Consider the following 144,179-nt stretch of genomic DNA (forward strand, 5'->3'; position numbering starts at 1 on the left):
GCCGTAGATATGATCTATATGGACTTCAGTGAGGCATTTGACAAGGTTCCCCATGGGAGACTGATTAGCAAGGTTAGATCTCATGGAATATAGGGAGAACTAGCCATTTGGATACAGAACTGGCTCAAAGGTAGAAGACAGAGGGTGGTGGTGGAGGGTTGTTTTTGAGACTGGAGGCCTGTGACCAGTGGAGTGCCACAAGAATCAGTGCTGGGTCCACTACCTTTTGTAATTTATATAAATGATTCGGATGCGAGCATAAGAGGTACAGTTAGTATGTTTGCTGATGACACCAAAATTGGAAGTGTAGTGGACAGCGAAGAGGGTTACCTCAGATTACAACAGGATCTGGACCAGATGGGCCAATGGGCTGAGAAGTGGCAGATGGAGTTTAATTTAGAGAAATGTGAAGTGCTGCATTTGGGAAAGCAAATCTTAGCAGGACTTATACACTTAATGGTGAGGTCCTAAGGAGTGTTGCTGAACAAAGAGACCTTGGAGTGCAGGTTCACAGCTCCTTGAAAGTCGAGTTAGGAGAGTGAAGAAGGCGTTTGGTATGCTTTCCTTTATTGGTCAGAGTATTGAGTACAGGAATTGGAAGGTCATGTTGCAGCTGTGCAGGACATTGGTTAGGCTACTGTTAGAATATTGTGTGCAATTCTGGTCGCCTTCCTATCGGAAGGATATTGTGAAACTTGAAAGGACTCTGAAAAGATTTACAAGGATGTTGCCAGTGTTGGAGGATTTGAACTATAGGGAGAGGTTGAATAGGCTGGGGCTGTTTTCTCTAGAGTGTCAGAGGCTGAGGGGTGATCTCATAGAGATTTATAAAATCATGAGGGACATGGATAGAATAAATAAACAAAGCCTTTTCCCTGGGGTGGGGGAGTCCAGAAATAGAGGGCATAGGTTTAGGGAGAGAGGGGAAAGATATAAAAGAGACCCACGGGGCAACTATTTCACGCGGAGGGTGGTACGTTTATGGAATGAGCTGCCAGAGGAAGTGGTGGAGGCTGGTACAATTACAACATTTAAAAGGCATCTGGATGGGTGTATGAATAGGAAGGGTTTGGAGGGATATGGACTGGGTGCTGGCAAGTGGGTCTAGATTAATTTAGGATATCTGGTCAGCATGTACGAGTTGGCCTGAAGGGTCCGTTTCCATGCTGTACATCTCTATGACCCTATGACTTAATTCTACACAGCAGACCGCCAGAAAACTCATCTGCAACTGTACCCAGTGAAAGGCTTGTTGAGAGGGCGGGTTAGTTGTGAAATTTGACTTACTTCAGTCCAGTCCATGTTCACTGATTGGTTCTGGTGCAAGATTTCTCTGGTAAGTTACACAAAAGGTCAGTTTGCCTTTGACAGCGTCAGGCTGATGGTCGAACGCCACTGGAGTCAAACAGTTGCCTGTCTGCCTACTCTGCAGCAGATAGGATGATTCACACTGACTTCAACATTTACTTCCTGTGATTTGAAATCAAGTATCCAGATCCCATATTCAAATCTACTGCAAACACTGGAAAGAGTAAAAGAGAATTTATTGAGGTAACTGAGGAGGCAGCAGCAGCAATGGCCAAGCTCTTTGAGTTGGACCAAAGGGTACATCTCTGTGACTCCACGACTCTATAACTCTTCCAGTACAGTTACAACACTAGCATCTACCCAACAATGTGGAAAACTGACCAGGTATGCCCTGTACATAAAAAGCAGGACAAATCCAACTCAGCCAATTACCGCCTACTCTTGGTCATCAATAAAATGATGGAAGGTGTCGTCAACAGTGCTATCAAGCAACACCCGCTCAGCGATGCCCAGTTTGGGTGCCGCCAGGGCCACTCAGCTCCTGACCTCATTACAAAGATGGACAAAAGAGGTGAGGTAAGAGTGACTGTCTTCATCATCCATTAGACTGAATGTGGCTACAGGGAGAACCTTCAAAACTGGAGTCAATGAGAATCAGGGTGAAGCTAGCCACTATAGGAGTCATGTCAAGCGAAGGGAGCTGACAGGGTTTGTTGGCAGGAACACACCGAGGCTCCTGAGACAGCACCATCCAAACCCACAAGCTCTTCCATCTCAAAGGACGAGGGCAGCAGATACATGGGAACACCGCCAACTCCAAGTTCCCCTCCAAGCTTCACTCACCATCCTGACTTGGGCTGAATTTGATAAATGGCTGGAATGCAGGAACGTTGGCAAAATTGCGCCAGGTGGCACCTTTGCCTGCTCTGGCTGTGATAGCAAGCAACCACTCACTCATGAGACCAGGTGGCCTCCCAGTGGGCTCCTGGGGTGGAATGCTCCATATTGGGCACTTGGGGGGCGGGGGGGGGGGGGCGGGGGGTGCCACAGTAGCTGGGTCCACCCTTGCCAGAATGGTATCCTTCCACCGATGCCCACCTGCTAATCGCTGGAGCTGGTTTGCCAGACTCCAGCTAACCACAGCTCCACTCACCACCCTCCCCCACTCTTTGAAGGTGCTCACCATTGATACCCTACTGGTGTATTACCAGCAGTGTCCACTGCTTCTTGGGGCACTACTGAGCTGTTGGGAAATAAGCAGTAAATGAAGAATGAGGATGACATAAGTAGTAATGAATCAGAATAAGTTCTAGACTTATCCTCTCAGTGTCCAAATAAATGTATATTTCTAAAACAAAATAGAGCTCGAAGACTTTTGGAAATGGTATCAACTTGTGATGTCAAGGCACACAGGGCTAAGGGCCAAGTGCTGGAAAATGGGATTCGAGTAGTTCAGTGCTGTTTTTGCCCAGGGCAGACTTGATGGACCGAAGGGCCTTCTGTTGTGCTGTTGACCCCTATGACCATGACTCTAGAAGACCAGTGGCAGAAGTGCTAGAACTAGTTGGGGGGGTCAGCTAGCTCAGTTGTCTGAATGGCATTTGTGTGATGCCATGTGGGTTTGATTCCCATGCCAGCTGAGGCCACCATGAAAGGGCTGTCATCTCAACATTGCCTGAGTTACAGTGACCCTCAGCTGCCATCTATCCCGCAACTGAGGGTGCATCACTACCCTCTCTCACTGCGGTGGCTTTCAGGAGTGGCCGCTCCTGAGTTTCGGGCAGACAGATAGCACTTCTGTCACATTGTGATGAAGAATATTGGAAACAGGGGACAGGCTCCGACTTTAATGAGACTCAAGATTGGTTCAGAGAATTTGGAAAATTCAGTGATCAAGGGCGTGAGAGACTTCAGATGTTGATTGATGAGGTAAGAGCATTGCATCCTTAAGGTAAAATGTGGTTGCCTTCGATTTGTGAGACTGAAATCAACTCTCTTCAGACACATGGAAGAAGCCAGGGATTCTCTCCTGAACAAGAGGCATGGAGGAGGTCGGAAAGTGGTGAATCAGCTACTGCACTGCAAGACAGCTGGAGGTTGTAGGGATTCAGTGCTAATGATTCAATGGAACTCTCCAGTGGAAGATTAGGCAGGGTAGATGCTGAGCTTGGGGATCAGCACCTCAGAACACCTCAGAACATGCACTGTCGGTATTTTCTAATCAACAGATTCAAGGGATGTTATTTCACACCTCTGGAGCAGGCAAGACCTGAACCTGGGTGACCTGGCTATGAGGTAGGGACACCACCACCGCACCCACATTTCCACCAATCCCTGGAACGGTATGATGATGCTCATGCAATGCTATCACTGAACTGTAGGGAGCGCTGTGCTTAGAAGCCTATTGTAATTGAGTCCTTACAGAGATAAGAAAAATCATGTGACAGATGCCCATGAAGGGATCCTGACACTTTGACCTGCCAAGGGTCAAATAGAACATGAAATAAAAGCAATACTTGGCAGATGAGCATATGAAGAGTCAGGTAACCCTTACCCCTGTCATTCAATTGGCACAGCTTTAAATACTCTTTGCATTGCATTGTAGGTGCCCTATGTCTTCCCCCTCCCTACTGTCTGCCACAGACAGGTAGGCCCTGAATGAGGAAGTGGTGGACGCTAGTACAATTGCAACATTTAAAAAGCATCTGGATGGGTATATGAATAGGAAGGTTTTATAGAGTCATAGAGATGTACAGCATAGAAACAGACCCTTCGGTCCAACCCGCCCATGCCAACCAGATATCCCAACCCAATCTAGCCCCACCTGCCAGCAACCGGCCCATATCCCTCCAAAGCCTTCCTATTCATATACCCATCCAAATGCCTCTTCAATATTGCAATTGTACCAGCCTCCACCACTTCCTCTGGCAGCTCATTCCATAAACGTACCACCCTCTGTGTGAAATAGTTGCCCCGTGGGTCTCTTTTATATCTTTCCCCTCTCTCCCTAAACCTATGCCCTCTATTTCTGGACTCCCCCACCCCAGGGAAAAGGCTTTGTTTATTTATTCTATCCATGTCCCTCATGATTTTATAAATCTCTATGAGATCACCCCTCAGCCTCTGACACTCAAGAGAAAACAGCCCTAGCCTATTCAACCTCTCCCTATAGTTCAAATCCTCCAACACTGGCAACATCCTTGTAAATCTTTTCTAAACCCTTTCAAGTTTCACAACATCTTTCCGATAGGAAGGCGACCAGAATTACATGCAATATTCCAACAGTGGCCTAACCAGTGTCCTGTACAGCCGCAACATGACCTCCCAACTCCTGTACTCAATACTCTGACCAATTAAGTAAAGCATACCAAACGCCTTCTTCACTATCCTATCTACCTGCGACTTAACTTTCAAGGAGCTATGAACCTGCACTCCAAGATCTCCCCTAGGACCTTACCATTAAGTGTAGAAGTCCTGCTAAGATTTGCTTTCCCAAAATGCAGCACCTCGCATTTATCTAAATTAAGCTCCATCTGCCACTTCTCAGCCCATTGACCCATCTGGTCCAGATCCTGTTGTAATCGGAGGTAACCCTCTTCGCTGTCCACTACACCTCCAATTTTGGTGTCATCTGCAAACTTACTAACTATACCTCTTATGCTCACATACAAATTATTTATATAAATGACGAAAGGTAGAGGACCCAGCACCAATCCTTGTGGTACTCCAATGGTCACAGACCTCCAGTCTGAAAAACAACCCTCCACCACTACCCTCTGTCTTCTACTGGGTGCTGGCTGGTGGGACTAGATTGGGTTGGGATACCTGGTCGGCATGGACGAGTTGGACCGAAGGGTCTGTTTCCGTGCTGTCCATCTCTATGACTCTGTGACTCTATGACTTGGCAACAATTGAAGTAGGTTAAACAGGACTCAACTCTGGGATTGCTGACCTCAATCCCGTTTCTGCCTATTTTGGGGTAAGGGTGGGGATAATCAGCCTGTGCACAGCATGCCCATCCCGGCCAGACCCACTGCACGGATGGACAGTGCCAACCCCTGGGTGGTTTTCGTGGGATTGGGCCCCTTCGGTGAACAGGTTAGGATCACTTGAAGAATGTATGATGGACTGATTGAAGCCCCCAGTGAAGGGACCAAAGGGAAAGCAGCTCCTTCTTCCTGGAGTTCCGACATTGCCAGTGAGGAGTGAAGGTTTTCTGCGGCCTGACGTCCATTGTTAAAACTGGCCACCGTAAACAGAGGGAGGGGTTCTGGCTTCCTCACCTCACTGTTCACCCACTTACATTGCTGGCTTCTGGGGTGGAGGGGGAACAGTGCTCCTGATGCCATCCCACTCCACCCCCATGCCACAACGCTAACCATGCCAGCCTAAGGTTCGGGTAATGTACTCACCCCACCCTCTCACCTTCACTGGGTTCAATCTGAGTTACAGCAGGAGAGGAAAAGCATTTTAGGGTCTTAAGGAGAAGAAGGATTTACATTGTATAGCTTTATCGTACAATAGCAATAAGGCCTAAGTTAGGATTGATGTTGTAGCTAAGGCTGTTGGGCGACCTGTCACTTTAGCACTTCACAGCACGATGTTCCACCTTTCCTCATAACCCCTCCCTTATGACATCATCAGGTTGGGTGGACCTTAACGCAGTCTCCAACATAAATCATTTCAGAACCAATACCTTGTGTAACAACCGGTCCCAACTCCCCTGAATAAATATGCAATGAATGGGGGCCATTTTAAAGGAGTTGCCCCCATGGGGGCAGAATTGGCTGTTGACATTGGCACTGAGGCACAGAGAGTTTAGAGGTGGAATCTTGGGTCCTCTCCCTATTTGTGGGGCTGGAGTGTTCAGTCAGATGGGGTCCATCTCCCCACTCTAATTAAGGCAATGGCAGCAAAGTATCTGGCTGTGTAGTGGTGATAACTCACAATCCACAGGCCTAGCTTTAATGAACTGTCTGTCGGTTCAAATCCCACTGCGGAAGCTGGTGGAATGGCAGCGTAATAAATCTGTAACGGCAACTCCAGGCACTGGAACGGACATACCATTGTTCTTAGTTGTCAAAACCCAGCTGATTGTCCTAACGTGCCTCAGGGAAGGCAATGTGTCATTTTTGTCTGGTCTGGCCTCCATGTGACTCCAAACCCGATTTCTTAACTGACCTCTAAAGCAGCCCAAACGCTCCCCCCACCCTGCTGCTCAGCTGAAGGGGAATTAGGGATGGAAAAATGGTTCTCATGTCGTCGCCACTTAGTGCAGGGTGGGGTCTGAAACGTTGACCCTCCTGCTCCTTGGATGCTGTCTGACCTGCTGTGCTTTTCCAGCACCACGCTCTCCAGGGTGGGGCATGTGCCATACAATGAACACATCAGGGCAAACCTGTTCCCACATGGCATCAGGGGACCAATGTTTCACAGAGGGAACTGGCATCCCTTGGAAGGTGCAACATTTTATAAATACTGTGTGGTCAGATTAAGGCTTTGCATTGTGCCTTTCTACATTGTCACCAATGAGTCAGCCTTTTTGTCCTTTTGTTTTCCACATTAGCCTTCTCCCTGGACAGGAAAGAGTCTTCCCCATGCATTTTCTCTGTTTCAAATCAATGTTTGCTTCAACGCTTGAGTTTTCTGCCGTGCAGCGAGTGGGAGCGTTGTTCACCGATTGGCAGCGCCCTTCAGTGGTTAGCACTGCTGCCTCACAGCGCCAGGGACCCGGGTTCGATTCCAGCCTCAGACGACTGTCTGTGTGGAGTTTGCACATTCTCCCCGTGTCTGCGTGGGTTTCCTCCGGGTGCTCCGGTTTCCTCCCACAATCCAGAAAGGTGAATTGGCCATGCTAAATTGTCCACAGTGTTCAGGGATGTGTAGGTTGGGTGCATTAGTCAGGAGTTAAATGTAGGTGAATAGATCTGGTTGGGTTACTCTTTTCAGGGTCGGTGTGCATTTGTTGGGCCGAAGGGCCTGTTTCCATACTGTAGGGATCCTATACTATGAAAGCACAAATTCTATTCTAAGAAAACAAAAAAAAGAAAGTGAAAAACCCCCTTTCTGTCAGAAATAAAACACATTATTTCTTTCATTGAAAATCAAGCCAGTGGAGTAAAACACATTGCTCCCATCAGGCATGCGATGGGTCACTGGGAATCTATTTGTTGCAGAGATTTGGAGTTTGTGGTTAGAGTCAAAGTTGTAAATTTGTGTCCTTTGGTACAATTCCCCATGACATGGGCCAACGTCGCTTTAAGGTGAATTTTGGAATCCATTGTTGGAGATTACTTATGGGTTAAAGACTGAAATCTGAATACGAGTGGGCTCAGGCTGCATGCGGGTAGAGATAGCAACAATCCTTTCCTATGCACTGTATTATAACAACACTCGCTCCAGGACACATAGACTAAAGTCCACTCAACTAATCTTGTATTTGTAAAGCTCTACCTTTGGTGCAGGTCATTGCTGGAGGAGACGGCGTAATCAGAAATTCCGGTTCACAACCATTTTTAAATTCTGTTGTGTGGATCCTGAAATAACTCCACAGAGGCTGGTATCCAGTCACCAAGTCCCCCTTTATTTACAAGTGGAGAGTCCTTGACACTGATCCAGCTCCCTCAGAGCCAGCTCTCAGAGTGAGCAGGACCCATGTGCCAGAGCTCCCTGATTGGCCAGATTAACAGCCCCAATCAGGGATCTCATATATTATGAGGCCATAAAGTCATAGAGATGTAGAGCATGGACACAGACCCTTCGGTCCAACTAGTCCATGCCGACCAGACATCCCAACTTCATCTAGTCCCATTTGCCAGTACTTGGCCCACATCCCTCTAAACCCTTTCTATTCATATATAGCTGGCTGTCCTCTACAGATATGAACATCACTGGCATTTGTTACCTGTCCTTAATTACCCTTCAGGTGAGTGGGGTGTTTGGGGCCATTCTAGAGGGCAATTAAAAACTGGGTTGGAGTTACATAGAGGCCAGAGCAGGCAAGTTATAGGAAGGATATTATTAAGCTGGAGAGGGTTTCAGAGGAGATTTACCAGGATGGTGCTGGATATGGAATGTTTGAGTTATAAGGACAGACTAGATAGGCGAGGACCTTTTTTCATGGGAGTGTAGGAGATTGAGGAGCTCATAAAATAATGAGAAGTATGGACAGAGTTAATGGTTTTTCTCAAGGATAGGGGACTTCAAGACGAGGAGACATATTTTTAAGGTGAGAGGAGAGAGATTTAAAAAAGACACCAGGGGTAATTTTGTTTTTACACTGAGGGTGGTTTACATATGGAATTAACTTCCTAAGGAAGTGGTGGATGTGGGTGCAATAACAAAGTTTAAAAGACATTTGGATGAGTACATGAATAGGAAAGGTTTGCAGGGATATGGGCCAGGAGCAGGCAGCTGGGGCTAGTTTAGTTTGGGATTATGTTCAGCCATGGACTGGTTGGACTTAAATGACCTGGTTGGAGAAGGACAACAGGTCAGACAACATCCAAGGAACAGGAGGGTTGATGTTTCGAGCGTAAGGTCGACATCAGGAATTCCTGATGAAGAGCTTATGCTTGAAACGTCGACATTTCTGCTCCTCGGATGCTGTCTGACCTGATGTGCTTTTCCAGCGTCACACTTTCTGACTTTGAAGAATCTGGTTCCATGCTGTATGGCTCCAAGAATAAGGTGTTCGGCAAGGTACCTCGTGGGAGACTGGTTAGCAAGGTTAGATCACACGGAATACAGAGAGAACTAGCCATTTGGATACAGAACTGGCTTGAAGATGGAAGACAGAGGATGATGGTGGAGGGTTACTTTTCAGACTGGAGGCCTGTGACCAGTGGAGTGACACAAGGACCAGTGCTGGCTCCACTGCTCTTCATCATTTATACAAATGATTTGGATGTTAATAAAGGAAGTATAGTAAATATAAGTTTGCAGATGACACCAAAATTGGAGGTGTAGTGGACAGTGAAGAACATTACCTCAGAGTACAATGGGATCGTGATCAGATGGGCCAATAGGTCGAGGTGTGGCAGATGGAGTTTAATTTAGATAAATGCGTGGGGCTGAGTAGTTGAGTGTGTTTCAGGTAGAGATTGATAGAATTCGGAACAGTCATGATGTAATGGACAATGAAGGCTGTGATAGCACTGAAGGTCAAATGGGCAGAATGGCCTACTCCCATTGCTGTTCGCCAACCTCATGTTGACACTGCAAAAATGCCTTTCATTGTCAGAAATTTGTCTGATTCCTTTAGATGAACCACCAAAGACTTACTCATTGTATGTTCTGGTAAACCACTCCACTGGTATAGGACTCTCCTCAATGACTGATTGTGTGGTAGGTGCTGAAAGCTCTTGGTTGTTCACCCACTGTTAGCTCAAAAAATCATTGCATTCAAATGGAACTAACAAGTCTAACTTTACAAGTTCACAGCCCTCTCACAGGCTTATACCCCGTAACACTCACACATACTTTACTAAGCTTTGTACACACATTCTCCCTCATGCACTCACACCCAAATACACACACTCACTCTGTCTCTCCTGCAAACACACGTACATATAACTTCATGGAATGAATCTGTGCTCGCAGCATTATATTTTATTTTGCTCAAAAAATGCATAACCTATTGTCAATCCATGTAAGATTCTGTAAATCCCACATGAGAAATAGAACCAGGATGACTCAAGATTGGGATGCAGACAGACTTTAACCTCACACCTCTAATGCATTGTCTGAACTGAGATGCCACATCTTGTTCAAAACCCTGAAGTTAGCTTGAGAATGTGACTTAAAAAGAGTTCTGGGGTTTACATATTAATGAGCCAAAGCTAGCAAAACCATTCTAAAAGTTGAAAGACTTAATCTAAGTTTGTTTAATATATTCCAGCTGCATGAGACTGTAACCTTTTGCAATATATTTTGTGTCTTATGGTCCTGCTCCACAACCACCTGATGAAGGGGCAGCGCTCTGAAAGCTAGTGCTTCCAAATAAACCAATTGGACTATAACCTGGTGTTGTGGGATTTTTAACCAGTCCAACACAGACTCCTCCAAAGTATTTACAAGTTCAGCATCACCTCCATATTCTTGCACTCAATGCCCATTTTAAAGTTTCAATCAAATCCCTTTATAGACACAGTTTTCTAAATGAAAACAAAAATGCTGGTTCCTAAAATTTGTCGTGATAACTAAGAATGATTGGATGAGGCTTTACTCTGGAACTCCAGGAGGTGGAGAAGTCATCATTTCAGGTATAACGCTGCTGCGGGACCAACCGAAATGTTGACTTCTCCACCTCCTGATGCTACCTGGCTTGATGTATTCTTCCAGCCTCTTGCTCGTCTACCTTGGATTCCAGCATCTGCAGTTTTTTTGTCTCTTACTCGGGAGCTTATCCAGTATTGGCCCACTGAAAGAAACAAAACGCCATGACACACTGAGGGTTTTGTTGGTGCGAAGTGTTGTATTTTTTGGTTTTGGAAAGGGCTGCCCCTGCGTGCACCCGAATGACTTTTCCTCTGGCCTGGGTGAAACTGGTTGAGGAACTTCAATGTTTTGTCAACTCTGACTCGAATGTCTGCCTCCTGTCTAAGCAACTATCCATGCACAGTGCCCAGAGGGAAACTTTTACCAGCATTGTAAATTAAGTCTGCAGATAGTCACTTTCATTTGCGTTCCCAACTCCTACAGAATCACACGCAAGTTGTGTGGCCATTTGCCAACTGTGACTTCATCAGTTCTCCTATATCAGCATCATAACTTGTTGCCAATCTCCTGCCTTTTCCCCATATTCCTACACCTTTGTGCCTAATCAAATAGCCATCCAATGCCCCTCTTGAATGCCTCAATTGAACCTACCTCTACTACGTTTCCAGGTCATGCATTTCAAACCTGAACTACTCGCGTTTCCTCATATTTCCTTCTTTTGCAAATCACCTTCAATCCATGCCCTCTCATTCTTTATCTTTTTAAAAGTGAGATCAGTTTGTCCTCATCTACTCTTGTCCAGCCTGCCCAGTGTTGGACTGGGGTGGACAAAGTTAAAAATCAAGCGAAAAGTCTGGCCTGTCGGCCGCACTCTCACTGAATCGACAAGCTAATGGACAACACCAGGTGATAGGAGAACGTGAGGACTGCAGATGCTGGAGATCAGAGCTGAAAATGTGTTGCTGGAAAAGCGCAGCAGGTCAGGCAGCATCCAAGGAGCAGGAGAATCGACGTTTCGGGCATGAGCCCTTCTTCAGGAAATCAGATTCAATCCATGCCCTCTCAAAAATTCCTGAAGAAGGGCTCATGCCCGAAACGTCAATTCTCTTGCTCCTTGGATGCTGCCTGACCTGCTGTGCTTTTCCAGCAACACATTTTCAACACCAGGTTATAGTCCAACAGGTTTATTTGAAAGCATAATCTTTTGGAGCGGTGCTCCTTCATCAGGTGGTTGTGGAGCAGGACCAGAAGACACAGAATTTGTAGCAAATGGGTTAGAGTGTTGTAATGATATATTAAACAATTAATCTAAGTTTGTTTCATATACTATTACAATTCCATGACACTGTAACCCTTTCACTATAAATTCTGTGTCTTCTGGTCCTGCTCCACAACCACCTGACAAAGAAGTAGCATTTTGAAAGCTAGTGCCTCCTAATAAACCTGTTGGACTATAACCTGGTGCTGGATGATTTTTATCTTCACCCTGCTCATGATTTTGAAAACCTTTATTAGATCTCCTCTCAGCCTTCTTCTCTCCAATGAGAACAGTCCCAACTTCTCCAATCAATCCTCATAATTGAGGTTTCTCATTTCCTGGAACCATTCTAGTAAACCACTTCTGCACCCTCTCCAATGCATTCATATCTTTCCCCTTATGTGGTGCACGACGCTCTCGCTGAGGTTTAACAAGTGCCTTTCCTATGTTCAGCATCACCTCTTGTACTTTCTGACTCTGTGAATAAAGCCTGGTGTACTGTAAGCATTATTAAGTGTTTCCTCCACTTGTCCAGCCACCTTCAGTGATCTGTGTACGTACACACCCATGTCCCTCTGCCCCCGGAACCCCCAGAGAATTGTACCCCCGTATTTTACATTGTCTGTCCACGTACTTCCACCAAAATCTGTCTGTGTGGAGTTTGCACATTCTCCCCGTGTCTGCGTGGGTTTACCCTGGGTGCTCCATTTTAATGTGACAATCCAAAGACGTGCAGGTTAGGTGAATTGGCCATGGTAAACTGTCCATAGTCGGGGGGGTGGGGGGGTGAGTTACTCTTCAGGGGGTTGGTGTGGACTTGTTGGGCCAAAGGACCTGTTGCCACACTGTAGGGAATTTAAGGGGGGGGGCATTGATGGCTCAGTGGTTCGCACAGCTTCCTCACAGCACCAGGGACCCAGGTTCGATTCCAGCCTCGAGCGACTGGCTGTGTGGAGTTTGTACATTCTCCCCGTGTCTGCGTGGGTTTCCTCCGGATGCTCCGGTTTCCTCCCACATTCCAAAGATGTGCAGGTCAGGTGAATTGGCCATGCTAAACTATCCATAGAGTTGGGTACATTAGTCAGAGAGGGGTGGGTTACTCTTTGGAGGGTCAGTATGGACTTGTTGGGCTGAAGGGCCTGTTTCCACACTGTAGGGAATCTAATCAAAATGTGTTGCTGCACATTTCTCTGCATTGAACCTTATCTGCCCACTCCAGTAACTTGTATGTATCCTTTTGTTTTCTACACTGTCCCTATTTCCACCAACTTTGAAATTGTCCAGTGCACTCCAAAATGTGGCACGGTGGCTCAGTGGTTAGCACTGCTGCCTCACAGTGCCAGGGACCCAGGTTCGATTTCAGCCTCGGGCGACTGTCTGTGTGGTGTTTGCATATTCTCCCCGTGACTGTGTGGGTTTCCTCCGGGTGCTCCAGTTAGGTGAGTTGTAGGTTAGGGTGAATTGGCCATGCTGAATTGCCCATAGTGTTCAGCGATGTGTAGGTTTGGTGCATTAGTTAGGGGCAAATGTAAAGTGATAGGATTGAGGAATGGGTCTGGGTGGGTTACTCTTCGGAGGCTTGGTGTGGACCTGTTGGACCAAATGGCCTGTTTCCACACTGTTGGGATCCGATGAAGATCTGGATTATTTAATACCTACTTATGTGTGTGTTTATATAAGCAAGGGTGCCAATACTGACCCCTAGAGTACTCCACAACTAACCTTTCTCCAGGCCATGCACATCCGTTGACTCTAAGTTTGCTATCATTCAGCCAGATTTGTATCCATATTGTTACTTTCCCTTTTATTACATGACCTATAACCTTTCTCAAAAGTCTGCAGTTTGGTACTGGATCCAAAGCCTTCTGGAGGTCCACATACACCACATCCACAGCATAACCACTGTTCAACTCTTCCTGTCACCTCTTCAAAAACATCCCCACACTCCAGCTAAACATGATTTCCCCTTTAGAAATTCAAGCTGACTCCTCTTAAATAACCCCTGGAACTAATAATTCCATCCTGAATAATTGTTCCCTAAAGCTTCCCCACCAGTGAAATTAAACTGATTGGTCCGTCATTGTTACCTTTTTTTGAATAAGGGCAAGATGTCTGCAATTCTCTAGTCTTCTCAACATGATTTCTTAACGACCAATGAACTTTCTGGGAAAGAGCAGTGGAAACGAAATCGTCCCCTCCCTGCTGCTTTGACAAACTCCCCACTCAGCACACTTTACATCTTGTAGTGAGCCTTACTATCTCTTCCATCTTCTGCACCAAATTCCCTCTTTGACCTTAATATACTCCCCCGTTCTCTGTCCCTGTCAGGTGCTACATCCCTCACACTGACTGTGCTTCTTGCACATGTCCCTGTATTAAAGAAATTGTGTCCATCGTGTCTTTGAGAGTTATCGCTGGCGTATGTGAAGACATTCAGTGCCAACTCCAGAATACTACAGATGGCATTTGATAATTGGAAAATCCTCCAATAAAGTCCTGAACTCTTTATTGATAATCCCTGCCCATGTCTTCACCACCTCTGATTCACAGAGCCAACAGTACAACCATCTGCTGTAGGCTGCTCTGAGCCAATATCTGGTCCAGGGACAACTCCAAGGTTAGGACAGCCTGAAGCTTTCCCATTTGCAAATTTGCATAAAATTCCTGGAGGGCACCTGTCTCAGCAGGGAGTCTGCAATGCGCACATACATCAGCTGCCCTTCCGTTAAATGCACAATAAGACTTGTGCTTCAGTGATGTTTTGTTGCAACCTGACCACAGCACCTGTTGCCTGACCTTCAAAACTGCCGGATTTTCACAATCCTTTTCAAACTGGGAAGGGTGACTGGCCCCGGAGCACTAACTCCAATTTCACTCCACGGATACTGCTGGACCTACCAGGTTTCTCTGGCCATTCCCTGTTTCGGTTTGGATCCGCTGTTTTGTCTGTGGTAGCCACATTGTCGATCGTAACTCACTTGGCTGTTGGTGTGACTATTTGGAAATTCCAAGCAGTCAAATGACTGACTGAGTGACGTTTTCACCGTCAGGAGCTGAGTTTTCCCTCACGCACACCACCTTGATTAACTAGCATTTCCCCAGCACTGGTAAATGAATTGGGAACATGTCATTGTTTAATGAGTTGTTCATCGAGACCTGGATTACGACTGTCTGTCAGAAATCACTTGAGTCCTTGGAAGGAAGTTGAAAAATATCACTGCAGCCCTCCCGCTCAATGCTGTGCACAGATTGTATAGGCAGCCACAGCTAAGTTTATTTCCTCTCTTGAGAGGAGGTGAACACCTTCATAGAAAAGAAGATTAAAATCCTTAAATGAGGAAGAGACTCGCATCGTACAGTCTCTATCTTATAGCGAACACACTGGAGTGAACATTCAGCACCCAGAAAGCTTGGAAAGAAGATTGGGTAGGAGCTGAATATTGTGTTTGTTTCCCCACATGGGCCATTTTGGGCTGAAGCAGCCTTGGGGCATCTAGGTAACAGACCCCCAGTAGGAAGGCCTGTCCATTAGGCCTCAGGCTGTCTAATGCTTTGGAGATAGTGGTTCAATTCCCACTGGTGGATTTTAAAAGTAATTAGTACCTTTGGGATTGGAAGCTGGAACTTGGTCAAGGGCCTGTTGTCTCAGAGGTAGGGAAACTACCACAGGGCCACAAGACCCTTGAGGCAACAGTTCTGCCATTGAGCAACCTCTCCACCAAGTGGGGGACAACCACATACCTCCATAGAGGGGCTTTACCCCAAACAGTTCCAGTCTGGCTGCTTGTCATATTGTTCAACTGAAGTTTGAAAGAAGTGCCTGAGGGCTAGGGGCACCTACTTTGTTTCTTAAAACTTTTTTTTTCTCTTCCTGGGAATGTGGGCATCGCTGGCAAAACCGGCACTAATGGCCCTTCAGACGAAGTATAGATTGGGTATACTTTATTTGAAAATCTCGGGGCATACCAGAGGAGGGATATTTTTGCTTTGCGAACACACTCAATTCACCCATGGGAATCTTTTACTGATTATCTCACAACCAAAGGGGAATATCGATTTAACTTTCAAACCTGCTCACGCCTCAGTCTGCTGGGCAATGGGTTCATCTCACCATTATCAATAACCTGATGGTACCTGTGAACTATCTCTTCTCATTATCTCTGCACTAGTTATTTGTTGCGACACTTACTAATGAGATCCATTCAGCCTTGGCAGGGCAGAGGTCATAAAGGTAGTTCTCCGAGGAGGAAGAAGGAAATCCCTAAACTCTGCATGAGCAACGCGATGTTGGAATATCTGCGAGGGTAGAACTGGTGACAGAGCTGCTTAAGTGTTGGAGCGACTCACTTGCTAGACCCCAGTTCTATTTATTCATTCTCAGGATGAGGGTATTAGGACTAGAGGTGAAGTAACCATGGTTGTGGTTAGTTACATAATCTGCGCATGGCATTGAACAGGAGGGCTGCTGTGATAGCCTATGGGGCGAATTTGTACTTGCAGAATTGTATTTGCAGAAACATTCTATTTTGCTCAAAAAGCACAAACTGCAGGCAGTCAATCCATGTAACACTTTACAAATTCCTCCTTTGGAAATAGAGCCAGTCTGACTCAAGATTGGGATACAGCCGGACTCTAACCTCACACCTTTATGGCATTGGCTGAGCTGAGATGTCACCTTTTTTTTTAATTAAACCTTGAATTATCTCGGGAATGTGACTTGAAAGAAGTTCTGGGATTTACATATTAATGAATCGAAACCTGCAGCCCATTCTAAAAGATGAAAGACTTAACAATAATCTAGATTTGTTCAATATAGTGTATCAGTTGTATGGCACTATGATTTTGAGCTATAAGTTCTGTGTCTTATGATCCTGTCCCACTATCTACCTGATGAAGAAGCAGCACTCCAAAAGCTCATATTTCCAAATAAACCTGTTGGTTTATAACCTGGCATTGTGTGATTTTTAACTTTGTCTACCCCAGTCCAACACTGGCACCTCTTCATTATGAAGTTTTTAGACTTCCTTCAAAGGACCCAAGTGATTTCTGACAAGACAGTTTTAATCCAGGTCTCAGTGAACAACTCACTAAACAATGACATGTTCCCACTTTAGGGTGGGTTGGTGGGGGGAGGTGGGGGGGCAATCCTACTTCATCAAGGCTATGTGGAAGAGAAAGCTCAGCCTCTGACGGTGAAAACGTCACTCGGTCAGTCATTTGACTGCTCAGTTCCCAAATATTTAAACCAACAGCTGAGCAAGTTAGAATCGACAACATGGTATGGTGACCACAGATTAAACAGCGGATCCAAACCAAAACAGGGAATGGCTGGAGAAACTCAGCAGGTCAGGTAGCATCCGCGGAGAGAAATCAGAGTTAACGTTTCGGAATTCCAGTGACCCTTCAGAACCCAACTCCAGTTTGAAAAGGATTGCGAAAATCCAGCAGATTTGTAGCTCAGGCTATAGTTTCTATGGGGAGAAAGCGAGGACTGCAGATGCTGGAGATCAGAGCTGAAAATGTGTTGCTGGAAAAGCGCAGCAGGTCAGGCAGCATCCGAGGAGCAGGAGAATCGACGTTTTGGGATTCCTGAAGAAGGGCTGATGCCCGAAACGTCGATTCTCCTGTTCCTTGGATGCTGCCTGACCTGCTGCGCTTTTCTAGCCACACATTTTCAGCTATAGTTTCTATGGTCAAGTTGTGACAAACCATGACTGAAGCACAAGACGTTCTGTGCAGGTTCAGCACAGCTGCATTGTCGGCTCCATGCGGAGACAGGTGTACTGCAGAGATTTATACAAATTTGCTTCAGCCTCCCGTAGCCATCCCTGGAGCAAGTATTGGCTCAGACCATCCTGCAGCAGATGGTGGGACTGTCTCCTACGTGAATTGGAGGTATTTATTCCCCATCCCTATTTGCCCAGACAGCAGTTAAGAATCAACCACAAAGGTGATCCGGAATCCCATGTTGACCAGAGCAGGTAAGGATGGCAGATTTTCTTCCCTGATGGACATTAGTGAACCAGAGGCGTTTGTTTTTTTTCCCCAACCATCACGTCATGGTCATCATTAGACTCGTAATTCAGGATTTTCATTAAATTCAAATTCCACCATCTGCTGTGGCGGGATTTGAACCCGGGTCCTGGATTAACAGTCCAGTGATGATACCACCCAGCCACTGCCTCCCCTCTAAAGCTCGCTATGCTGTGTGATGGTTTGGCGTGAGAAGATTGCTGTTCTCTGCACAACCCGAGGAGCCGGAGCTGAGGAAGGTTCTGGAATATGAATAACTTCAACAACATGGAAAACTGTGGCTTCGGGATCCAGGAGCACAATGATTCAGGCATCAACTACAATCCTAATATTGGGATCAATAATCTGGGCAACATGCGGGTGGCCTGCGTTTCAGTATTTTTGATGAAAAGGTGGAAAGGGGGCATAATGGTTTGAGACGCAAGATTTCCCCAAGGCGGGATTGATGAGGTGGTTTGAGTAAAAAACTAGGATGGCATCCTCCTCTATAGGAAGAACAAGTGTCAAGAGTTGTCTGGCTCAATCTCTGCCGGTTGCCATAGAGATCCTACACAGTCTGTAGCTTAGGATCGGAGTGAGTGCCGAGAACTGAAGGCAGTCTTCCCAAATTTAGTTATCGGGTTTGGACCAAGGAAAGGACAGATCAGGGGACTTCCTCGACGGTATGAAGTTGAATGCAGCAGGCGTCCTAAGAGACTTAAGGATTCAGGTGCACTGATCTTTAAAATTCTACAAACAGGCGCAAAATGTAATCAAGAAAACGAATGAAATACTGCCCTTTATGTCCAGAGCCCTGGAGTATAAGAATGCAGAAGTAACACAAAATTCTGGCTTGTTCCCACTCGGAGTACCACTCAGAGTACCATGAGCAGTCCTGGGCATCAAATCTTAGGAAGGATGTGCTGGTCCTGCAGGGAGTACAGTGTAGGTTTACCAGAATGATACCTGGACTTCGGGGGTTATGCTTGGAGGAAACATCATATAAATTAGGTTTGTCATCTCTTGTATTTAGAAGGTTAAGGGGTAAATTGATCAAAGTCTTCAAGATATTAACAGGGCAGATAAAGAAAACTATTCTGGCTGGTTGGAGATTCGAGAATTCGGGCAGGTAGTCTGAGTGTTTAGGGCCAGACCGTTCAGGAGAGATGTTACTTCTGCACTTGTATACAGAAAGGATATGGATGTTTGGCCCACCCAACCGACATTTGCCATGTGACCTGGAGTCCTGTTGCTACCACCACTTCGTCGATAACCAGGAGTCCCCGGCTTTGGGCCAGCCAAAACTAGGAATCCCCGGCTCTGGGCCAACCACAACCAGGATTCCCCAGTTCTGGGCCTATCACAACCAGGAATCCCTGACTCTGGGCCTACCACAACCAGGAGTTCCCAGATCTGGGCCTACCACCACCAGGAATCCCTAGCTCTGAGCCTACCACCACCAGGAGTGTCTGACTTCAGGCCTACCACAACCAGAAGCTGCTGCTGCTACCTCCCATATTACCAGGAGTCCCCACTCTGGGCCTATCACAGCCAGGAGTTGCCGCCACCATCTCGCCGATCACCAAGAGTCCCCGCTCCAGGCCTACCATGACCAGGAGTTCCGAGCTCCCCTGCCAGGCCAGGCCACCACATCGCCAAGACTCCCACTCCAGCCACCCTCCTCCACGGTGCCACCTTCGCCTCCGACAGGAAGAAGACAAAGAAAAAGAAAGAAGACTAAAAGGGTAAGGAAAGAAGGGAGGAAGTGGGGCCAGGTAGAAGATTCGAGGTGAGAGTATCAGTCTGTCCTCTATGAATTCCAAACACTAACGACAAAGTTGTTTTATGTGTCCTTCTGAAATATTGATAACCTTTTCTAACTCAGTGCTTTTTAAGATTCAAGAGCTAATGGACTCGTTATCAGAATCATGTTTAAAATGTCAAAGCCTTTATAGCCTGTATCCTTTCCACTGACAATGTCACATTGCCCCTCAACTGAATTTCCTTCAGGTGAACTATTTCGAGTGGGAGATGTGACTCTGAGTTTGAGCAGATTACAGTTAACAGCAGTGATGTGACATTCAAGAGAGACACAGTGTGAGACAGGATAATTACAGTGATATTGACCACTGGCACCTCAGCTCAGGGTCTTTTATGAGAGCTTCAATTTGAGTAAATGTTGTGATTATTGCATGTCTTTGTTTAAAAAAAATTAGCTGCAACCTTGCTTTGCAATTATAGAGATTTGCTTTCAGGCACTGATTCTATTTGGGCGCTGGAATTTGCTTCCCTGAGTGGGTGAACTTAACCTTGTTGTGATTATAAGGACAGTTTACCGAAACTAGAGGCGGAGTTGCATTGTGGTCTGAGCCTCGGGGAGATGTGTGGCAGGATTACCCATCTCGACGTCGGGAGGAGCTCCTGCCATCTTTAACGCTTTGTTTGATGGGCAGCAGCAGTGAGAGTCTCTCTCGGCAACAGCAAGTTGCCAATTGATGGGATTAAAGGCCTTAATGACTGCCCAACTCGCTTCATCCCTAAACGAACTTGGCAAGCAAGCTTGACGTCGTGACAATCGAACGTGGAGGTCAGTACTTGTACCCAGCAGGTTCAGCTGATTCCAAACAACCTCTGGGCACCAACATACAGTCACGCAGCATGGAAACAGATCCTTCAGTTCAACCCATCCACACTGACCAGATATCTCAATCTGACCTCATCCCATTTAGGTGCTTAAGAGTCTTTTGAGTGAAGTTTCAGGACATTAGGAGGCATGGAATCATAGAATCCCTACAGTGTGGAAACAGGCCCTTTGGCCCAACAAGTCCAAACTCACCCTCTGAAGAGTAACCCACCCAGACCCATTCCGCTACCCTGTTGCTCTACATTTACCCCTGACCAATGCACCTAACCTACACACCCTGGAACACCAGGCTATTTAGCATGGCCAATTCATCTGATCTGCACATCTTTGGACTGTGGGAGGAAACTGGAGCACCCGGAGGAAACCCACGCAGACACGGGGAGAATGTGCAAACTCCTCACAGACAGTTGCCTAAGGCAGGAATCGAACTCGGGTCGCAGCAGTGTTAACCACTGAACCACTATACCTAATAGATAGGGTAGGGAGGGATTTCTGTTTGTCAAGGTGCCCAGGGCGAAGGGTTTATAACCTTAAAAAAACCTGCCAAAACTGATGGCAGGAAACATGCAAAGGCTAGGGGAAACTGTGGAATTTCTTCTGCATACAGTAATTGATGTTTGTTCAATTGTCAAATTTAATTTGTTTTTTGTTGATGAGGAATGGAAGGATTAGGATGGAAATTGAGCTACATTGCACATCAGTCCAAGAATAAATGGTCATCTCCTGTTCCTAAGCTGATAGGTTCCCCAGCAGATATTGAAGACAGAGGAGGATAACCTCAGTAAGATATTGGTCAAGGAAAAGAGAAGGTTGCCCACGGCTTAGCTGTGAGTTTGCAGACACCATGATATGCTGGATCTCAAATAACGAGACACAGTACAGGAAAGAGATAGAGTGCTTAATGGTGTGATGTAAAGACAATAATCTCTCAATCAACATCAGCAAAATAAAGGAGCTTATCGTTGACTCCAGGAAGCGGAGTGGAGGGTACGCTCCTGTCAGCATCAATGGTGCTGAGATGGAGATGGTCAAAAGCATTAAGTTCCTGGGAGTGACAATCACCGATAATCACTCCTCGCCGACCCATGTCATTGCTATGGTCAAGAAAGCACAGCAACGCTCGACTGCAACTACTTCCTCAGGGAGCTAAGGAAATTCAGTAGGTCAACAATGAATCCATCCTATCTGGGTAGGTCACAGTGCGGTCTGGCAACTGCTCTGCCTAAGACAGAAAGAAATTACAGAGAGTGTGAACACAGCCCAGTCCATCACACAAACCAGCCTTCCATCCATTGACTCCATCTATACCTCCCACATCATCAGAGACCCCTCCCACTTCAGCTTATACAGTCTTACACCTTCCCCCATCAGGCCGAGAATATAAATATTTGTATACATTAACAAAAAGATTCAAGAACAGCTTCTTCCCTATCAGACTTTTGAATGGATCTCTTTAATGTTAATGATCTCTATCTTCACCATCTTGATAAGTGTAACATTGTCTCCTGCACTCTGTTCTGCTCCTTGATGTCCTTCGATGGTATGATCTGCCTGTAAAGCATATAAAACAACACTTTTCACTGCGCCTTGGTACTCATGACAGTAATAAATCAAATCAAATCAAAACAATAATGCAATAGTGTGTCTAACTCTCTGCTTAAGGCTGTCGGAGATCAGCTGGGGCTGAATAACGATAGTTGCTCTCTCCCTGATCTGATCAATAATGACTCAGTTCTTGTACAGAGCGTCGTCGAAGATTCACCCTCAGCTGAATGCTGTATTCCCTGTATCCACCAATTCCTTGATGCTCTGTAGCCAGGGATGGTTTTTGCAATTAGTCCTGACTCTTCTGATCTATGTTGTGTGTGAGTCTGAATGAGTTGAGACTTGTTAGCACCACCCACTGTGACAATGTCATACTGACTTGGTCAGAGTAAAGATGGGTCTTGGAGGAGACAGGCCCAAGGCTAGACAGATCCGAACCATTCTGATAAACCTTCCTACCATAAATTTCATTTTGTTTCCTAAACAAGACTCTTCCAGTTAGACCAGAAAAATGGATTTCCAAATCTATGGACTCGAACAAACTCACATATATGGTTAGCACTATTGCCTCACAGCGCCAGGGACTCTGGTTTGATTCCCACCTCAGGCAACTGTCTGTGTGGAGTTTGTACATTCTCCGCGTGTCTGCGTGGGTTTCCTCCGGATGTTCCAGTTTCCTCCCACAGTCCAAAAATGTGCAGGTTAGGGTGAATTGGCCATGCTAAATTGCCCATAGAGTTCAGGGATGTATAGGTTAGGCACGTTAGTCAGGGGTAAATGTAGAGTAATGGGGAATTGGGAGGGATACTCTTCAGAGAGTCAATGTGGACTTGTTGGGCTGAAGGGCGTGTTTCCACACTGTAGGCCTTCTACGTGACCAACATTATTTCCAAATGGTGCCCACGAAGAGATATTAGAATTGAAAGCTTCAAGAGAAACAATGAGAAAAAAATCGCACTGATGACGAAAAGGGTCCAAGAGAAATGGAGTCTGCTGGTTGCTGATGGCAGTGAACTCCACAAACATCAAAACAGAAACATAATTCAGAGAACGACACAGAAGGCATTTCGGTCCCAAGTGAATACATTCAGGGACAGAGGTAGAGATACAAACTACATTGTGAGGCAGCAGCTGGCCTGGGTCCACTCTGAGGTGGTAAGCAAACCAAGTACCTGTACTGAGGATTGCTCAGTCAAAACTAAACCCTCCCTTTGTAACCCACACACTGATTCAGGCTGAAAGGGCAGTTAGTTAAACAACGTTGCCGTCCTGACTACCATGAAATAGAGGTGAAGAAATAAAACTAAGCAGGCTATGAGAGAAAATTTGTATACTTAAGAAAGAAAGAGGGAGGGGAAATCACTAACTGTGTGACATGGTGGCTCAGTGGTTAGCACTGCTGCCTCACAGCACCAGGGACCTGGGTTCGATTCCAGCCTCGGGTGACTGTCTGTGTGGAGTTTGCACATTCTCCCCGTGTCTGCGTGAGTTTCCTCTGGGTGCTCCGGTTTCCTCCCACAGCCCAAAGATGTGCAGGTCAGGTGAATTGGCCGTGCTTAATTGCCCCACAGTGTCCAGGCTAGGTGGGTTAGTCATGGGAAATTTGAGGTTATAGGATAGTGGGAGGTGGGTCAGAGTGGGATGCTCTTCAGAGGGTCGGTTGGGACACGATGGGCTGAGCGACCTGCTTCTGTACTGTCGACATTCCATGTTTGACCACAGTATGGCAGCTTCCTAGTCACTTTTACTGAGGCCAGCTTATATCATGGCAGGCTGTCTTGTGAAACTGAATTCAAAATCGCAGGGTTGTCATGATGGGTTTTAAATACAAGACCGTTCAATTATTAATTGGGTGTCAGGTCCGCCAGACTAGTTTACCCAGTGAAAGCTAATAGCCTGGAAGCTGAAACCTTTCAGCAAGGAGATAGGAGTGTTTATATTTCCATATTTTTCTTTGACTCCTTCTCATTTCTTCGTTAACTGCACTTTTATATGCCCGTCCTCACATTGATCCATGTGGATTGGCACGTTTAAACCCTCTATTATTTTCAGGAAAAGTCCGCAAACTGTATCCGTCTGTCACTGGGAGGGGGAGGGGGGGGTGAGCTGCAGAAGACGTAACGTGTCTCTCTGACTTTCGGCAGACTGCACCAGACTTCTGTGGAGAATCAGGCCGGTTCTCCAATCTCCTGAACTTTGGCCTTTCTGCTGGGACTGACCGCCAAAATATTTACGCAAAGCCAGCTAAGCAACCATCACCAGGGTGTAAGGTGGGAATGATACCCTCTGTATCCCGTTAAAACCAACCTTTTAGAATTTAACAAAAAAAACCAACTTGGCTCTTCCTTGTGCATAGTAAGCGCGTGAACTGGACTCGTGCTGAAAATAAATGAACACACGTGCCAGTCATCACAGCCTTGACTTCTCTTAATGCTGTGACTGAACATGATTTCCTTTATCGAAGTGGAGGCTGGGTCGTCCGCAATTAATCGGGACTTGAATTGGGAGCGTACAGCGTTTCTGACTTTCTCCTTCCCTCTGCCGTTTCCGCAGACGGGCCAATGAATTTGGCTGGGATTGGGGGCAATCAGTTTTGGCAATGGGTGGGGGGATGGTCACTGTCACAACAGAAGGCCGCAAAATCCTTGAGCAAAATCCTTCCTTTTCCTGGGGGGGTGATCCCACTCACTAATGGCTGCCGCGAACAAGCAGCAACAGGGATAATAACCATTCAAATCATATTAGATCAATTATCGCACTCCAAGGTCAACGTTGAGAATGTGCGCTGTCTTGAGTGTAAGAGTTGAGAGGTCACAGTTGCAGGACATTGGTTAGGCCTTTTCTGGAGCACTGTCTTCAATTGAGGTCTCTCTCCTATTAGAGAGATGTTTTGAATTTTGAAAGGGTTCAGAAAAGATCCTCAAGGATGTTGGAGGGGTTTGAGCTTTAGGCTGAATAGGCTGGGGGCTTTTTTTCCCTGGAGTATCGGAGGCTAAGGGGGTGACCTTACAGAAGTTTTTAAAATCATGAGGGGCATGGATAGGGTAAATAACCCAGGTCTTTTTCACAGGGTAGGGAGTCCAGAACTCGCAGGGTATAGATTTAAGGTGAGAGGGAAAAGTTTTAAAAGGGGCAAAGTTTTCACACAGAGGGTGGTACATGTATGGAAAGAGCTGCCAGAAGAAGTGGTGGAGGCTGGTACAATGGTATATCTACTACAAGCCGACTAACCACAGACATCTATTACAAGCCCACTGACTCCCACAGCTGCCTAGACTACACCTCCTCCCACCCTACCCCCTGTAAAAACGCCATCCCTTATTCCCAGCATCTCTGCCTCCACTGCACCAGTTCCCAGGATGACCAATTCCACCTCAGAAAGTCCCAGAAGGCCTCCTTTCTCCACAATCGCAACTTCCCTTCCCACGTGGTTGACGATGCCCTCTAGCTCATCTTCTCCACTTCATGCACCACCGCCATTGAACCCCACCCCTCCAACCGCAGCAAGGACAGAACCCCCCTGGTCCTCACCTTCCACCCCACCAACCTCCTCATATATCACATCATCCTCCGCCACTTCCGCCACCTCCAAACGGACCCCACCACTAAAGATATATTCCTCTCCCTACCCTTATCAGCATCCCAGAGAGACCGTTCCCTCTGCGACTCCCTCATCAGGTCCACGCCCCCACCAGGCCACACCCTATTACTGGCACCTTTCCCTGCCACCACAGCAAGTGCAAATCCTGTGCCTACACCACTCCTTTCACCTCAGTCCAAGGCCCCAAGGGATCCTTCCATATCTGTCAGAAATTCACCTCTACCTTTACCAATGTCCTCTACTGCATTCGTTACACCTGGTGTGATCTCCTCTACATCGGAGATACAGAACACTTTCTTGCGGATCGTTTCAGAGAACATCTCTGGGACACCCGCACCCACCAACCCCACTGCCCACAGTTGAACACTTCAACTCCCCCCTCCCACTCCATCAAGGACATGCAGATCCTGAGCCTCCTCCACCGCCAAACCATTACCACCCGACGCCTGGAGGAGGAGCACCTCATATTCCACTTTGGGACCCTCCTACCACACAGGATCAATGTGGATTTCAACAACTTCCTCATTTCCCCTCCCCCCCCAACATTATCCCAGTCCCAAGCCTCCAACTCGGCACTGCCCTCCGGACCTGTCCATCACTCCCCCCTCTGACCTATCACCTTCTCCCTCACCTTCATCCACCTATCGCATTCTCAGCTACTTTTCCCCAAACCCCACCCCCCCCCCCCTCCCATTTATCTCTCAGCCCCAGCCCACAAGCCTCATTCCTGATGAAGGGCTTATGCTTCTCCTGCTCCTCAGATGCTGCCCGACCTGCTGTGTTTTCCCAGCAGCACACTCCTGAGGCTGGTACAATGACAACATTTAAAAGGCATCTGGATAGGGACATGAACAGGAAGGGTTTAGAGGAATATGGGCCTAATGCTGGTAAATGGGACTAGATTAGTTTAGGATATCTGGTCTGCATGGATGGGTTAGACCGAAGGGTCTGTTTCTGTGCTGTACATCTCTATGACTGTAAGATTGAGTGATCTGGGTGAAGTGTTTGAAATGCTGAAGTGTTTACTGGAGTTAATATGGAGAGACGGTATCCCAGGAGGGGACGCAATCTTGAAATGTGATCCAGGTTATTGAGAGGCTGGATCAGGGAGTGAAGTTTAATGGAATGCTGGAACTCCCTCTCTGCAGTCAAGCAGAGCTCCCAAACTTTCCTGGCTGCAGTTTGATCGAATGTTGTCAGATCAGAGGGATGTGTAGCCAAATTATATGAGAACAGATTGTGGTACAGTTCAGCCCTGACTGAACTAAATAGCACAGCCCTCTGGAGGGGCTGACTGGCCTCCTGATCTTCCTCCTGGTCCTGCCTTTGGCGCTGGGGCATGGAATATTTTCTAGTCCAGAACATCAAGTCAGTTCCTGTACAACTAGGTCCTTGCTTTAGGTGTCATCACCAAACCTAGAGTGGTTTTTCCACTGCATTAGTATAATGTGTGCATATATGTGTGAGTGTGTGTGTGAGAGAGAGAGAGACACTCCCAATCAATACTCTAGGGATAGACACTTGTTTTCTGAAAGCCTATGTTTTTTGGTTTGGTTTTATTTATTATTGTCACATATACCAAGATCCAGTGAAAAGTATTGTTTTGCGTGCTGTCCAGACAAATCATACCTTACATAGATTCGTCAGGGTTATAGAACAGAGTGCAGAATACCGTGCAACAACTACGGGGAAGGTGAAAACTCTAATGGTCTGTGATTAAGAAGGTGTTTTGCCTTCATTGCTCAGACCTTTGAGTACAGGATGTCATGTTGACCTTGGTGAGGCCTCTTCTGGATTACTGTCTCCAGTTCTGGTCACCCTGTGACAGGAAGAATGTTATTAAACTGGAGAGGGTTCAGAAAGGATTTACCAGGGTGTTGCCGAGTACGGAGGGTTTGAGTTATGAAATGGACTGGAAAGACTGGGACATTTTCCCACTGGAGTGTAGGAGGTGGAGGGGTGACCTTTATTGAGTTTACAAAATCATGAAAGGCATAAACAACTGTAATGACAAGGGTCGTTTCCCCAGAGTGGGGGAGTTCAAAGCTGGGGGAATGTACTTTTGAGGGGAGAGGAGAATGATTCAAAAAGAACACGTGGGGCAACTTTTTTACTCAGAATGGTTCGGGTGTGGAATGAGCTGCCAGAGAAAGTGTTGGATGTGAGTACAGTTACAACATTGAAAAGAAATTTGGTTAAGTACACGAATAGGAAAGGTTTGGAGGGATATGGGCCAAATTTAGACAGGGAGACTAGTTTAGTTTGGGATTAGATTCCCTACAGTGTGGAAACAGGTCCTTCGGCACAACAAGTCCACACCGACCCTCCGAAGAGTAACCTACCCAGACCCATTTCCCTCTGACGAATGCACCTAACAGTTTGGCCAATCCACCCTAAGCTGCACATCTTCAGACTGTGGGAGGAAAACTGGAGCAAATCCACATGGACACAAGGAGAATGTGCAAACCCCACACAGACAGTCAGCCAAGCTGGAATCGAACCCAGGATCCTGGTGCTGTGAGGCAGCTGTGCTAACCACTGAGCCACTATGCCACCCTTATGTTCAGCATGGACTGGTTTGACCAAAGGGTCTGTTTCTGTGCTGTATGACTCTATGGCTCTATAACACAATCCATGTGGCTTTGCGAAGTCTGATTGTAACTGACTACCATATGCTCGATGTAGGTTGCACTCCATTTATGCAGGCACTGAGCAGTAAGACTTTAAAGGCACCTTCGGAAGCTGCCGTCCATCGAACGCTGGTTTGCATATTCCAGTCCACTGGCCAGATTGGCTCCTGGGTTATGTCTCTCGGTGCCTTCCCCACAAATATTGGACACAATGGCAGTGAGCTTATAGGGGAAAATGAGACAAAAGGGGAGTCAGTGGCAGGGTAGAAATTGTTTCCACCCTACCCTCTTTCCCCCATTTGTTCTTCACCTGGAATATGTGTGTCACATGACAGTAACACCAGCCAATTGACTAGAGCCCCAGTGATTCAGAAGATGACACTCCTAACGCCATACTGAGGAAATGCTGCACTGTTGAAGTTGTGGTCTTTGTCGAAGACATTAGAGGAAAACTATATTCACCGTCTCACGTAGATGCAAAGGATCCTGCGGGAATATGAGAAGGAGAGCTGGACAGTTATAGCCCACGCCCCCCGCCCAATCCCCCATATGTTGGCCAATGTTTATCCCTCAAGTAACAATATCTGAAGGGAATGTCGATGATGTCGTTATGACCCCTTTGGGAATTAAGGGACAATGATGTGTGCAGCTTGGCTGCTGTGTTCTCTACATACAACAGCTCCTACACTTCAAAAGCATAGCAATGACTGTGAAGTCCTTTAGGACATTCAGAAGTCACAAAAAGGTGCTATGCAATACAATCATGACCTGCTTTCATTGTAGACTGACCATTAAAAAGTGCCAATAATAGTGTAGTTTGAGTTACCCATGTAATAGTTCTTTGCTCACTGTATTATAGGGAAATGTACCCAGTGTCGTTCAGTCCCACCTTGTTACTGTTATGTAGTAACTCGATTTTCTGCAGACGTTGGCTATCTGCCTCTCCTGACTTGTTAAGGTTGAATTGCATATAGCTGGCTGTGATTTAGCCATTAGTCACCATGCACTCCTCAGTGCTAATTGTAATGATGGTTTTGGAGCTGTTGGTTCTGCCTCATTGGGAATATTCTCAGTTACAAAGTTTGTAATGTGAGGGAGCAAAGCCTTGCTTCATTCACTCTCTGATGCTGATTATAACTCCCCCTTATCCAGAACCAACTGTGCCGAGATTGCTATTCCTTTCTACCTCATTAGTCTAGACTGTCTATGTATTGCCCACACTCCAAGTAATAGCGTTGAGCAGAATAAGACAAAAACGCCCTGGGTCAATTCTCATTATGTTGAAGAATTCAAGAACGATTTGTTAATTGAAAAGCTCCTTCCAAGACATTGAGCTGAGTTTCTCATTTCTCTGCTCCTTTTGCCTTTGATTGTCCAACTGGAGTAGATCCAATCTCACACAATAGTAGCTCCATACTAATCAATGGCCCACAGCTTTGACACTAATGCTTCTCACAAGAATTTAAACAGTTTCTTCCCCATGGGAATTGACGGGCAGAGTCACACTGTCTTACAGCACGGACACAGACCTTTCTGTCCAACCAGTCCATGTTGACCATAATCCCAAATTTAAAAAGTCCCACTTGCCTGCACTTGGCCCATATCGCTCTAAACATTTCCAATTCATGTACTTATCCAAATGTCTTTTAAACATTGTAACCATACCCACATCCACCACTTCCTCTGAAAGTGCATTCCACACATGAACCACTCTCTGTGTAAAAATGTTGCCCCCTTGTCTTTTTTAAATCTTTCTTCTCTCGCCATAAAAATAATCCCCCTAGTCGTGAACTCCCCCACCCGAGGGAAAAGACACCTGCTATTCACCTTATCTGTACCTCTCACAATTTTATAAACCTCTCAGCCCTCAGCCTCCTAGGCTCCAGTAAAAAAAAGTCCCAGCCTATCCAGCCTCTCCTTATATCTCAAACCTTCCAGTCCCGGCAACATCTTGGTAAATCTCTTCTGAACCCTCTCTGGCTTAATAATATGCTTCCTATAACTGGGTGACTAGAACTGGGTACACTTCATAAGAGGCCTCACCAGCATCCTGTACTACCTCAACATAACCAAGTGTTGGTGATCTGACATCTGCCAGTATTCTTTCCTTGACAATTTCACAAGGAATGCCAACAAATGTGAAGCATTTAAAGCAGCTATCACAAAGCCAGTATCCTAACCTCCTCCAGCTCCACAACCTGCTCAAATCCAAGTCCTCTTTCAACTTTAAACTTGAGTGTGCACCTAATTTTCATCACCTTATCATTGGCGGTTCTGCCTTCATCTGTCCAGGCCCTTAACTCTGGAACTCCTGCTCTACCCCTTCTCTCTCACCTTTTAAGATGCTCTGATAAACCTCCCCTGTATGAGTCAGCTTTCGATCACCTGTTCCTAATATCTCTCGCTGTGACTTGGTATTGAATCCTGGTTTGATAACTACTTCTGTCAAACACCATGACGCACTTTCTTTTGTTGAATAGGAGTGCATTATAACTTCAAATTGTTGTGAAATTGCCACGCAACTACAGGTTGTTGTTTCAGTAATGGTTTGTCTGAGTTTTCTTTATAACAATACTTCACTCCAATTCAACAACCCTGGTTATTTCATGTTGCATGTTGAAGGAAAGGAGATGTAAGTCTCGGGATGTCTCACCTGCGTTAACAGGCGTCATATTAGCGTTCACAGTTGTTGTTATCGCATTAAAATCCACAAGCTGACGAGTGAATGCAATAATCGGTTCCGTTGTTTGCAAGGTTGTCAGCTAAGCAACTGAATGTCAGGTTGTTAGAGAAGAAACATTGCAGGGGGCACACTGGGGATGTAAACAACACGGAACCACATTAATGCTGAGTGCATCTGGCAGTTAATGCAATGTGTGTGGGAGGACAGTGTACCACTCAGAAATGCTTCACATTATGTATGATAGGAAAGTGCAGGCTGCATCTATTGCCTTGACTACATTCCTCTCTGGGAGAAAGTGGGGACTGCAGATGCTGGAGATCAGAGTCGAGAGAGTGGTGCTGGAAACGCACAGCAGGTCAGGCAGCATCCGAGGAGCAGGAGAATCGACGTTTCGGGTAATGTGACAGTCAGTTTTTAATCATGTTGGTTGAAGGATACATATAGGCCTTGGCACCATGGAGAACTTCCAAGCTAGTAGCTATCCAGCTACTCATCAAGATTCATTTCTGATGAAGGGCTTATGCCCAAAATGTCAATTGTCCTGCTCCTTGGATGCTGCCTGACCTATAGTGCTTTTCCAGCACCACACTCTCGATTACATTCCCCTCTGTCCTGCTTTATGCTGACACTGACAGCTCTGTCTCCCAAGGCTCTGCTCTCTAGACTCTCTCTCTCCCCGTCTGATAACATGGGAACACAGGTACTTGTGGTCCCAAACCTAACAATAGCCTGCCTTTCTATTCATTCCTGAGCTTGGATTTCTGTCTGTTCACAATCCACACTAGTATATCTCTCCCATACATTTGAATGTTATTTCCTCATTCCCTGTGTGAGACTTGAGCAAAAATCTTCTGGAAGTCCAAATACACCACATCCACTGGATCTCCTTTATCAATGCTCTAACCAATATCCTCAAAAAAAATAGCCCAGCAAGATGATTTCGCTTCTGTAAATCCATGTTGACTCTGCCCCACTTGCCATTCTTTCTATGTGTCAAGTTCCAACATCCTTTATGAAGGATTCTAACATTTTCTCTACCATTGATGTGAGACTAACAAGTCAATCTTTCTCCATTTTCCATCTTGCTTCTCATGATCTCAAGACATCTCAAATGCCTGACCACTAATGAAGTACTTTGAAGATATAGTCACTGTTATAATATCGGAAAGGCAACAGGCAGATCATGTTAGTTGAGGGATAAATATTAGCCTCTGCACCATGGAGAACTTCCAACCCACTAGCTATTTGGCTGTTCATCAACAATGGATGATCAATGAATATTTCTCCTCACTGGACCAGCTGTTCTGTAGGCTCCAAATGCTAATCAAAAGGACAGGAATTCTTCTCTGAAATACAAATGAGTAAAGTCCATTGGTGGGTTCAAGGTTAATTATATAAAGAAATAATATGAGAGGGCATCTGATTGAAATATTTAAATTCTAACAGGGCTGGATGCAGGGAGGAGGTCGGGGAGTCTAGAACCAGGGAACATGGCCTCAGGATACAATTTAGGCCATTTTGGACTGAGATGAGGAAAGATTTCTTCATTCAGAGGCTAGTGAACCTGTGGGATTCTCTACCACAAAAAGTTGGGGAGGCCAGGTCGCTGAATATGTCCAAGAAAGAGATCAAAACTCTTTTAGATTTTAAAGGCCTTAAAGGGCATAGAGAGGGAGAGGGAATATGGCGTTGAGATAGAGGATCAGCCAGGGTCATACAGAACGACAGAGCAGGCTCGAAGGGCTGAATGGCCTAGTCCTGCTCCTATGTTTTGCATTTCTATGGGACAAAACTGAAAATAATGAGGACTTTCACTGAGCTGTTCCAATAAATACAATGAGAATCTGATGGCATACTGGAGGAGACGAGCTGAACTAATGGACCCTCAACAACAATACTATCCAAAAGAGCTCTGTAAGGAGTGGGGGGAGTTGCCCCTCCCTAGAAAGTCTCTGATATGGAAGGGGCATAAATATATACAGATGTCTTTCGCCTCTATGGACCCAATCAATATGTAAACAGCAGTCTAACCCGCTGTGTTGTGGCACTCCAGGTTAGCGTGATTGGGGTTGGCATACCTAAACCCCAGGTTGGTGGGGAAAAGAATACCTGTCCTTTTGATTAGCATTTGGGAACTACAGAACTACTGGTCCAGTGAGGAGAGATATTCATTGATCACCCATTGTTGATGAACGGCCAAATAGCTAGCGGGTTGGAAGTTCTCCATGGTGCAGAGGCTAATACTTATCCCTCAACTAACATGATTAAAAACTGACTGTCACATTGCCTTCAGTGGGGCGGTTTAGTGTGAAAATTGGCTGTTGCCTTTCCGATATTATAACAGTGACTATACCTTCAAAGTATTTCATTTGCAGTCAGGCATTTGAGATGTCTTGAGACCATGAGAAGCAAGATGGAGAATGGAGAAGGATTTACCTGTTAGTCTAACATCAATAGTAGAGAAAATGTTAGAGTTCATTATAAAGGACCACTGTTGAGGTGCTTTGATTGGCTAGCAGCTCTTGGAGGCAGAAAGTCCTCTCTGAGGTTGACAGGAAGTCCACCCCATTCCTGTTCATGTTCCAGTGGCCATTAACTGAGCTTTGCAGGCAAGGCCGTCAATGTAAAATTCAGCCGCAGACCTTGCGACTGACTGTGTGGAGTTTGCACGTTCTCCCCGTGTCTGCGTGGGTTTCCTCCGGGTGCTCCGGTTTCCTCCCACACTCCAAAGATGTGCAGGTCAGGTGAATTGGCCATGCTAAATTGCCCGTAGTGTTAGCTAAGGGGTAGATGTAGGGGTATGGGTGGGTTACGCTTCGGCGGGGCGGTGTGGACTTGTTGGGCCGAAGGGCCTGTTTCCACACTGTAAGTAATCTAATCTAATCTAATCTAAACTCAAAGCTGAAACTCCAGTGTCATACTATGGAAGTGCTGCACTGGCATTTTTCTGAGAGGAGTAAGAGAAGGGGAGTGCTCCCAGGCCTCCTGAATTAATATCTATCCATTAGTTAACCTGATCGAAGCTTATTTGGTCATGATCACATTGCCATTTGTGTCTGCTGGATCTGAATATTATCAGCCGGCCCATATTCATCAGCTGTTAAGGTGTTTTAGACATCTTGAGGTTGTAAGGGGTCCCATGTAAGTGCAAGACTTCCATATTTTTCTTTTTACATTTACTGAAGCTTTAGTTTCAGCCCCTTACACATTCAGTGTCCATCATCCCCAGTATTTGTCTTTTGGAAATAATCTTACTTCATGCTGTTTGTGTTCAGGTGAAGTAGTGGGAAGGGTTAAACATGAATATATCTATATGATCATTCATGTCGTCATTGGGAAGTGATGTAAGATCACATGACTCTGAGACATGGCAGACATGTATACAGTCAGTATTCACTGTGTTCAAATAAAACTGTAATGCTTGACCCTGTCTCAAAATATTTTTGGTGTATTTTGCAATATTTCTGGAATATTTACTGATGTCTGTCCTAGACCAACTACAGCAGTACAGTGGCTCAGCCAGTGGTTAGCACTGCTGCCTCACAGCACCAGTGAACTGAGTTCAATTCCACCCTTGGATGACCGTGTGGAGTTTACACATTCTCCCCGTGTCAGTGTGGGTTTCCTCCGGGTGGTCCAGTTTCCTCCCATAGTCCAGACATGTGCAGGTTAGATGGTTTCAACATCGTCCATAGTGTCCAGGGATGTGCAGGCTAGATGTTTTGGCCATGGGAAAGGCAGGTATAGGGGTGGGTGTGAGTGGGATGCTCTTCGGAGGGTCAGTGTGTACTCGATGGGCCCAATGGTTCCTCACTGTAGAGATTCTATGATTCTGTAGTTACGGTTCCCCACCTTTTAAGTGAGGCCACAGTTTGCTGTCTTCTTGTGGGAAGGTTTTACGGGTTGTCTGTATGAAGGCGAAATGTGCTACACCTACCAGTTATCCGATAAGCAGGGGATCTGAGGCTATATTGTATGTAAAACAGCATTTCAGTAGGAAGACTAAGCGAATGACAGTATTTGTCAGCGATGGAGAAGGGAAAACATATTTACTCTGCTCATGACATAGAGTCTTTAGTTACATAATAGTCACTTCATATCAAACATGGTGTGATGTATTTGAGATATTTCGGAGTGATAAAAATGCAGGAGCATTCCAGACTTTGATATCTATAATGGTATTAGTTGGAAAAAGTCATCTTTGTGAGTTGTTAAAATTTACTGGGCTGCCCTGAATTTCAAAATATTACCTTTAAAACAAGATGACAAGGAGGAAAGATCAAATATTTCGAAACGTGGAGATTACAGAGACGGTTGTACTGTCGAGAATGACCTTGTAAGACCAACCTGCAGACACAGGAGATTACAGCAATATGATCACCAGTCTGAAGATATTACATTGAAGATTAGGTCTGATGTTTTCTATTTTTCTCACCTCATTTCCATTTGAAAAAGCATTCAAGTCGCACCAGAGATGGGATAGAACAATGACTGCTAAGGTGCCAAATTTCAACTTGCTACCTTTTTATTGGTGTAGTTCAACTAGAATTTCAGTTAATTATGATACCAGTAAGCTATAGTTCAGTGGTCAATTTAATACACTTAACAGAAAACCTCTTAGAGTGTAATTGGGAAAGTTCAAAGTCTTGCTGAGATAACTAAGACCAAGGTGATTGAGAGGAAGGCTGAAAGTGAATGTTGGTGTCCATTCCTGCTACACTGAAGTAGCCCAAACTATTTCATAACAGTCAGCAGCTGAATGGGGTGGAGTTACAAACAGCGAGAAGCTTTCACGGACGGAACTTGCTTTACATAAGAAAGAATTTACAATTGCTTGAAAGCCTAACACAGATTTGCTTTCAGTCTAGCTGTATCCCTGAGAGAGGGAGGTATTTTGTATTCTAACTGTGTACATGAGGAAGGAGGCCATGGTGTATCTTTCCCAGACATTTATGCCAATAACCTGATGGGTTAGATGTTTAGAAGTCCTTGAACCAAAGTCTATCCCCAGAATGAAGTCATGTAATAAAATCCTGCCACAACATGCAGTGAAATCGAACTGTTGTTGAGGTGAGAATATCAGTCTTTGAACATTTCAATTCTAGCGTCATGCTGTCACAGATAACATTCATCACTCTGATTACTCTAGCACCCGTCTCTGGCTTTCATTCCAACCTGGATGGAGATAGGCAAAAAGACAGAGATGAATAGTTTGTCTCAGGAATCACAGCGTTTGAATTAAAAGTATCAGTAGCTTATTGGATTTATTTTAGATTTTATCTTAAAAGTAAAAGAAATTGGATGCGATAATGGATGGAATTAACTTCATACGCATCACATTTTCTTTCAAGAGCAGAATAATGAACGACAAAGCTCTCAAGTGACCTATTTTCTTCAATTAGTCAAATTCTTCCCAGGATTTCACGCCTATAATATAATGATTATCTACGTCGGTGCCAGACATTGTGCACAGACTGATCTGTGCTGACTGTGAGATGACAAAATGGTCAGTGATTTTTTTTTCCGTATTCAAGTAACGAATCCAATTATGCTGCCTTCTTTTGTCAACAATGTGTCTTTACTATATAATAAAGCTCTTACTTCTGCTCTGTGACAGTCCAAGCCGGTGTGAAAAATGGCAGAGAGGCGCAGGAACTCTGTAATCTCAGCCTCCCTGATCTGTTCGTTCAGGTGACCAACATCACTTTGAGGACAAGAGACAGATGAGCCACGGCATTAATATCGGGCGCATTCTTCCTAAACTGATGGCAGGAATATGCAGAGGGACATGTGGGAGAACTGTGTCAATAACTAGAAACTCGTAAGAAGGAGAAAAACTCCAATGAGTGCCACATTGTATCCACCTCCCTTCATGTCTCAGTAACATGGACAATAAGGAAGGGGCGTCTGGACAAAAACCTTTGAAATGTGGGTGAGCAGTCTCAATGGGCCGAATGGCTTACTTCTGCATCTACAATCTTACAGTCATGATGTGGAGGTGCCAGTGTTGGACTGGAGTGGACAGGGTCAGAAGTCAGATCACACCAGGTTATAGTCCAACAAGTTTATTTGAAATTACAAGCCTTCTGCGCGCTGCTCCTTTGTAAAGTGTTTTAACGATGTTCTAAAAATCATTCTACGGACTGTGAGACAAATGAAGAAGTGTTTGAAATTACAAATGCACAAAAGACTCTAAAAAGTTGCATCCAGAACATGTTATCAGTCATTTGACCAGAGCTGGGAATAGAGTCATACAGCACGGAAACAGACACCTTCGGTCCAACCAGTCCATGCCAACCATGTTCCCAAACCAAACTAGACCCACCTCCCAGCATTTGGCCCATATCCCTCCAAACCTTTCTTATTCGTGTACTTACCCAAATATCTTTTAAATATTGTAACTGTACCCACATCCATCACTTCCTCTGGAAGTTCATTCCACAGACGAACCACCCTCTGTGTAAAACAAGTTGCCCCTCATGACTTTTTAAAATCTTTCACCTCCCATCTTAAAAATATGCCCTCCTAGTTTTGAACCACCCCACTCTAGAGAAAAGACCCTTGCTATTCCCCTCATCTATACCCTCCTGATTTTGTAAAACTCTATAAGACCAACCCTCCAGTGAAATAAGTCCCAGCCTACCCAGCCTCTCCGTATAATGCAAGCCCTCTATTCCCAGCAACATTCTGGTAAATCTTTTCTGAACTCTCGCCTGTTTAATAATATCCTTTCTATAACAGGGTGACCAGAACTGGACACAGTACTTCAGAAGAGGCCTCACCAACATTTTGTACAATTTTAACATGACGGTCCAACTCTTATACTCAAAGTTCTAAGCAATGAAGCACGCTAAATGGCTTCTTAATCACCCTGTCAATTTGTGACGCAATACTCTAATGTGAGTGAGAAATAACTTTTGCCACAATCATCTATGTTGAGATAGAGTTTACGGTATGCTGTGACTGTTCTTCCAGCACGATATTCCTAAAAGCGGTCAGGGCAATACAAAAAGTTGAGGAATTCCACCCTCACATTATATCCAATGCAAATCAAATTTTCCACCATCTTTCACTGAGCTGAAATATTTTGGAAAAGGGTCTGTCCACAAAAATGGGCAATATCCAATTTGAATAGGAAGTTTGCATTAACGATGCCACTTCATGGGACTTGCAGAAGTCTTAGAAAAATGTTGTATTCCAACACAGGGATTGGCCCCTTTACAACAAACTTTTAAATATTCAAAGGTGCTTAATATCCCAACATAAGTCTTATGATTCTATATTGTACACCAACGAAACAGAAAACAGTGCTGTCGGTTTTTAAATCTCTTTAAAATCCAGTTATTTTGCAAGTGATGAACTGACGCTAAGCAATATTGACATTTATAGAATACTTATTTTTGGGATAAACCCATTTTCAGCTGTTGTTTCAATTGTGAGGGCTCTTCTGGTGGAGTGGTAGTGCCCCAACCTCTGTGTCAGGAGAACTTGGGTTCAAGTCCCACCTACTCTGGGTTTGTGTCATAACAACCCTGAACAGACTGATTTAGGAAATACATCAATGATTTTATTTTAATTCAACTAGTCACACCAATTGCATTCTTGAAACTGCCCAATGGCATTGGCCCAGGGAAGATTTTGCATGTTGTGATAGGCAAACTAGTTTGAATGTCAAAAGCTGCAACAAGTTCAAATCAGAAAGCTGACACAAATTTGAGTACAATTTGCATTGTGTTGATAAGTGCTCCCAAAGCCAGAAGTTGGGTATTTATTTCCACTACCCCATAAAGAATATGCTTCCTTCTGGGCCCTTACACATACCTCACTTCATCCACCTCAACTTTGACTTCAATCTGAGGTCCAAGACCTCTTCATCCCTCTTTTCTTCTTTAAGACTCTTTTGACTCAACCTTTAGGTGTCCCTATTTACATTTGATATGGAGTTCTTGTGATGAACATTGGAATGCATTGCTATATGAAAGATGCAGGATCACTGTATACTCTCACCTTCTGGGTGCCACGACATTTCAGCTGCTCCAAGGAAAGTTAGTCCGAACTTGACATCCTCAATTATGTTCTACATTTCCGACATAATTTGTGTAAAACAGTCTGGTGCAGTTGGGGTAACTGGCGTTCAATGTTGGCTCAGGGGTGTGTGCTGGTCAGGAGATGGAGGCAAATATGCTCCACGTCCTCAAATAATATCATGCGATTTTAAGAGTCAGTACCAATGGGCGTAGATGTGTCCTGTTGGTGTACGGCTCTTGTGTGCTGATCGTTTCCCTACCTCTGAGACAGAAGGCCCGAGTTCAAATCCCACCTATGGGAGTCATAGAGGTCTACAGCATGGAAACAGCCCTTTGGCCCAACTTGTCCATGTTGTCCAGTTATCACAATCTAGTCCCATTTGCCTGTGTTTGGTCCATGTCCCTCCATTACCTACCCCACCCATGTACCTGTCCAAATGTTCTTAAATGACAAAATTGTACTCACCTCCATCAATACCTCTGGTAGCCCATTCCAGACCTCACCACCGTCTGGGTGAAAAAGTTAGACCCTTTTTATATCTCTCCCCTCCCACTTTAAACCTCTGCCCTCTAGTTTTAGACTCCCCTATCATGGGGAAAAGCTGTTGGCTAACTACCTTATCTATGTCTCAAGGTGATGAGAGGGAAGAGGAGAGTCAGAAGAGGCAGCAAATAGGAGGGTTCAGGAGGGAAGCAAAACGCATAGGGGTGAACTTGCTAAGGAAGTCTCTGGACAGGAGAAATGGTTAGTGGGAGGATTTTGGGAGGATTTTGGGAGAGGGGGTGAACTGAACAGACAGTAAAGAGGAAGCAAGTCTGGAACAGATGGTGAGAGGAATCTTGGGCCCAGTTCGGCTTAAGGGAGCCAGTAGGTTTTAACTGCGAGCAAGTCAGGAGTGTAGCTTCATTATGTTTCTAGGGGGATGTTTGCCTGTTGTTTAACGGGAGTGCTGAATGAGGGACGCCTGTACAATTCACTGGCTGTCGAGCACCTTGGGACTCCCTGAGGGAGTGGAAGGCACAATATAAATTATTCTGAAGATGTGGGTGTACTGTACCTTCAAGAGAGTTAAAAGCTAGCAGTGACAGCACCAAGTATTGTCAATAAGACACAATGTAACATGTGCTCCAGCTATTGGAGTAGCTGGTTACCTGGAGACAAGCAGATTTGAATTAGGTCAATCAGTTTAAATATACCCCTCAACAATACTAAATTCCAATCCAGTTTGAATTTAGTATATTGGCAATCTTAAAAGCCAATGACACAATCCGATGCTTTGAGGGTATAATACTGGGGAAAATTGAACAGTTGGGAGGAGAACTGCCAGGCCAACAACATCTGCAAAATGCCCAGAGAATAGCGCTCAGAATACCTTTGTCAATCAATAACCTGTGAAGCAGAATCCCCAAGAAGAAGAAAAGAAGATCAGAATACAGATATTCAAAGGCTGCCTGGCTTTGAGATAAGAAGTTTTGTTTTGTAAATCTTAATCGGTAGTTTTATCGGACTGGTATTGTGGAAGGGGAAGGTAAAAGATGGGTTAGAGGAAGGAGTTGTAAATAGTTGTTAGTTAATTATTCTCTGTTATACTTTAAGAAATAAAGTTGTTACTTTTACTTAAACTAGTTCTTGGCCTTTCGAATCTTCACCGATTACTGCACGGGAGAAATCTTTTCTGTGCTGCTGGTGTAAATTAAGCAGGAGGGTTTACCCCGCACCATAATTAAATGTAAAGGTCTTTCTTTTACACAGACTGACTCTCTGGAAGTGCTTGTACCATCAAACCACCGCAGTCAACTGATGAGGAAATTGATCGACTCAAATTCAATTAGGTCCGAAAGTTCTTAAGCTGAGTATAGTGAGGTTGTGTTGATGTGAGTCGGTCTATGAAGGTTACTTGCAGCAATTCCTCTACCAACCAGGTCTACACAAAGGCACATAGTCTTCTTGTTTCTATGGCGTTGCACATCAATACATTGCCTTGATATGTTAAAAAAAACAATCTGCAGATGAATGGAGAAAAATTAGAGGGAGCATTGATTGACATTGATCTGACTCTTGACCCAGAGGTACAATGTCATTTCTGGTGAGCTGATTGATGACACCATTATATCATTCCCATGTACTGGCATGTCGTAAAAATGACAGAACACTACCACATTGCTGTGCTGGACTAATTATTACCTGCAGAATTCAATTTAATATCTGATCAAACATAAGACTCTGTCTAACTCAGGTTCTGAGTCTCAACACCACACAGTCTAAAAGAAAAACATATTTCACTGTCAAGTCAATCCTACCTCACTGGGGCCTGTTACTCAGTTCAAATCTGAACTGAAAACTAACTCCATTGTTAAATTCATAGATGCCTACAGGACGAAAACAGGCTATTGAGCCTATTGAGCCCATACTGACCATCATCTCACAAAGATTAGATTACTTACAGTGTGGAAACAGGCCCTTCGGCCCAACAAGTCCACACCGCCCCGCCAAAGCACAACCCACCCATACCCCTACATCTACCCCTTACCTAACACTACGGGCAATTTAGCATGGCCAATTCACCTAACCTGCACATCTTTGGACTGTGGGAGGAAACCAGAGCACCCAGAGGAAACCCACGCAGACACGGGGAGAATGTGCAAACTCCACACAGTCAGTCGCCTGAGGCAGGAATTGAACCCGGGTCTCTGGCGCTGTGAGGCAGCAGTGCTAACCACTGTGCCACCGTGCCGCCCACAAGCCACCTTGCTTTATCCCTTATTTCCTAGGGCTAATTTTCCCAGCCTGCATAATTTAGCACAGCCAATCCACCTAACCTAATCTTTGGACTGTGAGAGGAAACCCACAAAGACACAGAGAGAATATGTAAACTCCCCACAGACAGTCACTCAAGGGTGGAATCAAGCGCGTGCCCCTAGCGCTGTGTATCGGCAGTGCTAACCACCGAGCCACTGTGCTGCCCCCTTCATCACTTATCAAGTGTAGTTGATCGATCCAATGTGCTTGTCTGATTCTTCACTCTGACATGCACTTTCTGGGAATTGGCTTAGCTCAGTTGGCTGGATTGTAGGTTTGCAGAGCAGTGTGATTCCCATCACTGGTTTGAGGTTACCATGAAGGTCTCTTCTTCTCAACCTCTTCCCTTGCCTCCGATTGAATCACGACCAGTTGCTTCTCTCTAATGTGAGAGCAGCCCCTATGGTCTGGGAAGACAACGGTGACTCAACAATGTATTTTCCAAGGGGCAGAGCTGACCGTTATTTCTGAAAGAGTTACACCCATGGTAACAAAGACACAGCTCTGAAATACCGACCGCGTTTTGGTGGTGAGAAATCAGCACTGCTTAAAGGTCGTCGAACTGAAGACGTGTATCTTGCCTGTTCACATTCACTTATCTCTCACAGGGGGCTGCTCTCACATTAGAGAGAAGCGACGAACAGCGATTTAACTTGAGGGCAACGAGATCTCAGGTCAAGGAAACGGTTGAGCAGGAGAGTCCTTTATGGTAACCTCAATGTGTACTCAAGTATGTGAGTTTTTACTTTCCTGTTCATCTGCACGGTGCGGTCTTTCGGTGACCAGTTGACGTTCATTGTGTTGAACACCTCCGACCTCAATATTTCCCCAAACCGACAGCCTGCTAATTATCCAGCTCAGCTGGGATTCCCACATGAGTCTGTCCATGATGGTCTCAGACGAGAGAATAGTGCCATTTATAAAGGAACTTCTACAGCCCTGTGATGAACCAATAAACGATGAACCACTTTGGAAGTGCAGCCACTGATACAATCTGATTAGACATAAGACTCTCTCTAACTCTTTCTAAGTGTCAAAACCATACAGTCTAAAAGAGCAACATATTTCACAGTCAAGTCAATCCTGCCTGCTCTACTCTCTAGGGCCTGTTACTCAGCTAATCTTTACACATCAAGCTGCCGTATCAACAAGAAACATTACAAGATAATCTCTTATGAACCGTCGATAATAAGTGCCACAGAATCTTTGATGCCTATTCGCGATGGCCCCTTGATTTAATGCCTCATCCACAAGGGCAGCACCTCTGACAGTGCAGCACTCCCACAGTTATGTTCTGAACCTTCAGCTAGGAAGGGCCACTCAGGTCTCGGAGCTTTCTGACTGTGAGTCGGCAGGGCTACCAACTTGGGGTATAAAAGCTGACAGAGTGCGGGAGCAGGAGGAACCTGGGTGTACAAATGCGGCAGCGAGCGGGCCCAACAGCCCGGACTTGTGGCGTCGCAGGGAGTTTGGATTCCTGGTTGCGTCCACATCGCCCCAGCGCTGACTCATGGCTGCCGCTGCTGCTGTGATGAAGGTGAGTCTGGGTTCCTGGCGGGGGGGGGGGGGGGTGGTAGCAAGGCAAATCCTGGCAATTACAGCTGGTTAGCTTGACTTCGGCGGAGGGGCAACAGTTATTCATGATATGTTCGTGGAAGCGGGTTGGTTGATTATGAAGGGTCAGCATGGATTTCCAAAGGGCAAATGCTGCAGGTTTTTCTTGAAGAGGTAATGGAAAGGGTTAATGAGGGTAGCACATTTGGTATGGCAGACATGGATTTCCTGAAGGTATCCGTAACAGTGCCGCACAACAGACCTGTGAGGATTGCTATAGGTCATGGTGTAAAAGGGACTGTAACAACATGGACGCAAAATTGGCTGCGTGACAGGAAACAGACAATAATGACCAATGGATAATTCTTACGCCAGAGGGAAGTTTGTAGTGGAGTTTCCGTGAGGATTATTATTGGGACCTTGGCTTCTCTTGATACTGATTAATGATCTGGATCTTGGTGTGCAGGATACAATTTCAACGTTTGAAGATGGCACAAAACTTGGAAGTATTGTGACAGTGAGGAGAACAGTGTGGAAGTCCAAAAGACATGGTGGAGTTGGCGGATAGATGGCAGATGAGGATTAATGCAGAGAAGTGTGAGGTGATGAATTTCGTGAGGCCAAATAAATACAATGCAAAATAGAGGATACAATTCGAAAGGGGATGCAGGAGCAGAGAGAGCTATGTGCACAGATCATTGAATGTGGCAGGGCAGATGGAGATAGCAAGCACATAAAGCAGAAAGTGTTCTCAGCTTTGCTAATAGAAGCATAGAATACAAGAGCAAGGAGGTGATGTTGAACTTGTATAAGACACTTGTTAGAGTCCAGCAGGAGTATTGTCTATAGTTGTGGACTTCCCTTGTTATAGGGAAGTTGTGATTGCATTGGAGAGTGTGATGATATTGCAGCTTTCAAGAGGTTATATTGTCCTGGTTTTGTTTTCAACAAGAGGTTGGAGGGCTGAGGTGTGGAGCTATCTACTGAGGACCATTTAGGTAAACAGCTTCTGAGGCCTTGAGTTTTTTTTAATTGGAACTATAGAAGCAGCCTGGCTGGGCGTGGCCAACTCTCACAGACCAGGACTTCTAGGTTTTTTCAGTTTTTAGGTTTAGCTTTAAGCAGAAGCTGTTGGGGTCTTAAAAGAATTGGAAGCTTAAGTGAATGTCTCTTGGCTGCTTATTCTGTCTACATTTTCTCTTGATTTTTTTTCCTCCTTGATCGAAGAACTGCATGTGAGAATCCATGCCTGAATTTGCCTTTTTTACCAAGGGGTGTGTAAATGGGATGTTACTGCATTGGAACAGTTAATTATTTAATAGTTATTGATTCTATTATTCTGTTACGTTTCCAATAGTGTCAAGTTCTTCCAAATTCCTCTTTCTTTGGTTGCTACATTTTAACTACAGTGTTTAAATAAATTGTTTTTTGCTTAATGTCGAGTCGTTTGACCAGTTGTATCGCATGGGGAACAGATACTTTACATTTGTCTTTAAAATAGGAAAAAGTTAGGGTCAAGGCTACCTTCATAAAATAGTTGAGGGCATCTGATCTGGTCCCTAGAAAGAGATAGTGGAGGGGTGGTTTACAGAAATGGCTCCAGGGTGAAAAACTTCAGTTAGAGGATAGGCTGAAGACAGTGGGACTGTAGTCCCTAGAGAGGCAACCTGATCAAGGTTTTCATAGTCTAGGCAGAGTGGATAAGGAAGGCAAATGGCATTACGTTGTAATGCTCAATGTAAAACCAGTGTAGATATAAATGGGCTGCCTATCCTCCTTTAATGCCCCAGCATCACTGTGGTTCTCTGAACCTTACACCTGAAGAGAAAGAGCAAGTCCTGCAGAAGGATGGAAGCTGAATATCACTGTCTGAGCTAAAGCAAGGACGCCATCCAGTTACAGCCTTGAAAAGCCTGAAGAACACTGTAAAAATGCTTTTTTCTCTCTTTGCCTTCATTTTGGAAGCTGACAGCCATATTCATGCCCAAGTCACCCCTTCAAGGGCACAGCTTTGAACAAGAACTCGGAAAATTCAGGAAAAAAACCCAGCAATGTCACCAACACAGGAAGCAAGTGAGGACTGTAGATGCTGGAGATAGGAGTCAAAATGTGTTTTGCTGGAAAAGCACAGAAGGTCAGGCAGCGTCCGAGGAGCAGGAGAGTCGAATGTGATGATGAAGAGCTAATGCTCGGAATGTCGACTCCCCTGCTCCTCGGATACTGCCCGACCAGCTGTGATTTTCCAGCACCATCCTTTTTGACAAGGCCACCAATACAGTCAGGCTACAACCTATAGCCAGATAAGGCCGTATCCCCTCTGGGTATTCACAGCTAAATTAACTCAAAGAGAGCCAGGAAAAGAAAGTATTTACCAACACTCTAGATAGCATTAAAATACCTGCTATAAGATGGCTACAAAATTTCCATTGCTCAACTGGAAAGCAAAAGATCTCCAATCTGAGCTTCCTTTGTTCTGACAATGTGCCTTCTGGAGTTCAATATTTCCAAACCAGAGAAACAAACCAATAAAATTCAGATTGCTTTTGGTTGTGAAGGCCTGAATACATCACGTTTGACTACCTTAAAAGCCCAGTCACCTTCACTCAACTTGTGAAGATCGAATACAAATGAAGATCAACTTCTGAAGGCACCATTCCAAATTCATGTAGTCTTAAGTAATGATAGAGGCAATTGTTATGGATCAGACCAGATCCTCTCAAATTATTTTAAGAATGTAACCTAGACCCTAACTTTTTCTTATTTCAAAGGCAAATGTGGGGTGCCGTGTTCCAGATGCGATGAAATGGTCAAAATACTCAATGTTAAACAAAACACAGTTTATTTAAACACTGCTCCATCCTACAGGCGCTTTCTGGGTCAGCACCCACTATCACTTGTTAGAAAGTAACGTTTCGAAGGTCATTGAGCGGCAATGCAGAATCTGGAATTGGGGGTGGAAATCTTGTCAGAGGTGTGGGAGGATAGTTGGGAGAGCGTGAGAAAGATTTTGATTTGTAACAGGACGCAGGATATACAACTGAAGGTACTCTACAGGGCTCATTCAGCACCAGAGCGGCTTGCAAAACTTAAGACAGGAGCTTCCCCAATGTGCCCCAAATGTAAAACAGATGTTGGCACTCTTACTCATTGTGTGTGATCAAGACACAAGCTTCATATGTATTGGGGTGCCATAGCGAGTGCTTTGGAAAGGGTCTTGGGAACTGAGGTCAAGTGGATCCGGTGTCCCTCCTCTTGGGTTTTATAAATCTCCCTTCTTTGGGCGTGCACAGAATTCTTTCATTCTGTGTGAGGAAGAACACTCTAATGAGCTGGGTGTCGGACAATCCCCCAGGACTCTCGGGTTGGCATAGATTAGTTATGGAGCACATCCCCCTGACTTCCTTATGAGTATGGTGCACCAGAAAAGGGAACTGTTTTCTAGAACATGGCAGCCCTTTCTGAATTATATAGCCACAGGCTTGTCAGCTATGTTGGTCAGGGCCTTTGTATGGTCATGAGGGCTATGTCTGGCGGTCCTGGGGCCCCTGAGGGGAAGATTCCCAAACAAATACAGGTTTGCCTCCTGATGCTCCCGGTGGTGGGGAACTTTGGTGGGATTGAGCTGACTGTGGCAACTTAACTGAATGTAATTTAATTTACCTTGGTTCAACTTGGTTTAATTTAATTTGTTTTAGTTATTCATTGAACTGTAGTTTTTGTCATTTTTTTTGTTTCTCACTCTCCTCAGTGGTTTGTGCAGTAGGGTAATAGTTTGTTTACTGTTATTGTTGCTATATTATAAGGTTGATATACTATTTATAGTAATTTTGTAGTTTTGAAAACATTTAAAATCTTTTTACATAATAAAAATATTTACAAAAAAAACTAAACCTAAAAGTTAAAAAAAACCTGGAAAACCTGGTCTGTGAGAGTTACCCACACCCAGCCAGGCTGCTTCTATTGTTCCAACATTTTAGAAAAGACCCCAGGTCTCATAAGCTGTTTACCTTCTTACAGACAGTTCATTGACTCTTGTTCAATCTTTCTTAAAAAAAGGACAAAATGACCTCTTAAAGCAGCATCATCAATGCACAATTAATTAATTAATTAGTAGATACAAACACAAGAACTTTCATTGCAACTTCATGGCAGCAGAGCTGACCAACAGAATATTTGAGCTTGTGATATGATCTACACCAATAGAAGAATCCCAAAAATATTCTCAAACTAACCCAAAGTTTAGTCCATTGAACAAGTTATGCACCATTTCTCCACCATTGCCTCAATAGCCAAATCTGGAAAGCGATGTGTTATTTATGTAGCAGAAAGTGTCCAGCTCTTAATGCAAGGCACCAGTGCAGAAAGCAAAAGTGAAACCCAGTGATTCCATGTCATGAGAAGCTCCACTCAAAAAAAAAGCCAGAGCATTCTAAACAACCAAGATCATATATTTTACAGCATAACAGCAAAATCCACAGAACATCCAGCTGAGATACAATCAGTGAGTTGTAGAGATGAACAGCATTGAAGCAGACCCTTAGATCTAATTCATCCATGCCAACCAGATATCCTAAACTAATCTCATCCCATTTGCCAGCATTTGGCCCTTATCCCTCCAAACCCTTTCTATTCATATATCCATCCAGAGGCATTTAAATGCTGTAATGCCAGCCTCCACCACATCCTCTGGCAGCTCATTCCATTCATGCACCACCCTCTGTGTGAAATGTTGCCCCTTAGGTCCCTTTTAAATAGCATGTTGGCATCTTAAGTCAGCTGTAAAATGGAAAACAGGGGAGAAGGGTAGCAAAGGGGAAAGAGGAGAGGAAAAATGTGATGAGGGAGTGGGAGCGAGAGAAAGAGAGACAATCAAGAAATAAGAGGCACAGAACAGTGAAAAAAAAATTTTTTTTAAAGTAAATAAAATAAATGAAATAAAATTAACTGAAGTGAACAAGTGATTCCCCCTTTGCTACCCTTCTCCCCTGTTTTCCATTTTGCCTCCGCTTCACCCCTTCCCCCCCATCCTCCACATATTTTGTCACACAGTACCGTCTTTAGCCTTGGTCAGTCACAGTTCCTAATCTCCCTATAATCTCTCTATGTACTGTCATTATTACCTCTTTATTGCTACCTTTGCTTCTGGAGCCATGACTCACCTTCTCTCAGCCTCGTATAAATACCTCCCTATTTCTCCCATTTTTTTAGCTTTGACAAAGGGTCAGTTAGACTCGAAAGGTCAGCTCTTTTCTCTCCTTACAGATGCTGCCAGACCTGCTGAGATTTTCCAGCATTTTCTCTTTTGGTTTCAGATTCCAGCATCCGCAGTAATTTGCTTTTATTGGAAACCCTGTTTACACTGGAAGATCGCTGAACTCTGTGACACAGGTCATCAGCCAACAAGACTGCATGACAATATCTGAATGGAATGGGCATATTCTGAGTTTGCATTCTCTGCACTGCAGATAGAATGCTGGATGACTATGTGTGTACAAACCTGCCCAGTTATCATTCATTCATGCTCCCAGGAGAATGACAGGACAACTTGAAACACTGGCCAAGATGTGTCCACCAGGTAACAAATGTGAACAAAAAGCAGGAAAGGCAGGTACAACACCTGGCTGATGGCAGCTGGAATACAGCAGGAATCAGCCAAACCTAGTGTGAACAACAAATGGTAGTGAAACAGATGCTATATCAGAACTCTGCCACAAGCAGAAAGACCTTTGTGTGAGGCCCCGTTCGGTCATGGCTGACCATGGGTTGCATCCTCGTTGTTCTAGCTTTCTGCTTCCCTGAAGCTCGTGACTGAAGAGACCAAAGCTGGAGTGATGGTCCCCGTCACAGAGGTCACATCTGTATGTGGCCGCTGATCTGCTAGAGCGGCTGCACTCCTTCCTTGGTGCCCACTTGTCTGCTGCAGCGCCCATCAGCTTCTTCCCCCCTGTTTTGAGGTGTTGGTTCAGGGATCTTCCCCATCCCGTGCGGTCAGCTGCAAGTCTTTCCCAGGACTCTGTCACGATATCAAACACCTTCATGGCCCTCAGGCAGTCGTCCTTGTAGCGCAGCTGGGGACGCCCAGTGGGTCTCTTCCTGGAAGTGAGCTCTCCCTAGAGGATATCCTTTGGGATGAGGCCATCCTCCATGTGGTGGACGTGGCCCAGCCAACGCAGTCTCTGCTGCCTGGGCAGAGTGTACATGCTGGGAAGGCCAGCGTGAGATAGCACCACTGCATTGGACACTGCCAGGATATGGCAGACACTCCTCAAGTGGAAGGCGTTCCAAGCTGCTTTTTTATATAAAACTAAACCACAGCTCAGGCTGCAACACATGTTATGTCCTGATGGAGAGGCAAACATGCCAATATGTTTCAGAGATTAATATTGTTTATTGGTCTGTATTAAAGTACGTGCAGACAAATCTCATTTTGCTTTATTGTCAAGTAACTTGTTTGGTTCTTTGAAGATAAGTCTTCAGTTAGAAAATAAAAGCTGTATGTGTGATTTAATATGCATATACCTTCGGGGGGGGGGGTATATCTTATACTGCCGTCAACCAATATCATAAGGCCAGTGCCTTGCTGGGACCCTTGTTATTTGTTATTTACATAGATGATCTGGATGTGAATGTACAAGGCATGTGTAAGTTATACAAAATTAGGAGATATCGTTGATGGCGAGGAAGGTTACCAAAAATTACAGAAGGATCTTGATCAGCTGGGGAATTGGGCTGAGCATTGGCCAAAGCGATTCAATACAGATAGGTGTGAGGTGGTACACTTTGGAAAGTCTAAGGTAGGACTGATACAGTAAATGGTCAGGTCCTGAGGAGTGCTGTGGAACAGAGGGTCTTAGGAGTACAAATGCACACTTCATTAAAAGCCGCATCACCAGTGGATGGGGTGGTGAAGAAGGCATTTAGCATGATGGCTTTCATTGGTCGACAAAGTTAAAAATCACACAACGCCAGGTTATAGTCCAACAGGTTTAATTGGAAGCACACTAGCTTTCGGTGCGATGCTAGTGTGCTTCCAATTAAACCTGTTGGACTATAACCTGGTGTTGTGTGATTTTTAACTTTGTAAACTCCAGTCCAACACCGGCATCTCCAATTCATTGGTGAAGGTATTGAGTATGGGAGTTGGGATGTTATGTTACAGTTGTATCAATCGTTGGCGAGGTCGCACTTGAAGTACAGAGGAACCTCGATTATCCAGCATTCGATCATCTGAATTTCAGATTATCCAGCAAGATGGCAAGGTCCCAATGCTTAACTAAACTGTGTTATCTGGCATTTGATTATCCGAGCACTCGATTATCCGAACAAAATACTCCCCGCCCGTATCATTCGGATAATCGAGGTTCCAATGTATCGTGTTCAGCTTTGATCACCCTGTTATTGGAAAGCCTTAGTTATACGGGAAAGAGTGCAAACAAGATTTACGGAGATGTTGCCAGCACTAGTCAGCCTGAGTTACAGGGAGACGGTGGTCACGATGGGACTTTATTCCTTGGAATGTAGGAGAATGAGGGGGGAACCTTATTGAGGTGTATAAAATCACTCCAGAGAGTGTGTCAGTATTTACAGGGAGTCCCAGGGAGTGAGTCAGTATTTACAGGGAGTCCCGGGGAGTGTGTCAGTTTTAAAGTGAGTCCCAGGGAGTGTGTTATTACTTACAGAGAGTCCCGGGGAGTGTGTCAGTATTTACAGGGAGTCCCGGGGCGTGTGTCAGTATTTACAGGGAGTCCCAGAGAGTGTGTCAGTATTTAAAGGGAGTCCCAGGGAGTGAGTCAGTATTTACAGGGAGTCCCGGGGAGTGTGTCAGTATTTACAGTGAGTCCCAGGGAGTGTGTTATTACTTACAGAGAGTCCCGGGGAGTGTGTCAGTATTTACAGGGAGTCCCGGGGCGTGTGTCAGTATTTACAGGGAGTCCCAGGGAGTGTGTCAGTATTTACAGGGCATCCCAGGGAGTGTGTCAGTATTTACAGGGAGACCTGGGGAGTGTGTCAGTATTTACAGGGAGTCCCATGGAGTGTGTCAGTATTTACAGGGTGACGAGGGAAGTGTGTCAGTATTTACTGGGAGTCTCGGGGAGTGAATCCGTATTTATAGGGAGTCCCAGGGTGTGTGTCAATATTTACAATGTGTCCCGGGGAGTTTGTCAGTATTTCCAGGGAGTCCCATGGAGTGTGTTAGTATTTACTGGGAGTCCCGGGGAGTGTGTCACTATTTTTAGGGAGTCCCAGGGAGTGTGTCAGTATTTTCAGGGAGTCCTGGGGAGTGTGTCAGTATTTACAGGGAGTCCCGGGGAGTGTGTCACTATTTACAGGGAATCCCTGGGAGTGTGTCAGTATTTACAGGGAGACCTGGGGAGTGTGTCAGTATTTACAGGGAGTCCCTGGGAGTGTGTTAGTATTTACAGGGAGTCCCATGGAGTGTGTTAGTATTTACAGGGAGACCCGGGGAGTGTGTCAGTATTTACAGGGAGTCCCGGGGAGTGTGTCAGTATTTACAGGGAATCCCGGGAAGTGTGTTATTATTTACAGGGAATCCCAGGAAGTGTGTTATTATTTACCAGGAGTCCCGGGATGTGTGCCAGTATTTACAGGGAATCCCGGGAAGTGTGTTATTATTTACAGGGAATCCCGCGATGTGTGTCAGTATTTACAGGGATTCCCGGGAAGTGTATTATTATTTACAGGGAGTCCCGGGATGTGTGTCAGTATTTACAGGGAATCCCGGGAATTGTGTTATTATTTACAGGGAGTTCGGGGAGTGTGACTGTATTTACAGGGCGTCCCGGGGAGTGTGTCAGTATTTACAGGGAGTCCCAGGGAGTGTTTCAGTATTTACAGGGAGTCCCAGGGAGTGTGCTAATATTTACAGGGGGTCCTGGGGAGTGTGTCAGTATTTAAAGTGAGTCTCAGGGAGTGTGTCAGTATTTACAGGGAGTCCCAGGGAGTATATCACTATTTACAGGGGGTCCTGGGGAGTGTGTCAGTATTTAAAGTGAGTCTCAGGGAGTGTGTCAGTATTTACGGGTGTCCTGTGGAGTGTGTCAGTATTTACAGTGAGTCCCAGGGAGTGTGCTAGTATTTACGGGAATGCTGGGAAGTGTGTCAGTATTTACAGGGGGTCCTGGGGAGTGTGTCAGTATTTAAAGTGAGTCCCAGGGAGTGTGCTAGTATTTACGGGAATGCTGGGAAGTGTGTCAGCATTTACAGGGAGTCCCGGGGAATATATGAGCGTTTGCAGGGTTTCCCCAGAGGGGAGAGTCTCAATATTCATAAGGAGTCCCGGGGAGTGTGTTAGTATTTACAGGGAGTCCCGGGGAGTGTGTCAGTATTTACAGGGAGTCCAGGGAAGTGTCTCAGTATTTACAGGGAGTCCTGGGGAGTGTGTCAGTATTTACAGGGAGTCCAGGGAAGTGTCTCAGTATTTACAGGGAGTCCTGGGGAGTGTGTCAATATTTACAGGGAGTCCTGGGGAGTGTGTCAGTATTTGCAGAGAGTCCCGGGGAGTGTGTCAGTATTTACAGGGAGTCCCGGGGAGTGTGTCAGTATTTGCAGGGAGTCCCGGGGAATGTGTCAGTATTTACAGGGAGTCCTGGGGAGTGTGTCAATATTTACAGGGAGTCCCGGGGAGTGTGTCAGTATTTACAGGGAATCCCCGGGGGGGAGTGTGTCAGTATTTACAGGGGATCACCAGAGGTGGGAGTGTGTCAGTATTTACAGGGGATTCGCAGAGGGGGAGGGTGTCAGTATTTACTGCGGGTCCCCAGAGGGGGAGTCTGTATGTATTTACAGTGGGATCCCCGGGATGAGTGAGTCAGTATTTACTTGGGGTCTGCAGAGGGGAGTGTGTCAGTATTTGCAGGGGATCACTAGAGGGAAGTGTGTCAGTATTTGCAGGGGCTCCCCAGAGGGGAGTGTGTCAGTATTTACAGGGGCTCCCCAGAGGGGAGTGTGTCAGTATTTACAGGGGATCCCCAGGGGGGATTGTGTCAGTATTTACAGGGGATCCCCAGTGGGGAGTGTGTCAGTATTTACAGGGGCTCCCCAGAGGGGAGTGTGTCAGTATTTACAGGGGCTCCCCAGAGGGGAGTGTGTCAGTATTTACAGGGGGTCCCCAGGGGGGAGTGTGTCAGTATTTACAGGGGCTCCCCAGATGGGAGTGTGCCAGTAATTACAGGGGAACCCCAGAGGGGAGTGTGTCAGTATTTCCAGGGGATCCCCAGAGGGGAGTATGTGAGTATTTACAGGGGATCCCCAGAGGGGAGTGTGTCAGTATTTACAGGGGCTACCCAGAGGTGGGAGTGTGTCAGTATTTACAGGGGATCCCCAGTGGGGAGTGTGTCAGTATTTACAGCGGCTCCCCAGAGGGGAGTGTGTCAGTATTTACAGGGGATCACCAGAGGGGAGTGTATCAGTATTTACAGGGGGTCCCCAGGGGGGAGTGTGTCAGTATTTACAGGGGCTCCCCAAATGGGAGTATGTCAGTATTTACAGGGGATCACCAGAGGTTGGAGTGTGTCAGTATTTACAGGGGATCCCCAGTGGGGAGTGTGTCAGTATTTACAGGGGATCCCCAGGGGGGAGTGTGTCAGTATTTACAGGGGCTCCCCAGAGGGGAGTGTGTCAGTATTTACAGGGGCTCCCCAAATGGGAGTATGTCAGTATTTACAGGGGATCACCAGAGGTTGGAGTGTGTCAGTATTTACAGGGGATCCCCAGTGGGGAGTGTGTCAGTATTTACAGGGGATCCCCAGGGGGGAGTGTGTCAGTATTTACAGGGGCTCCCCAGAGGGGAGTGTGTCAGTATTTACAGGGGATCCCCAGAGGGGAGTGTGTCAGTATTTACAGGGGATCCCCAGAAGGGAGTGTGTCAGTATTTACAGGGGCTCCCCAGAGGGGAGTGTGTCAGTATTTACAGGGGATCCCCAGCGGGGATTGTGTCAGTATTTACAGGGGATCCCCAGTGGGGAGTGTGTCAGTATTTACAGGGGCTCCCCAGAGGGGAGTGTGTCAGTATTTACAGGGGCTCCCCAGAGGGGAGTGTGTCAGTATTTACAGGGGGTCCCCAGGGGGGAGTGTGTCAGTATTTACAGGGGCTCCCCAGAGGTGAGTGTGTCAGTATTTACAGGGGATCGCCAGAGGGGAGTGTGTCAGTATTTACAGGGGCTCCCCAGAGGGGAGTGTGTCAGTATTTACAGGGGATCCCCAGAGGGGAGTGTGTCAGTATTTACAGGGGATCCCCAGAAGGGAGTGTGTCAGTATTTACAGGGGATCCCCAGAGGGGAGTGTGTCAGTATTTACATGGGATCGCCAGAGGGGAGTGTGTCAGTATTTACAGGGGATCCCCAGAGGGGAGTGTGTCAGTATTTACAGGGGATCACCAGAGGTGGGAGTGTGTCAGTATTTACAGGGGATTCGCAGAGGGGGGGGTGTCAGTATTTACTGCGGGTCCCCAGAGGGGAGTCTTTATGTATTTACAGTAGGATCCCCGGGATGAGTGTGTCAGTATTTACTTGGGGTCCGCAGAGGGGAGTGTGTAAGTATTTACAGGGGATCCCCACGGGGTAGTGTGTCAGTATTTACAGGGGATCACTAGAGGGGAGTCTGTCAGTATTTACAGGGGATCCCCAGAGGGGAGTATGTCAGTATTTAGAGGGGATCCCCAGAGGGGAGTGTGTCAGTATTTACAGGGGATCGCCAGAGGGGAGTGTGTCAGTATTTACAGGGGCGCCCCAGAGGGGAGTGTGTCAGTATTTACAGGGGATCCCCAGAGGGGAGTGTGTCAGTATTTACAGGGGCTCCCCAGAGGGGAGTGTGTCAGTATTTACAGGGGATCCCCAGAGGGGAGTGTGTCAGTATTTACAGGGGCTCCCCAGAGGGGAGTGTGTCAGTATTTACAGGGGATCGCCAGAGGGGAGTGTGTCAGTATTTACAGGGGATCCCCAGAGGGGAGTGTGTCAGTATTTACAGGGGATCCCCAGAGGCGAGTGTGTCAGTATTTACACGGGATCCCCAGAAGGGAGTGTGTCAGTAATTCCAGGGGATCCCCAGAGGGGAGTGTGTCAGTATTTACATGGGATCGCCAGAGGGGAGTGTGTCAGTATTTACAGGGGATCCCCAGAGGGGAGTGTGTCAGTATTTACAGGGGACCACCAGAGGTGGGAGTGTGTCAGTATTTACAGGGGATTCGCAGAGGGGGAGGGTGTCAGTATTTACTGCGGGTCCCCAGAGGGGAGTCTTTATGTATTTACAGTGGGATCCCCGGGATGAGTGTGTCAGTATTTACTTGGGGTCCGCAGAGGGGAGTGTGTCAGTATTTACAGGGGATCCCCACGGGGTAGTGTGTCGGTATTTACAGGGGATCACTAGAGGGGAGTGTGTCAGTATTTACAGGGGATCCCCAGAGGGGAGTATGTCAGTATTTAGAGAGGATCCCCAGAGGGGAGTGTGTCAGTATTTACAGGGGCTCCCCAGAGGTGGGAGTGTGTCAGTATTTACAGGGGATCCCCAGTGGGGAGTATGTCAGTATTTAGAGGGGATCCCCAGAGGGGAGTGTGTCAGTATTTACAGGGGATCGCCAGAGGGGAGTGTGTCAGTATTTACAGGGGATCCCCAGAGGGGAGTGTGTCAGTATTTACATGGGATCGCCAGAGGGGAGTGTGTCAGTATTTACAGGGGATCCCCAGAGGGGAGTGTGTCAGTATTTACAGGGGATCACCAGAGGTGGGAGTGTGTCAGTATTTACAGGGGATTCGCAGAGGGGGAGGGTGTCATTATTTACTGCGGGTCCCCAGAGGGGAGTCTTTATGTATTTACAGTGGGATCCCCGGGATGAGTGTGTCAGTATTTACAGGAGATCCCCAGGGGGAAGTGTGTCAGTATTTACCGGGGATCCCCAGAGAGGGAGTGCGTCAGTATTTACAGGGGATTCCCCGGGTGGAGAGTGTCGGTATTTACAAGGAATCCCCAGGGGGAGTGTGTCAGTATTTACAGGGGATCACCAGAGGGGAGTATGTCAGTATTTACAGGGGATCCGCAGAGGGGGAGATTGTCAGCATTTACAGCGAGTCCCCAGAGGGGGAGTCTGTCTGTATTTACAGTGGGATCCCTGGGGTGAGTGTGTCAGTATTTACTTGGGGTCCGCAGAGGGGAGTGTGTCAGTATTTACAGGGGATCCCCAGAGGGGAGTATGTCAGTATTTACAGGGGATCACCAGAGGGGAGTATGTCAGTATTTACAGGGGATCCGCAGAGGGGGAGATTGTCAGCATTTACAGCGAGTCCCCAGAGGGGGAGTCTGTCTGTATTTACAGTGGGATCCCTGGGGTGAGTGTGTCAGTATTTACTTGGGGTCCGCAGAGGGGAGTGTGTCAGTATTTACAGGGGATCCCCAGAGGGGAGTGTGTCAGTATTTACAGGGGATCCCCAGAGGGGAGTGTGTCAGTATTTACAGGGGATCCCCAGAGGGGAGTGTGTCAGTATTTACTGCGGGTCCCCAGAGGCGAGTCTTTATGTATTTACAGTGGGATCCCCGGGATGAGTGTGTCAATATTTACTTGGGGTCCGCAGAGGGGAGTGTGTCAGTATTTACAGGGGATCCCCACGGGGTAGTGTGTCAGTATTTACAGGGGATCACTAGAGGGGAGTGTGTCAGTATTTACAGGGGATCCCCAGAGGGGAGTATGTCAGTATTTAGAGGGGATCCCCAGAGGGGAGTGTGTCAGTATTTACAGGGGCTGCCCAGAGGTGGGAGTGTGTCAGTATTTACAGGGGATCCCCAGTGGGGAGTGTGTCAGTATTTACAGGGGATTCGCAGAGGGGGAGGGCGTCAGTACTTACTGCGGGTCCCCAGAGGGGGAGTCTGTATGTATTTACAGTGGGATTCCCGGGATGAGTGTGTCAGTATTTACAGGGGCTCCCCAGAGGGGAGTGTGTCAGTATTTACAGGGGATCGCCAGAGGGGAGTGTGTCAGTATTTACAGGGGCTCCCCAGAGGGGAGTGTGTCAGTATTTACAGGGGATCCCCAGAGGGGAGTGTGTCAGTATTTACAGGGGATCCCCAGAAGGGAGTGTGTCAGTATTTACAGGGGATCCCCAGAGGGGAGTGTGTCAGTATTTACATGGGATCGCCAGAGGGGAGTGTGTCAGTATTTACAGGGGATCCCCAGAGGGGAGTGTGTCAGTATTTACAGGGGATCACCAGAGGTGGGAGTGTGTCAGTATTTACAGGGGATTCGCAGAGGGGGGGGTGTCAGTATTTACTGCGGGTCCCCAGAGGGGAGTCTTTATGTATTTACAGTAGGATCCCCGGGATGAGTGTGTCAGTATTCACTTGGGGTCCGCAGAGGGGAGTTTGTCAGTATTTACAGGGGATCCCCACGGGGTAGTGTGTCAGTATTTACAGGGGATCACTAGAGGGGAGTGTGTCAGTATTTACAGGGGATCCCCAGAGGGGAGTATGTCAGTATTTAGAGGGGATCCCCAGAGGGGAGTGTGTCAGTATTTACAGGGGATCGCCAGAGGGGAGTGTGTCAGTATTTACAGGGGCGCCCCAGAGGGGAGTGTGTCAGTATTTACAGGGGATCCCCAGAGGGGAGTGTGTCAGTATTTACAGGGGCTCCCCAGAGGGGAGTGTGTCAGTATTTACAGGGGATCCCCAGAGGGGAGTGTGTCAGTATTTACAGGGGATTCGCAGAGGGGGAGGGTGTCAGTATTTACTGTGGGTCCCCAGAGGGGGAGTCTGTATGTATTTACAGTGGGATCCCCGGGGTGAGTGTGTCAGTATTTACTTGGGGTCCGCAGAGGGGAGTGTGTCAGTATTTACAGGGGATCCCCAGTGGGGAGTGTGTCAGTATTTACAGGGGATCCCCAGAGGGGAGTGTGTCAGTATTTACAGGGGATCCCCAGAGGGGAGTGTGTCAGTATTTACAGGGGATCCCCAGAAGGGAGTGTGTCAGTATTTACAGGGGATCCCCAGAGGGGAGTGTGTCAGTATTTACATGGGATCGCCAGAGGGGAGTGTGTCAGTATTTACAGGGGATCCCCAGAGGGGAGTGTGTCAGTATTTACAGGGGATCACCAGAGGTGGGAGTGTGTCAGTATTTACAGGGGATTCGCAGAGGGGGGGGTGTCAGTATTTACTGCGGGTCCCCAGAGGGGAGTCTTTATGTATTTACAGTAGGATCCCCGGGATGAGTGTGTCAGTATTTACTTGGGGTCCGCAGAGGGGAGTGTGTAAGTATTTACAGGGGATCCCCACGGGGTAGTGTGTCAGTATTTACAGGGGATCACTAGAGGGGAGTCTGTCAGTATTTACAGGGGATCCCCAGAGGGGAGTATGTCAGTATTTAGAGGGGATCCCCAGAGGGGAGTGTGTCAGTATTTACAGGGGATCGCCAGAGGGGAGTGTGTCAGTATTTACAGGGGCGCCCCAGAGGGGAGTGTGTCAGTATTTACAGGGGATCCCCAGAGGGGAGTGTGTCAGTATTTACAGGGGCTCCCCAGAGGGGAGTGTGTCAGTATTTACAGGGGATCCCCAGAGGGGAGTGTGTCAGTATTTACAGGGGCTCCCCAGAGGGGAGTGTGTCAGTATTTACAGGGGATCGCCAGAGGGGAGTGTGTCAGTATTTACAGGGGATCCCCAGAGGGGAGTGTGTCAGTATTTACAGGGGATCCCCAGAGGCGAGTGTGTCAGTATTTACACGGGATCCCCAGAAGGGAGTGTGTCAGTAATTCCAGGGGATCCCCAGAGGGGAGTGTGTCAGTATTTACATGGGATCGCCAGAGGGGAGTGTGTCAGTATTTACAGGGGATCCCCAGAGGGGAGTGTGTCAGTATTTACAGGGGACCACCAGAGGTGGGAGTGTGTCAGTATTTACAGGGGATTCGCAGAGGGGGAGGGTGTCAGTATTTACTGCGGGTCCCCAGAGGGGAGTCTTTATGTATTTACAGTGGGATCCCCGGGATGAGTGTGTCAGTATTTACTTGGGGTCCGCAGAGGGGAGTGTGTCAGTATTTACAGGGGATCCCCACGGGGTAGTGTGTCGGTATTTACAGGGGATCACTAGAGGGGAGTGTGTCAGTATTTACAGGGGATCCCCAGAGGGGAGTATGTCAGTATTTAGAGAGGATCCCCAGAGGGGAGTGTGTCAGTATTTACAGGGGCTCCCCAGAGGTGGGAGTGTGTCAGTATTTACAGGGGATCCCCAGTGGGGAGTATGTCAGTATTTAGAGGGGATCCCCAGAGGGGAGTGTGTCAGTATTTACAGGGGATCGCCAGAGGGGAGTGTGTCAGTATTTACAGGGGATCCCCAGAGGGGAGTGTGTCAGTATTTACATGGGATCGCCAGAGGGGAGTGTGTCAGTATTTACAGGGGATCCCCAGAGGGGAGTGTGTCAGTATTTACAGGGGATCACCAGAGGTGGGAGTGTGTCAGTATTTACAGGGGATTCGCAGAGGGGGAGGGTGTCATTATTTACTGCGGGTCCCCAGAGGGGAGTCTTTATGTATTTACAGTGGGATCCCCGGGATGAGTGTGTCAGTATTTACAGGAGATCCCCAGGGGGAAGTGTGTCAGTATTTACCGGGGATCCCCAGAGAGGGAGTGCGTCAGTATTTACAGGGGATTCCCCGGGTGGAGAGTGTCGGTATTTACAAGGAATCCCCAGGGGGAGTGTGTCAGTATTTACAGGGGATCACCAGAGGGGAGTATGTCAGTATTTACAGGGGATCCGCAGAGGGGGAGATTGTCAGCATTTACAGCGAGTCCCCAGAGGGGGAGTCTGTCTGTATTTACAGTGGGATCCCTGGGGTGAGTGTGTCAGTATTTACTTGGGGTCCGCAGAGGGGAGTGTGTCAGTATTTACAGGGGATCCCCAGAGGGGAGTATGTCAGTATTTACAGGGGATCACCAGAGGGGAGTATGTCAGTATTTACAGGGGATCCGCAGAGGGGGAGATTGTCAGCATTTACAGCGAGTCCCCAGAGGGGGAGTCTGTCTGTATTTACAGTGGGATCCCTGGGGTGAGTGTGTCAGTATTTACTTGGGGTCCGCAGAGGGGAGTGTGTCAGTATTTACAGGGGATCCCCAGAGGGGAGTGTGTCAGTATTTACAGGGGATCCCCAGAGGGGAGTGTGTCAGTATTTACAGGGGATCCCCAGAGGGGAGTGTGTCAGTATTTACTGCGGGTCCCCAGAGGCGAGTCTTTATGTATTTACAGTGGGATCCCCGGGATGAGTGTGTCAATATTTACTTGGGGTCCGCAGAGGGGAGTGTGTCAGTATTTACAGGGGATCCCCACGGGGTAGTGTGTCAGTATTTACAGGGGATCACTAGAGGGGAGTGTGTCAGTATTTACAGGGGATCCCCAGAGGGGAGTATGTCAGTATTTAGAGGGGATCCCCAGAGGGGAGTGTGTCAGTATTTACAGGGGCTGCCCAGAGGTGGGAGTGTGTCAGTATTTACAGGGGATCCCCAGTGGGGAGTGTGTCAGTATTTACAGGGGATTCGCAGAGGGGGAGGGCGTCAGTACTTACTGCGGGTCCCCAGAGGGGGAGTCTGTATGTATTTACAGTGGGATTCCCGGGATGAGTGTGTCAGTATTTACAGGGGCTCCCCAGAGGGGAGTGTGTCAGTATTTACAGGGGATCGCCAGAGGGGAGTGTGTCAGTATTTACAGGGGCTCCCCAGAGGGGAGTGTGTCAGTATTTACAGGGGATCCCCAGAGGGGAGTGTGTCAGTATTTACAGGGGATCCCCAGAAGGGAGTGTGTCAGTATTTACAGGGGATCACCAGAGGTGGGAGTGTGTCAGTATTTACAGGGGATTCGCAGAGGGGGGGGTGTCAGTATTTACTGCGGGTCCCCAGAGGGGAGTCTTTATGTATTTACAGTAGGATCCCCGGGATGAGTGTGTCAGTATTCACTTGGGGTCCGCAGAGGGGAGTTTGTCAGTATTTACAGGGGATCCCCACGGGGTAGTGTGTCAGTATTTACAGGGGATCACTAGAGGGGAGTGTGTCAGTATTTACAGGGGATCCCCAGAGGGGAGTATGTCAGTATTTAGAGGGGATCCCCAGAGGGGAGTGTGTCAGTATTTACAGGGGATCGCCAGAGGGGAGTGTGTCAGTATTTACAGGGGCGCCCCAGAGGGGAGTGTGTCAGTATTTACAGGGGATCCCCAGAGGGGAGTGTGTCAGTATTTACAGGGGCTCCCCAGAGGGGAGTGTGTCAGTATTTACAGGGGATCCCCAGAGGGGAGTGTGTCAGTATTTACAGGGGATTCGCAGAGGGGGAGGGTGTCAGTATTTACTGTGGGTCCCCAGAGGGGGAGTCTGTATGTATTTACAGTGGGATCCCCGGGGTGAGTGTGTCAGTATTTACTTGGGGTCCGCAGAGGGGAGTGTGTCAGTATTTACAGGGGATCCCCAGTGGGGAGTGTGTCAGTATTTACAGGGGATCCCCAGAGGGGAGTGTGTCAGTATTTACAGGGGATCCCCAGAGGGGAGTGTGTCAGTATTTACAGGGGATCCCCAGAGGGGGAGTGTGTCAGTATTTACAGGGGATCCCCAGAGGGGGAGTGTGTCAGTATTTACACGGGATCCCCGGGGGGGGGGAGTGTGTCAGTATTTACAGGGGATCCCCAGGGGGGAGTGTGTCAGTATTTACAGGGGATCCCCAGAGGGGGAGTGTGTCAGTATTTACAGGGGATCCCCGGGGGGGGGGAGTGTGTCAGTATTTACAGGGGATCCCCAGAGGGGAGTGTGTCAGTATTTACAGGGGCTCCCCAGAGGGGGAGTGTGTCAGTATTTACAGGGGATCCCCACGGGGGAGTGTGTCAGTATTTACAGGGGATCCCCAGAGGGGAGTGTGTCAGTATTTACAGGGGATCCCCAGAGGGGGAGTGTGTCAGTATTTACAGGGGATCCCCGGGGGGGGGGGAGTGTGTCAGTATTTACAGGGGATCCCCAGAGGGGAGTGTGTCAGTATTTACAGGGGCTCCCCAGAGGGGGAGTGTGTCAGTATTTACAGGGGATCCCCACGGGGGAGTGTGTCAGTATTTACAGGGGATCCCCAGAGGGGAGTGTGTCAGTATTTACAGGGGATCCCCAGAGGGGGAGTGTGTCAGTATTTACAGGGGATCCCCAGAGGGGGAGTGTGTCAGTATTTACAGGGGATCCCCGGGGGGGAGTGTGTCAGTATTTACAGGGGATCCCCACGGGGGAGTGAGTCAGTATTTGCAGGGGCTCCCCAGAGGGGAGTGTGTCAGTAATTACAGGGGATCCCCAGAGGGGAGTGTGTCAGTATTTACAGGGATTCCCCAGAGGGGAGTGCGTCAGTAATTACAGGGGATCCCCAGAGGGGAGTGTGTCAGTATTTACAGGGGATCCCCAGAAGGGGAGTGTGTCAGTATTTACAGGGGATCCCCGGGGGGGGAGTGTGTCAGAATTTACAGGGAATCCCCAGAGGGGAGTGTGTCAGTATTTACAGGGAATCCCCAGAGGGGAGTGTGTCAGTATTTACAGGGGATCCCCGGGGGGGGAGTATGTCAGTATTTACAGAGGATCCCCAGAGGGGAGTGTGTCAGTATTTACAGGGGATCCCCAGAGGGGAGTGTGTCAGTATTTACAGGGGATCCCCAGAAGGGGAGTGTGTCAGTATTTACAGGGAATCCCCAGAGGGGAGTGTGTCAGTATTTACAGGGGATCCCCGGGGGGGGGGAGTATGTCAGTATTTACAGAGGATCCCCAGAGGGGAGTGTGTCAGTATTTACAGGGGATCCCCAGAGGGGAGCGTGTCAGTATTTACAGGGGATCCCCGGGGGGGGAGTATGTCAGTATTTACAGAGGATCCCCAGAGGGGAGTGTGTCAGTATTTACAGGGCATCCCCAGAGGGGAGTATGTCAGTATTTACAGGGGATCCCCAGAGGGCAGTATGTCAGTATTTACAGGGGCTCCCCAGAGGGGAGTGTGTCAGTATTTACAGGGGCAATAGACAATAGACAATAGACAATAGATGCAGGAGTAGGCCATTCTGCCCTTCGAGCCTGCACCGCCATTCAATATGATCATGGCTGATCATTCCTAATTAGTATCCTGTTCCAGCCTTATCTCCATACCCCTTGACTCCACTATCTTTAAGAGCTCTATCCAATTCTTTCTTAAAAGAATCCAGAGACTGGGCCTCCACTGCCCTCTGGGGCAGAGCATTCCACACAGCCACCACTCTCTGGGTGAAGTAGTTTCTCCTCATCTCTGTCCTAAATGGTCTACCCCGTATTTTTAAGTTGTGTCCTCTGGTTCGGCACTCCCCCATCAACGGAAATATGTTCCCTCCTGCCAGAGTGTCCAGTCCTTTCATAAGCCTATACGTTTCAATCAGATCCCCTCTCAGTCTTCTAAACTCAAGGGTATACAAGCCCAGTCGCTTCAGTCTTTCCGTGTAAGGCAATCCTGCCATTCCAGGAATTGACCTCGTGAACCTACGCTGCACTCCCTCAATAGCCAGAACACAACTTAAAAATACAGTAATTACAGGGGAGTGTGTCAGTATTTACAGGGGATCCCCAGTGGGGAGTGTGTCCGTATTTGCAGGGGAACCCCAGAGGGGGTGTGTGTCAGAACTTACAGGTGTTCCCAGGGAGTGTGTTTACATTTGCAGGGTGTCTCCAGGAGTGAGGAGGGGTGAGGGCATTGTGGTGGGGGGGTGGGGGGGTGAATGTATCTGCATTTACTTGGGGTCCCTGGGAGGGAGTGTGTATTGCTTCTTAATTTAGAGAGTGGTCAACTACGCCAGCTCCTGATTTATACCTCAGTACAGTAGGAATGTCAACAGATCAGAAACCTATCCCTTCATCCTCCTGTTCACAAGGAATAATCCTCAGTGCCGCTAATCTTTAGACAGTAATTGCAAATCTTATTCCACCACACACCTGCTGAATGGCATGATAATGTAATATGTTTATGATTAAAGAAATGGGAAGAGGGCTTTTTCCCTTCAGAATATACAAGCTGTGGAAAACGAAAATGTCCTGGATAGCTTGAAGTACAATGTGCTGGCATAAATCTATCCCTACGCAATATCAAACTGGGGTGACACAATCCCAATCTAAATGAATTTTCCATTTCAGTAAGTCTCCCTTCTGACAAAGAGTGAGTCATCGCTAAATACTTCAAGTTTCAGGCCTGCAGAGCCAGCCAAAGATCACCCTGTACTGAACTAGAGGTGTAATGATAAGGTGCACCAAGTATGATATCCCTCACTTCCTACGATGTAAAAGCATGGGTATTCTGCTTGACATACATTAGTTCCTGAGCCTTATTTAAGCGGCAAACAATTACTTCTTTCTATTTACAATCATCGTTTCTTGGTTTTTTTGAACTAGGGCTGATGGTGGATATATAAAATCCATACAATGTGGAAGCAGGCCATTCAGCCCATGCCAATCCTCCAAAAAGCAACCCAACACCTCCTTCACTAACCCCCCACCACCCTATCCCTGTATTTCCCATGGCTCACCCAACTAACCTGCAAAACCCTGGACACAATGGGGCAATGTAGCAATCCACCTGACCTGCACATCTTTTCATTGCAGCCAGAAACCAGAGCCCACCCACACAGACACGGGGAGCAGCCTACAGCCAGTTACCCAAGGGTGGAGTCAAACCCAGATCCCTGGCACTGTGAGGCAGCTGTACTAACCACTGAGCCACTGTGCCATTAATGTCACTGTGAGTCTACCTGTTTATGGAGAGCAATATTTCCATGGCATAAAAACCAAACAACCTTGCAATCTTGCCAACCTCTTGGCCAAAGCTCTGATATTTGTTAAAATGGTTCTCGGGAACATTCCATCTTTAGTCATGTCCCACGCTCATCCTTAACTGAGTCTTGCACATACTGTAATTGTTAATGCAGTGTTCAGGCTGCAGAGAAATCTCAAATGGGGCCCTAGGCAGGGTTATGAAATGTGGGCAGAGCAAGCTGCTCACATCTACGCAGGCACCATGAGGGGAATTCCGGGATTTGCAATGAGAGGAGTGAAACACGGAAGTCATGCCAAAAAAAAAATGAATGGAAGTTAATACTTTCACCTCTGCAAACACCCTGTCCGATGATCATCTCCCGTTCAACATGAGAGCACCTGAAAATCGATATGGTAAACGCAGAGGATTCTTCTGCACTGCGGAGCGTAGGGGATGGTGTGAGGAACGTTTAAACGCGTACAGTGAGAATTTTTCTTATTAAGGATGACAGGTGTTTTTGTGCTCGCAAACATCTACTAACCCAGTGTTCAGAATGCAGATGGATGATATAAGGTGGGGATGGCTTTCAGTGGGCTGGTTACACTATTCCGTTGATGAGGCCAGATAGATGCGGTTCTTGGAAGAAAGCCCCGTGACCCTATGAGGTTGAAGAGTCATTTGGGGAAATTAAAGACAGCGCTGAGAGGAAACCTGCAGACTAGGCTTTTCATTGTAGGGAATTATTTGAATTAGCTCTGCACATCCAGGCAGTATCCTGCAGTGAGGTTAATAACCTCCTTCAGGGATTATAGCACTTGAGCAGATAGCCAGTAATCTATTTTTGAGATGTTTTTCAAGGGTCCTTTAACTTCAGGGATGTGTCGGTGAATCCAGCTTAAACTGAAAGGATTGGTGACTATCTCTTGATCCTCTCAGTTCAAATGCTCCTGGTTAGCACTGCTGCCTCACAGCACCAGGATCCCAGGTTCGATTCCAGCCTTGGGTGACTGTCTGTGTAGAGTTTGCACATTCTCCCAGTGTCTGTGTGGGTTTCCTCTGGGTGCTCTGGTCTCCTCCCACAGACCAAAGATGTGCAGGTCAGGTGAATTGGCCATACTAAATTGCCCATAGTGTTAGGTGCATTAGTCAGAGGGAAATCGATCTAGGTGGGTTACTCTTTGGAGGGTCAGTGTGGACTGGTTGGGCCGAAGGGCCTGTTTCCACACTGTAGGGAATCTAAATCTAAACTGAGTTTGAGGGGACACGTAGTTGGCGTATTGGCCGTCATTTGCAAGAGGATTTGAGTTCAGACGTGGGAACGTCTTAGAGTTTTGGTGGAGTATTGTGCAGAGTTTTGATCTGTCCATCTAAGAAAGGATATATATGCCATTGAGGGAGTGCGGTAGAGCTGCTCTTGGCTGATGTTGAGAGTGACAGGACTGCCATCTGAGGAGAGAATGGTTCGGCTGGGCCTGGTTTCACTCGGGTTTCGAAGGAGGAGATTTGATTGGACCATGTACGATTCTAACAGGACTGGACAATCTGGACACGGGGTGGTGGTGGGGGGTGGGGGGGAGCTTTTCCCTGGTCAGGGAGTCTGGAACCAGGGAACATGGCCTCAGAATACAGGTAGGCCATTTTGGACTAAGATGAGGAAAGATTTCTTCATTCAGAGGTTAGCGCCCCTATGGAGTTCTTTACCAAAGAAAGCCGTGGAGGCCAGATCACTGAATGTTTTCAAGAGAGCAGTTGATTTTTATTTTTACTCATTTAAAGCACCAAAGGGTATGGGGAGGAAATGGGAGTATGGCATTGGAGCAGCCGTGATCATGTCGAATAATGGAGCAGGCTCAATGGCTGAACAGCTCCTAGCTTCTCCACGAACCCAGTCGCAAAAGGAATGGGTCTGCAGTACTGACATGGCCACAGTTTAGCACAGATTGTAACGGGGTGAATGTAAACATTATCCTGGAATACAGCGTGGTCCACGTTACCACTTGGTTTGACCCCAGCAGTTCAGCCTCCAGTTTTGATTGTACTGAAACATAAATGAAGGAAACAGAGGCTGTCCTTGGTGGTATTCCCTCATTATCACAGTTTTCAATTAGTTAGTAGCAGAGTAACTCCATCTTTTGTTCACCTGCAAGCTTATTTAGAAAATAACTTGAAGTAGCTTTGTACTGCACAGAAATAGACCCTTCTGTCCTACACATCCATACCGACCAGATATTCTAACTTATCCCTCCAAACCCTTCCTATTCATATACCCATCCAGATGCCTTTTAAGTTTTGTAATTGTACCAGCCTCCACCACATCCTCTGGCAGCTCATTCCATACACGCACCACCCTCTGCGTGAAAAAGTTGCCCCTTAGGTCTCTTTTCAACGATTCCCCTCTCACCTTAAACTTATACCCTCACACCTGAGGAAACAGGCCTTGGCTATTCACCCTATCCATGCCTCTCATGATTTTATAAATCTCGATGAAGTCACCCTCTTGGACGCTCCAGAGAAACTAGCCCCAGCCTAATCAAACGCTCCCTGTTGCTCAAACCTTCAAATCCCAGCATTATCCTGGTAAATTCTTTCTGAACCCTTTCAAGTTTCACAACATCTTTCCTACAGCCTGGAGACTGGAATATATAAAGCTAATCAAAGATAGACTCTGGTGAGGTATCTGCTGGAATGTAATTGAAAGACAGATTCTACAGATAATACGGTTCCCAATTTCAGCAATTCCTTCCCAATCAGTTCTTTAAGAAAGTAATTATTAGTAGTCAAAATGGTTTAAGTGTTGAGGGGCTAATGGAACAATGCAAAGGTTTGTTAAGCGCTGCTAGATATAGGGAATCAGTATTGTTCTGAAATCTTTTATCTCCTTGTTCTGTGCAAATTGTTTTCCAGTATCACCCTTCTGGGGTTTACAAAACGGATTAGCAATTCACAAAAAACAAGAAAAGTAAATGTAATTTATCAAAGTTGAAGCAAAGTACAGGTTGCCTCTCCCAACCTGACATGTACCTCAATGAATAGTGGTCATTTGTGTGTATGGTTTTTCAGGTCCTGATGGCTCAGAATTATCTATCTTACAGCTGGCTAGTATAAGAAAAATGATCCTATTTTCACAGGGAAAATGTACCTTGCATTTGTTCTGAAGATGTCAAAGAGGCTCTGTCTTCTTGCCCCGTATTCAGCCATGAATTGGAATTTTCTGCTTCCAAAGAATTTGTGAGAGACAGAGAATCTGCCTTCCTTTAACACTGTCGGGTGTTGCTCAGTGAGTAGCATAGCCACCTCTGAGTTTGTGGCCTCTATACCCAGTACTGTGAGAGAGCTGCACTGCCAGCAATGCCAAACTGGCACCTGGGGTCAGTCTCGCCTTCGGGGTCCAGCAAAAAGCTTTGAGGAAATTCAGGGAAAGCGTCCTGAATTAAGTGTGTTCCGCAACCAATTCCCAGATCAAAGGAACTGCGGGCACTGGAAGTCAGAGACAAAAACAGAAATTGCTGGAAAATCTCAACAGGTCGGGCAGCATCTGTGGAAAGGAATCAGAGTTAACATTCTGGATTAACTCAAAACTGATGGTAGCTCGGAAGATGTTTTTAATGCAGAAGGTAGGTTGCGGGAGGGGTTAAGGAGTAAAGGATAGTTGGGGATAGAGCCCAAAGAGAGTGAATAGTTGGACAGACAAAAGAGTGGGTTATGGACAGCCTGGAAGGATGGCTAGCTGCTAATGGGGGCTAGCAGTGATTAATGTCGGGTTGCATGTAATAGCAGCCCATGTGATAACGAGGCCGAGAGTGTGGGGGTTGGGGTAAGGGCATGGGAGAAGACGCCTCCAGCCCTAAACTTGTTGAACTCGGCGCTGAGTTCAAAAAGCTGTAGGATGCCACGTGGAAAATGAGGTGCTGTTCTTCCAGCTTTGCTGGAGCACTGCGGCAAACCTGAGACAGGGACGTTGGCCAGGGAACGGGGTGGGGTGTTAAAGGTGACAGACAATCATGTGATCTAGTTGTTAATTATAGTGCGGTGTGTGGGGATGTCAAGTGTCCCGGCACTGCACCATTCAATAGGCTAGTCGCTTGTGAAAAACTTTGGTGTGTCCTATGGTAGTGAAAGTGTGGCATATAACAAATCTCCTCTTGACTCCAATCTTTCCCAAAGAAAACGGAAAGAATGTATTGAATGAGAGACTAGGCCTGGTTGGTTTAATCTTAAAGGTAAAAACAATGACTGCAGTTGCTGAAAACCAAATACTGGATTAGTGGTGCTGGAAGAGCACAGCAGTTCAGGCAGCATCCAACGAGCAGCGAAATCGACGTTTCGGGCAAAAGCCCTTCAGGGGCTTTTGCCCGAAACGTCGATTTCGCTGCTCGTTGGATGCTGCCTGAACTGGTTTAATCTTAACGTATATGTGAAAGGAAAGAATTGATATTGGAGGACAACTCATCCATCGAGCAGGTTCCCAGGGAAGGTGAAAACTCACACTAATTGAGGATAATTTCTCTCTATTTGAGTGTAAGACAATCATAACTAGTTCAGGAGATCACATTGATGCAGCTTTCTATTATAGGATATCCATGGCTCTTTAACAAGATGATCTCTGCACTAAAATCAGATCCAGTTCTTTGGATGGTAGTCAATGATCTGTATTCACTGTGAGAGAATAGTGGGTTGATTCCTTTGTTTTTTTGAGAGAAGAGTGGTCCTGTGGAGAGAACCCATGTCCTCTCCACAGGACCACCCTTCTCTCAACAAAACAAAGGAATCAAGCCACTGTCTGACAGACTTTTACTGTTCGGCATCTTCTAACCATGGCTAATTGAACCTGACTTCTTTCCTGTCTCCTTGATGCAGTGACATTTCAAAAATCCTAGCCAAGGTGTTCCACCGCAGTGACAATCCTGACAGATTGGTGTAGGATTGCTCAAGTATACCCTGCACACTGGGAGCAAGATAAATCCAACCCCGTATGGGTGGCACGGTGGCACAGTGGTTAGCACTGCTGCCTCACAGCGCCTGAGACCCGGGTTCAATTCCCGCCTCAGGCGATTGACTGTGTGGAGTTTGCATGTTCTCCCTGTGTCTGTGTGGGTTTCCTCTGGGTGCTCAGGTTTCCTCCCACAGTCACAAAGATGTGCAGGTAAGGTGAATTGGCCATGCTATATTGCCTGTAGTGTTAGGTAAGGGATAAATGTAGGGGCATGGGTGGGTTGCGCTTCGGTGGGTCGGTGTGGACTTGTTGGGCCGAAGGGCCTGTTTCCACGCTGTAATGTAATCTAATCTAATCTAACCCTGTCACCACTCTTGGGGCATCACAGAAGTGCTCATTTTCAAAGGAATAACCTGCTCAGTGGCGCCCACTATGGGTTCCGCAAGGGCCGCTCAGCTCCTGAGCTCTTTACAGCCTTGTGTTCAAACATGGGTGAAAAGCGCTGCATCCCAGAAATCAGTGCTGTTCTTGATATCAGGCAGCTTTTGACTGTGGGTTGTGGTAAGGAGCCCCAGCAAAAACTGGAGTCAATGCAAATCAGGAGGGAAAACTCTCCACTGGTTGGTGTCACGCCCGGCACAGCGGAAGATGGTTGAGGTGATTGGAGATCCATCGGCTCAGCAAATGTATAAAGGCTGTTACCAATGCCATTTGTGCACTACTCCATCTGGTTTTCCCTTTAACAAGATCATTGGTACTGCCCCAGAATGTCAGCATTATCAACATTGCCCTTTGGACAGTGTGCGATTAACTCTACTCACATCACACCCGAGAGGCTTACACTGTATCAAAGCGAATAGCAAGGGCTTCCATTCCATTAATTAGCAAGTGATTGACAGTTCCACTTCGGAGATGTTTGAGTCTGGTGGCTGCAATAATGCCAATATCCTTGAGAATTCTCATCTTCCTGCCTGGTTTGGAGGCTTGGGTGCCTTGCGAAGGTAGTTACTGGGCGGGTCAAAGGTTAACCATAGAGTCATAGAGATGTACAACATGGAAACAGACCCTTCGGTCCAACCTATCCATGCTGACCAGATATCCCAACCCAATCTAGTCCCACCTGCCAGCACCCGGCCCATATCCCTCCAAACCCTTCCTATTCATATACCCATCCAAATGCCTCTTAAATGTTGCAATTGTACCAGCCTCCACCACATCCTCTGGCAGCTCATTCCACACCCTCCGCATGAAAAGGTTGCCCCTTAGGTCCCTTTTATATCTTTCCCCTCTCACCCCATACCTATGTTCTCTAGTTCTGGACTCCCCCACCCCAAGGAAAAGTCTTTGTCTATTATCCAATCTATGCCCCACAAATTCTGTAAACCTCTATAAGGTCACCCCTCAGCCTCCGACACTGCAAGAAAACAGCCCCAGCCTGTTCAACCTCTCCCTATAGCTCAAATCCTCCAACCCTGGCAACGTCCTTGAGAATTTTTTCTGAACCCTTTCAAGTTTCACAACATCTTTCCGATAGGAAGGCAACCAGAATTGCACGCAGTATTCCAACAGTGGCCTAACCAATGTCCTGTACAGCTGTAACATGACCTCCCAACTCCTGTACTCAATACTCTGACCAATAAAGGAAAGCATACCAAACGCCTTCTTCGCAATCCTATCTACCTGTGACTCCACTTTCAAGGAGCTATGAACCTGCACTCCAAGGTCTCTTTGTTCAGCAACACTCCCTAGGACCTTACCATTAAGTGTAAAAGTCGTACTAAGATTTGCGTTCCCAAAATGCAGCACCTCGCATTTATCCAATTAAGCTGCATCTGCCACTTCTCAGCCCATTGGCCCATCTGGTCAAGATCCTGTTGTAATCTGAGGTAACCCTCTTTGCTATCCACTACACCTCCAATTTTGGTGTCATCTGCAAACTTACTAACTGTACCTCTTATGCTCGCATCCAAATCATTTATGTAAATGACAAAAAGTAGAGGACCCAGCACCGATCCTTGTGGCACTCCACTGGTCACAGGCCTCCAGTCTCAAAAACAACCCTCCACCACCACCCTCTGTCTTCTACCTTTGAGCCAGTTCTGTATCCAAATGGCTAGTTCTCCCTGTATTCCATGAGATCTAACCTTGCTAATCAGTCTCCCATGGGAACCTTGTCGAATGCCTTACTGAAGTCCATATAGATCACATCTACCACTCTGCCCTCATCAATACTCTTTGTTACTTTTCAGAAAACTGAATTAAGTTTGTGAGACATGATTTCCCACACACAAAACCATATGGACTATCCCTAATCAGTCCTTGCCTTTCCAAATACATGTATATCCTGTCCCTCAGGATTCCCTCCAACCAGGCTCACTGGTCTATAGTTCCCTGGCTTGTCTTTACCACCCTTCTTAAACAGTGGCACCACGTTTGCCAACCCCGAGTCTTCCGGCATCTCACCTGTGACTATCAATGATACAAATATCTCAGCAAGGGGCCCAGCAATCACTTCTCTAGCTTCCTACAGAATTTATGGTCACCTGATCAGGTCCTGGGGATTTATCCACTTTTATGCGTTAAGACAGCCAGCACTTCCTCCTCTGTAATCTGGACATTTTGCAAGATGTCGCCATCTATTTACCTACTCTCTATATCTTCCATATCCTTTTCCACAGTAAATACTGCTGCACAATACTCGTTTAGTACCTCCCCCATTTTTTGCAGCTCCACACAAAGGCCGTCTTGCTGATCTTTGAGGGGAGAGTGAGGACTGCAGATGCTGGGGATCAGAGCTTAAAAATGTGTTGCTGAAAAGTGCAGCAGGTCAGGCAGCATCTGCTGCCTGACTTGCTGATCTTTGAGGGGCCCTATTCTCTCCTTAGTTACCCTTTTGTCCTTAATGTATTTGTAAAAATCCTTTGGATTCTCCTTAATTCTATTTGCCAAAGCTATCTCATGTCCCCTTTTTGCCTTCCTGATTTCCCTCTTAAGTGTACTCCTGCTGCCTTTAACCTCTTCTAAGGATTCACTCGATCTCTCCTGTCTATACCTGACATATGCTTCCTTCTTTTTCTTAACCAAACCTCAATTTCTTTAGTCATCCAGCATTCCCTATACCTACCAGCCTTCCCTTTCACCATGACAGGAATATACTTTCTCTGGACTCTTGTTATCTCATTTCTGAAGGCTTCCCATTTTCCAGCCGTCCCTTTACCTGCGAACATCTGCCTCCAATCAGCTTTCGAAAGTTCTTGCCTAATACCATCAAAATTGGCCTTCCTCCACTTTCGAACTCCAACTTTTAGATCTGATCTATCCTTTTCCATCATTATTTTAAATCTAATAGAATTATGGTCGCTGGCCCCAAAGTGCTCCCCCACTGACACCTCAGTCACCTGCCCTGCCTTATTTCCCAAGTGTAGGTCAAATTTTGCACATTCTCTTGTAGGTACATCCACACACTGAATCAGAATTTTTTCTTGTACACATTTAACAAATTCCTCTCCATCTAAACCTTTGGCAGTCCCAGTCTCTGTTTGGAAAGTTCAAATCCCCTCCCAAGTTTGTTTCTCAATTGCCCTCTGACTGTTAGGGGATGTTAGCAAACCCCCCTGACCAGGGCGGAGGGTAGATCCAGGGGGAGCCTGGAATCCCTAGTGGAGGAGGGGCCAGCTTGCCTCTGGTGAGAATCCACAGCTTGAGTCGGCCAGGGTTGAGGGGGGTGCAGGGTTGGGACCGGGGTTGGAGGGAGATCGTACGGTACACTCCAGATCATCCGAGCACGTTGTGGCGTGGAGCAGGCAAAGAGGGGATGTGAAGGGTGCCGATGAGCTCGGAGAGCAGGACCCCACTTTCGAGGGGGAGGAGGATGACATCAAGCAGGAGGAACATCACCTTCTACAGGTCTTTATTAACAACCAGTTCCAGTAAAAGGAGTGCTGGGCACAGAGATCGCTCGTTGCCTGGAAAACCATTGGTGCTCGACATTCAAGCAGTTCATTCCCATTCCATGAATGGATTGGGTTAGATTCCCTACAGTGTGGAAACACACCCTTCAGCCCAACAAGTCCACACTGACCCTCCAAAGAGTAACCCACCCAGACCCATTTCCCTCTGACTAATGCACCTAACACTACGGGCAATTTAGCATGGCCGATTCACCCTGACCTGCACATCTTTGGGCTGTGGGAGGAGACCAGAGCACCCGGAGGAAACCCACGCAGACACGGGGAGAATGTGCAAACTCCACACATGGCAGTTGCCTGAGGCGGGAATTGAACCCAGGTCCCTGGCGCTGTGGGCAGCAGTGCTAACCACTGAGCCACCGTGCCACCCGAGGTGAACACAGAGTCTGGTTGTTTGCTTTCGGCGTTGGCAAATCAAAGTGAGTACTTAAAATAAATTGTAGGCTATCCCATATGTGGGATTGATGAGGTGCTGAGCCGTGGGGAGCATTGGGGAAACACAGCAGTAACTTGGAAAGATTTGTAAGAGAAAATGTGTCTAAGAACAGGTAATCCATGTGGCCTGGGGTTTAAACAATGCTTTTGGGCAGGATAATATAATCATGCCACCTCTAAGCCTTTGATCTGTGGTTGCTGTGCCCCTACATTGATAGGGAAGAGCACCTCCAGACTGCCAATGCTGGGCTGGGTCGGTGACAGACACTAAGTGTCCCAGTCAGGAGAAAGTGAAGACTCCAGATGCTGGGGATCAGAGTCGAGAAGTGTGGTGCTGGAAAAACACAGCAGGTCAGGCAGCTTCCGAGGAGCAGGAGAGTCGACAAACCGGGCATAAGCCCTTCATCAGGAATGGGTTATGCAAGAGTTGTGCCGACTGCAAGTGGGAGAATTGGGCTAGCACAGTGGAGAGAGGTGGCATATGTGCATGGTAAGTGCTTAATAAGTTCACAGAATCCTTGTAATGTGGAAGTAGGCCATTCTGCCCATTGAGTCCATACTGACTCTCCAAAGAGCATCCCACCCAAACCCACCTTCCTATCCTATCCCAGTAATGTTGCATTTCCCATGGCTAACCCACCTAGCCTGAACATCCTTTGGACAATTTAGCATGGCCAATCCACTTAACTTTAACATCTTTGGACTGTGACAGGAAACTAGAGCACCCAGAGACAACCCACACGAACACGGGGAGAACGTGCAAACTCCACACAGACAGTCAGCCAGGGCTGGAATCAAACCCGGGGCCCTGGTGCTGTGAGGCAGCTGTGCTAACCACTGAGCTACAGTGTCGCCCCCTCGAGTTTAGGATGAAAACCTGATAGGCCTCTCAAAGGGATGCACTCGAGGAAATTCGCTGAGTCTGTTAGCTGATTCCTGATCAAACTGAGCCCAGAGAGACCACAATCCACACTGATCACAAGTTGGTAACATTTGTGGAAATGTTTAAGGCCCAGGATAATTCCACTGGAGTTAAATCCTTCAACCATACCACCTCAAAATCACCAACATTGCCAGGATACCACGTGTGATTGTAGAAACCTCGCCCAGAACACAGAGACTAAAACTGAAAAGACCACATGGTCCAAGGTTGAACAAATGAGTATCAGCGTGTTTGTTATTTTATATATTTAATTTTCTGTCATGCTTTACAATGAAATGGAAATGTATCTAATTTCTGTTAATGTGCGTGGAAAGTGCCATGATGAGGACACCAAAGGACTGTGTGTGTTTTTAACTTGTGTTTCCACATTGTATTTTTATTAAGAGAGGGTTGATGCAGCCATAACTAGTTACGCATGTAAACTAAATGGCTTATCTCGAGAGAGGGAGGCATACCCATGGAGTGTCACACCTCATGATGTGAAGGGAGCTTTAAACATCATGTATCCCCCTTGCCTTGGTCGGTTTGTTTTGGGGAAGGGATCATTAGCTCGGTTTTCCTTGTAGTCAGAAAGGATCACCATTCAAGCTGTTTTGATTTCTCATTGTCCCTTTGAAGGGCTTTTGTTTAAAGTTCCCTTCACATCGCAAGATATGACTCTTCATGGGTATGCCTCCCTCTCTCTAGACAGCCATTAAATTTACATGGGTGTGGCTGTATGAACCCTCCTCTTCATAAAAATACTCTGTGGAAACACAAGTTAAAAATGCCCACAGTCCTCTGATGTCACCATCTGTGGACCCTGGAAAACACTGAGGATCAGAGGGACCTTGGTGTGTATGTACAGTACACCAGTCCCTTAAGGTATCAGGATAATGTGGTTAAGAAGGCATATGGTATCTTTGCCTTTATTAGCTAAGGCATAGAGTTTAAGAGCAGGGAGGTGATGCTGGAACTGTATAAGAATGTTGGTTAGGACTCAACATTGTCCGACCACAGTAATGGTATGCAGTTCTGGAATCCACATTATAGGAGGGATGTGATAGCACTGGAGAGAGTGCAAAGGACATTGATCAGGATGGTGCTGGAGAGTTTCAGTTATGAAGAGAGATTAGGGGCTGTTTTCCTTCGAGCAGAGATGTATAAAATTATGAGGGGCATAGACAGGGTGATAGTTTCTCTTTGATGTAGGTATCAGTGACCAGGGGACTGTAGATTTAAGGGAAGGGGCAGGAGGTTTGGAGGAGATGTGAGGAAAAATGTTTTCACCCAGAGGCTGGTGGGAATCTGGAACTCCCTGCCCGTAAGTGTGGGGGAGACAGAAACCCTCATCACATTCAAGCAGTACTTAAATGGGCACTTGCGATGCCAAGCTAAACAAGGCTATAGGCCAAGTGCTGGCAAATGGGGTGATAATAGTTCAATGGTTGCTTTTGACTGGCGCAGACTCGGTGGGCCGAAGGGCCTGTTTCTATTTCGTGGGTCTCTATGACTCCTGCAGACTTCTGAGAAAGTGTTTTCTGATTGGGACTAGGTGGGACAATGGGGAGCTGGTCCCAGGTCTCTCTTGGGGTGAGTGTCAAGACGGGAAATGCCTGCTAATTGCTCATTCTCTGGAGAAGGTTTTATATTTAGCTGGCACTGTACCTGCACCATTTGTTGCTGATAGGCCTCCCCAGTGTTATTTCTGAGCTGGGCTTGTTGCATGAGCTAAGAAGGGGCCCAACGCTGTGACAGCTTGTTGCAAAACACTCGCTCTTTACTGGCCAAAATGATCAGTTCGTTTTGGGATTTTCCAAAGCACGTGGTGCTCCTTTGTGACAAGAGCCAGCAACAGAAGACTGCGGCACAAAGAATCCATCCGGGCCCACAGCAAGGTGGACTAACATTCTCAATAAAGAGCGTATTGAGAGGGAGCCCAATGAATTTGTTGGTGCAGGTATCCATTCATGAACATCTCGGAGAGCTAGTGAGGGCCCAGTGCCAACTCCAACGAGGCGGGACCGAGGGCAGGATAATTACACAGCTCTCAGGCCATTCATGGCTATAAGACCATGACCATCAGACATAGGAGCAGAAATCAGGCCATTCAGCCCATCGAATCTGCTCCACCATTCAATCACTGCTGATAGCCTTCTCAACCCTATTTTCCTGCTTGCTCCCAGTAACCTTTGGTCCCCTTGACAATCAAGACCCTATCTATCTCTGCATTAAATATACTCAATGACCTGGTCTCCGTGGCCTTCTGTGGTAATGAATTCCACAGACTCACCATTCTTTGGCTGAAGAAGGTTCTCCTTATCTCCATTCTGAAGGGTTTTCCCTTTACTCTAAGGCTGTGCCCTCGAGTCCTCATCTCTCCTGCCTATGGAAACATCTTCCCAACCTCCATTCTGTCCAGGCCATTCATTATTGGTCTGATGATAGTACAATCTGGTCAGACCTTCCAGGGCCCAGTGGCCACTCAGCGCGTGCAAAATCCCGCTCTGGGTGCCACTTGGACCCCAACGGTGTTTTTCTTCTGGAGCAGTAATTAGGTGTTTCCTAGACCGAAGTGTTTGGTTTGAGCTTCTTGTGGGTTTCCAATGGTTAAATGAGCTTGAAAGCAAACCTCAGCAACTCAGTTGTAACAAGCGTTTACCTTCCCCAGCACAACCCCCCACCCCCCACCCCCCAACTCTTTGAAAACCAATTAGCCGGTCTCCCGAGTGTTGCATTTTAGAATTATTGACTCTTGTTTAACTGCACAGAATGCAGATTATGAGATGGTACTGACAGAGCAGCAGATACCTCAAAGCCCAATAGAGATAACATCTACAACTGCACTGAAATGAATTGACATTCATTTGAATTTTAAGCCTCTAAAGGCTAGTCCCCGTAGGCAGAGATAATGAACAAAATGCAGTTTGTTCCTCTCTGAATATGACTCTTAATCAACCTCTGGAAAGCCACAGAAAGCACTCCTGTGTTAATTGCTGATTTAACATTCTCGTTGGAATCAGAAGGGCTGTATTTTGATTAGTTCTGTCAGCAGTATACACTTCCCAGGTACCACCGAGCAAGAGGCACATCAGTGTATTTATAACTGGCGTATTGTGAATTGTCAACCAGGTGGACAAACTGGAGAGGAGAGAGAGAGAGGACCAGGCAGCGAGGGAAGAACACATCATCCAAACATCTGAAAATTAAACCCTTCAATATGTCATTCGCTACCAGTGCCATTCTCGTCTGAAACAAATTTGTTTCTCTAAATTAAAGCTGAATACTGCAGTGCTCTGAAAGGAATCATACTGGGCTCAAAACATTAACTCTCCACAGTGACAGACAAACCCATTGAATTTCTCCAGTGCTTTCTGTCTCTATGGTACGCTTTTTATTAGATTAGATTACATTACAGTGTGGAAACAGGCCCTTCGGCCCACCGAAGCGCAACCCACCCATACCCCTTACCTAACACTACAGGCAATTTAACATGGCTAATTCACCTAACCTGCACATCTTTGGACTGTGGGAGGAAACCGGAGCACCTGGAGGGAACCCACGCCGACACGGGGAGAATGTGCAAACTCCACACAGTCAGTCGCCTGAGGCAGGAATCGAACCCAGGTCTCTGGTGCTGTGAGGCAGCAGTGCTAACCACTGTGCCACCGTGCCACCCCTTTATCACTTTAAATAACATAGATAGACAGACGTCCAGGCTGAAATCTCATCAGGTTCAGATGGTTTATATATAGGATAATGGATACATGGGAGTGAGTTACAGACTGGAATCTGATCAAGGGGATCAATTAGTTTGGATGTAGAATTATGGATATCTCAGAGTAAGGTACAGACTAGAATCTGATCAAGTTCTGATGCTTTATGCATAGAATACTGGCTACTTGCAAGTGGTTACAGACAGGAATCGAGTTGAGGTTTTCAGATGGTTTCGATATAGAAAAATGGATTCCCGGAACTGAGGGAAAAACTGGAATCTAATCGAGGAGTTCAGATGGTTTATATATTGAATAATGGATACCCTGGAGTGAGTTACAGACTGGAATCTAATCAAGGAGTTCAAGTGGTTTATATGTAGAATAATGAATACCTGGCAGTGAGTTATGGATTGAAATTTAATTGAGGAGTTCAGATTGTTTTTACATAGAATAATGGATACCCAGGAATGAGTTATAGGCTAGAATCTAATCGAGGGTTTCAGATGGTTTATATGTAGAATACTGGATACCCAAGAGTGAGTTACAGAGTAGAATCTAATTGAGGAGTTCAAATGGTTTATATATAGAATAATGGACACCCAGGAGTGAGTTACAGACTGGAATCAATAAAGGGGCACAAGTTGTTTTTGTAGATAATAATGGATACCATGAGTGTGTTACAGACTTTGACTGTGAATCCAGTGAAGACAGGGTCACTGATTATGTTTCACGGTCAGGGGATTAATTTTTGCTCTTCAGTGGAATTATAGTTGATCACGACTGATGGTAGTTGGACCAGGCCCTAATTCTCATGTTCATACTGCAAGAAGCAAAATCTGATCCATGATGAAAGAGGGGAAAAATTTCTGGCTGTAACAGCTGCTCCTTTTTTGAGATATTTTAGCTGTTGGAGGTGATTTCCTCGAATTTCAGGAGCAGCAATTACTGTTTAACTGTTGCAATAGTTTTGGAACTTTGGAAAGAGAAAGGTCAAGACAACGGCACTCTTAAAAGGGAGAGGTACAGCCAAAGGCAGCACATGGTCAGGTCAGTGCAGGAGAGAGAGAGAGGGGGAAAGAAACCCACACTGCTAACTGACACAGCAGTGAACTGGTGCAGTTACTGGACATCGCTGGACATCGGAGTGCATCCGGGTAAATGAACAAACAGTGACATTCAGAACTGATCTTGGAGGAACCTGTTTGGGAGAGGTCACAGCACAGGAACAGATAAGGGAATATTTTAAGTGTGGCCTTACAGTAAGTCTGCAGTAGTGAGTAGAGGTTGTTCTTTCTTGATTATATTTTTTTATTGAGATATGTCTCTTGATTAAAGTTAAAAATATAAGCCATAAATATTAATTTAACCTGGAGCAGTGTTTTGTAGAGGAATAAGACCGTGCTATTTTCTGGGTCTGTAGATTGAAAGAAACAAAAATGGCCCTTAGTTGAGTGATATGCTCTTCTTGTCAGATGTGGGAGTTCAGGGAGAGTTGACGGGTTACTGAAGATTATATCTGCAATAAATGCCATTGGTTGTGAATCCTATCAGATTGAATGGATCGTTTGGAGTGACAGTTAGAGGCAATGAGGAATTTACAAGAGCAAGGGGATGTGATGGATGGCAGTTATAGGAAGGGGGGAAAGTCTCAGATACAGTCACATAGATGGGCTAACTCCAGGCAAGGTAAGAGAGGTAGGTAGGTAGTGCAGGGGTCTTCTGTGGCTATCCCCATTTCCAACAAGAATGCTGTTTTGGAAAATGTGGAGGGTGATGGATTCTTAGGGGAAGGTAACACGAATAGCCAAGTTTCTGGTATTGAGACTGGCTCTAATGCAATGAAGGGTATGTCGGGTTCCAAGAGATTGATTGTGTTAGGGGATTCTGTAGTCAGAGGTACAGACAGATGTTTCTGTGGCCAGCAGTGAAAAATCAGAATGGTGTGTTGTCTCCCTGGTGCCAGGATCAAGGATGTCTCAGAGAGGGGTGCAAAATGTTCTCACAGGGGAGAGGAACCAGCAAGAGGTCATTGTCCACATTGGAACCAATGGCATAGGAAGGGAAAAGGATGAGATTCTGAAAGGAGATTACAGAGATTTAGGCAGGAATTTAAAAAGGAGGTCCTTGAGAGTAGTAATACCTGAATTACTCCCAGTGCTACGAGCTAGTGAGGGCAGGAATAGGAGGATAGAGCAGATGAATGCATGGCTGAGGAGCTGGTGTATGGGAGAAGGATTCACATTTTTGGATCATTGGAAGCTGTTTTGTGATAGAAGTGACCTGTACAAGAAGGACGGATTTCACCTAAATTGGAAGGGGACTAATATACTGGCAGGGAAATTTGTTAGAGCTGCTTGGGAGGATTTAAACTAGTAAGGTGGGGCGGGAGACCCAGGGAGACAGTGAGGAAGGAGATCAACCTGAGACCGTTACACTTGCGCAAAGAAGTGAATCAAACAGTCAGGGCAGGCAGGGACAAGGTAGGACTAATAAATTAAACTGCATTTATTTCAATGCAAGAGGCCTAACAGGGAAGGCAGATGAACTCAGGGCATGGTTAGGAACATGGGACTGGGATATCATAGCAATTACAGAAACATGGCTCAGGGATGGGCAGGACTGGCAGCATAATGTTCCAGGATACAAATGCTACAGGAAGGACCGAAAGGGCGATAAGAGAGGAGGGGGAGTGGCATTTTTGATAAGGGATAGCATTACAGCTGTGCTGAGGGCGGATATTCCCGGAAATACATCCAGGGAAGTTATTTGGGTTGAACTGAGAAATAAGAAAGGGATGATCACCTTATTGGGATTGAGAAACAAACTTGGAAGAAGATCTGTTATCTGTAGAAATAATAGGGTGGTTATGGTAGGGGATTTTAACTTTCCAAACATAGACTGGGACCCCTATTGTGTTAGGGGTTTAGATGGAGAGGAATTTGTTAAGTGCATAGAAGAAAAAATTCTGATTCAGTATGTGGATGTACCTACTAGAGAAGGTGCAAAACTTGACCTACTCTTGGGAAATAAGGCAGGGCAGGTGACTGAGGTGTCAGTGGGGGAGCACTTTGGGGCCAGCGACCATAATTCTATTCATTTTAAAATAGTGATGGAAAAGGATAGACCAGATCTAAAAGTTGAAGTTCTACAGTGGAGAAAGGCCAATTTTGACGGTATTAGGCAAGAACTTTCGAAAGCTGATTGGAGGCAGATGTTCGCAGGTAAAAGGATGACTGGAAAATAGGAAGCCTTCAGAAATGAGATAACAAGAATCCAGAGACAGGAAAGGCAGGTAGGGGTAGGGAATGTGGATGACTAAAGGAATTGAGGGTTTGGTTAAGAAAAAGAAGGAAGCATATGTCAAGATAAGATAGATCGAATGAATCCTTAGAAGAGTATAAAGGCAGTAGGAGTATACTCAAGAGGGAAATCAGGAGGGCAAAAAGGGACATGAGATAGCTTTGGCAAATAGAATTAAGGAGAATCCAAAGGGTTTTTACAAATATATTAAGGACAAAAGGGTAACTAGGGAGAGATAGGGCCCCTCAAAGACCAGCAAGGTGGCCTTTGTATGGAGCCACAGAAAATGGGGGAGATACTAAATCAATATTTTGCATCAGTATTTTACTGTGGAAAAGGAAATGGAAGATGTAGACTGTAGGGAAATAGATGGTGACATCTTGCAAAATGTCCAGATTACAGAGGAGGAAGTGCTAGATGTCTTGAAACAGTTAAAGGTGGATAAATCCCCAGGACCTGATCAGGTGTACCCGAGAACTCTGTGGGAAGCTAGAGAAGTGATTGCTGGGCCTCTTGCTGAGATATTTGTATCATCGATAGTCACAGGTGAGGTGCCGGAAGACTGGAGGTTAGCAAACGTGGTGCCACTGTTTAAGAAGGACAGCAAAGACAAGCCAGGGAACTATAGACCAGTGAGCCTGACCTCGGTGGTGGGCAAGTTGTTGGAGGGAATCCTGAGGGACAGGATGTACATGTATTTGGAAAGGCAAGGACTGATTCGGGATAGTCAACATGGCTTTGTGCATGGGAAATCATGTCTCACAAACTTGATTGAGTTTTTTGAAGAAGTAACCAAGAAGATTGATGAGGGTAGAGCAGTGGATGAGATCTATATGGACTTCAGTAAGGCATTCGACAAGGTTCCCCATGGGAGACTGATTAACAAGGTTAGATCTCATGGAATACAGGGAGAACTAGCCATTTGGATACAGAACTGGCTCAAAGGTAGAAGACAGAAAGTGGTAGTGGAGGGTTGTGTTTCAGACTGGAGGCCTGTGACCAGTGGAGTGCCATAAGGATCGGTGCTGGGTCCTCTACTTTTTGTCATTTACATAAATGATTTGGATGCGAGCATAAGAGGTACAGTTAATAAGTTTGCAGATGACACCAAAATTGGAGGTGTAGTGGACAGCGAAGAGGGTTACCTCAGATTACAACAGGACCTAGACCAGATGGGCCAATGGGCTGAGAAGTGGCAGATGGAGTTTAATTCAGATAAATGTGAGGTGCTGCATTTTGGAAAAGCAAATCTTAGCAGGACTTATACACTTAATGGAAAGGTCCTAGGGAGTGTTACTGAACAAAGAGACCTTGGAGTGCAGGTTCATAGCTCCTTGAAAGTGAGTCGCAGGTAGATAGGATAGTGAAGAAGGCGTTTGGAATGCTTTCCTTTATTGGTCAGAGTATTGAGTGCAAGAGTTGGGAGGTCATGTTGCGGCTATACAGGCAGGGCAGGTGACTGAGGTGTCAGTGGGGGAGCACTTTGGGGCCAGCAACCACAACTCTATTAGTTTTAAAATAGTGATGGAAAAGGATAGACCAGATCTAAAAGTTGAAGTTCTAAACTGGAGAAAGGCCAATTTTGACGGTATTAGGCAAGAACTTTCGAAAGCTGATTGGGGGCAGATGTTCACAGGTAAAGGGACGGCTGGAAAATGGGAAGCCTTCAGAAATGAGATAACAAGAGTCCAGAGACAGGAAAGGCAGGTAGGGGTAGGGAATGTGGATGACTAAAGGAATTGAGGGTTTGGTTAAGAAAAAGAAGGAAACATATGTCAAGATAAGATAGATCGAATGAATCCTTAGAAGAGTATAAAGGCAGTAGGAGTATACTTAAGAGGGAAATCAGGAGGGCAAAACAGGGGCATGAGATAGCTTTGGCAAATAGAGTTAAGGAGAATCTACAGGGTTTTTACAAATACATTAAGGACAAAAGGGTAACTAGGGAGAGACTAGGGCCCCTCAAAGATCAGCAAGGCGGCCTTTGTGTGGAGCCACAGAAAATGGGGGAGATACTAAATGAATATTTTGCATCAGTATTTACTGTGGAAAAGGATATGGAAGATATAGACTGTCGGGAAATAGATGGTGACATCTTGCAAAATGTCCAGATTACAGAGGAGGAAGTGCTGGATGTCTTGAAACGGGTAAAGATGGATAAATCCCCAGGACCTGATCGGGTGTACCCGAGAACTCCGTGGGAAGCTAGAGAGGTGATTGCTGGGCCTCTTGCTGAGATATTTGTATCATCGATAGTCACAGATGAGGTGCCAGAAGACTGGAGGTTGGCAAACGTGGTGCCACTGTTTAAGAAAAGTGGTAAGGACAAGCCAGGGAACTATAGACCAGTGAGCCTGACCTCAGTGGTGGGCAAGTTGTTGGAGGGAATCCTGAGGGACAGACTGTACATGTATTTGGAAAGGCAAGGACTGATTAAGAATAGCCAACATGGCTTTGTGCATGGGAAATCATGTCTCACTTATTCAAGTTTTTTGAAGAGGTAACAAAGAAGATTGATGAGGGCAAAGCGGTAGATGTGATCTACATGGATTTCAGTAAGGCATTCGACGAGGTTTACCATTGGAGACTGATTAGCAAGGTTAGACCTCATGGAATACAGGGAGAACTAGCCATTTGGATACAGAACTGGCTCAAAGGTAGAAGACAGAGGGTGGTGGTGGAGGGCTGTTTTTCAGACTGGAGGCCTGTGACCAGTGGAGTGCCACAAGGATCGGTGCTGGGTCCTCTACTTTTCATCATTTATATTAATGATTTGGATATGAGCATAAGAGGTATACTTAGCAAGTTTGCAGATAACACCAAAATTGGAAGTGTAGTGGACAGTAAAGAAGGTTATCTCAGATTACAAAGGGATCTTGATCAGATGGGCCAATGGGCTGAGAAGTGGCAGATGGAGTTTAATTTAGATAAATGTGAGGGGTTACATTTTGGGAAAGCAAATCTTAGCAGGACTTATACACTTAATAGTAAGGTCCCAGGGAGTGTTGCTGAACAAAGAGACCTTGGAGTGCAGGTTCATAGCTCCTTGAAAGTGGAGTCGCAGGGAGATAGGGTAGTGAGGAAGGCGTTTGGTATGCTTCCCTTTATTGGTCAGAGTATTGAGTACAGGGGTTGGGAGGTCATGTTGCGGCTGTATAGGACATTAGTTAGGCCACTTTTGGATTATTGCGTGCAATTCTGGTCTCCTTCCTTTCGGAAAGATGTTGTGAAACTTGAAAGGGTTTAGAAAAGATTTACAAGGATGTTGCCAGGGTTGGAGGATTTGAGTTATAGGGAGAGGCTGAATAAGCTAGGGCTGTTTTCCCTGGAGCATCGGAGGCTGAGGGGTGACCTCAAAGAGGTTTATAAAATCATAAGGGGCATGGATAGGATAAATAGACAAAGTCTCTTCACTGGGGTAGGGGAGTCCAGAACTAGAGGACGGCACAGTGGTAAGCACTGCTGCCTCACAGCACCAGAGACCCAGGTTCAATTCCCGCCTCAGGCGACTGACTGTGTGGAGTTTGCACGTTCTCCCCGTGTCTGTGTGGGTTTCCTCCGGGTGCTCTGGTTTCCTCCCACAGTCCAAAGATGTGCAGGTCAGGTGAATTGGCCATGCTAAATTGCCCGTAGTGTTAGGTGAAGGGGTAAATGTAAGGGAATGGGTCTGGGTGGGTTGCGCTTCAGCTGGTCGGTGTGGACTTGTTGGGCTTAGGGGCCCTGTTTCCAAACTGTAAGTAAGTAATCTAAATAAGTTTAGAGTGAGAGGGGAAAGATATAAAAGTGACCTAAGGGGCAACACTTTCACGTAGAGAGTGGTACGTCTATGGAATGAGCTGTCAGAGGAAGTGGTGGAGGCTGGTCCAATTACAGCATTTAAAAGGCATCTAGATGGGTTAATGAATAGGAAGGATTTGGAGGGATATGGGCCGGGTGTTGGCAGATGGGACTAGATTGGGTTGGGATATCTGGTCAGCATGGACGGGTTGGACTGAAGGGTCTGTTTCCGTGTTGCACATCTCTATGACTCTGTGACTGGGATTGCCCAGTTAGTCTCCACGTTCCTGTAATGTTGAGGAACAGTGCAGCTGTGTGAAGGAGGCAGGACAGGAAATCCAGACTCCACTCAGTCTGAGACCATCATCATCTGAGGAGCCTTCTGAACTCAACACCGAGATCAACAAATTCAGCTCACAAAGTCTGCCCTCCTTTCGGATAATTTTCCCCAGTGCCTGTTCACATCTTGATTAAAGCTTTTGCTTTCAGGCCTTTAATGACTTTTGAGCACCTATTCTAGACTGATGCATTTTTCACTCTGGAAGAGCAATTGCCCCTCACTTTTCTTTCACTGCTGGCCCAGATGTTGCTCTCACCCCGCCCACTCTCCTGATCCTGCAGCTCTTGGGTTCACACCAGTTACCTCTTGTATTCTACATCCCTACAACGCATTTCCCTGCTGCCTGTGGGATCTTGCCATACAATTAGCTAGCTCTCTCGACTCGGTACCCAAAGGCAATACTTTATTTGCCATAAAGTGCTTTGTAAGTGCTTTGTGAAAGGTGCTCGGGCGATTCACCTTCATCAGTTTCTCATGTCCTTTGCAGTCGAGACATGCGGTGTAGGAGAGGTTTCATATGCAAATCCAGGCTTCGTCCAATAAACAATCAGCCACCAAATTCACTCTGTCGCTCCCAGAGATTGTGCCAATAGGTAGTATCTTGGTACCAAAGTCGGGCCCATGCCATATGTAGCAGGCCCAACAGACATCATACAAGGATAGTGGCAGCAGTGAGAGCCAGAACTTTATTTCAAAAATATAGTTTATTCGTTTAAAAAAATGCATGCAATGTTACTAAAGCAGTTCAGTTCTGTACAGTAGCACATGAAGAAAAACAAACAAACATTGGACTCTATCCAACAAACAAATCGAAGGCAGCTCTTACCTCTACAAGACTGTGATTATATATATTGAGGCATCAGGAGGGTCCAAAAACTCAATGGACCCCCATTTACCTTCAGCAGGAAGACCTCAGATGGTGGCCTTTCCCCACCACGCCTTAGTGGCAGCTGCCCCAAGTTTCAGTGCTTCCTTAAGCACGTAGTCCTGGACATTGGAAGGGTCGCAGTCAGTAACACTTGGTCGAGGTCAACTCCATGTTCTGGAAGACCAACAAGGTTTGGGTGGACCAAGAGCGGTTTTCACTGAGGTGATGGTCCTTCGGGTGCTGTTGACATTTATCTCGGTGTGCATCCTGGGGAACGGACTGTTGAGCTGCTCGGGACCAACTGTGACAAAACACCACGTCATCTTCCTCCAGACTTCCTTTGTGAAGGCACAGTCCAGCAGGAGATATGTAACAGTCTCTGCCCCCCTTACAGCCAGCACAGGGGGAGTGCAGTCTGGGAGGATAAAGAGCAGGAGTTAGCACAGGCTCACACACAGCCTCACCGATAATATTCATTTTGGGTTGACGTTAGAGACAATGTGACTGGTTCTCTTCATCCTTGTATGACTTGGCAAGGCCAGTATTGAAACAGTAAGGCATAGAAAAATCTTACTGGGAGCTCCAATTTGAGGTGTACAAGTTAGGTGTGTATCAGTCACCAGTTTCGTTGGCTTTTCTTTCTGATGTTCCACAAACACAATGTGTTACAGACATCCATGGAGGTACCAACAGCCCACTATTCCCAAATTCAGACACCTTTAGTCTCCCGAGTTGAGAAAGGATATACTGGCACTAAAGAGAGTGTTGTGGTTCTGTTCGCCGAGCTGGGAATTTGTCTTGCAAACGTTTCGTCCCCTGTCTAGGGATGAAACGTTTGCAAGACAAATTCCCAGCTCGGCGAACAGAACCACAACAACGAGCACCCGAGCTACAAATCTTCTACCAAACCTTGAACTAAAGAGAGTTGCAAAGTATGTCCACTGGGTTGATTCTAGAATTGAGAGGGTTGACTTATGAGGAGACATGGAGTGGACTGCAAGTAGACTCATTGGAATTTAGAAGAATATGGGGGGATCTTACAGAAACATATAAAATTAGTAAGGGAACAGATATGACAGAAGCAGGGAGGTCATGTTCACTGGCGGGTGAGAGTAGAACCAGGGGGCATAGCCTCAAACTAAGGGGGAGCAGAATTAGGACTGAGTTGAGAAGGAATTCCTTCACCCAAAGGATTATGAATCAATGAATTCCCTGCCCAGTGAAACAGTTGAGGCTTCCTCGTTGAATGTTTTTAAGACAAAGGAGTTAAGGGTTATGGCGAGAGGGCGGGTAAGTGGAGCTGAGGCCAAGAAAAGACCAGCCATGATCTTATTGAACGGCGGTGCGGGCTCGAGGGGGCCGGACAGCCTTACTCCTGCTCCCGTTTCTTAGGCCCTTTCACCCGAGCCTGGAGCCCCAGATATACCGCTGATCCAACCCCCAACATGCAGTCAGATTCCATGAGCTTCCTGAAGAAGGGTCACTGTACTCAGAGCACTTAGTTTGCCATCAAATCTACTGAGTTTCTTTGGCACTTCCTGATTCGGTTTGTTTGACACTTTGTCAGCCACTTGAAGGGAGTTCCAAGCCTTTGTCATGATTTGGAGATGCCGGTGTTGGATTGGGGTGTACAAAGTTCAAGATCACACAACACCAGGTTATAGTCCAACAGGTTCATTTGGAAGCACTAGTTTCCGTAGCAGTGCTCCTTCATCAGGTGGTTGTGAAGTATAAGATCATAAGACACAGAATTTACAGCAAATGTTTACAGCGTGATATAACTGAAAACGTATATTGAAAAAGACCTGGATTGTTTGTTAAGTCTCTCATCTTTTAGAATGAACCTGTTGGTTTCAGTTCTTTCACGTGTAAATTGCAGCACATTTAAAAGTTACATTCTCAAGTGAACTTTAACAGTTGGTCTTTGGCAGCTCTGGTTAAAGGGTCAAAAGAACACGCTCAAAGTGGCCATCAATAATGCAGCAAGTTTCAGCAGCAGGAGCGGGTGTCCCAACTCCTCACTCCCTCCCCACCAACCCACACATCGCAGCCCTTCCTCCGAGAGAAATTATTTCAGTGTTTCTTTGATTCAATGCCCTTTGAGGCAAATCGTTTTCAATTAACGCAGTTACACTTCAGTGAATTTAAAAGCGAGTGCAAGAGATGAAAACTATGATCAAATGAAGATTGGAGAGACTGTGATATGGTCCAGCAATCTTTAAACTCGAAGATCTACGATATCAGATTCCCAGTTGCATATTGAATTACTGTTGCAAATCCTACTTGTTAATTAATAGGAAGCAATTAGTGCACTCACTGTAGTAGCACTGTAGGGCCTGGTTTCACTCGGGTTTCGAAGGAGGAGATTTGATTGGACCATGTACGATTCTAACAGGACTGGACAATCTGGACACGGGGTGGTGGTGGGGGGTGGGGGGGAGCTTTTCCCTGGTCAGGGAGTCTGGAACCAGGGAACATGGCCTCAGAATACAGGTAGGCCATTTTGGACTAAGATGAGGAAAGATTTCTTCATTCAGAGGTTAGCGCCCCTATGGAGTTCTTTACCAAAGAAAGCCGTGGAGGCCAGATCACTGAATGTTTTCAAGAGAGCAGTTGATTTTTATTTTTACTCATTTAAAGCACCAAAGGGTATGGGGAGGAAATGGGAGTATGGCATTGGAGCAGCCGTGATCATGTCGAATAATGGAGCAGGCTCAATGGCTGAACAGCTCCTAGCTTCTCCACGAACCCAGTCGCAAAAGGAATGGGTCTGCAGTACTGACATGGCCACAGTTTAGCACAGATTGTAACGGGGTGAATGTAAACATTATCCTGGAATACAGCGTGGTCCACGTTACCACTTGGTTTGACCCCAGCAGTTCAGCCTCCAGTTTTGATTGTACTGAAACATAAATGAAGGAAACAGAGGCTGTCCTTGGTGGTATTCCCTCATTATCACAGTTTTCAATTAGTTAGTAGCAGAGTAACTCCATCTTTTGTTCACCTGCAAGCTTATTTAGAAAATAACTTGAAGTAGCTTTGTACTGCACAGAAATAGACCCTTCTGTCCTACACATCCATACCGACCAGATATTCTAACTTATCCCTCCAAACCCTTCCTATTCATATACCCATCCAGATGCCTTTTAAGTTTTGTAATTGTACCAGCCTCCACCACATCCTCTGGCAGCTCATTCCATACACGCACCACCCTCTGCGTGAAAAAGTTGCCCCTTAGGTCTCTTTTCAACGATTCCCCTCTCACCTTAAACTTATACCCTCACACCTGAGGAAACAGGCCTTGGCTATTCACCCTATCCATGCCTCTCATGATTTTATAAATCTCGATGAAGTCACCCTCTTGGACGCTCCAGAGAAACTAGCCCCAGCCTAATCAAACGCTCCCTGTTGCTCAAACCTTCAAATCCCAGCATTATCCTGGTAAATTCTTTCTGAACCCTTTCAAGTTTCACAACATCTTTCCTACAGCCTGGAGACTGGAATATATAAAGCTAATCAAAGATAGACTCTGGTGAGGTATCTGCTGGAATGTAATTGAAAGACAGATTCTACAGATAATACGGTTCCCAATTTCAGCAATTCCTTCCCAATCAGTTCTTTAAGAAAGTAATTATTAGTAGTCAAAATGGTTTAAGTGTTGAGGGGCTAATGGAACAATGCAAAGGTTTGTTAAGCGCTGCTAGATATAGGGAATCAGTATTGTTCTGAAATCTTTTATCTCCTTGTTCTGTGCAAATTGTTTTCCAGTATCACCCTTCTGGGGTTTACAAAACGGATTAGCAATTCACAAAAAACAAGAAAAGTAAATGTAATTTATCAAAGTTGAAGCAAAGTACAGGTTGCCTCTCCCAACCTGACATGTACCTCAATGAATAGTGGTCATTTGTGTGTATGGTTTTTCAGGTCCTGATGGCTCAGAATTATCTATCTTACAGCTGGCTAGTATAAGAAAAATGATCCTATTTTCACAGGGAAAATGTACCTTGCATTTGTTCTGAAGATGTCAAAGAGGCTCTGTCTTCTTGCCCCGTATTCAGCCATGAATTGGAATTTTCTGCTTCCAAAGAATTTGTGAGAGACAGAGAATCTGCCTTCCTTTAACACTGTCGGGTGTTGCTCAGTGAGTAGCATAGCCACCTCTGAGTTTGTGGCCTCTATACCCAGTACTGTGAGAGAGCTGCACTGCCAGCAATGCCAAACTGGCACCTGGGGTCAGTCTCGCCTTCGGGGTCCAGCAAAAAGCTTTGAGGAAATTCAGGGAAAGCGTCCTGAATTAAGTGTGTTCCGCAACCAATTCCCAGATCAAAGGAACTGCGGGCACTGGAAGTCAGAGACAAAAACAGAAATTGCTGGAAAATCTCAACAGGTCGGGCAGCATCTGTGGAAAGGAATCAGAGTTAACATTCTGGATTAACTCAAAACTGATGGTAGCTCGGAAGATGTTTTTAATGCAGAAGGTAGGTTGCGGGAGGGGTTAAGGAGTAAAGGATAGTTGGGGATAGAGCCCAAAGAGAGTGAATAGTTGGACAGACAAAAGAGTGGGTTATGGACAGCCTGGAAGGATGGCTAGCTGCTAATGGGGGCTAGCAGTGATTAATGTCGGGTTGCATGTAATAGCAGCCCATGTGATAACGAGGCCGAGAGTGTGGGGGTTGGGGTAAGGGCATGGGAGAAGACGCCTCCAGCCCTAAACTTGTTGAACTCGGCGCTGAGTTCAAAAAGCTGTAGGATGCCACGTGGAAAATGAGGTGCTGTTCTTCCAGCTTTGCTGGAGCACTGCGGCAAACCTGAGACAGGGACGTTGGCCAGGGAACGGGGTGGGGTGTTAAAGGTGACAGACAATCATGTGATCTAGTTGTTAATTATAGTGCGGTGTGTGGGGATGTCAAGTGTCCCGGCACTGCACCATTCAATAGGCTAGTCGCTTGTGAAAAACTTTGGTGTGTCCTATGGTAGTGAAAGTGTGGCATATAACAAATCTCCTCTTGACTCCAATCTTTCCCAAAGAAAACGGAAAGAATGTATTGAATGAGAGACTAGGCCTGGTTGGTTTAATCTTAAAGGTAAAAACAATGACTGCAGTTGCTGAAAACCAAATACTGGATTAGTGGTGCTGGAAGAGCACAGCAGTTCAGGCAGCATCCAACGAGCAGCGAAATCGACGTTTCGGGCAAAAGCCCTTCAGGGGCTTTTGCCCGAAACGTCGATTTCGCTGCTCGTTGGATGCTGCCTGAACTGGTTTAATCTTAACGTATATGTGAAAGGAAAGAATTGATATTGGAGGACAACTCATCCATCGAGCAGGTTCCCAGGGAAGGTGAAAACTCACACTAATTGAGGATAATTTCTCTCTATTTGAGTGTAAGACAATCATAACTAGTTCAGGAGATCACATTGATGCAGCTTTCTATTATAGGATATCCATGGCTCTTTAACAAGATGATCTCTGCACTAAAATCAGATCCAGTTCTTTGGATGGTAGTCAATGATCTGTATTCACTGTGAGAGAATAGTGGGTTGATTCCTTTGTTTTTTTGAGAGAAGAGTGGTCCTGTGGAGAGAACCCATGTCCTCTCCACAGGACCACCCTTCTCTCAACAAAACAAAGGAATCAAGCCACTGTCTGACAGACTTTTACTGTTCGGCATCTTCTAACCATGGCTAATTGAACCTGACTTCTTTCCTGTCTCCTTGATGCAGTGACATTTCAAAAATCCTAGCCAAGGTGTTCCACCGCAGTGACAATCCTGACAGATTGGTGTAGGATTGCTCAAGTATACCCTGCACACTGGGAGCAAGATAAATCCAACCCCGTATGGGTGGCACGGTGGCACAGTGGTTAGCACTGCTGCCTCACAGCGCCTGAGACCCGGGTTCAATTCCCGCCTCAGGCGATTGACTGTGTGGAGTTTGCATGTTCTCCCTGTGTCTGTGTGGGTTTCCTCTGGGTGCTCAGGTTTCCTCCCACAGTCACAAAGATGTGCAGGTAAGGTGAATTGGCCATGCTATATTGCCTGTAGTGTTAGGTAAGGGATAAATGTAGGGGCATGGGTGGGTTGCGCTTCGGTGGGTCGGTGTGGACTTGTTGGGCCGAAGGGCCTGTTTCCACGCTGTAATGTAATCTAATCTAATCTAACCCTGTCACCACTCTTGGGGCATCACAGAAGTGCTCATTTTCAAAGGAATAACCTGCTCAGTGGCGCCCACTATGGGTTCCGCAAGGGCCGCTCAGCTCCTGAGCTCTTTACAGCCTTGTGTTCAAACATGGGTGAAAAGCGCTGCATCCCAGAAATCAGTGCTGTTCTTGATATCAGGCAGCTTTTGACTGTGGGTTGTGGTAAGGAGCCCCAGCAAAAACTGGAGTCAATGCAAATCAGGAGGGAAAACTCTCCACTGGTTGGTGTCACGCCCGGCACAGCGGAAGATGGTTGAGGTGATTGGAGATCCATCGGCTCAGCAAATGTATAAAGGCTGTTACCAATGCCATTTGTGCACTACTCCATCTGGTTTTCCCTTTAACAAGATCATTGGTACTGCCCCAGAATGTCAGCATTATCAACATTGCCCTTTGGACAGTGTGCGATTAACTCTACTCACATCACACCCGAGAGGCTTACACTGTATCAAAGCGAATAGCAAGGGCTTCCATTCCATTAATTAGCAAGTGATTGACAGTTCCACTTCGGAGATGTTTGAGTCTGGTGGCTGCAATAATGCCAATATCCTTGAGAATTCTCATCTTCCTGCCTGGTTTGGAGGCTTGGGTGCCTTGCGAAGGTAGTTACTGGGCGGGTCAAAGGTTAACCATAGAGTCATAGAGATGTACAACATGGAAACAGACCCTTCGGTCCAACCTATCCATGCTGACCAGATATCCCAACCCAATCTAGTCCCACCTGCCAGCACCCGGCCCATATCCCTCCAAACCCTTCCTATTCATATACCCATCCAAATGCCTCTTAAATGTTGCAATTGTACCAGCCTCCACCACATCCTCTGGCAGCTCATTCCACACCCTCCGCATGAAAAGGTTGCCCCTTAGGTCCCTTTTATATCTTTCCCCTCTCACCCCATACCTATGTTCTCTAGTTCTGGACTCCCCCACCCCAAGGAAAAGTCTTTGTCTATTATCCAATCTATGCCCCACAAATTCTGTAAACCTCTATAAGGTCACCCCTCAGCCTCCGACACTGCAAGAAAACAGCCCCAGCCTGTTCAACCTCTCCCTATAGCTCAAATCCTCCAACCCTGGCAACGTCCTTGAGAATTTTTTCTGAACCCTTTCAAGTTTCACAACATCTTTCCGATAGGAAGGCAACCAGAATTGCACGCAGTATTCCAACAGTGGCCTAACCAATGTCCTGTACAGCTGTAACATGACCTCCCAACTCCTGTACTCAATACTCTGACCAATAAAGGAAAGCATACCAAACGCCTTCTTCGCAATCCTATCTACCTGTGACTCCACTTTCAAGGAGCTATGAACCTGCACTCCAAGGTCTCTTTGTTCAGCAACACTCCCTAGGACCTTACCATTAAGTGTAAAAGTCGTACTAAGATTTGCGTTCCCAAAATGCAGCACCTCGCATTTATCCAATTAAGCTGCATCTGCCACTTCTCAGCCCATTGGCCCATCTGGTCAAGATCCTGTTGTAATCTGAGGTAACCCTCTTTGCTATCCACTACACCTCCAATTTTGGTGTCATCTGCAAACTTACTAACTGTACCTCTTATGCTCGCATCCAAATCATTTATGTAAATGACAAAAAGTAGAGGACCCAGCACCGATCCTTGTGGCACTCCACTGGTCACAGGCCTCCAGTCTCAAAAACAACCCTCCACCACCACCCTCTGTCTTCTACCTTTGAGCCAGTTCTGTATCCAAATGGCTAGTTCTCCCTGTATTCCATGAGATCTAACCTTGCTAATCAGTCTCCCATGGGAACCTTGTCGAATGCCTTACTGAAGTCCATATAGATCACATCTACCACTCTGCCCTCATCAATACTCTTTGTTACTTTTCAGAAAACTGAATTAAGTTTGTGAGACATGATTTCCCACACACAAAACCATATGGACTATCCCTAATCAGTCCTTGCCTTTCCAAATACATGTATATCCTGTCCCTCAGGATTCCCTCCAACCAGGCTCACTGGTCTATAGTTCCCTGGCTTGTCTTTACCACCCTTCTTAAACAGTGGCACCACGTTTGCCAACCCCGAGTCTTCCGGCATCTCACCTGTGACTATCAATGATACAAATATCTCAGCAAGGGGCCCAGCAATCACTTCTCTAGCTTCCTACAGAATTTATGGTCACCTGATCAGGTCCTGGGGATTTATCCACTTTTATGCGTTAAGACAGCCAGCACTTCCTCCTCTGTAATCTGGACATTTTGCAAGATGTCGCCATCTATTTACCTACTCTCTATATCTTCCATATCCTTTTCCACAGTAAATACTGCTGCACAATACTCGTTTAGTACCTCCCCCATTTTTTGCAGCTCCACACAAAGGCCGTCTTGCTGATCTTTGAGGGGAGAGTGAGGACTGCAGATGCTGGGGATCAGAGCTTAAAAATGTGTTGCTGAAAAGTGCAGCAGGTCAGGCAGCATCTGCTGCCTGACTTGCTGATCTTTGAGGGGCCCTATTCTCTCCTTAGTTACCCTTTTGTCCTTAATGTATTTGTAAAAATCCTTTGGATTCTCCTTAATTCTATTTGCCAAAGCTATCTCATGTCCCCTTTTTGCCTTCCTGATTTCCCTCTTAAGTGTACTCCTGCTGCCTTTAACCTCTTCTAAGGATTCACTCGATCTCTCCTGTCTATACCTGACATATGCTTCCTTCTTTTTCTTAACCAAACCTCAATTTCTTTAGTCATCCAGCATTCCCTATACCTACCAGCCTTCCCTTTCACCATGACAGGAATATACTTTCTCTGGACTCTTGTTATCTCATTTCTGAAGGCTTCCCATTTTCCAGCCGTCCCTTTACCTGCGAACATCTGCCTCCAATCAGCTTTCGAAAGTTCTTGCCTAATACCATCAAAATTGGCCTTCCTCCACTTTCGAACTCCAACTTTTAGATCTGATCTATCCTTTTCCATCATTATTTTAAATCTAATAGAATTATGGTCGCTGGCCCCAAAGTGCTCCCCCACTGACACCTCAGTCACCTGCCCTGCCTTATTTCCCAAGTGTAGGTCAAATTTTGCACATTCTCTTGTAGGTACATCCACACACTGAATCAGAATTTTTTCTTGTACACATTTAACAAATTCCTCTCCATCTAAACCTTTGGCAGTCCCAGTCTCTGTTTGGAAAGTTCAAATCCCCTCCCAAGTTTGTTTCTCAATTGCCCTCTGACTGTTAGGGGATGTTAGCAAACCCCCCTGACCAGGGCGGAGGGTAGATCCAGGGGGAGCCTGGAATCCCTAGTGGAGGAGGGGCCAGCTTGCCTCTGGTGAGAATCCACAGCTTGAGTCGGCCAGGGTTGAGGGGGGTGCAGGGTTGGGACCGGGGTTGGAGGGAGATCGTACGGTACACTCCAGATCATCCGAGCACGTTGTGGCGTGGAGCAGGCAAAGAGGGGATGTGAAGGGTGCCGATGAGCTCGGAGAGCAGGACCCCACTTTCGAGGGGGAGGAGGATGACATCAAGCAGGAGGAACATCACCTTCTACAGGTCTTTATTAACAACCAGTTCCAGTAAAAGGAGTGCTGGGCACAGAGATCGCTCGTTGCCTGGAAAACCATTGGTGCTCGACATTCAAGCAGTTCATTCCCATTCCATGAATGGATTGGGTTAGATTCCCTACAGTGTGGAAACACACCCTTCAGCCCAACAAGTCCACACTGACCCTCCAAAGAGTAACCCACCCAGACCCATTTCCCTCTGACTAATGCACCTAACACTACGGGCAATTTAGCATGGCCGATTCACCCTGACCTGCACATCTTTGGGCTGTGGGAGGAGACCAGAGCACCCGGAGGAAACCCACGCAGACACGGGGAGAATGTGCAAACTCCACACATGGCAGTTGCCTGAGGCGGGAATTGAACCCAGGTCCCTGGCGCTGTGGGCAGCAGTGCTAACCACTGAGCCACCGTGCCACCCGAGGTGAACACAGAGTCTGGTTGTTTGCTTTCGGCGTTGGCAAATCAAAGTGAGTACTTAAAATAAATTGTAGGCTATCCCATATGTGGGATTGATGAGGTGCTGAGCCGTGGGGAGCATTGGGGAAACACAGCAGTAACTTGGAAAGATTTGTAAGAGAAAATGTGTCTAAGAACAGGTAATCCATGTGGCCTGGGGTTTAAACAATGCTTTTGGGCAGGATAATATAATCATGCCACCTCTAAGCCTTTGATCTGTGGTTGCTGTGCCCCTACATTGATAGGGAAGAGCACCTCCAGACTGCCAATGCTGGGCTGGGTCGGTGACAGACACTAAGTGTCCCAGTCAGGAGAAAGTGAAGACTCCAGATGCTGGGGATCAGAGTCGAGAAGTGTGGTGCTGGAAAAACACAGCAGGTCAGGCAGCTTCCGAGGAGCAGGAGAGTCGACAAACCGGGCATAAGCCCTTCATCAGGAATGGGTTATGCAAGAGTTGTGCCGACTGCAAGTGGGAGAATTGGGCTAGCACAGTGGAGAGAGGTGGCATATGTGCATGGTAAGTGCTTAATAAGTTCACAGAATCCTTGTAATGTGGAAGTAGGCCATTCTGCCCATTGAGTCCATACTGACTCTCCAAAGAGCATCCCACCCAAACCCACCTTCCTATCCTATCCCAGTAATGTTGCATTTCCCATGGCTAACCCACCTAGCCTGAACATCCTTTGGACAATTTAGCATGGCCAATCCACTTAACTTTAACATCTTTGGACTGTGACAGGAAACTAGAGCACCCAGAGACAACCCACACGAACACGGGGAGAACGTGCAAACTCCACACAGACAGTCAGCCAGGGCTGGAATCAAACCCGGGGCCCTGGTGCTGTGAGGCAGCTGTGCTAACCACTGAGCTACAGTGTCGCCCCCTCGAGTTTAGGATGAAAACCTGATAGGCCTCTCAAAGGGATGCACTCGAGGAAATTCGCTGAGTCTGTTAGCTGATTCCTGATCAAACTGAGCCCAGAGAGACCACAATCCACACTGATCACAAGTTGGTAACATTTGTGGAAATGTTTAAGGCCCAGGATAATTCCACTGGAGTTAAATCCTTCAACCATACCACCTCAAAATCACCAACATTGCCAGGATACCACGTGTGATTGTAGAAACCTCGCCCAGAACACAGAGACTAAAACTGAAAAGACCACATGGTCCAAGGTTGAACAAATGAGTATCAGCGTGTTTGTTATTTTATATATTTAATTTTCTGTCATGCTTTACAATGAAATGGAAATGTATCTAATTTCTGTTAATGTGCGTGGAAAGTGCCATGATGAGGACACCAAAGGACTGTGTGTGTTTTTAACTTGTGTTTCCACATTGTATTTTTATTAAGAGAGGGTTGATGCAGCCATAACTAGTTACGCATGTAAACTAAATGGCTTATCTCGAGAGAGGGAGGCATACCCATGGAGTGTCACACCTCATGATGTGAAGGGAGCTTTAAACATCATGTATCCCCCTTGCCTTGGTCGGTTTGTTTTGGGGAAGGGATCATTAGCTCGGTTTTCCTTGTAGTCAGAAAGGATCACCATTCAAGCTGTTTTGATTTCTCATTGTCCCTTTGAAGGGCTTTTGTTTAAAGTTCCCTTCACATCGCAAGATATGACTCTTCATGGGTATGCCTCCCTCTCTCTAGACAGCCATTAAATTTACATGGGTGTGGCTGTATGAACCCTCCTCTTCATAAAAATACTCTGTGGAAACACAAGTTAAAAATGCCCACAGTCCTCTGATGTCACCATCTGTGGACCCTGGAAAACACTGAGGATCAGAGGGACCTTGGTGTGTATGTACAGTACACCAGTCCCTTAAGGTATCAGGATAATGTGGTTAAGAAGGCATATGGTATCTTTGCCTTTATTAGCTAAGGCATAGAGTTTAAGAGCAGGGAGGTGATGCTGGAACTGTATAAGAATGTTGGTTAGGACTCAACATTGTCCGACCACAGTAATGGTATGCAGTTCTGGAATCCACATTATAGGAGGGATGTGATAGCACTGGAGAGAGTGCAAAGGACATTGATCAGGATGGTGCTGGAGAGTTTCAGTTATGAAGAGAGATTAGGGGCTGTTTTCCTTCGAGCAGAGATGTATAAAATTATGAGGGGCATAGACAGGGTGATAGTTTCTCTTTGATGTAGGTATCAGTGACCAGGGGACTGTAGATTTAAGGGAAGGGGCAGGAGGTTTGGAGGAGATGTGAGGAAAAATGTTTTCACCCAGAGGCTGGTGGGAATCTGGAACTCCCTGCCCGTAAGTGTGGGGGAGACAGAAACCCTCATCACATTCAAGCAGTACTTAAATGGGCACTTGCGATGCCAAGCTAAACAAGGCTATAGGCCAAGTGCTGGCAAATGGGGTGATAATAGTTCAATGGTTGCTTTTGACTGGCGCAGACTCGGTGGGCCGAAGGGCCTGTTTCTATTTCGTGGGTCTCTATGACTCCTGCAGACTTCTGAGAAAGTGTTTTCTGATTGGGACTAGGTGGGACAATGGGGAGCTGGTCCCAGGTCTCTCTTGGGGTGAGTGTCAAGACGGGAAATGCCTGCTAATTGCTCATTCTCTGGAGAAGGTTTTATATTTAGCTGGCACTGTACCTGCACCATTTGTTGCTGATAGGCCTCCCCAGTGTTATTTCTGAGCTGGGCTTGTTGCATGAGCTAAGAAGGGGCCCAACGCTGTGACAGCTTGTTGCAAAACACTCGCTCTTTACTGGCCAAAATGATCAGTTCGTTTTGGGATTTTCCAAAGCACGTGGTGCTCCTTTGTGACAAGAGCCAGCAACAGAAGACTGCGGCACAAAGAATCCATCCGGGCCCACAGCAAGGTGGACTAACATTCTCAATAAAGAGCGTATTGAGAGGGAGCCCAATGAATTTGTTGGTGCAGGTATCCATTCATGAACATCTCGGAGAGCTAGTGAGGGCCCAGTGCCAACTCCAACGAGGCGGGACCGAGGGCAGGATAATTACACAGCTCTCAGGCCATTCATGGCTATAAGACCATGACCATCAGACATAGGAGCAGAAATCAGGCCATTCAGCCCATCGAATCTGCTCCACCATTCAATCACTGCTGATAGCCTTCTCAACCCTATTTTCCTGCTTGCTCCCAGTAACCTTTGGTCCCCTTGACAATCAAGACCCTATCTATCTCTGCATTAAATATACTCAATGACCTGGTCTCCGTGGCCTTCTGTGGTAATGAATTCCACAGACTCACCATTCTTTGGCTGAAGAAGGTTCTCCTTATCTCCATTCTGAAGGGTTTTCCCTTTACTCTAAGGCTGTGCCCTCGAGTCCTCATCTCTCCTGCCTATGGAAACATCTTCCCAACCTCCATTCTGTCCAGGCCATTCATTATTGGTCTGATGATAGTACAATCTGGTCAGACCTTCCAGGGCCCAGTGGCCACTCAGCGCGTGCAAAATCCCGCTCTGGGTGCCACTTGGACCCCAACGGTGTTTTTCTTCTGGAGCAGTAATTAGGTGTTTCCTAGACCGAAGTGTTTGGTTTGAGCTTCTTGTGGGTTTCCAATGGTTAAATGAGCTTGAAAGCAAACCTCAGCAACTCAGTTGTAACAAGCGTTTACCTTCCCCAGCACAACCCCCCACCCCCCACCCCCCAACTCTTTGAAAACCAATTAGCCGGTCTCCCGAGTGTTGCATTTTAGAATTATTGACTCTTGTTTAACTGCACAGAATGCAGATTATGAGATGGTACTGACAGAGCAGCAGATACCTCAAAGCCCAATAGAGATAACATCTACAACTGCACTGAAATGAATTGACATTCATTTGAATTTTAAGCCTCTAAAGGCTAGTCCCCGTAGGCAGAGATAATGAACAAAATGCAGTTTGTTCCTCTCTGAATATGACTCTTAATCAACCTCTGGAAAGCCACAGAAAGCACTCCTGTGTTAATTGCTGATTTAACATTCTCGTTGGAATCAGAAGGGCTGTATTTTGATTAGTTCTGTCAGCAGTATACACTTCCCAGGTACCACCGAGCAAGAGGCACATCAGTGTATTTATAACTGGCGTATTGTGAATTGTCAACCAGGTGGACAAACTGGAGAGGAGAGAGAGAGAGGACCAGGCAGCGAGGGAAGAACACATCATCCAAACATCTGAAAATTAAACCCTTCAATATGTCATTCGCTACCAGTGCCATTCTCGTCTGAAACAAATTTGTTTCTCTAAATTAAAGCTGAATACTGCAGTGCTCTGAAAGGAATCATACTGGGCTCAAAACATTAACTCTCCACAGTGACAGACAAACCCATTGAATTTCTCCAGTGCTTTCTGTCTCTATGGTACGCTTTTTATTAGATTAGATTACATTACAGTGTGGAAACAGGCCCTTCGGCCCACCGAAGCGCAACCCACCCATACCCCTTACCTAACACTACAGGCAATTTAACATGGCTAATTCACCTAACCTGCACATCTTTGGACTGTGGGAGGAAACCGGAGCACCTGGAGGGAACCCACGCCGACACGGGGAGAATGTGCAAACTCCACACAGTCAGTCGCCTGAGGCAGGAATCGAACCCAGGTCTCTGGTGCTGTGAGGCAGCAGTGCTAACCACTGTGCCACCGTGCCACCCCTTTATCACTTTAAATAACATAGATAGACAGACGTCCAGGCTGAAATCTCATCAGGTTCAGATGGTTTATATATAGGATAATGGATACATGGGAGTGAGTTACAGACTGGAATCTGATCAAGGGGATCAATTAGTTTGGATGTAGAATTATGGATATCTCAGAGTAAGGTACAGACTAGAATCTGATCAAGTTCTGATGCTTTATGCATAGAATACTGGCTACTTGCAAGTGGTTACAGACAGGAATCGAGTTGAGGTTTTCAGATGGTTTCGATATAGAAAAATGGATTCCCGGAACTGAGGGAAAAACTGGAATCTAATCGAGGAGTTCAGATGGTTTATATATTGAATAATGGATACCCTGGAGTGAGTTACAGACTGGAATCTAATCAAGGAGTTCAAGTGGTTTATATGTAGAATAATGAATACCTGGCAGTGAGTTATGGATTGAAATTTAATTGAGGAGTTCAGATTGTTTTTACATAGAATAATGGATACCCAGGAATGAGTTATAGGCTAGAATCTAATCGAGGGTTTCAGATGGTTTATATGTAGAATACTGGATACCCAAGAGTGAGTTACAGAGTAGAATCTAATTGAGGAGTTCAAATGGTTTATATATAGAATAATGGACACCCAGGAGTGAGTTACAGACTGGAATCAATAAAGGGGCACAAGTTGTTTTTGTAGATAATAATGGATACCATGAGTGTGTTACAGACTTTGACTGTGAATCCAGTGAAGACAGGGTCACTGATTATGTTTCACGGTCAGGGGATTAATTTTTGCTCTTCAGTGGAATTATAGTTGATCACGACTGATGGTAGTTGGACCAGGCCCTAATTCTCATGTTCATACTGCAAGAAGCAAAATCTGATCCATGATGAAAGAGGGGAAAAATTTCTGGCTGTAACAGCTGCTCCTTTTTTGAGATATTTTAGCTGTTGGAGGTGATTTCCTCGAATTTCAGGAGCAGCAATTACTGTTTAACTGTTGCAATAGTTTTGGAACTTTGGAAAGAGAAAGGTCAAGACAACGGCACTCTTAAAAGGGAGAGGTACAGCCAAAGGCAGCACATGGTCAGGTCAGTGCAGGAGAGAGAGAGAGGGGGAAAGAAACCCACACTGCTAACTGACACAGCAGTGAACTGGTGCAGTTACTGGACATCGCTGGACATCGGAGTGCATCCGGGTAAATGAACAAACAGTGACATTCAGAACTGATCTTGGAGGAACCTGTTTGGGAGAGGTCACAGCACAGGAACAGATAAGGGAATATTTTAAGTGTGGCCTTACAGTAAGTCTGCAGTAGTGAGTAGAGGTTGTTCTTTCTTGATTATATTTTTTTATTGAGATATGTCTCTTGATTAAAGTTAAAAATATAAGCCATAAATATTAATTTAACCTGGAGCAGTGTTTTGTAGAGGAATAAGACCGTGCTATTTTCTGGGTCTGTAGATTGAAAGAAACAAAAATGGCCCTTAGTTGAGTGATATGCTCTTCTTGTCAGATGTGGGAGTTCAGGGAGAGTTGACGGGTTACTGAAGATTATATCTGCAATAAATGCCATTGGTTGTGAATCCTATCAGATTGAATGGATCGTTTGGAGTGACAGTTAGAGGCAATGAGGAATTTACAAGAGCAAGGGGATGTGATGGATGGCAGTTATAGGAAGGGGGGAAAGTCTCAGATACAGTCACATAGATGGGCTAACTCCAGGCAAGGTAAGAGAGGTAGGTAGGTAGTGCAGGGGTCTTCTGTGGCTATCCCCATTTCCAACAAGAATGCTGTTTTGGAAAATGTGGAGGGTGATGGATTCTTAGGGGAAGGTAACACGAATAGCCAAGTTTCTGGTATTGAGACTGGCTCTAATGCAATGAAGGGTATGTCGGGTTCCAAGAGATTGATTGTGTTAGGGGATTCTGTAGTCAGAGGTACAGACAGATGTTTCTGTGGCCAGCAGTGAAAAATCAGAATGGTGTGTTGTCTCCCTGGTGCCAGGATCAAGGATGTCTCAGAGAGGGGTGCAAAATGTTCTCACAGGGGAGAGGAACCAGCAAGAGGTCATTGTCCACATTGGAACCAATGGCATAGGAAGGGAAAAGGATGAGATTCTGAAAGGAGATTACAGAGATTTAGGCAGGAATTTAAAAAGGAGGTCCTTGAGAGTAGTAATACCTGAATTACTCCCAGTGCTACGAGCTAGTGAGGGCAGGAATAGGAGGATAGAGCAGATGAATGCATGGCTGAGGAGCTGGTGTATGGGAGAAGGATTCACATTTTTGGATCATTGGAAGCTGTTTTGTGATAGAAGTGACCTGTACAAGAAGGACGGATTTCACCTAAATTGGAAGGGGACTAATATACTGGCAGGGAAATTTGTTAGAGCTGCTTGGGAGGATTTAAACTAGTAAGGTGGGGCGGGAGACCCAGGGAGACAGTGAGGAAGGAGATCAACCTGAGACCGTTACACTTGCGCAAAGAAGTGAATCAAACAGTCAGGGCAGGCAGGGACAAGGTAGGACTAATAAATTAAACTGCATTTATTTCAATGCAAGAGGCCTAACAGGGAAGGCAGATGAACTCAGGGCATGGTTAGGAACATGGGACTGGGATATCATAGCAATTACAGAAACATGGCTCAGGGATGGGCAGGACTGGCAGCATAATGTTCCAGGATACAAATGCTACAGGAAGGACCGAAAGGGCGATAAGAGAGGAGGGGGAGTGGCATTTTTGATAAGGGATAGCATTACAGCTGTGCTGAGGGCGGATATTCCCGGAAATACATCCAGGGAAGTTATTTGGGTTGAACTGAGAAATAAGAAAGGGATGATCACCTTATTGGGATTGAGAAACAAACTTGGAAGAAGATCTGTTATCTGTAGAAATAATAGGGTGGTTATGGTAGGGGATTTTAACTTTCCAAACATAGACTGGGACCCCTATTGTGTTAGGGGTTTAGATGGAGAGGAATTTGTTAAGTGCATAGAAGAAAAAATTCTGATTCAGTATGTGGATGTACCTACTAGAGAAGGTGCAAAACTTGACCTACTCTTGGGAAATAAGGCAGGGCAGGTGACTGAGGTGTCAGTGGGGGAGCACTTTGGGGCCAGCGACCATAATTCTATTCATTTTAAAATAGTGATGGAAAAGGATAGACCAGATCTAAAAGTTGAAGTTCTACAGTGGAGAAAGGCCAATTTTGACGGTATTAGGCAAGAACTTTCGAAAGCTGATTGGAGGCAGATGTTCGCAGGTAAAAGGATGACTGGAAAATAGGAAGCCTTCAGAAATGAGATAACAAGAATCCAGAGACAGGAAAGGCAGGTAGGGGTAGGGAATGTGGATGACTAAAGGAATTGAGGGTTTGGTTAAGAAAAAGAAGGAAGCATATGTCAAGATAAGATAGATCGAATGAATCCTTAGAAGAGTATAAAGGCAGTAGGAGTATACTCAAGAGGGAAATCAGGAGGGCAAAAAGGGACATGAGATAGCTTTGGCAAATAGAATTAAGGAGAATCCAAAGGGTTTTTACAAATATATTAAGGACAAAAGGGTAACTAGGGAGAGATAGGGCCCCTCAAAGACCAGCAAGGTGGCCTTTGTATGGAGCCACAGAAAATGGGGGAGATACTAAATCAATATTTTGCATCAGTATTTTACTGTGGAAAAGGAAATGGAAGATGTAGACTGTAGGGAAATAGATGGTGACATCTTGCAAAATGTCCAGATTACAGAGGAGGAAGTGCTAGATGTCTTGAAACAGTTAAAGGTGGATAAATCCCCAGGACCTGATCAGGTGTACCCGAGAACTCTGTGGGAAGCTAGAGAAGTGATTGCTGGGCCTCTTGCTGAGATATTTGTATCATCGATAGTCACAGGTGAGGTGCCGGAAGACTGGAGGTTAGCAAACGTGGTGCCACTGTTTAAGAAGGACAGCAAAGACAAGCCAGGGAACTATAGACCAGTGAGCCTGACCTCGGTGGTGGGCAAGTTGTTGGAGGGAATCCTGAGGGACAGGATGTACATGTATTTGGAAAGGCAAGGACTGATTCGGGATAGTCAACATGGCTTTGTGCATGGGAAATCATGTCTCACAAACTTGATTGAGTTTTTTGAAGAAGTAACCAAGAAGATTGATGAGGGTAGAGCAGTGGATGAGATCTATATGGACTTCAGTAAGGCATTCGACAAGGTTCCCCATGGGAGACTGATTAACAAGGTTAGATCTCATGGAATACAGGGAGAACTAGCCATTTGGATACAGAACTGGCTCAAAGGTAGAAGACAGAAAGTGGTAGTGGAGGGTTGTGTTTCAGACTGGAGGCCTGTGACCAGTGGAGTGCCATAAGGATCGGTGCTGGGTCCTCTACTTTTTGTCATTTACATAAATGATTTGGATGCGAGCATAAGAGGTACAGTTAATAAGTTTGCAGATGACACCAAAATTGGAGGTGTAGTGGACAGCGAAGAGGGTTACCTCAGATTACAACAGGACCTAGACCAGATGGGCCAATGGGCTGAGAAGTGGCAGATGGAGTTTAATTCAGATAAATGTGAGGTGCTGCATTTTGGAAAAGCAAATCTTAGCAGGACTTATACACTTAATGGAAAGGTCCTAGGGAGTGTTACTGAACAAAGAGACCTTGGAGTGCAGGTTCATAGCTCCTTGAAAGTGAGTCGCAGGTAGATAGGATAGTGAAGAAGGCGTTTGGAATGCTTTCCTTTATTGGTCAGAGTATTGAGTGCAAGAGTTGGGAGGTCATGTTGCGGCTATACAGGCAGGGCAGGTGACTGAGGTGTCAGTGGGGGAGCACTTTGGGGCCAGCAACCACAACTCTATTAGTTTTAAAATAGTGATGGAAAAGGATAGACCAGATCTAAAAGTTGAAGTTCTAAACTGGAGAAAGGCCAATTTTGACGGTATTAGGCAAGAACTTTCGAAAGCTGATTGGGGGCAGATGTTCACAGGTAAAGGGACGGCTGGAAAATGGGAAGCCTTCAGAAATGAGATAACAAGAGTCCAGAGACAGGAAAGGCAGGTAGGGGTAGGGAATGTGGATGACTAAAGGAATTGAGGGTTTGGTTAAGAAAAAGAAGGAAACATATGTCAAGATAAGATAGATCGAATGAATCCTTAGAAGAGTATAAAGGCAGTAGGAGTATACTTAAGAGGGAAATCAGGAGGGCAAAACAGGGGCATGAGATAGCTTTGGCAAATAGAGTTAAGGAGAATCTACAGGGTTTTTACAAATACATTAAGGACAAAAGGGTAACTAGGGAGAGACTAGGGCCCCTCAAAGATCAGCAAGGCGGCCTTTGTGTGGAGCCACAGAAAATGGGGGAGATACTAAATGAATATTTTGCATCAGTATTTACTGTGGAAAAGGATATGGAAGATATAGACTGTCGGGAAATAGATGGTGACATCTTGCAAAATGTCCAGATTACAGAGGAGGAAGTGCTGGATGTCTTGAAACGGGTAAAGATGGATAAATCCCCAGGACCTGATCGGGTGTACCCGAGAACTCCGTGGGAAGCTAGAGAGGTGATTGCTGGGCCTCTTGCTGAGATATTTGTATCATCGATAGTCACAGATGAGGTGCCAGAAGACTGGAGGTTGGCAAACGTGGTGCCACTGTTTAAGAAAAGTGGTAAGGACAAGCCAGGGAACTATAGACCAGTGAGCCTGACCTCAGTGGTGGGCAAGTTGTTGGAGGGAATCCTGAGGGACAGACTGTACATGTATTTGGAAAGGCAAGGACTGATTAAGAATAGCCAACATGGCTTTGTGCATGGGAAATCATGTCTCACTTATTCAAGTTTTTTGAAGAGGTAACAAAGAAGATTGATGAGGGCAAAGCGGTAGATGTGATCTACATGGATTTCAGTAAGGCATTCGACGAGGTTTACCATTGGAGACTGATTAGCAAGGTTAGACCTCATGGAATACAGGGAGAACTAGCCATTTGGATACAGAACTGGCTCAAAGGTAGAAGACAGAGGGTGGTGGTGGAGGGCTGTTTTTCAGACTGGAGGCCTGTGACCAGTGGAGTGCCACAAGGATCGGTGCTGGGTCCTCTACTTTTCATCATTTATATTAATGATTTGGATATGAGCATAAGAGGTATACTTAGCAAGTTTGCAGATAACACCAAAATTGGAAGTGTAGTGGACAGTAAAGAAGGTTATCTCAGATTACAAAGGGATCTTGATCAGATGGGCCAATGGGCTGAGAAGTGGCAGATGGAGTTTAATTTAGATAAATGTGAGGGGTTACATTTTGGGAAAGCAAATCTTAGCAGGACTTATACACTTAATAGTAAGGTCCCAGGGAGTGTTGCTGAACAAAGAGACCTTGGAGTGCAGGTTCATAGCTCCTTGAAAGTGGAGTCGCAGGGAGATAGGGTAGTGAGGAAGGCGTTTGGTATGCTTCCCTTTATTGGTCAGAGTATTGAGTACAGGGGTTGGGAGGTCATGTTGCGGCTGTATAGGACATTAGTTAGGCCACTTTTGGATTATTGCGTGCAATTCTGGTCTCCTTCCTTTCGGAAAGATGTTGTGAAACTTGAAAGGGTTTAGAAAAGATTTACAAGGATGTTGCCAGGGTTGGAGGATTTGAGTTATAGGGAGAGGCTGAATAAGCTAGGGCTGTTTTCCCTGGAGCATCGGAGGCTGAGGGGTGACCTCAAAGAGGTTTATAAAATCATAAGGGGCATGGATAGGATAAATAGACAAAGTCTCTTCACTGGGGTAGGGGAGTCCAGAACTAGAGGACGGCACAGTGGTAAGCACTGCTGCCTCACAGCACCAGAGACCCAGGTTCAATTCCCGCCTCAGGCGACTGACTGTGTGGAGTTTGCACGTTCTCCCCGTGTCTGTGTGGGTTTCCTCCGGGTGCTCTGGTTTCCTCCCACAGTCCAAAGATGTGCAGGTCAGGTGAATTGGCCATGCTAAATTGCCCGTAGTGTTAGGTGAAGGGGTAAATGTAAGGGAATGGGTCTGGGTGGGTTGCGCTTCAGCTGGTCGGTGTGGACTTGTTGGGCTTAGGGGCCCTGTTTCCAAACTGTAAGTAAGTAATCTAAATAAGTTTAGAGTGAGAGGGGAAAGATATAAAAGTGACCTAAGGGGCAACACTTTCACGTAGAGAGTGGTACGTCTATGGAATGAGCTGTCAGAGGAAGTGGTGGAGGCTGGTCCAATTACAGCATTTAAAAGGCATCTAGATGGGTTAATGAATAGGAAGGATTTGGAGGGATATGGGCCGGGTGTTGGCAGATGGGACTAGATTGGGTTGGGATATCTGGTCAGCATGGACGGGTTGGACTGAAGGGTCTGTTTCCGTGTTGCACATCTCTATGACTCTGTGACTGGGATTGCCCAGTTAGTCTCCACGTTCCTGTAATGTTGAGGAACAGTGCAGCTGTGTGAAGGAGGCAGGACAGGAAATCCAGACTCCACTCAGTCTGAGACCATCATCATCTGAGGAGCCTTCTGAACTCAACACCGAGATCAACAAATTCAGCTCACAAAGTCTGCCCTCCTTTCGGATAATTTTCCCCAGTGCCTGTTCACATCTTGATTAAAGCTTTTGCTTTCAGGCCTTTAATGACTTTTGAGCACCTATTCTAGACTGATGCATTTTTCACTCTGGAAGAGCAATTGCCCCTCACTTTTCTTTCACTGCTGGCCCAGATGTTGCTCTCACCCCGCCCACTCTCCTGATCCTGCAGCTCTTGGGTTCACACCAGTTACCTCTTGTATTCTACATCCCTACAACGCATTTCCCTGCTGCCTGTGGGATCTTGCCATACAATTAGCTAGCTCTCTCGACTCGGTACCCAAAGGCAATACTTTATTTGCCATAAAGTGCTTTGTAAGTGCTTTGTGAAAGGTGCTCGGGCGATTCACCTTCATCAGTTTCTCATGTCCTTTGCAGTCGAGACATGCGGTGTAGGAGAGGTTTCATATGCAAATCCAGGCTTCGTCCAATAAACAATCAGCCACCAAATTCACTCTGTCGCTCCCAGAGATTGTGCCAATAGGTAGTATCTTGGTACCAAAGTCGGGCCCATGCCATATGTAGCAGGCCCAACAGACATCATACAAGGATAGTGGCAGCAGTGAGAGCCAGAACTTTATTTCAAAAATATAGTTTATTCGTTTAAAAAAATGCATGCAATGTTACTAAAGCAGTTCAGTTCTGTACAGTAGCACATGAAGAAAAACAAACAAACATTGGACTCTATCCAACAAACAAATCGAAGGCAGCTCTTACCTCTACAAGACTGTGATTATATATATTGAGGCATCAGGAGGGTCCAAAAACTCAATGGACCCCCATTTACCTTCAGCAGGAAGACCTCAGATGGTGGCCTTTCCCCACCACGCCTTAGTGGCAGCTGCCCCAAGTTTCAGTGCTTCCTTAAGCACGTAGTCCTGGACATTGGAAGGGTCGCAGTCAGTAACACTTGGTCGAGGTCAACTCCATGTTCTGGAAGACCAACAAGGTTTGGGTGGACCAAGAGCGGTTTTCACTGAGGTGATGGTCCTTCGGGTGCTGTTGACATTTATCTCGGTGTGCATCCTGGGGAACGGACTGTTGAGCTGCTCGGGACCAACTGTGACAAAACACCACGTCATCTTCCTCCAGACTTCCTTTGTGAAGGCACAGTCCAGCAGGAGATATGTAACAGTCTCTGCCCCCCTTACAGCCAGCACAGGGGGAGTGCAGTCTGGGAGGATAAAGAGCAGGAGTTAGCACAGGCTCACACACAGCCTCACCGATAATATTCATTTTGGGTTGACGTTAGAGACAATGTGACTGGTTCTCTTCATCCTTGTATGACTTGGCAAGGCCAGTATTGAAACAGTAAGGCATAGAAAAATCTTACTGGGAGCTCCAATTTGAGGTGTACAAGTTAGGTGTGTATCAGTCACCAGTTTCGTTGGCTTTTCTTTCTGATGTTCCACAAACACAATGTGTTACAGACATCCATGGAGGTACCAACAGCCCACTATTCCCAAATTCAGACACCTTTAGTCTCCCGAGTTGAGAAAGGATATACTGGCACTAAAGAGAGTGTTGTGGTTCTGTTCGCCGAGCTGGGAATTTGTCTTGCAAACGTTTCGTCCCCTGTCTAGGGATGAAACGTTTGCAAGACAAATTCCCAGCTCGGCGAACAGAACCACAACAACGAGCACCCGAGCTACAAATCTTCTACCAAACCTTGAACTAAAGAGAGTTGCAAAGTATGTCCACTGGGTTGATTCTAGAATTGAGAGGGTTGACTTATGAGGAGACATGGAGTGGACTGCAAGTAGACTCATTGGAATTTAGAAGAATATGGGGGGATCTTACAGAAACATATAAAATTAGTAAGGGAACAGATATGACAGAAGCAGGGAGGTCATGTTCACTGGCGGGTGAGAGTAGAACCAGGGGGCATAGCCTCAAACTAAGGGGGAGCAGAATTAGGACTGAGTTGAGAAGGAATTCCTTCACCCAAAGGATTATGAATCAATGAATTCCCTGCCCAGTGAAACAGTTGAGGCTTCCTCGTTGAATGTTTTTAAGACAAAGGAGTTAAGGGTTATGGCGAGAGGGCGGGTAAGTGGAGCTGAGGCCAAGAAAAGACCAGCCATGATCTTATTGAACGGCGGTGCGGGCTCGAGGGGGCCGGACAGCCTTACTCCTGCTCCCGTTTCTTAGGCCCTTTCACCCGAGCCTGGAGCCCCAGATATACCGCTGATCCAACCCCCAACATGCAGTCAGATTCCATGAGCTTCCTGAAGAAGGGTCACTGTACTCAGAGCACTTAGTTTGCCATCAAATCTACTGAGTTTCTTTGGCACTTCCTGATTCGGTTTGTTTGACACTTTGTCAGCCACTTGAAGGGAGTTCCAAGCCTTTGTCATGATTTGGAGATGCCGGTGTTGGATTGGGGTGTACAAAGTTCAAGATCACACAACACCAGGTTATAGTCCAACAGGTTCATTTGGAAGCACTAGTTTCCGTAGCAGTGCTCCTTCATCAGGTGGTTGTGAAGTATAAGATCATAAGACACAGAATTTACAGCAAATGTTTACAGCGTGATATAACTGAAAACGTATATTGAAAAAGACCTGGATTGTTTGTTAAGTCTCTCATCTTTTAGAATGAACCTGTTGGTTTCAGTTCTTTCACGTGTAAATTGCAGCACATTTAAAAGTTACATTCTCAAGTGAACTTTAACAGTTGGTCTTTGGCAGCTCTGGTTAAAGGGTCAAAAGAACACGCTCAAAGTGGCCATCAATAATGCAGCAAGTTTCAGCAGCAGGAGCGGGTGTCCCAACTCCTCACTCCCTCCCCACCAACCCACACATCGCAGCCCTTCCTCCGAGAGAAATTATTTCAGTGTTTCTTTGATTCAATGCCCTTTGAGGCAAATCGTTTTCAATTAACGCAGTTACACTTCAGTGAATTTAAAAGCGAGTGCAAGAGATGAAAACTATGATCAAATGAAGATTGGAGAGACTGTGATATGGTCCAGCAATCTTTAAACTCGAAGATCTACGATATCAGATTCCCAGTTGCATATTGAATTACTGTTGCAAATCCTACTTGTTAATTAATAGGAAGCAATTAGTGCACTCACTGTAGTAGCATTTACAGTGTAGAGCATTGAGTGAATCTGAGGGAGCCTATTCATTCTGTAGATCGCCACTATTGTTCTTTCTATCGTTTAAAGTGATACTGCTGAGGTGCCCTGGGTGGTAAGGCTATAAATAGTTGGCATCCAGGTCCCAGGCTAGCATCCTAACTGTGAGCTGATCTGAAACTTGAGACTGCATTTTGTCATTTCTATAAATGACATAGGATGTGAACATAAGACGTATGGTTAGTAAGTTTACAGGTGACATCAAAATAGGAGGTGTGGTGGACAGCGAAGAAGGTTGCCTCAGAGTACAATGGGATCTTGATCAAATGGGCCCATGGGCTGAGAAGTAACAGATGGAGTTTAACTTAGATTAATGCTTGGCGCTGCATTTTGGAAAGGCAAATAAGGGCAGGACTAATACACTTAACAGTAAGGTCCTGGAAAGTGTTACTGAACAAAGGGACCTTGGAGTGCAGGCTCATAGTTCCTTGAAAGTGGAATCCCAGGTAGATAGGATAATGTTTAGTATGTTTACCTTTATTGGCCAGTGCAATAAGTATATGAGTTGGGAGGTCATGTTGCGGCTGTACAGGACGTTGGTTAGGCCACTGTTGGAATACTGCGTGCAATTCTGGTCTCCTTCCTATCGGAAAGATGTTGTGAAACTTGAAAGGGTTCAGAAAAGATTTACAAGGATGTTGCCAGGGTGGGAGGTTTTGACCTGCAGGGAGAGGTTGAAAAGGCTGGGGCTGTTTTCCCTGGAGCATCAGAGGCTGAGGGATGACCTTACAGAGGTTTATAAAATCATGAGGGGCATGGATAGGGTAAATAGACAAGATCTTTTCAGTGGGGTGAGGGAGTCAGAAACTAGAGGGCATAGGTTTAAGGTGAGAGGGGGGAGATATAAAAGGGACCTAAGGGGCAACTTTTTGACTCAGAGGGTGGTATATGTATGGAATGAGCTGCCAGAGGAAGTGGTAGAGGTTGGTACAATTACGAGTTTTAAAAGGCATCTGGATGGGTTTTTGAATAGGAAGGGTTTAGAGGGATATGGGCCAAATGCTGGCAAGTGGGACTAGATTAGGTTAGAATATCTGGTTGGCATGGAGGAGTTGGAGCAAAGGGTTTGTTTCTGTGCTGTACATCTCTATGACTCTATGAGTACTCCTGTGAAGGCATCTGATCTGGATTTATGACCCTGCTACATGTGCCTGATGATTAACTATAGGATTGGCAGAACTGGACAGCATAGTAGTTTCAACTTCAACCTTTCACACCTTAGATCTGCCTTGAAGGCCCACTGTGACCAACACAGAAATGTCTGGGGTTGTCCACACCCAGATAAATTGATTTCCGGTGGAGACTTCATTGTCTGGAGCACATGGGACCACAGCAAGACCTCTCCTGAGTTTGATGCAAACTGGCCTTCTCACTTCAGTGGGAGTAATTGGAAACGTCGCACATCTATCAGTCAGTCACATCTTTTGAGATTGGCAGAAGACAAGGATATCAAAGGAGGAAAAGTTGAGGAATAGAGTTACATAGAGATCAAGCTTAACCTCATAGAATAGTGGGCCTCCTGTTTCTGTTATGCCATAGAGTATTGTGTGTTTGACCTACAGGTGAGGGTGTATAAAACATGTTTTCTAATTCCCTCCATGCACCTTCTATGCCCTTCCCCAGTGAGTGAAGCAAGTGTTATCGATCTATTCCAATACAGGAATTACTCCACAGGATTTGCTGAACTTTAAATTTTTGCCAAGGCTCTTCTGGAAGACCCAGGATGGGTCATGTTTACCCCAGAGTTTGGACAGGCAGCAGTGTACAGATAGTCGTTACAGACTGGCCATTCTAAATTGCCCAGAGGGATGTGTAAGTTAGGTGCATTAGTCAAGGGAAATGGAAAGTAATCAGGTAGGGGAATGGGTCTGGGTGAGTTACTCTTCAGACGGTCCATGTGGACTTGTTGGGCTGAATGGCCTGTTTCCACACTATAGAGATTCTATGGCTCGTGAGACCTGTCGGTGCCTGAAGCTAGTCCAACCTGCTCAATACGCTGCCCATGAATTGGATGTGAACTTCTAAACTAAGTTCCCCTGATGGTCTTTTAATGTTGAGGCATCAGCAATGAGCAGTCACTAAAACCCATCAAAGTGATGGACCATCCTGGTAGCAAATCCTCTGATGGCAGCCTCCCCACATGTGTGTTGTGTTTTGGTGAGTTGTTTGTAACTCTTGAGATCATCTCCCTCAAGCGATGGCTACCCCTTTGGGAAGGTTTGCGAATGGGTTTGGTGTGGCGAGCTCTGTTTTGGAACATGGTATAAAATGCTGGGAGTAGGACTCCTTTCCTCTTCCAGTAGGAACTACCTCCTCAATCCACCTCGTCATTTTGAACAGCTCTATGAACTAGACGTTAACCTTCCCTGTTCTGAGGTGAACGTTCCCAGACCCTACCCCACCCCCACACCCCAAGCAGTTGAATTTCCTCATTTCTTGTACCATTCTAGTCAATCTCCTTGAAGTCATTGCCATTTTATCATTTTTGGTATCCGATTTTTAAGCATGACTGCTAATTACCGACTTTGTAAAACAGCCCTATCTTTACGCAGTTAAAAATCACACAACACCAGGTTATAGTCCAACAGGTTTAATTAGAAGCGCACTAGCTTTTGGAGTGTCGCTCCGAAAGCTAATGTGCTTCCAATTAAACCTGTTGGACTATAACTTTGGACTTTTTAACTTTGTACACCCCAGTCCAACACTGGCATCTCCAAATCATGACTATCTTTGTGCAGAATTGCTTAATACCTTTATATTCATTCACGGGATGTGGGCGTCACTCACAAGTCCAGCATTTATTCATCAAAGTCCTTATTCATATTTATGACATCTCCAAGCAGCTCCATTCACCATCAAACCACCTTGGGCGGTCATCCACATCCCTCCCTCATTTGCCCCCAGCTTGTTCAACCCTCCCAGCCTGTGCTCCTCACCCCACATGGAGCCTCCCTCACCGACTGGCATTGTTTTTGCCGATTTAAACTCACCTTTTGTACTCCTTATGCGTGCGAGGCGATTTTAAAACCGCTGCCTGCCAGATTCTTGTTTGAATAACAAGCGCTGCTTTAATAGATGTCAAGGGGCGGCACGGTGGCTCAGTGGTTAGCACTGTTGCCTCACAGCACCAGGGTCCCAGGTTCAATTCCAGCCTCGGGCGACTGTCTGTGTGGAGTTTGCATGTTCTCCCCGTGTCTGCGTGGGTTTCCTCCGAATGCTCCGGTTTCCTCCCACAGTCCAGTGATGTGCAGGTTAGGTGAATTGGCCATGCTTAAATTGCCCGTAGTCAGAGGGAAACGGGTCTGGGTGGGTTACTCTTCGGAGGGCCGGTGTGGACTTGTTGGGCCGAAGGGCCTGTGGAAGGGTTTGGAGGGATATGGGCCGGGTGCTGGCAGGTGGGACTAGATTGGATTGGGATATCTGGTCGGTGTGGACAGGTTGGACCGAAGGGTCTGTTTCCATGCTGTACATCTCTATGGCTCTATTTCCACCCTGTAGGGAATCGAATCTAATCCAAAGAGCGCATGTCTCACTGGGCTTGTCAATGGAAGAGCAGGCCATGTGCCAAAATACAGTTGCTTCAAAGATAATTGTAAGACATTCCAATATGAAGGTACCAATGGGTAAAATAATGAATATTCCTACAAGTGCTAAATGTTCTAGTCAGAGGCCCTTTGATAAGACCCCTGGAGGCTGCTGTGGAAACCACCTCCCCACCCCCCCACACCCCGCCGGACGAAATAGTTCATTATTTTTCATATTCACATGGAGGAGTAGGAGGAACTGGGAAAAATCAGATTGGCAGAACTTCCTGAATAGGGGAACCCATGGAGTGTCCCAAGAGATGGTTATTTTGGAGCAGCTTGTGGTAGAACTCACTAGGGAACAGAGATATCTCTCCACGCTGCAGGCACTCAGCCTCTATTCCTGATGAAGGGCTTTTGCCCGAAACGTCGATTTTCCTGCTCCTCGGATGCTGCCTGAACTGCAGTGCTTTTCCAGCACCATTCTAGTCCAGAATCTGGTTTCCAGCATCTGCGGTCCTGTTTTTGCCAGCTCGGGAACAGACAGTTCTGGATTTCGTGATGTGTAATGAGGCAGACATGATTAAAGTGAGGAAGCCTCTAGGGTGCAGTGACCATAATGCGACGGAATTCACTCTGCAGTTTGAAAGGGAGAAATTGGAATCAGTTGTAATGGTGTTACAATCGAGTAAAGGTAACGACAGAGGGAGGAGCTGGCCAGAATTAATTGGAAGGGGAGCAGCAATGGAGGGGTTTTTTAGGGTAATTTATGAGGCACAGCAGAAATCCATCCCAAGGAAGAAGAAACATACTAAGGGGTGGTTGAGGAAAAAAGGCTGACAGGGGAAGTCAGGCACAGCATAAAAGAGACAGAGAAAGCATACAAAGATTAGTGAAGATTATTAGGAAGCCAGAGGATTGGGAAGCCTTTAAAAACCCACAGAAGATAACTCAAAAAACCAATAACAGGGGAGAAGATGAAAAATGAGAGTAAGCCAGCTCATAATAATAAAAAAAGATTGCAAGAGTGATTTTAGCTATCTGAAAGATTAAGAGTACATAGATATTGGACCACTGGAAAACAAGGTTGGAGAAGTAGTGACAGAAAACAAAGAAATGGCAGAGGAACTAAATAGATACCTTGCATCAGTTTTCACAGTGGAATACAGCAGCACTACACCAGAACGTCAAGAGACACAGGGGGCAGATTGCAGGGATAAAGGGGTCTTTTTCAGAACGGGTCAGGGTTGGGACCACAACTACTTACATTCATACCTTAACGATCTGGATGAAGGAACGAAGGAAAGACATACTGGCATTGAAGGGGTCCAGAGGAGGTTGACAGAGGTTGAGGACTCTGGGTCTGTACTTGATAGTGTTTCCACCAGCAGGATCCGAGGGAAAGCCTCAAAGTGAAGGTACAACCCTTTAAACTGAGATGGGGAACTTCTTCAGCCAGTGGGTGGCGTATCTGTGGAACTCATTGTCACAGAGGGCTGTGGAGGCCAAGTCGTTGAGTGTATTTATGACAGAGATGGATAGGTCCTTGATTAGTAAGGGGAGAAGGCAGGAGAATGGGCCTGCGAAACATATCAGCGAAATGGGCCTGCGAAACATGAATGGTGGCGCAGACTCGATGGGCCAAATGGCCTAATTCTGCTCCTCAATCTCATGGCCTTATGGCTATACTTGGATCCACAATACAAATTTCACCCAGGACCCCTCTCGGATTGTCACCCCCTCTCAGACCCTGACAGCTTTGGCGCGGCAATGGCTTGACCCACTACCTGCCCACAAACCGTGAAATGGCATCCAAAATGGAGGCCAAGCCTGTTCGTGGCAACCATCTGCCAAATTCCAGCAAGGGGAAAGAAAAGTGCCATGCCAACTTCAAACTTGATTCTGTCTGACGGTTAGTTTACCTGCCTCCTCTCCACGGACTGGTGCCTAAATGTTTTCAAACCTCGGATTATCCTGATGGGACAAGAATTCCATAATAATTTTCTGGGAACAGACAGTGAAGGAGCATTTAAAAACTGTTCTTTCTGGCCCATTTTCATCCCTCACTTTGTAAAAACAAAATATTTTTTATAGCAGAAATATCAGAGGTGGGAATAAAAAGCTAACAGTGGGAGTGGTGACAGTGGGATGTAACCTTCCGGAAGGTTCTTCAGGATCGTTGCGTCGTCAAGGGTGCCCACTATTTCTCATCTGCAAGTTGCAACCCGGTAAGATCACCTGGAAGAGTAATCTCGGGATTTCACAGTTACCACGACGTCATCCAATGTTACCTCACCACTGCTATTCTGACACGTCCAGTGGCTCGGTCAGACCTCGTCTGTCCAACATCCAGGACTCGGCATGCCAAATTTCCTCTGAGTAAATATTGGGTAGGCCGAAGCCTGGGACTGGATTTCCATTTCCCAGACTGATGTGCACACCACCTCAAGGCAAAGTGCTGCCAAGGATCGGAATTTTTCTTCCTCTTGCCTAACCACCTCGCCCTATGCCCATGACTCAACTATGCAATCCCATGGTGCCATACCCGTTGCCCTGCATCCAGGCCAAGCAGCGGCACTTCCATGTCCATTCACATATTGTGTAGAACCAAGGAACTCTGTAGTTACAAACGGATGTGTTTTATTTTTAAAAGTTTAAGGAGCTCTGGAGAAGTGGAGCATAGGAGACTGGGGGATGACCTTGTAGAGGTCAATAAAATCATGCGAGCCACAGATAAGGTAGACAGCCAACAGCTTTTCCCCACGGAAGGGGAGTCTAAAACTAAAGGGCAGAGGTTTAAAGTGAAAGTGGAGAGATACAAAAGATCCAGAGGAGCAATTATGTCACACAGAGGGTGGTGAGTGTCCGGAACAGGCTGTCAAAAGTAATGATTGAATTGAGTATAATTTTTTCATTTAAGAAAACTTTGGATAAGGTTCAGAGGGATACGGTCCCAACGCAGGCAAATGGGGTTACATTAATTGTGAAAACTGGATGGCATGAACAAGTTGGGCCGAAGGGTCTGTTTCCATACTGTAGACTGCTATGACACTAATCATTCATACATCACTTTGCGCTTTCTTTTTAAAAAAAAACTCGTGTTCCTACATGTCAATAAAATTGGCAACCATCCTATAAAGTGCCAACAGTAGAAACTGTAAATACTTGCAATCCCTTTACCTGTGCGAGTAAATATTGGATAAATTAAAAGCAGAGCCAGAGCTATCAATGAAGGTCTCAGAAGGGCAGCACAATGGCTCAGTGGTTAGCACTGCTGCCTCACGGCGCCAGGGACCAGGTTCAATTCCACTCTCAGCCGACTGTGTGGAGTTTGCACATTCTCCCCGTGTCTGCGTGGGTTTCCTCCGGGTGCTCCGGTTTCCTCCCACAGTTCAAAGGTGTACAGGTTAGGTGAACTGGTCCTGCTAACTTGTCTGTAGCGTTCAGGAATATGTAGGTTAGTTGCATTACTCAGGGAAAATGTAGAGTCATACAGTGCGGGAATGGGTCTGGGTGGGTTAGTTTACAGAGAGTAGGTGTGGACTTGTTGGGCCAAATGGCCTTTTTCCACACAGTAGGGGTTCTATAATTAGGCAGTCTAATGAATACTGGGGCTCTCAGACTGAGACCTGTATGAGGAGGTATACGGTTAATTGGTTCTGGATTAGTGGTGCTGGAAGAGCACAGCAGTTCAGGCAGCATCTGAGGAGCAGTAAAATCGCTTATCTCTCCACCCTTCAGGCTCTCTGCCTTTATTCCTGATGAAGGGCTTTTGCCCAAAACGTCAATTTTACTGCTCCTCGGATGCTGCCTGAACTGCTGTGCTCTTCCAGCACCACTAATCCAGAATCTGGTTTCCAGTATCTGCAGTCATTGTTTTTACCTATAAGGTTAATTGGAGTTATGCAATGGGTGACAAGTCATGGAAGTATCATGGAGAGGGAAGATGGCCCATGGGAGTAGATGGGTGCCATAGCTTGGCATGGGTGGTATGAAGGGACATGGGCATGAGCAGAGGGATTGGTAGAGAAGGGAGTGGGTGTGAGATCACAAGATCCTTTGATCTTGCCTTCCAAAAGAGTGCCTATGGTTCTTTGGCCTACCAGGCCTTTTAAAACAGGCCTGAATACATGAAGATTGCATAGAACTAGGAGATGCCAGTCTTTGCTGTTGAACTTGCCAGGTTGGGGAATGCAGGCAGTAGGGTCACGTGACTGCACTAGCATGCATCCATAAACAGTTGTGATGGAAATCAGACATCCCAGGAACAGGGCTGGGATGCAGACCCCAGAAACCCGTTTTCACAGTGTCTCCACAACTCCGCGAAAATCCAGACAAAAGCGAGACACCGTGGATGCTGGAGACCTGAAATAAGAACAAAATGTGTTGGAGAAACTCAGCAAGTCCAACCGAATCTGTGGAGAGAGAGAGAGAGAGAGAGAGGAACACAGAGTCTGATATGACACTTCTTTGGAATTTCCAAGAAGACAGAAATATTAACTGTTTCACTTTCCACAAATGTGGTCAGATGGGTTGAGTTTCTGACCTTTTCTTTAGATTACATTCTCTACAGTGTGGAAATAGGCCCTTCGGCCCAACCAGTCCACACCGACCCTCTGAAGAGTAACCCACCCAGACTCATTTCCCTCTGACTAATGCACCTAACATTATGGGCAATTTAGCATGGCCAGTTCACCTGACCTGCACATCTTTGGGCTGTGGGAGGAAACCGGAGCACCCGGAGGAAACCCACGCAGACACGGGGAAAATGTGCAAACTCCACACAGACAGTCGCCTAAGGCTGGAATCGAACTTGGGTCGCTGGTGCTGTGAGGCAGCAGTGCTAACCACATTAGCCCACACCATTCCCAGGACTAGTTAAGGTCAGTTCCATAAACTCAGCTGACTTCACCCCTGCCTCAGCTCATCAGCTGTTAAAAGTCCTTGTGTTTCCAATTGTTACCTCAAGACATGCCTATCCCAATGTAGTCTTGACTTGTCAGCCATGTTCAACCCTCAATGTGTTTGACAACACTCTGCCATTCATACCCTTACTTGCACCACCTCCCGATGCCCCATTGCCCCGTGTTCTAGTCAAGCAAGATTTCGATTTAAAAATTGTCATCACTGTTTTCCAGTTAACCTTTGACCTCATCCATTCCCATTTCTGTAACCTCCTCCAGCCTCACAATCCTCCATGGTATTCGCAACATTCGAACTCAGACCTCTTGAGTGTCCCCAGTTCTGGTCATGCCACCGTTGGTGGCCATGGCATGACCTAATTGAAATGCCGGAGCAGGCTTGAGGGGCTGAACGGCCTACTTTGGCTCCTGTTTGTATGAGAAAATATCTTCAGCTGCCTTGGCCCAGAACTCTGCAATTACCCATCTCAGTCTCTCTCTTAAGCTGCGGCATAAAATCTACCTCTTATTCAAGTCCACTTGTGAATTAACTTGTGAAGGTTTCATGTAATCCCTGCAGCTCAGTAGTGAGCCATTCAAGTTACATTGACCCTCCAAAGCGTATCCCACCCAGACCCACCCTGTGACCCTGCAATTTCCCACACTGCAGGGCAATTGAGAATGGCCAATCCACCTAGCCTGCGCATCTTTGGACTACGGGACAAATCTGGGGCAAACCCACAGGGACACAGGGAAAATGTGCAAACTCCACATAGACCGTCACCCGAGATTGGGATCAAACCCTGGTGTCTGGCGCCGTAAGGCAGCAGTGCTAACCACTGAGCCACCGTTTGTTGCGTTAAAGGTACGAAATAAATTTGCGTTTCTATCAATAGGAAACTGCCTTCGTTAATGCAGCTTCTACTACAGGCTGGTTACCACGGTTACCTATATCCAAAACTCCTTTCGACGTTGTGTTCCTGTGTCCTGATGTATTTATGTAAGGTATGATTTGCCTGGACAGCATGCAGAACAATACTTTTTACCGTATCTCGGTCCAAGTCATTAATGTATAATGTGAATAGTTATGATCCCAACATGGACCCGTGCAGAACTCCACCAGTCACTGGCTGCCATCCTGAAAAAGATCCTTTGCCCCACTCTCTGGTCAATGATAACCACTAGAATGTTGAGTAGAGAATTCAATGATGATAATGTCATTGAATGTCAAGGGCAGTGGTTAAATCCTGTCTTGTTGGAGATAGTTATTGACTGGCATTTGTATGGTATGGATGTTACATGCCACTTCTCAGCTAATGTCAAGAGTGTGGTGCTGGGAAAGCACAGTGGGTCAACGTTTCAGACATCTAGGTTTAGCTGCTTTTGAACATGGGCTACTTCAATATCTGAGGAGTCGTGAATGATGCTGAACATTGTGCCATCGTCGGTAAACATCCCCACTTCTGACCTTACGATGGAGGGAAGGTCATTGATGAAACAGCTGAAGACGGTTGGGATGAGGATACCACCTTGCAATGAAGTGGGATCTTGAGGTGCAGTGGTAATGTCTCTACCTCTGGATCAGAAGCTACAGGTTCAAATTTCGCCTGCCCCAGAGGTGTACTGCCATAATGTTTCTGAACAAGTTGATTAAAAGCATCAACCTTGCAGTGATGTGTGCGGGCTGAGATGGCTGACTTTTACCCACCACAGCCATCGTCTTTTATGCCAGGTATAATCCAACCACTGGAGAGATTTCCTATTGACTCCAGTTTTGCCAAGGCTCCTTGATGTCACACGCTGTCAAATGCAGGGTCGGATGTCAGGGACAGTCACTGTCTTGTCACCTCTGGAATTTTGACCATAGAATCCCAACAGTGTGAAAGCAAGCCATTTGGCCCATCAAGCCCACACCAACCCTCCGAAGAAAGCCCCATCCAGACCCACCCAATAACTCTCCGTTTCCCATAGTTAACCCACTTCGTCTGCACATCCCCAGACACTACAGGCAATTTAGCCTGGCCAATCCACCTAACCTGCATGTCTTTGACCTACAGGAGGAAACAGGAGCATCCTGAGGTAACCTGCGCAAACACAGGGAGAACGCGCAAATTCCACACAAGCTGTCACCCAGGGGTGGAATCAAACCCGGGTCCCTGGTGCTGTGAGGCAGCAGTGCTAACCACTGAGCCACCGTGCCACCCCTGTTTAGATGTTTTACAGCAAAGCTGTAATGAGGTCAGGAGTTGAGTGGCCTTGGTGGAACTGAGCAATGAGAGAACAACTTATTCCTTTAAAAGCCTGACTTGTTGGCAACTCCTTCCATCGCTTTGTTAATGATTGAGAACAGACTGATGGTCGGGTAATTGACCGGGTTGGATTTGTCCGCATTTACGTGGATTGGGCATATCTGGGCATCTGGTTGATGGACACTTCTCCAACGTCACCCTGGGACTTGTGCACAAACTCACTTCAGAGAGTTCCTGAGCAAGTACCCATGTTTCAGACTGAACGCTGCTGTCAATCTAATGCTGGGAAATTTTGGCCGGTGGAGAACAGTGCTCTCATGAACATGCTTCCTAGCGCTGAGAGAATGGCAACTGTATCCAACGGCCAGGAGGAACGATGCCGGTGAAATGGGGCACAGATCGATTTGAAATGTCACTCCTGAGCCTTGTTGCCAGTGCCCAGTATCCAGCACCTCCAGCTGCTTCTCCATATCACGTGGAGCATCCATCTGGGGTCTTGTGTCTGAGGAACAGTGGGATCTTCAACCACTTATTCTCACGCATCCGATACACAGTCTCCGCATGGCGTGAACACCCCATCCCAGCCACCATCCAGTTGTGGCTCATCCGCAAAATGTCTGCCTGCACCAGGAATGGAAATAGGACAGCACCCACAACACCAAAAATACTGCATAACAGGATTCTGTCATCCTTGTGTTTCTGGGTGGTTTTACTGAAGGACAGAAGACACTAAGAAATGGAAGACACCAATTGGGAGAGGGTGATAGGGGAGAGATCCGGAGGAGGGGGATCAACTCCAAATGTACAATTTGAAGCACAATTGTTATCAAGAGATGCATCAACTCTGTCTACTGACAGCAAATCAGAGAAGAATGATTTAAGTTATTCCGAAAACCACGGCAAGTGCAGAACACTGGGACTCCTCCAGCATTAAGTGACAGACTCACTTAAATGGCAGTGCAGTAGATAACAGTGGTGACAGTCTCAAAGACCTATTTCTCATCAGTCAACAAGGAACGTATTGATTCGCTGACAGAAGCGAAGTTGTTACTTCTGTTTAAGGCTGGTTTGCTCTTGTGATCTAAGTTCTGGCCAATCAGGAAGTCATAGGTTTGCTCGCAAACCCTTACACAGTTTTTCAAGGAGCAGAGGGGCAGGACGTGTGATATAATGGTCCAGACAAGTGCGAACTGCTATTAACTTGAGGCAATAGCTGTCAGAACGGCTGATGGGTATCTTTTTCCAAGAATGTTTAGACTTTATTTCCAACCTGGTCTGTAAACGTGTGATGAACCTGATGAACAGGTGGCACAGTGGCTCAGTGGTTAGCACTGCTGCCTCACAGCACCAGGGTCCCAGGTTCGATTCCAGCCTCAGGCGACTGTCTGTGTGGAGTTTGCACATTCTCCCCGTGTCTGCGTGGGTTTCCTCCGGGTGCTCTGGTTTCCTCCCACAGTCCAAAGATGTGCAGGTTAGATGAACTGGCCATGCTAAATTGTCCATAGTGTTAGGTGCATTAGTCAGAGGGAAATGAGTCTGGGTGGGTTACTCTTCAGAGGGTCGGTGTGGACTGGTTGGGCCGAAGGACCTGTTTCCACACTGTAGGGAATCTAATCAACAATCTCCATAGCCACCGACCTTAATGGCACCTTTAGCCCAGTGTTGATGATTCATTGATTATTCTCCAGTGAAATGCATTGGAGATGGTCCATCACATTCAACGTGCAATGGTAGGTGATGGACTCCAGATTCGCCTGGACACTTCTCCAACGTCACCTTGGGACTTGTGCACAAACTCACTTCAGAGAGTTCCTGAGCAAGTACCCATGTTTCAGACTGAACGCTGCTGTCAATCTAATGCTGGGAAATTTTGGCCGGTGGAGAACAGTGCTCTCATGAACATGCTTCCTAGCGCTGAGAGAATAGCAACTGTATCCAACGGCCAGGAGGAACGATCGGAAGGTTAAATGAAGCCTTGTCCTCCATCTCAGGATCGAGCTGTGAAAACCTCAGGGTTGCCTTTCCAAGTAGCTCTGCTTCCTGGATGGATCATATGACTGTAGCCAGCAGGAGTGTGATGGAAGCAAACAGAGCTCTCACAACTCCACATTTTACAAAGAAATAAATATTTGGACTGACCTTTGGGCGGTGGCAATTTGCTCATGGAGTCATAGAGTCATAGAGATGTACAGCATGGAAACAGACCCTTCGGTTCAACCTGTCCATGCTGACCAGATATCCCGAAACTCCAAGCCTCTAAGCGCATGTCTGTGGTTCATGAGCTGGTGAGGTTGGCAGTGTGGGTAAAGGCACCACCCTCTTTGTTTGCTTCTCCAAGCTTGGCATAGCATTAAAACAGCCTGGACACTCCTTAAGTGCCTGAAGACTGTGTAGCATTGTCAATTTTACACAGCCAGATTTTCACCAAAGGTGGGTTGTGGAGGATACTTGCCCCGTTCAAAGCTTGACGCTACTGATACCAGGGTGCTTATGGGTTGGATAGAACATGAGAGTAGGAGTGGGAGCAGAACATTTGGCCAATTGAACATGCCCCCCCCCCCAATCCAATAAAATTGTGGCTAGTCTTGGGCTTCAAATCTACTTTCCTGCTTGCTCCCCACACCCCTCAAATCCATGAGAGACATATAACCTGTCTCTCCAAACCTTCCATATACTTCTTTTCATTTATTCACAGGATGTGAATATGGCTGACCTGGCCAGTATTTATAACCCATCCTTAATTGCCCAGTGGGCATTGGAGTATCACTCACATCGCTGTGGGTCTGGAATCACATACAGGTCAGACCAGATAAAGACAGCAGATTTCCTTCCTTAAAGGACGTTAGTGAAACAGATGGGCTTTTTCAGCAATAGCAGTTTGGTCATTATTAGATTCCCTTAATCCCAGATCTTTAAAAAAAAATTGAGTTCAAATTCCACCATCTGCCATGGAGGAATTTGAACTTGGGAGTCTGTGGATTAATAGCCCAGTGATAATACCACAAGGTCATCATCTTCCCTTAATCCACAGCTCCTTTGAGTAGACTACTTGATCGATTCACCAAGCTTTGAGTGAAGTAATTTGTCCTCGTCTGGTACTGGAGACAAATTCTGTTGAGGTAAGATCTTTTTACTAACTGGTTGAATTAAAATGTAGTGCGAGTGCTGAAGGAATTGTTGCACAGTGTGGTCAGTGTTTCACACTTGAGCTGGAGGCCATTCTCAGTATCGTGATGACCCTTAATTCTCTCCCTCTTGTGGAAGCACTAGAAACCCTGTGATAGGGACTGCCTTGGGACACCATGGAATAGGTGGCCCTCCCATTGCCCGACTGCATGATGTCTCCAAACCACCTTCTCAGGGACAACAGGGAATGGGCCCTAAGTCCTGACCCAGCCAGCAATGTCTATGTCTCAGGAACAAATGATTTTTAAAACAAAACATAAGACATGGAAGCAAATGTAAGACATTTGGCTCTTCCAATCTGCTCTACCATCTTTGAATCTGTCATGACTTTTCCTCCACTTTCCTGTCTGACCTGTTAACCCTTGACTTCTTTGTCACCCAGCAAACCAACCCAATTCAGTGGCCCAGTGTCCACTATTCACTCAGGAACGGAATTCCAAAGACTAAGCACCCTCTACAAGGAGATATTCCTCCCCATCTCCAAACTCAGTAGGAGATCCCCTATTCTAAACTGTACAATCCTAGTTCTAAACTCCCCCCAAGGGATGTAACATTCTCTCACCCTGGCAAGTCCTTTCAGAATCGTACACGCCTCAATGAGATCGCCTCCCATTCTTCTGAACCCTGAGGGGCATAGGCCCACCTTGCTCAATCTCCCATGAGACGAACCCCTCTTGCCAGGAATTGGCTCGGTCAACCATCTCTGAGCTGCTTCCATAGCAAGCATGTCCCTCCTTAAAGAAGAAGACAAAAACTGTACACAGTACACAAGGAGCCCTGTCCAGTTGTGGTAAGACTTTGCCATTATGTGTCATCCCCTTTTGCAATAAAGGCCAACGTTCCATTTACCCTCCTAGTTACTAAGTCCACCCTACATGCTGATGTTTTTATGATTTATCCACATGGACTCCTCAGATACCTCAGCACTGCCACATTCTGCTCTCTTGCTCTCCATTTAAATTCTGGTATAATGCAATGCTTCCGTTCTTGTGCGACCTCACGTTATAAGAAAATCCCACAATAACCGCGCCATTTAAACGAATGGGGCCGGAATCGTGTTATGGCCAATGCGGAGAAGGAAAGTTCGCGTTCTACAAATAACGGTCTGAATTCTTCAATCGCGTTGAAGCCAATTCGTGTTGAAGAAACGTGCATTAAAGCAGAACTGACTGTAGTGTTCTTTTGTTTTGCCATGGTGGGCGGACTTCACAGACTCCGTCTGCCAGCAACTTAACTTATCAAACAAAGAACAATATAGCACAGGAACGGGCCATTTGGCCCACCAAGACTGTGCTGACATATGACGCCTCCATGCAGTCCGTATCCCTTCATTCCCTGCCTATTCATGTATCTGTCAAGATATCTCTTAAACATTGCTATTGTATCTGCCTCCAGCCCCTCCTCTGGCAGTGCATTCCAGAAACTGACCACCCTCTGTGTAAAACAACCTGCCTCTCACATCTTTCAACTTCCCCCCTTTTTACCTCAAGCCTATCTCCCCTAGTAACTGACATTTCTACGCTGGCAAAAAGACTCCGACTATGTATTCTATCCATGCCTCTCATGATTTTGTAAACTTCTATCAGGACACCTCTCAGCCTCCAAAATTCAACTTAAAACAAATCAAGTTTGTTGAATCTCTCCGCACAGCTAATACCCACCAAACCCGGCAACTCCCTCTCCAAAACCTCCAAGTCTCCCCTCAACCTCTAGAGGAAACAACTCGAGTTTTTCTAGCCTCTCCCTATAACTCAGGCCCTCTAATCCAGGCAGTGTCCTGGTAAACCTGTTCTGCACCCTCTCCAAAGCCTCCACATCCATCCTATAATGTGGTGACCAGAATTGAATGCAATACTCCAAGCATGGCTAACTGAAAGGGTGTGGGAACCAGAATAGACACAATATTCCTAACTAAATTCGTCTACGACTTCACCAACTCTGTATCTTCCTCACTACTTGCTTCCCTCACAATCTTTGGAACATTGGCAAACCTGGCTACAATGCAATCCAACCCCTTTGTCCATCGGCCATAATATGGTTAAGCCTCAGAACTGACTCCTGTGATGTCTATCCCCGGCTCTGCCCTGTTCCACCAACAGGATATTAATGCAATAGAAGGAGTTCAGAGAAAGTTTGTTGGACTAATAACTGGGATAAGCAGATTGCCTGATGAGGAAATGCTGGACTTTTTTGAAGCGACTTGTTTTAAAAAAAATGATAAATTTGCTTTGAATGTTTTTTGACAGTTGTGTGAGTACTTTGAATGTGTGGGGACCGGGTAACAGGGTAACAGACTGTACCATGCCATAATCAAGGCAGGCAATGGCCTAGTGGTATTATCGCTGGGTTGTTAATCCAGAGACTCAGGTAATATCTTGAGGATTGGGTTCCAATGTCACCACAGCAGCTATCTGGGATTAAGAGTCTAATTAGATTACTTACAGTGTGGAAACAGGCCCTTCGGCCCAACAAGTCCACACCGCCCCGCCGAAGCGCAACCCACCCAGACCCCTACATCTACCCCTTACCTAACACTACGGGCAATTTAGCATGGCCAATTCACCTGACCTGCACATCTTTGGACTGTGGGAGGAAACCGGAGCACCCGGAGGAAACCCACGCAGACACGGGGAGAATGTGCAAACTCCACACAGTCAGTCGCCTGAGGCTGGAATTGAACCCAGGTCCCTGGCGCTGTGAGGCAGCAGTGCTAACCACTGTGCCACCGTGCCGCCCTTGATGACCATGAAATGATTGTCAGGAGAAAAATCCATCTGGTTCGCTAATGTCCTTCAGGGAAGGAAACTGCCATCCTTACCTGGTCTGGCCTATATGTGACTCCAGACCCACAGCAATGTGATTGACTTTTAACTGATTAATGGGCAATAAATAGAATTGCCCTTATCCTGTGAATGAATGAAACAAAACCCTCCTAGATTCCTGTTTGGGTCTTTGAGTGATGGGGGAGAGAAGAGACAATGTGCTGATTGCAATTTAAGAACATTGCTGAAGACAGCCCTGACCCACTCAGGAAGCATTTATTTCCCCCCCCAGTCACCTCTTGACTAAAACAAGCGAAGAAGGTGAGTGTGAAAGAATAGCAACAGGAGGGTAATTTTTCAACTGCATCAGAAAGGAATGGTTTCCACAAGAGCTATTGTGGAAGTGATGAAGTGGAAAATAGCAGGGAATACTTAAGAAAGTAGACCCACCAGCATTGCACTGTGCTGTTAGCAAGATTACAATCATTCTAAAAATCATTAATATACACTGCCGAGTTGAAAAGGAAGTTGCATTAAAAACACAAACCACACTCTTTACTGACAACGCGGAGCTTTTTCAGAAAGCTGAACCGAGGTTCGCCCTCAAAATCATGTGGAGACATTATGCAGGCTGTGTTTTTCAATTTAGTCAAAATTGCTTGAATTTCCAAGAGAACCATTTCTACAAATATGTAATGGCGCAGAGCAAGCCTGCCACCAGTCGCTACTGAATTAATTTGCAGCCAGCTCTATTTAATCTGTGCCACTTGGCTGCTTTTGTGCCCTCGCACACGTGCAGAGTTTGGCTGGCAGCTGGTAAACATTTGAAGGGCACTGGAGAACACTGGCAGACATTCAGTCAGACCTCTTTCTGTTAATACAGGCTGCAGTGTAACAGACTGCACCAGGAACTGCCCACACAGAGAGGGCGTTGTTAACGGATTAAATAAGGTGCAAACGTGATTTAAAAGGTGCGGAGATCACTGGGAACAGAGGGAATTAAAATGACACAGACACAGATCCAAGTGAGAGAAAGTATAAGAAAAATATTTGAGAGTCACAAAGAATTAAAATTGGTGCAACCCTTCCACACTTATTTTTAAAAACAATCCATTTACTATTTCAGGTCACCATCAAACATACAGCAGAATAGAAAAGATACCTTCTTTACAGTGTAGACAAATAAGGAAGTGTAGACAACTTGGAAGAACTATGCTAAAACCCAGGGAGTAAACATTATGCAATAGGTAGATGTATTGATTATTTGAGAAATGACAGTCTTGAATGTATTTATCTGTGTCTGATCTGGTAGCTTTGGAGATCAGAGCAGAGAATTTCAAAGATTTGTCAAAAGATCCCACTTACAAAGTGCCCAGTGAGACAGCGAGCATGAAAATGGCTCATTAAAATGAGCAAACCTTTTCACAAGATGTTCAGGTGTAAAGTTTAATCTGGTGAAATTCTTTTGAGTTTGCAAATTGTGGAACATTCCGAAACAAAGATTTCAATTGCTTTCTGGTGCTGGACCATGAGATGCTCTTGAGGGACAGTGTGCAGGGGCAGCGATAAACTTTGTAGAAACAATTAACGTTCAGTGAATTGAAAATCGGTGGTGAGGAAGAAAGCTTCCCAGAAAGTTGAATCAATTTAGACAGAGAGCTGAGTCTCCCGAGTGGTTCCAAAAAATAATTGGAAACACATTTCAAACTCTTTGTTTGGTTCGAGCAAATTTCCTGCTGCAGTAATTTGTGCCAGTGATTTGGAACACTGTGTATCAGGATATGTTAGAATGTGATTCCACTGGGTAGTGCCATCTCTATTTGTAACAATGGATAGGATATTCCCAAGTGTGTTGTGTATATGAAGAGTGCTGAGTGACAAGACACATTTAAATTTCAGACTTGAGAACCCACATTCTCTGTGTAGTCAATTGAACATGTGCTCTCTCTACCTTTTAAGCACAGTACATATGAAATAGTAGCAGGAGCAGGCTGTTAAGTCCCTTGAGTCTGTTCTACTATTCAACTAGATTGTGTCTGAACTGTGCCTTAACTCCACCTCGTCACTATTACATCCATACCTCTCAATACCCTGTCCCCATAACAATCAGTTTTAAAATTTTCAATGAGTGTGAGATCTAAGAAGTTTTGTGGGGAGAGAATTCCGTATTTCCATAATTGTTTGAAGAAGTGCCCATTGATGTCTTGCCTCAGTTCGAAGTTTATGCCATAATATAGCCACAGCTTTATATACAAATATAACACAACTTCCACTGCTTTGTATTCCAGCCTGTTTGAGATAAAGGACCATGTTATTCTTTTAAGGTATGCTTTGTACAGTTCATATATTGATTTCTGTACTTGCACGCCCAAATCCTTCTCACCGTTCAGAAAATTTAGGTCTTTCATGGGGCTAAAGTGAATATCACCTTGTTTTTTAACTTGTTCGCAGGACCTGGGTATCATTTATCGGACATAGACATCGAACAGTTCATAGACAGGAACAGGCCGTACAGCCCACAATGTTGTGTTGGACATGACACCAAATGAAACTAATCCCTTCTACCTGTCCTTGGTTCATATCCCTCAATTTCTTGCATATTCTAAATATCCTTTAAACACCCCTACCGCATCTGCCACTGCCAACACCACCCCTGGCAGCACATTCCAGACTCCTACCACACTTCCTCAAAAAACCTTGCCCCTTTGAACTTTCCCCCCTCTCACCTTAAATGTATGCCCTCTAGTAAAAGACATTTCAACTCTGGGAAAAAGAATCTGATGGTCAACCCTATCTATGCATCTCACAATTTTACAGACTTCTATCAAGTCTCCCCTTGGCTTCCACCGCTCCAGAGAAAACAACCTGAGTTTTTCTAGCCTCTCCTTAAAGCTCACACCCTCTAATCCTAGTAAACCTCTTCAGCACCCTCCACAAAGCCTCCACATCCTTCCTGTAATATGGCGACCAGAATTGAACATAATACGCCTAAGCAAAATCTTATAAAGCAAACATTTATTACCAATCTCTTATTGGCCTTTCAAAGATGTTGGAGCCCATTTTTAAAAAAATATAATTCAGTGGTTTGCCAGTCCATATTAACAATTAATGTACAAGCCAGAGCTGTTAAAGACATTAGCGAACCAGACAAGTTTTCACAACAATCCAATAGTTCCATATTCACTATTTCTGAGATGAACTTCTTTAAACTTCAAGTTTAGTTTGATTAGTTGAATGATGGCATTTAGATTACTAGCCCAGTGCCATACTACTATTCAACCACAGTTGCTGCACATGTTGGTTTGTCTGAACAATTCTCTGACATTGTGGTCAGCACCAGCAGGAAGCGAAGGAGTGAGAATTTGCTGAGGCAAGGAACTGGGTCCATGTTGTCAAAGTCCAGCTCATTTATTCTCCAATAATGATAACAATGATAACCAAACATTGCCTTCCGACAGAAGTTTTTAAAAAGGAAATTGAATTGTTAGGGGCATTGACATACGGAGAGATCTGGGAGTACAGGTGGTCAAGAAGGCATACTGCACGCTTGCCTTCACTGGTCGGGACATCGAATATAAAAGCTGGCAAGTTCACAGCTGTAAAAAGCTTTAGTTAGGCCACGTTTGGAATTTTGTGTGCAGTTCTGGTCGCCACTCTACCACCAGGACGTGGCTGCTTTGGAGAGGGTGCAGAGAAGGCTGACCAGGATGTTGCCTGGACGGATTTAGTTATAAGGAGAGGTTGGATAAACTTGGATTATTTTCACTGGACAGACAGAGGCTGTTTCTTCCCCAGGATGGAAAGCTCAATGACGAGAGGGCACAGGTGAGAGGGGAATGTTTAGGGGAGAAGTGTAGGCAAAACTTTTCACAGAGGGTGGTGGGTGCCTGGAACACACTGCCACTGAGGATGTTGGAAGCAGGCATGTTAGCAACTTTTAAGTTGTACCTCAAGAGAGACATGAACGGGAGGCAAACAGAGGGATAAATCCCACACCTGGGCAGGAAGGACTAGGAATCAGCGCAGGTTTGGTGGGCCGAAGGGCCTGTTCCTGTGCTGTATTGTGTTGTACAATCTCAAGGTATGATACTTGTAAGGAAAGCCCAGTTGTAATAGACATTATCTGCCCAATCTGTTAATACCTGTCTCAGAGCGAGTCAAGCCAACAATGAAAGTTATAATGGTGTAATGGACGAGGGTCAGCCTGCTCTGGTGGTTGGGCTGCCCTCCTTCCCCAGCTATCACACTGAATTTGTCATCGACAAACTACACAGTCCAGGAGAAAATAACTGGAAGATAGTGCAATGCCTTCCCGTAGCAGCTAAACTAAGCTCAGTGCAGGGGCAAATTTCTGAACACGTTGAGCTATGGTCTCCGGAAAGGAAGGTGGTCACCTGAGGAAGAGGGAGATTTCAGGAAAGCTGTTTGCAAAGCGCGGACAGTCCAAGGTAGCTGGGGGTTTGGGGGATGGAGGCCGGAGAACAGAAGCTCAACGCCTGCACAAATGGAGAGCAATAACGGGTATTAAGGGCCAAGGAACTAAGTTTTGGAGAAAGGGAAAGTTGAAACGCCTTACAAAGAAGCAGCGGGATTCTCGTTCCGAGGATTCGGAGGAAGTGGAGCAGGAGAAACGGGAGGCAAGCTGCGGGAAATCTAGCCGAGTCGTTGGTGCTGGGCGTGCACCGCTGGGTACCAGTTCTCGCGAATGAGCCAGCACCAGCCAGGAAACCGGAAAGCTGATGGGCTGGCAGCACACTGACCAACAAGGCTGAAGCTCCGAATCACCTCAGCTCTGGGATTTGGGCAGATTTAGACAAACTGGGATCTGGCCCATTCGTGTACAGGATCTGGACGCATCTGAATGGGTTTGGACGGATTTGAACCGATTCAGCGTACAAAGGGTCCCAGCAGATTTAAACAGACTTGTGGACTAGTGTCCCAGATCTTTAAGTAAAACTTAAATGAGAAGTGGAAAATCTATATAATTTCCATTATTGGAGTCATTGAGTCATAGAGATGTACAGCACGAAAACAGACCCTTCGGTCCAACTCGTCCATGCCGACCAGATATCCTAAATTAATCTAGTCCCATTGCCAGCACTTGGCCCAAATCCCTCCAAACCCTTCCTATTCATATACCCATCCAGATGACTTTAAAACGCTGTAATTGTACCAGCCTCCACCACTTCCTCTGGAAGTTCATTCCATACACGCACCACCCTCTGTGTGAAGAATTTGCCCCATAGGTCTCTTTTATATCTTTCCCCTCTTACCCAAAACCTATGCCCTCTAGTTCTGGACTCCCCCAGCCCAGGGAAATGACCTTGTCTATTCACCCTATCTGTGCCCCTCATAATTTTATAAATCTTTATAAGATCACCCCTCAGCCTCCAACAGTCCAAGGAAAACAGCCCCAGCTTATTCAGCCTCTCCCTACAGATGAATCCTCCAACCCTGGCAACATCCTTGTAAATTGTTTCTGAACCCTTTCAAGTTTCACGTTCTGTGAAGAGGGAGACCATAATTGCACAAATGGCCTAAACAATGTCCTGTACAGCTGCAACATGACCTCTCAACCCCTGTACTCAACGCTCTGATCAATAGAGGAAAGTTGGTTGGTTAAATCAAAAGTGGGGCGAATGTCTCTTAACATTGCTAAAGAGGTTCTGGGGGTTTGAAGACGTATCTCAAATTTGCCAAGGAAGTTTAGAAAGACAGAAAAAGGAAAAACCTTTAGAATGGCTAGCTTAGAGAGCGTGAAGATTTCTCGTGAGAGCCCGGTATTCTTTTCTCAGATGACGAGTGTGCTGTCTCTTCAGATGACAGTAGGCACTCCCCCATCCATCGATCTTGTTATGGTTAATTCTTTCAAACTCGACATAAGTCTGACCTGATTCCTTCTTTTCGTTTCCAAACCGTTGTCTACTACTGCTCCCAGACGTCGGTTCTGTCTTGTCTGTACGTTACACCTCAGCCCTAATTAAGTTAAACGCTGCATGTGTGAGATGGACAGGTCCGATGATTAAGCCTCTGGTTCCTCAAATAAATTGAGTTTACAGTAGGGCCTCTCTAATCTTTATTCAGAAAATTAGCCGTGCACTGTTAATTGCAAATTTAGCGCTGACGTAATTTGCCAAGTAATCGGGCAGCTGCAAGGGCGGCTGAGTTGAATTACTTCAGGGGCACATTCAAGATGCAGAGTGTCAGTGCAATTGTCAGTGGACTGGCAATCAACACGTCTCAATGTCTTAACAGCATCCACATGTAAGTTGCGGACTGTTTGCCTTCAGATCTTGATACTGCAGCCTTTGTCACAAAACAGAAAAGATCCTTTCAGGAAAGGAGTCGCTCCTTCCAATGTATTTCTGCAAATAAGGTTGAGAACAAAGGGAGAAGCCATTGGCAAATTGTCTGAGAGGAAAGGGCATCAGTCACGCTACATTATACTGTGTTCCTGAGATAATACCGTTGTGAATGTTTACGTCAAATAGTTCAGGTCATTGAGAAGATGTTGGAGTTACTTCAGTAATCCAGTTCAGTTCTAAATTAAAATCAAAATCTGTGATAAGTTGAGAAATTATTAACAACAGAGGATTAATGAATAAATGGTCTTTATTGTTAAGATGATTTACGCAATGATCTGAGTGGGAACCAGTAGCATTTTATTAAAGTAAGTGAAGTGCATGGTCCAGGGAACTCACAAAGGGAATAAAGCCATAAGGTTCCATTGTTGTTGACAAACATCAATAAGACAGTGTTAGGGTAGTAATACAATCTGCAATACATGTGCAATACATTCTAATGCCCCAGAATTAACATGAGATAAACATGGGCAATAAACTGTGATGGAACAGCTCATAGTGCGTATCAAAATAGTATGTGCAGTCAAGACCCAAGATTTTGTAGCAAATCTCCCCAGATGTTATTAACACCGTGGGTCCACAAATCGCATTAAAACTTCATAAGGGATTGCAATTCTTCAGTGTCGCTGATCAGCCCTTGATGTAGCCTTCAACAGCTGCTCCTTCATGAAGTACTTCAATGTCTACTCCTGCTCTGTTCTTAATCAATCGTCTTTGCTGGTTTCCCAACTCCAGAACCTACACTTGAGTGCTTACTTTAATGTTCTTACCAGAGAGCTACCTTCAGCAACTTGAACTACCCCAAAGCCTTTCTTCACCTCTACTTCTGAGCGGCCGCATCAAACAAATACTGCTTGCGAGATTTTCAGCCCCTACTCTCAGATGTGCTGAGCTATTCGTGGGCCAAAACCTCTTCTGAGTCCCACAGCTCCCAGGATCTCTCTGGAGACCTGACTCCAATATTTGGCAGGTAGCACGGTGGCTCAGTGGTTAGCACTGCTACCTCGCAGCACCAGGGGCCCAGGAACAATTCCTGCCTTGGGCAACTGTCTGTATGGAGTTTGCACATTCTCCCCGTGTCTGCGTGGGTTTCCTCCCACAGTCCAAAGATGTGCAGGTCCGGTGAATTGGCCACGCTAAATTGTCCATAGTTGTTAGGAGCATTAGTAAGGGCTGAATGTAGGGGAATGGGTCTGGGTGGGTTGCTCTTCGGAGGGTCGGTGTGGACTGGTTGGGCCAAAGGGCCTGTTTCCACACTGTCGGGAATCTAATCTAATCTAACACCTGGAGGCTCTTCCTAAATTCTACCAGCAAAAAGATATCCTTGATTTATGCTCTTGACTTCTCACTGAGTCCCTTAAACTGAACCAATATAATTCAGTTGCTTTCCAGCAGCACAGGCAGAAGCAACACCTCCCTCTCACACACACATACTCACTGACTACCCGTCTCCTCTGAACTCCTGTTCAGTGACCATTGAACTGATGAGAGTGATCCATTGAAAACCTCCACCTGAATTGCATGTCACTAATATTTTGGAAAAGCCAAATGTAACAACTTTTGTTCCTGAGTGTGCCATGAAACCAAAAGACCGTAAAAGATAGGCTGTTCATCCCACTGATTGAGAGAATGGCTGATTTGGTAATCTTCCATTCTACTTTCCTACCTCATTCCCAGAGACCTGGATTTCCTCACTAATCAAAAGTCTGTCTATCTCAGCCTGTAATATATCTAACAACCCAGACTTTCAATCTTAATTCAATGAGTACCAGTTCAAGTTATACAACCTTTCTTTGTGAGAAAATCCCCCTGTATATGAACCTTTTCTAGACTGCCTCCTATCTTAAAATACCATTGGATAGATTAGATTCCCTACAGTGTGGAAACAGGCTCTATGGCCCAACCAGTCCACACCGACCCTCCGAAGAGTAACCCACCCAGACCTATTTCCCTCTGACTAATGCACCAAACATTATGGGCAATTTAGCATGGCCAATTCACCTGACCTGCACATCTTTGGATTGTAGGAGGAAACCGGAGCAAACCCACACAGACACGGGGAGAACGTGCAAACTCCACACAGACAGTTGCCCGAGGCTGGAATTGAACCTGGGATCCTGGTGCTGTGAGGCAGCAGTGCTAACCACTGAGCCACCGTGCCACCCAAAACAAGGGGCCCAAAACTGTTTCCTATATTCCAGGTGTGGTCTGACTGGTTTCTTGCATAGTTTTAAGGAGAGCTAGCTATCTTTATACTGCACGCCCTTTAAAAGGATGGCCAACATTCCTCTTGCCTTCCCTATTACCTGCTGAACTTGGCTGCTAGCTCTTTTGTGATGCATGTACAAGAATCCTAAATCCCTCTGAGTCACAGCTTCCTGCAGTCACTCCCTGTTTAAATAATACTCAGCTCTTCCATGATTCCTGCCAAAATGCATCAGCTTGGATTTTCCCACATTATATTCTGTCTGCCAATGTTTTGTCCACCCAGCTAACCTGTTTATATCCCGCTGAAGAATTCTTGTGTCATATTTGCTTTCCCAACTATTTTTGAAGCATCTGCACTTGCGCTTGGCTATAGTCTTCGCACCCCCCACCCCGTACCCACGGGGGATGCATTCCAAGACCTACCGCGGGAAAACCGTAATCGCGGATAGGAGCGAACCCATTCATTTCAAAGGGAAATTTACCTTATCGGTAGTCCCCCGGTCCCTGGTTCCGGAAGGTTCCCCTATAATATGATTGGGCCGTGGTAAACCTCAGGTAACTGAAACTGTGGAAAACGATTCTGATGATAAGGGCATCGCCCTATATTCACTTTCCACTTCCAAGTCATCAATGTATGTTGTAAATAATTGTTGCCCCTGCACTGATCCCTGTGGCACTACCTTAGTTAAAAATTGCCATTGTGAAAATTTCCCTTTTATCCCAAACGCTCTGTCTTCTATTAGTTAATCAATTCTCTATCCACGTTAATCTAGCACCCCCAATTACCAGGGGCATTTATCTTGTTTAGTCATTTTATGCTTTTTGGAAATCCAAAGATATTACATCTACTGGTTTCCCTTTATCTGTCCTGCTTATAATCTTCCCAATGTTGCATTCTCACAACATGCTCACTTCTGAAGCTTATAACATGACTAAAAAAGAATTTGTCACACTTCCAATGCACAAATAAAATTGATGTTGCTAATAAATTCTGGTTAGCAATTTGACTATTTATGGAATTTCTCTTCGTCTTATAAAAATGAAAGGAAAAACAAAGAAAGCACATTATCAAAGATTTCTGAACTGCGGCAAGATATTCCACTACTATTAGTTACTGCCATTGTTACATCAGTAATTGCAGGCACTGTTGAGCATACAGCCCCAGAGACCATGATGAGACTAATGTCGGGATCAATCTACTTTCTACAATTGTTAAAAAACAAAAGAGCTGCGGATGTTGTAAATTAGAAACAGAAACAGAAATGGTTGGAAAAGCTCAGCAGCATCTGTGAAGCGAAGTCAGAGTTAACGTTAAAGTTCTGAGGAAGGGTAACCAGATCTAAAACTTTAAACCTGATTTCTCTTCACAGACGCTGCTGAGCTTTTCCAGCAATTTCTGTTTTTGTTTTGCAATTGTTAGTTGAGAGATACATGTTGGCCAGAGTATCAGCAGACACTGAGGGCATTCACACCCTGGTACCTGTGCTGACTGCTTTGTGAGTTGAATTTAGTCCCATGCTCCAGGATTTTCCCCATAACCTTGCAGTCTGTTCCGTTTTGAGTGTATGAGGTGCTATCACAGGGGAGCTGCAGGGACTTCGTGTAGAACAAACCTACTCTCATCTTTCAGGATAGCAGTCATGTTACCATCCCTGCCACTTCCTGATGACCGCCAGCATGCCAGACACCAGCTATTGCTCATGCCACTGTGCCAATTGTAATATTGTGGCTAAGTGCAGATAAGTGGAAGACATGCATTTGTTCATTACTTGAGTACATATAATGAGAGACTTCTCTTTAAGATGTTGCCCAGTTACCACCTTCGCCAACAATTATTGGCTCGGCACCAACAGGAAAAGAGTCAAGTCTGTGTCAACAAACAACCAACTTTATTGGTTAGTTTACAACATACATGCCATTCACACTGTTTAGTTAAGGAAGGGTTAAAAGCAGGCATGCAACTCATACAAGACCAAACACTATGTGAACACCATTAAGTCTCTCAGACGTTCACCGTACAGTCACAAAATGTAAAGGTAATGCCCGAGAATAGGAGCCACTTGCTGACCACACTACTCCCCAAGTCTTCGGTGTTATCTTCCAAGCATGGGGTCCTCAACTTCGCAAAGGTTGATCTCTGGAGTTTTCACTGCCTGGAAATCCTTCGTTTTATCCCTTTTCCTTATTTTCCCAATATTTTGCCCTCATTGGTGTGCTGGTTCATCCCGGTGAACCTGTGCCTTTCCACACTGTAGGCTTGCTCCAAGGACACCGTTAGCATTACTTCATTACTCATCCATCAAATCAGGATTTACACCATGTGTCCTTGCTCTAAGCTGACCCATATCGAACTGGTTCCAGCCAGCACAAACCGGTGGCTGGCGCTCAGGTAACTTCAGTTCATAAGCTGCTATTCTCATGTCATAGAGTCGCAGAGATGTACAGCACAGAAGCACATTCGGTCCAACCCGTCCATGCCAACCAGATATCCTGAACAAATCTAGTCCCATTTGCCACCAATTGGCCCACATCCCTCCAAACCCTTCCTATTCATATACCCATCCAGATGCCTCTTAAATGTTGCAGTTGTACCAGCCTCCACCACTTCCTCTTGCAGCTCATTCCATACACATATCACCCTCTGTGTGAAAAGTTTGCCCTTAGGTCTCTTTCATATCTTTCCCTTCTCACCCTAAACATGTGCCCTCTAGTTCTGGACTCCCCTACCCCAGAGAAAAAACCTTAGCTATTCACTCTATCTCATGCCCCTTGTGATTTTATAAACCTCCATAAGGTCACCCCTCAGCCTCCGACGCTCCAGGGAAAACAGCCCCAGCCTGTTCAGCCTCACCCCATAACTCAAATCCTCCAACCCTGGCAACATCCTTGTACATCTTTTCTGAACCCTTTCAAGTTTCACAACATCCTTCCTATAGGAAGGAGACCAGAATTGCACACAATATTCCAACAGTGGCCGAACCAATGTCTTGTACAGCTGCCACATGACCTCCCAGCATGTCTGAGCAGCTCCTGGTCAACAAAAGGGTTATCATTCATTAAGTTGTTTTGATCAGTTCCATCAAAGGAAGATAAAGAGAGACTTCCCAACATAGCAGCAAAGAGCAGTCAGGATTTATGCATCTGCACCATTTCACCCTGTGAAACTCCAAGGAAAACTGGATCCGATTTCTTCCTTCAATGCCTGTATCTTGCACTCTTGATGGGCAACCAGGCCTTCTAGACTCAGGGCTCCTTAATCACACCCTGTAATGATGTCTGCAATCTCCCACCCCTCCCTCCCAGTGAAGGTCAGGAGCCTTTCACTGACCAGGTTGTGTTCACTGGGATGGCACTGTGTGGGAACACTAGGACAAGCAGGGACAATTGTGTAGCCCTTGCCCTGATCGGAGGTTGCTCCTCGGATGATATCGGCCAAACCATCCTTCAGCACCTTCACAGCCCGTCCTGAAAGCACTCTGGGAAAGCTCTTTCGGCATCGTAGCGACACCCAGAAAAATCACATCGATCAGTGACTGAGCCACAAGCAAGATTTTGCATTCATTCACGGGACGTTGGGCCTTCTTGGCTGGGCTGGTATTTACTGGCCACCCCTGGAGAGGGTACTGATGGTTGTAGTTTTCCCAGAGTGCTGAAGCCTTGGAGGCTGAGGGCGGGCCTTATACATTGTGCTGGGGAGGCCCCCTTCAGGCGGCTGAAGAGGTGGACAGTGGTTCAGCGTGGATGCAGCACTGGCTTTAAAGCAGTATCACCTACTGTTTGGCTGTGCCCACCTGTCCTGCTCAGTGCTGACTGGATGACTGGTTGGTCGTGTGGAGTGACAGCAACCACATGGGTTCGATCCCTAACCCCGGCTTTGGTCACCATGAAGGACTCTCCCCCTCAACCTCTCCCCTCACCTGAGGCACGGTGACTCTCGGGTTTAACCACAACGTCTCTGATGAGAGTGGACACTCACTGCTCATACAAATGATGCACTTGTGCAGTGTCTGGTGTAATACCGCCCAGAGGTATGAGTGGATGCCATTTTGGAGCACCCAACAAAGGTAGCTATTGAACCCAGCTTCTTACCGCTTATGTTTAATATGCTAACATTTTCTACTCCATCTGTCATTTCATCGAAGAATTCAATCCTGTTTGTTCAGCATTACTGCCATTTTTGTTGTATGTGCTGAATGCTTCATTATATTTTCACTTCATACACATTTTTAATTGCATGTTTGATTAAGAATTCTATTATCTTTAATCCAGTCACCCTATAAAGAATCACATCCACATTCCAGCTGTTCCCCAGTCCTATTGGGTTTCTGGTTTCTGATTTGAATAAACAGTGACATTTGTCTACGCCACATGCCCCAATAGAAAAGATCTGTTTGTGACTTGAAGATAGAGGGACTATCCAGTATAGGGTCCACCAAGTATAGAGACTGCCCAAGATAGAGACCACCAGATATACAGACTGTCCAGGATAGGCATAGCCAAGTACAGAGACAACCAGGTTATAGGGACTGTCCTGGTATAGAGACCACCAGGTATAGGGACTGTCCTGGTATAGAGACCACCATGAATAGAGACTGTCCCAGTATAGAGACCACCAGGTATAGAGACTGTCCCACTATAGAGACCACCAGGTATAGGGACTGTCCCAGTATAGAGACCACCAGGTATAGGGACTGTCCCAAGATAGAAAACATCAGGCATAGAGACTGTGTAAAGATAGAGAACATCAGGTATAACGACTGCCCAGGATAGCGACTACCAGATATAGAGACAACCAGGTATAAGGGACTGTCCCAGGATAGCGACTACCAGATCTAGAGGCTACCAGATCTAGAGATTGTCCCAGCATAGAGCCAACCAGATATAGAGGCTATCCAGGACAGAGACCACCAGGTATATACACTGTCCCAAGATAGAGTCTACCAGGTATAGGGACTGTCCCAGTATAGAGACCACCAGGTATAGGGACTGTCCCAGTATAGAGACCACCAGGTATAGAGACTGCCCTAGTATTGAGACCACCAGCTATAAGGATTGTGTCAAGATAGAGACCATTAAGTATAGAGACTGTGTAAAGATAGAGAACATCAGGTATAATGACTGCCCAGGATAGTGACAACCAGATATAGAGACAACCAAGTATAGGGACTGTCCCAGGATAGAACTACCAGGTCTAGAGATTGTCCCAGAATAGAGCCAACCAAGTATAGAGGCTATCCAGGATAGAGACCACCAGGTATAGACACTGTCCCAGGATAGAGACCACTGGGTATAGAGACTGTCCAGTATTGCTGGTTGTCTCTATGCTAGACAGTATATGCCAGCAAGTATAGACATTGGATACTGTCCAGTGTAAACTTGAAAAAGTAAATGTAAAACCTCGATCCTGGCAGATGCATTTTAATTATTCAATAAATGCTTGTGCAAAATTAAAATTGAAGTATAATGTCTAATTCTAACTGTTTGGGTGTTGTGATAACAATAAGGAATTCAAGAATGACTAATCGCGGTATTAGAGTGGCATAATCAATCTAGTTTCCAAAGAACAATAAATACCATCTTAATAAATATTCCTAATTACATGCCGGAGTAAAGAGACCTTCAATAAGCTTCAGAAAAGATCATTACTTATTTAGTTTCTTGAGCGGGCAAGTGTCCAAAGAAATTTTATCTTTAGTAAGCACATTTTTGGATTATTGCTTTTGGAATCAGAGTGGATTAATCAAAGAAAAATTCTGAAGTCTGGAATTATTAAAATAAATGTAGCTGATGGGGGCATTCTCCATTTCAGACTCTCAGACCCATAGGAGTCAAGTTGTTTAGACTGATTTTTCCACCGATTGAATTCCTTGGAGGTTTTCCTGAACCTCTGCTGTGACCTCTGTCAGTGTGCAATCAATTTAAAAATACCGAGCAGCAGTCTTTTGTGAGTTTAAGTAAAGAGGGCTAAATAAATTCGCACGTTCCTGCAATGATTTAACTTTACATCAGTCACACATCACAATCAGAATCTCTTCCCAGAGCTGAAATGTCTAATACTAACTCGGGGGCATGCATTTAAGGTGAGAGAGGGGAAGTTCAAAGAGGTGATCGGCAAGTCCTTTACACAGAGGGTGGGTGGGAGTCTGGAACATGCTGCCATGGTTGTGGGGGGGGTAGATACAACAA

Source organism: Chiloscyllium punctatum, chromosome 26 (assembly GCF_047496795.1).
Source record: "Chiloscyllium punctatum isolate Juve2018m chromosome 26, sChiPun1.3, whole genome shotgun sequence".
Taxonomy (NCBI): Eukaryota; Metazoa; Chordata; class Chondrichthyes; order Orectolobiformes; family Hemiscylliidae; genus Chiloscyllium; species Chiloscyllium punctatum.